We start from the raw sequence: 144,179 nt of genomic DNA on the forward strand, positions 1-144,179 counted from the left end.
GTCACCTAACTTTCAAAAGTGACATCAACGTAATAGAACGAGTGTGGCAGTTCCATGCTAGCCTCTGACTCTGTAGGCAGATAAATAGATCCAAAAAATTCTTGGATGTCATCAAAGCAAACTTCAGATTCTTGTTTAGTACATGACGGCACTTGGAATCACCTTCACAAGCCATTAACCAACTAAATAAGAAGGCACTATGTCCCTCACTCATCAACATACAGAATGTAACTACTGACTTCTCAGTGAAATTCTGTTTTAAAGTCATGAGATAATGCCTGGGTAACAGAGTGGATGAGTTGGAAATGCTCACTGCCCCTCAGTCAAATTCTCTTTCTTTCTCATCCACAGGACTCTGACTGTGTGCTGGGAGCCCGGTGCAGACCTCGTTCCAGCCTCCTTTGCAGCTCGATGTGGCTGTCTGGCTGATCCTGGCCAGTGAAATGCAAGAGCAGGTGTGCGTGGGCTCCTCCAAAGCTGCCTAATGCCAGTGCCTCCACCAGGCATCTCCCGCAGGCCCACTTCCCACTCCCTCCTGTGGCCTGAAATGTGAGTGTGCATTCCAGGGGCTGTCAGCCACCTTGGCCCAGGAGAGGACTTTGAGAAATGGAGTCCTGTGGGATGCAGAGGCCACAGAGTGAGCATCCAGTCCCTAGCAATCGCATTTAAGCGCCGGGTCTGTAGTCTCTCTGCTGGCAATGGAATGCACTTTCGAGCCGAAACAACCTCTTCCCCTACATCCCTCCAGCACGCCAGAGTCCAGTGAGTCTGCGGGGTTGCGCTGGTGCAATATTTTACAGATAGTCGCATAGAGGACTTGGTGGGGACCCCTGGTGTGTGATGGAACGTGGGGAGGGAGGAGAGCGGCTGGGCACGTTTTTTCTTTCTTCTGATAACAGGACTTCAGTTTGCCATGGTGATTGTAGACCCCTCCGCACGCTCAGTCTTGGGGCTGGTAGCACCTCTTAGAGATCATCAGAGGTCAAGAAGTCAGGCTGGGCTCCCAATCCCCATGGTGACAGTGGGTCCAGTGAAGGTCAGTCCCATGACTATGGAGACCATAGCAAAGAGGTCTCAGTCTTGCAAACTGAATTGCAGCAGGGGTGCAGAGAAGAGTGGAAACCTGCTGGGGGGCAGCTCCTGGGTCCCGCTGTGCCTGAAGCCAGCTAGCCTTGGACTTCTCGGGTCTCTGGTGCAGTCAATTGCCCTTCTTCTAAATATCTGTGCATGCCCTAGGTTATTTTTTAACAATCACTCACAAACATGCTTTCTAATAAGAAGCAGTAACACAAGAACAGCCTGTTTGGGGCCAGGCCCTGAGGATGGGAGTGGCATCTGACTTGAACAGGATTGTTCTTCTAGGCCTAGTATGGAGTCTGGATCCTAGCATATGTGGTAGAAACTAGAAAATGGTTCCCCAAAAAAACTTTCAGACTGAATCCTTGCGAACAACTCATGTTGCTTTACATTGCGAAATGGACTTTGTAGACAGGATTAAGTTTCAAATTCTGAGCTGGGGGGATCACTGTGGATTCTTTTCTAGGGGGCCTGTGTGTCCTCGCCTGCATCCTGATAGGAGGAAAGCACAGGGGGATTTGACTTCGACAGAAATGAAGAGGACAGACACACAGAGGAGAGAACCAGGTGGCCATGAGATAGAGTCTGGAGTGACACAGTCACAAGCCAAGGAATGCTGGAGGCCACCAGGGCAGAAAGAGGCTGGGAGTGGTTTTGCTTCTGAGCCCAGCACCTTTTGAGAATGAATTTCAGTTTGTGGTGATTTGTCATGGCAGAGCGTGCATACGTAGTGGCCATCGCCTTCTGCTGAAGGGCCTTCCATGGTGCTGACCATATGAAGAGGCCACTGCCCCAGCACCTTCCTTCCCTAGAGACATCTGTCCACGTGCTACTGGAAGCTCTGTTAGGCTATGCCCACAGCATCTCAAATTCACTTCCCAGAAGCATACCTTATCTTCTCTCCCCACATCGGGGCCTTTTACATCTTTCCCCACAGAGTGAATGTCAGGGACTTGGTGTCCCTTGAGCCACACACCTGGGAATTCTCCTCCACCTGCTCCTTTTTCCCACCTGCAAAGTCTAGCATCAGGGTCTTAGCTCTTTCCTCTTCAGTATCTCTTGAAGCATTTTTTTCTTGACACCTCCTTGGCCCTCACCTTAGTTCAAGCTCCTCTGTCTCTCACCTGCGCTATGGCCTGGACTTCCAAACTGACAACCCTTCCTGCATGCTTCTTCTGCAGCCAGGTGAGCAACACCTTGGGTCAAGTCACCCCTGGGCAAGGTACTTCCCATAAAGAACCAGTTCCAGGATCCATCAGCTCCCTCATGCTCTGGCCCCACCCTGCTAGCTCCCCTGGGTGAACCTGCACCCAGCCATGCAGCTTGAGGGCACTCTTCAGTGACTTGCCTGCTCCTTGTGTTCCTCGTGGGTGCCATTGTGGTAGGACAGCCTCTTCTGCCAGTTTTGAGCCTGTGCCTCAGTTTCTCCTTCTCAGCTCCTACTCACCCTTCAGACCGAGCTTCCATCACCTTCCCTCCCTCAGAAACATCTTCCCCCATTTCCCAGACCAGGGCAATCCCCTGTAGTCAATGTTTTCATCACAGCTGTTGTTTCATATTAATTTATGTGATTCTTGAAATTGCCTAAAATTACACAGATCTTCGTCACTAGCTTTGAAGCTCATGAAGGCAGAAAGCAAGCTTGACTTTGCTTATCACTACATCCTGGGTTCGTAGCACAGTACCTCATATGTGGGACATCATTAGCAATGATTTATTGAATCAAAGAACACTGGGATAGAGAACAAAACACCAGCACCTGCTAAACATACTTGTCATGGTATTAGGCATCTCCAAAGAATCAAGTGTCCCGTGAAGCTTCTTTTTTATACCTTTGAAATCTCTATGTGTTTTCCACTGATAATGACATTGAACTATACAATTTTATTGATTTATTTCATAATGCATTGGTTATTACATTTTTATCTCAAGAAAGGTCAATCACCAGCTTGTTTTGAGAAGTATTACTTGGAAAAGTAATAAAGAAGCGTTACTATCCATTATAAAATAAAAAACATACTTTCTCCTGTTGTAAAGTCCACTTTCAACGGAGTGGTATTGCATGAAAGCCAGAGAAGAATCACCTCCTACTTCTGGAGAGTTGTTCCTTGAGGCTCACCCTACGGGCATCTAGTGCTCTCTCACCCCTGTCTGCACCCCCCAGCTTCTGGGTGCCTCAGCGGCACATCCTGCCGTGCGACACACCCCTGCTTCTTCCATGCCCAGGGGATTACTACAGCACAGGAGCGTGATGTTTTCTCGGTAAGGCTGAAATGAGATGTATGGCCCATCATCCATCATTTCCCCGTCATTCTTTCATACCTTGTCTGCTCACCCTCAGGCCTCCTGCAAGAGCACGGAGTGAATTCCTGTGTAAGTTCTTGGCCAGCTGTGAGGTGTCCTGCTGAAGAGGGTATTTTGCTTCTCTAGAGGCTCTCACAGCCCCTGGGTGTCCCAGCCAAGCATAACACAAGCTGGGCGACCCTCAAAGCTCTCCCCAGGCCAGTGTCTACTAACCTTTCTAAAAGGTGTCCTCTGAGACCAGCTGTGCAGGAGAAGGGGCTGGGGAAGGGGGTAGGTAAAAGAGAGTTTGAGAAAATTCTTACAAATACCCGAGCTTGCTAAGTCTTCACTAAAGACATTTACTAAGTTTCCTGTGATAAAGTGAAAACTGCTAGATTTTTCTTTTCTATTTTAAAACAAAACTCAGGCCTGTCATGGTGGCTCACTCCTGTAATCACAGCACTTTGAGAGGCTGAGGCAGTTTGAATTACCTCAGGTCAGGAGTTTGAGACCAGCCTGGCCAACATGGTGAAACCCTGTCTCTACTAAAAATACAAAAAATTAGCTGGGCATGGTGGCAGGTGCCTGTAATCCCAGCTACTTGGGAGGCTGAGGCAGGAGAATCCTTGATACCTGGGAGGCAGAGGTTGCAGTGAGCCAAGATCACGCCATTGCATTCCAACCTGGGCAACAAGAGCAAAACTCCATCTCAAAAATGATAAATAAATAAATAAATAAATAAATAAAACAAAATAAAATAAAACTCAGTGTGGTTTACATGACAATGCCATGGCTGCCCAGAGACAGAGTTTTGCACAATAATCTCTTCTTTTCAGGGACATGCAAGATAGACATTTTCAGTGTTATTTTTAGCTTCAGAATTAATTTTTTAAAAGAGATTTTAACTTTTATTTGAAGTTCACAGGTACCTGTGTGCAGGATTGTCATGTAGATAAACTAATGTCATAGGATTTGCTGTACAGATTATTTCATTACCCGGGTACTAAGCTAGTACTCATTAGTTATTTTTCATGCTCTTCTCCCTTCTCCCCTCTCCACTCTTCAATAGGCCCCAGGGTCTGCTGTTCCCATCTCTATGTGCCCATGTGTTCTTATCATTTAGTTCCCATTTATAAGTAAGAACATGCCACATTTAGTTTTCTCTTCTTGCATTAGTTTGCCAAGGATAATGGCCCCTAGCTCCATCCATGTTCCAGCAAAGGATATAACCTCTTTCTTTTATATGGCTGCATAGTATTCCATGGTATAAAAGTACCACATTTTCTTTATCCAGGATATCACTGATGGGCACTTAGGTTGATTTCATGCCTTTGCCATTGTGAACAGTGCTGCAATGAACATAGCGTGCATGTGTCTTTATAATCAAATGATTTATATTCCTTTTGTTAGAATAAAATGATTTATATTCCTTTGGGTATATACCCAGTAATGGGATGGCTGGGTCAAATGGCATTTCTGGTTCTAGGTCTTTGAGGAGTTGCCACGGTGTCTTCCATGATGGCTGAACTAGTTTACACTCCCATCAACAGTGTATAAGTGTTCCCTTTTCTTCACAGCCTGTAGTGCAAGGAAATCAGTGGGCAAGCTTCGGTGTTCCAGCGTGTGAACAGAACCCACTGCAATCTTAGCCTGGAAGTCACTTTTTAAGTCGGTGTAATCAACAGCAGAGGTGAAAAGGCCATGACCCAACTGGCCTCATCCAGACACTCATCTCTCCCGAGTTTAAACAAGGACGCTGGTGCACCTCAAAGGTGAGTGGCTGGTGTGCAGCCTGGGGACACAGCAGAGTGCCACCAACACTGGCCAGCTAAATATTGACTTCCCAATGTTGGATTTAGGGGCAAATCTTTAGGAAAATTCCAGTTCAAAGTGTCAATTCCAGTCCAAAGTGTCAATTCCAGTCCAAAGGGGCTGAAATTGAGTCCCATGTAAAGTGTGTATGGAGCACATTCATCTAGAATAAGTCTCAGATTTCATCCATTTACAAAGAAATAAAAGCAGATTTCATCATGATTTAGATTATTGTCTCCACTTTCAAGTAAAATGTGGTGACTAGTTTGGCATAAATTGGAAAGAGGATGAGCACAGGACATCATTTTACAAAACTAAAGAAGAGAAAACTTGAGTTTTACGAAAACTTTTTCAAATATTAATGTCATTTGTAAACTATAAATAAATGAATAAATGGATTTTATTTGTTCATTTATTTATTTTTGTTTGTTTTTTGTTTTTTGAGGTGGAGTCTGTCTCTGTTACCCAGGCTGGAGTGTCGCGGTGTGGTCTCACTTCACTGCAATCTCCTCCTCCCAGGTTTAAGTGATTCTCCTGCCTTAGCCTCCCAAGTAGTTGGGATTACACATGCCAGCCACCACATCTGGCTATTTTTTTTTTAATTTTTAATTTTTAATTTTTAGTAGAGATGTGGTTTTACCATTTTGGACAGGCCCGTCTCCAACTCCTGAGCTCAAGCAGTCTGTCCGCCTTGGCCTTCCTAAGGGCTGGGATTAGAGGCGTGAGCCACTGCACCAGGCCACATTTTATTTATTTTTAAATATATTAGTCCTTTTTCATGATGCTGATAAAGACATACCCGAGACTGGACAATTTACAAAAGAAAGAGGTTTAATGGACTTACGATTCCACCTGGCTGGGGAAGCCTCATAATCATGGTGGAAGGCAAAGAGGAGCAAGTCTTACATGGATGGCAGCAGGCACAGACAGAGAGCTTGTGCAGAGAGACTCCTCCTTCTAAAACCATCACATCTTGTGAGACGGATTCACTATTACAAGACCAGAATGGGAAAGACCCGCCCCCATGATTCAGTTACCTCTCACCAGGTCTCTCCCACAACATGCGGGAATTCTGGGAGCTACAAGATGAGATTTGGGAGGGGACCATATCAAATGTGTTTATCAAATGATCAACTTGGCTTGCAGGAAGTCACAAAACTGGTCCTTGAGACACCGAGAGTATAAATTAAGATTCTGACTTTCAGGGTTTTCTCCATTTCCACATGGCAAATTTTGCTTTATGTGTACCTCTCCTGTTTATTCTTATTTTAAAGGCTAATATTATTATTCTTGTTTGCCTGCACCATGCTCCCCTGGACAAGTCCTTTATCCTACTTGTATTCTTCCTTAAGAGCCTGAAGGTCTTTGGGGCCATTCGTTCTGGTAGAGCTTTATAACCACAGTTTGAAATTCTGCACAGGCTATAAAAAAGGGTCTTCTAGGATTGTTTTTAAATGAAAGACTTGGAGACAATTTCTTATCCTGGGTCACTGAAAGAAGCATATTTGTCCCAGAGTTGGAATAAAAGCAGATCGTGTCATGCCTGTGGCTGGACAAAGGGGCTGTGCTGTCCTGCTCCTTGGCGCCTCTTCCGTGAGGACCTTCCGTGGATACTCCTTCCATGCCAGGCTCCTGAGAGTTCAGCCCCGTGAGGTTTCTATTCAGCACTTGTGGCCTTGGTGCAAGGGCAGAAAGATTTCCCTGGGGTGCTGGCTGTTATCCTGGGTGCATAGGGTGTCTGGGGAACCCCGGACTGGATGTCATGGACCACACAGAGCTCCATCTTCCTCAAGGGCTCATGGTCAGACTACCCCTTAAGCAAGGCAGTGAGAACCACTTCCCTGGCTTTCCATTCCCTGGTGTCATTGGATGGTGAGGTTTCATTAACTTTAATGTGACACCTATTCAAGTTTATCACGTGATCCAACTTCACGTTTTAAATAAACTCTATTTCACAGTGGTCCAGGTTAAGCCAGCTCTGCAGATGAATGCAGTGAGCATGGGACCAGGTGACGGAACCAGGTATGTTATTTTGTTTTTCTTTTGCACTCCTTATTTTTACTGGCATGGGTGCTATGAGGAAACTGGCTTTCTTCTTTACCTGTGATACTATTTAGGACACTCAGACGGTTTTTGTCTTTGTTTTGTTTTTCCCATCTATAAAGATTATTTCACTAAGACATGCTCATACTCAGAAGACGCACCTGTTCTCTCAGATTTGCAAACTTTTATTTTAATTCTGTCTAATGAGTATATAGTGTTGAGCATGTGAGGCTTTGAGCTGGGAGAGAAAGAAGATGCTCTCTGTGGCCTTCTGAGCCTGTGTTCTATAAGAGGGACGAGACACACCTGGGCACCAGTAAGGCAAGATGAAGAAAAGGACTGGGGCAGGAGAGTGGAGTGCCAGTGCCAGGTGTGTGGCCAGACAGCGCAGGCTGAAGCTGGTTCCCATGGAAGGGGGTCGAGGCTGGGGGGGAGGATGAGGCTGGGGCCTCGATCTGCATCTGCGGCAGGCTCCCCTGCAGGGCTTGGTAAGCACAGATGGCTGGGGGCCTCCCTGACCCAATCCCAGCTTCTGTGTCCATTGGTCTGGATGGGGCTGGACAGTTTGTATTTGTAACAAGTGCTAGTTAACTAACACTGCTGGCCCAGAACTCCACTTTGGGAGCCACTTGGTTTTCGGAGTGCCAGGGCTCTGGTGACAAGGTCGGACAGGTGCTCTTCTCAACCGCATTCACTACCAAGCTCTTGGGCTGTGTGATCCTCTCTGGGGGCAGCTGATGATGGCTTCCTCTCTGGAGAAGACTGGTTCCAGACCTCCCAGTACCTGGCTTTGGTGACCTCAGCCATCCACTGGTGCGGTCCTACTGGGTATCCTGCTGAGAGCTCAGAGGTTGGCAGCCTTTTCATCTCTCCTTGCCAGCTGTTGGGGACTGCACCCACTGAGGCACTGGCCAGGCCAAGAACACACCATGGTGCATGCTTAGGAGCAAGCCCCTCTTTTCCTAGCCTTCTGAGAAGGCTTCCCCTACAGCTATGTGCCAAGACAGGTAACAGCTTTTTCCCTACTTGCAGGGAATTTGGTGGAGATAGAGATGCCATCTCTCCAACACCCCTAACAAGCTGCCATTTGTGTCACCATCATTGGCACCCATGGCCTAAACTTTTACAAATTTCCTCTCCTGGGGCCACAGGCCCTCCAAGCCCCCTCTTCGTTTTTCTTTCTGCAACTTGAACACCACTTAGAGGAGCAAAGTGCAAATTCAGCTTTGAGTGAGGTAGAGAAGGCATAGAATAATTCCTGGTCCAGGGGTCTTCCAGCCAAATTCCTGGCTAACAGCTACCTGAGAAAAGTTCTCTGATCAAGTGGGAGTGTCAGAAATGTCAACAGAGTAATACTTATCTGGCTTTCCACCTGTGCATGTATGTGTATTATGTGTGGCTGTAGGCTTCTGCAAGTATATGTGCGTATGTGGGTATGAGAATGTGTGTGTGCATTGTGAGTGTGTGTGTGTAGATGCATGTATGTGTGTGCATGCATGTGGGGAGGATGAATGCAGGCATAGGTGTGTGCACTTGCGTGTAATTGTGTGTGCACATGTGTATGTGCGTGGAGGTGGGTGTGGAATGTGTGTGCGTGTGGGAGGGTTATGCAGGCATAGGTGTGTGCACTGCAGTTTAAGTGTGTGTGCACATGTGTATGTGTGTGTAGATGGGTGTACAGGTGTGTGTGTGCATTTGGGTGTAGGTGTGTGCACATGAGTGTAGATGTGTATGTGTACAGGATGCATGTCTGTGTAGATGTGTGCATGAGTGTGTGTGCATATGGGGGTGTGTGTATGTGTGTACGTGTGCATGTGTGTGTAGATACACGGATGGGCGTGTGTCCCTGTGGGAGTGTGTGTGTAGGCATAGGTGTGTGCACTTGGGAATAGCCGTGTATGTGCACATGTGTGCGTGTGTGTACAGAAGCATGGATGGGTGTGTGTGCATGTGGGAGGGTGCATGTAGGCATAGGTGTGTGGACTTGAGTGCAGTTTTGAATGTGCACAGGTGTCTATGTGTGTGCAGATGTGTGTACAGATGTGTGTGTATGTGAGAGAATGTTCAGGTGTAGGTGTGTGCACTTGGAAATAGGTGTGTATGTGCACAGGTGTGCATGTGTGTAGGTGTGTGCATGGGTGTGTGTATGTGAGTGGGTGCATGTAGGCATAGGTGTGTGCATGTGTGCACTTGGGTGTAGATGTGTGTGTGCGTGGGTGCATGTGTGTGTGCGTGTGCATGACTGTGCCTGGGTATACTGCCTGTGTGTGGTCAGTGTGCATGTGTGTGTGAGTGTGTGTGCGTGGAGAAGCAGAGCTCCTAAGAGGCCACGGGAAGGGAGGGCTTGAGGCATTGCAGAAGGAGGGGTGCTGAGAGGCAGTACCCAGGTGGAGGAAGGTGGTGCTGACTCTTCAGTTTTGGGGAGCGAGACATCCCTGTGAGAAGGTGTCCCCCTGGATGTATGCCAGCTGCACGCCCACTTCCCTCCCCAGATGCCAGTCTGTGCACACCTCCATGGCTGCTGAACAAAATGAGAAACCCTCACAGCCTCTATTGTACATCTCATGAGCACCCAAAAATGTCAACAACCTTGGGAAACAAATATGACAAAAGGATTAATTTACCTCCTGACATGTAACTAGGAGTCCCTCAAGCAAATTATGCATAATTTAAACAAAAGTTCTCAGAAAAGCACGTGTGAACAAATTAAACGTGGCCACTCTATTTTTTGTCCTAACTCACTCTCCAACAGCAGCTTCTCGTCATTCAAATTAACATAACGGTTGCGGCTTAGGCCCTAAGACGGCGAGATCCCGGGAAAGCTGCATTCTGCGGGTCGGTCACACCTTCCTCTTCTTTTTAGTGTTCGTTCCTGGAAGATCCATGGAAGAAATGGTCTTGGTGGCTTCCTGCGCCTTCCTTAACGCTCCTCCCATTCTGACGCTGGCTGGTGGGTCCAAGGCTCATTTCTGTCTCATCTCCCCGGAGCAAAGTGAACTTATTTGGAGCAAGTCTTTAATGAGACGTTCCCGGGTCCCTTTAGACGCAGTTGGTAGATCCAGAGGTTGATCCACGCGCCCACAGGCTCTCGGTCTGTGATTCAAACCCACTCATCCTTATAGGAAGAGAAGGTGCAGTGTCCGGAGTGAAGGGAGTTGTGATGGTTCCAAGGGCCTTTTCTAACTTTCTGGTTTTCTGGGAGCCTAGGAATCAGGTCAGGTCTGGCATTGGAGCAATCATTGCATCTTGAAGTTTTTTTCTTTTTCTTTTCCAAGTTAAAAAATGTGTTAAGGTCTGGGTGTGATGGCTCACGCCTGTCATCCCAGCACTTTGGGAGGCAGAGGCGGGCAGATCACTTGAGGTCAGGAGTTCGAGACCACCCTGGCCAACATGGTGAAACCCCGTCACTACTAAAAATACAAAAAGTAGCCAGGCATGATGGCAGGCACTTGTAATCCCAGCTACTTAGGAGGCTGAGTCAGGAGAATCTCTTGGACCCAGGAGGCGGAGGTTGTAGTGAGCAGAGATCATGCCACTGCACCCCAGCCTGGGTAACAGACAGAGATTCTGTCTTAAAAATAAAAAATGTGTGAAGTATGAAGAGGGCTCTGAGAACCAGCATTACAAATTCTCCCTGAGGAAGAGGAAGGCCCTGCAGCCACTGTCCTTGTGCAAACAGACCCCTCCAGCGAAGCCCAGCGCACTCTCCTGCCAGGGTGGCCTCCACACCGAGTCCCAGGGCTGTTGGGCAGGGTGCTGGACTTTGCCTGACAGATCGTCACAGATCTGTCAGCCCTGTGAACTAAGAAGTCACGCCAGAGTTGCACCAGAGCTTCCTCCTTTTTTTTTTTTTGTGAGATGGAGTTTTGCTTTTGTTGCCCAGGCTGAAGTACGATGGCATGGTCCTGGCTCACCACAATCTCCACCTCCCAGGTTCAAGCGATTCTCCTGCCTCAGCCTCCTGAGTAGCTGGGATTACAGGCATGCACCAACATGCCTGGCTAATTTTGTATTTTTAGTAGAGATGGGGTTTTTCCATGTTGTCAGGCTGGTCTCAAACTCTCGACCTCAGGTGATCTGCCCGCCTCGGCCTCCCAAAGTGCTGGGATTACAGGCATGAGCCACCATGCCTGGCCCAGAGCTTCGTCTTCAACTCTGAGAGGTGTGAGCTCCGCACGCTGGCATCTCCCCCGGACTCATACATTGGAAGCTTACAGCCAAGATGCTGGTGTTAGGAGGTGGAGCCTTTGCCGGGTGATGAGGTCATGGAGAAGGAGCTCTCTGGAATGGGACTCATGCCCCTATAAAACGGCTGTGGAGAGCTCCCTTGCCCCTTCCTCTATGATGCCACAGGGAGAAGGTGCCGTCTGCGAGCCAGGAAGCCGCCCTTATCAGACACAGAATCTGCAGGCGCTGTGAACTTGGACTTCTAGCCTCCAGAAGGGTGAACAATCAATTTCCGTGGTTTCCAAATTACCCAGTCTGAGACATTTTGTTATGACAGCTGAGCAGACTAAGATGGAAGCCAGCCAGGGTCCAGTTAGGAAAGGGCAGCCTGCACCAGGGGCTGCGAGTTATGGGGCAGGTGACTAGAGCACTGCAGACAGGGGAAGCTGGACAGCTCTGGGATGACCGACTGTGGGCCACCACCAGCCACGGAGACAAATAGGTATTACCAGAGCCCAGGAGCCGTGCCCTGCAGCCAACAGAAGGGCCACGGAAAGGATTCATCTTAGTGAGGAGCCTGGTGTGAGCTGCGACCACAGAGTAGATGGAGCCACTCCTGGGAACACCGCCCATGAGGGGCAGAGACATAGCCTGGACTCTCCCATGTCCCCCTCCTGTGCCGCCCATCAGCCAAGCCTCGCAGGCAGCCAGTGGACAAGGCACCTGGGAGGGGCAGTCTGCACAGGTTGCCACCCTGTTGTGCAAAACAGAGCAGAGGCAGGCTAGGGACAGCAGGACTGGAGGCCTTGGCCAAGAGATGGGAACGAGCCCCCAGGACCTGCCAAAGTATGACGCACGGGGTCCAGTGCAGGGACCCTGCGAGGCAGCATGGCATTCTCTGCTTGTTGAGCAGGCCACCCCCTCTCTGTCCTTCTTTACTTCTCCTTCGACCTCACAGAGGAGATGAAATCCCTCCTTCAACCCACGCGGGCCAAGAGTCCCTACAAATGTGACCAGCAGTTCCCCAGAGGGCCCCAGGAGGGACGGTTCTGAGATGTCCTCCTCGGGCCTGGACTAGAATGTAAACCCCATCCTGCTCACATCCACAGGCTCAGCTCAGGGACCACACTGTGCATGGGTGGGCTGCTCAGGACTCCTGAGGGACTGGCTCCACTTTGAGCTCTCACCTCATGTCACAAAATGTCCTTGCATCAGTGACCTCTGGCTTGAGCCACTGGCTGGAACAAGAGCTCACTGCTCCTCCCTTGCGTTCAGGAACTTCTGGGTAACAGTTCTGGAGAAGAGTCCTGTGGAGGCCCAAGGGTCCCTGCCCCCTGCCTTATATTTGACCAAGTTCAAATGATATTTTCACCCCACCAATTGAGAATCCAAAACAACACATTTGCTAGATCACATGCAGTGCTGGGTTAATAAGCTTACGTTATTAGTTAATATCATGCCAAAGTGTGGTGTGTGTACCTAGTGGAGTACTATTCAGCCGTAAAAAGAATGGGATCCTGTAACTGGCAACAACATAGATGGAACTGGAGGACATTATGTTAAGTGAAATGAGCCAGGCACAGAAAGGAAAACTTTGCATGTTCTCACTTATTTGTGGGAGCAAAAAATTAAAACAGTTGAACTCATGGAGACAGAGTAGAAGGACGGTTCCCAGAGACCGGGAAGGGTAGTGGGTGGGGGATAGAGGGGAAGTGGGAATGCTTAATGGTACAAAAGACAGAAAGAAGGAATAAGAGGTAGTACGTGATAGCACAACAGGGTGACTAGAGTCAATACTAATTCAATTGTACATTTAAAAATAACAAAGAGTACAGCTGGATTGTTTGTCACACAAAAGATAAATGCTTGAGGCCACAGATACCTTATCTGCCCTGATGTGATTATGCACATTGTATGCCTATATCAAAATATCCCATATACCTCATACATAAATACACCTACTATGAACCCCCAAAAATTAAAAAAAAAGAAAGAAGAAAAGAGCAAATATTAAAAGATCATGGGAAGATCTGGGATAGTTTTACTGTAATTATTGTGGGTGGAGGAGGGAGCTCTCCAGCCATTTGGAGACGGGAAGGCAGATCTACTCAGCAGGATCAGCCTGGGAAAGGCCTGGAAATTAGATAAAAAGGGCAGCCCCACAGCCGTGGATGAAAAACCTGTCCCACCCACGCCTGGCAGCGGGCGGCTGTGCCAGAGTCAGTGAGGACAGAGAAGGTGACAGGGAAATCCTTGGCCAGGTATCTGCATTTGGGCTGGGAGGGTAGGGAAGCTCTGCTCAGTGCTATCAGAAAAAAAAAAAAAAAAAAAAGACAAAACAAAATCATGAGTAACACCAGTTCCACATAATTCAAAACCAACCGGCATGCACAAGCACCTTCCCAGCCTGAGCACGCTCCCCTTGTTAATTCCACAATGAAAATCGAGTCAGGAAACCTTACTGACAACAAAAACAGGGCCAGCTCTTTGATACAAAAGAAAAGAGATTATTTCACCACTCAAAGAAATCTATGAGAAAATTTGGCAATGTTCTACAAAGACCTAGAGCAGAGACAGTCTAGAATATCTCTAAATGTGATATACACACGGGAAGATACCAGGCAGAAGAGGCCAAGGAGGGCCCACCTAGAACTCCGAGGGAGTCACTTTGAAATTCACATTACGGAGAGGCAAGGAGAAACTGCCTTTGTGCCCTGCAGCCAGCCTTTGCCATCCCTCCGCCCTTCTGAGTGAGTCTCAGTGCTCAGCCTCATCACAGATCCTGAGGAGGGGAGAGGATGGAGCAGACGCTGTCCAGACCATCTTCACGAGCGAGACCCTGGGCCTGGATGCAGATTCCCCGGGGGCTTCAATGCTTGGGAGAAAGACAGGGACAGGCTGCACAGTTGGCAGCCAAGTGTGAAGGCCAGAGGGGCTCCAGCTCATATGAAGGGACTCTCCTCCCCTATGCTCAGCAGGCAGAAAAATGGAGGTTCAGGTGCAGGTTCAGGACGTAGCAGAATCAGAGTTTCAGACAAGGCTGAACACTCCACAACAGGGCCTGGTCGATGAAATCAGGCGCCAAGACTCAGGAGGGGATATTTGGGTCAACGCAATTGAAAACCTTGAATTCCCACATCCTCTGAGCCCTTTGGGGCTCCAGAAGGAGCACCTCTGTTCTGTTCAAAGCCAGCACTCTCATCTTGATCTAGGCTGGTGCAGAGGTTTCTCTGCTTTGCAGGGAACACGCACAGTCACACACGTGTGTGCACACATGCATGTTCACACACACACACCCCTCCCCCCTCTAACTTGTCCCGGGGTGCTGGGCCTGCTCAGAGCGGAAAGTGGATCCCCAACAAGGAGCTGCAGGACCAGCCAGCATGCACTGGCCTGCACACAGGACCAGATCCCAGGGGTGCGGGGGCAGGGGGGTTAGAATCTCAACTTAGATACGGGGAAGATTTCATCTAAATAGGAGCCCTGTCCCAGGAAGTCGCACTGAATGCCCTGGCAAAGACCCCAGGGGACTGTGCTAATATGCTGCCATATGGGCTATGGAAGGCTTGGGAAAGCAATGGTCCATGCTTAGTGGAGTAGAAATGACAGTCTCCAGGGCAGATGGTGGAGGAAGGATCAAAGGCTGAGAGAAGCGGGCACATTAGAGTCGACACAGCCCCGTCTGACGACCGGTCCAGGGAGGGGGCAGCTCCCCGGGAGGGGACTGGGACGCTGCACTGGTGGGATACGGGATGTCCCAGGAGAGAAGGCTCCATGGAGAAGCTCCCCGTCACTGTCTGCTCCACACCAGGCCACTTTCAGGAGGCTGTGTTATTGCCCAGCTGGGACCCCTGATAACCCCAGGTGAGGGGCCGGGCGATGGGGCTTAACTCAGCAGCCTGCTGGATGCACTTAGCACAGGTGGGGCCAGGCTGGAGCGAGGGCCAGGAGGGCCTAAGCTGCACATAGCCACGGGGATGGTGAGTGCACTGGCTGGCATGCAGGGCAGGACAGAAGGGCAGCCAACAAGGGCATGGCTCACTCTGCACCATCAGAAGGAAAGGCAGAGTGAGCCCAGAGCTGCAGCCACTGCCCCAGGACAAAGTCACCATCCCTTGCTCGGATTCTGGGCCTGTGGCTGTTTTTAGGCCCAGAACACATTGAGGAAGAGGTGAGTGCCCCTGGGGCAAGCCCTGCAGGGCTCCACGGATGCAGGATCCAGGGGTTCCCCAGATCTTGCCAGGAGACCTGAAGAGCTGTCCTTGAGGGAAGGAAAAGACTCAGGCATTTGGAGGGTCGATCTACACAGGGCTTGAGCTGACACTGATCCCCAGGGACCTAACGCAGCACAGGGGCTTCCCTGTAAGAGCGGAGGTCCGAGGGTGCCAGATTTTTAGGACAGAGTCCAGTTCAGAGTCTGCTCAGAGTGGGTCTCCTGCACCTACGGGCCCACACAGTGGCACTTCCCACTCTGCAGACAAATGACTGCAGTGCGGTCCTCTGGGCTCCACTCTGGTTCCTTGGCCTGCATCAGATGAGCTGTCATGGTGGGGTAGGTCGAGAGGAGGCCTCTGGTCCAACCAGGATGGAAAATCCAAGACAGCACTGCAGACTGGGGGTCTGTGCAGAGATGAGCACCCTCTTCGGACTTGCAGGCCTCAAGTTAATTCCCAGCCTGACTTCTACAGAAATCAGATATTTCCAGAGCACAATAACAGCCTACTCTCAACTCAGCCCAGCAGTAGGCCTATCTCCATGACAGTAGCTGAGGTGATGTCTGCTAGAGTAGATTAAACTGAAATCAGGCCGGCGGGCATGTGGCCCCTGATTTGATAAATGCATTGTTTTCTATCCCTACCAAAAAGAAGGCCCAGAGGCATTTTGCCTGCTGGAAAGAGAGAGGGTGTGCGTTTATGGTCTTGCTCCAGAGCAGGGCAACTCCCAGCCTCTCTTGTCATACAGTGTGGAGAGGACTGGCCTGTCTGGCCACGTCGGAGAGCACGACCTTGGCCCACTGCATCCATGACATGCCCATAAAGCAGATGAACATGATGACAGAGAAGGCTGGGGAGGGCACATGTGCTCTGGAGGGTGGGAAGGCTCCCCAACAAAGATGGAGGGTCCACACATTGGGGAATGCTGGAGTGTCTGGTAGTCTGAGACATGTGGGGGCATCCCCTTCAAAGCCAAGGACAATTTGTTGTATCTGAACCTCCAGAAGGAAGAACAGTGCCTGGCAGATCTCTCCCCATTCTGGAGGCCACGTGTCCCATACCTGGGAAAGAGGCACAGAGGCTGCCCTTTTTGAGTGGGGCTCAGATGGAAAGCAGACTCCTTGGATCTGACTGCCCTGCAGTTTCCCTTCCATGTGTGCCCTCGGAGCTGGCAGAGCCTGGGGGTGAGTGGGACCTGTGGTGAGAAGCCACACTACTTGGAGCTACGTTAGGACAAGTGGGAGAATTTCATCACAGACTGGAGGACTTTGGACTCCACCTGCCTCCTACCACAGCAGCAGGAAACAGCTCCTGGTCTGCTGCTGTGCCCTGGTGGAGGTGGAGGCCTGACATCAAGGTCCCAGAGCTGCAGCGAGCTGCCCTCTGTCCGACTCACCAACCCATCTGTTTGGCAGACCCAGAGGCAACTGTGGGAAGATGAGAGTGACCCACTGGTATGAGGTGCAAGCCAGGCCATGGGGCCCTAGAGGGCTGCACAGCGGGTGGCCTCGGCTCCCAGGTCTGTGTCCCTGGCACACTCTGCTCACATCCATGGCCACATGGAGAGAGGCTGGTGGAGAGAGGCCGATGGAGAAGACGGAAGGGTGGGCTTCTTTCATGGAATGTGGATGTGGTCCCAGTGCCCAAGCCAAAAGGGACTGCAGCCACCCTACAGCCACCCTCAGAGGTGGCTCAGCAGCAGCTGGGAGGGGACATCCCCCCAATCAGCAGAGCCTCAGGCAAGGTGCCTGATTTCTGATTTGCGTGGAAAACAGAGGCCTGAGGTGAGGCTCTAGGTGGACGCCTGGGCAGTGGCAATCAGCTGGTTTAGCTGATTCATCGTGTGCTGGCAGAGGAAATATTGGAAGACCAGATGCACAGAGACTGGGGTAGAGCTATGTAGATGGAACTGCAGCATGAGGAGCAAGGTGTGAAGATTGTTGCGTTGTGTGTTCACACACACTCAAGAGCATCCGGCACTCAAGAGACAGTGAACACTCAAACGAGCGGAGCGACTCCTGTATTCGACATGGGTTGTGTGCAATGGGCTCGTGGATGGAATGGCCATGCGAGGAGGAGTGAAGGCTCAGCATGGACCCAACAGCCTGTGCTCTCGCTCACTAAGGCCCATGCGATTACCCCTGCTTCCTATGTCCAATCTGCCAATGAGAGACCAACACTGAGACACTGACACAGCATCATCCCTCCAGGAGACCAACCGCACACTTGGTGTCTAGGGGATGGCATGGGAGCCCTTCCAGGCTTGGGACAGAGATTCTACTTGCCTGGGGTTAAGGCATCTTCTCAGTGGGGACCTGCTTTTCCCACTTGCAGGACATGAGCCAGCACTGCGAGCTGGGCCTTCCCAGCTCTATCCATTGTCTGGGCATCCCAGTAACATTGCATCAGACAAAGGGCCCGACTTACAGCAGAATGCAGCATGGGAACCCCTGGTCTCCTCACAGTCTACCTGCTGCCACCCGACAGTGGGGGAAGCAACCTTCCACAGGTGCACTGAGTCCCCAGCTCTGAGATGCCCTGTGGGGGACGCCCTGCCTCCGGGACAGTGCACGCTCATTGCTGAGGAGCACGTGGAGCCTCATCCTACATGATGAGGCCTCAGGGGCCTGGAATCTGCGGGGAGGAAGGCAGGTGGCTCTTCCCACCCTCAGTCCTGGTAGCTAGCTTGGGGGTTCTGTACATGTTGCTCGACGCCTGTGGGTTGTGTGGGTCCAGAGCTCCTGGTCCACGGCGGGAGCTGCTTCCACGGCAGGAGGACCATCCAGCATTAAAGTTTAAGAGCTGCCCTGTGCATTTTGGGGTCCTCATGGCGAGGCACCACCAAACGAGGAAGGAGTCACCCCTGGGCAGGGGCCATCGTTCCTGATAAGCAGGAGGAGGTGGGACTGCGGCTACCCCATGGGAGCCGGAGACCATCCTTCTGCACTGGGCCATGCCCCAGGTTCCTCTTCACAGTCACCTGGCTAAACCACACAGTAGGTGGACCTGTGCAGTGACAGGGTGAGGACAGCTTGGTCATGAGGAGATGACACCTCTTAGCCCTGGGCCCCCACCAGACTTTCAGGGGTGTCAACAGAGGAGGAAGACACTCTTCAACGGGTGGTAGAATAAAGAGTCTGGTTGTAGCGGAAAGGCTGTGTTTCCCCTCCTAAGCTTTCTCTTCCCGGCTTTGCCAGGCAGAGCCGAATCAGCACTGGGGCAGAGCTGCCCCCGAGGGAGCTGATGTCACTGCATGGAGGGGCTGGACCTCAGCATGGCCAGGGTGGGCTGCAGCAGACGCTGTGCTGTGCTCACCCATCTTACCTTTGCATCAACTGCTCAAGAGAGGAAAATGACACTTAACAAGCAAAGAAATCGAGGCGCAGACAGAAGGTGACCTCGTGGTTAGGAAGTGGGGGCAGATGTCAGACCCTGGCCATCCGGCTGTGCTGGACAACACCGAAACCTGACGCCCCTTGACGTCTCACCCTGCTCCTCTCCCTCCTCCATCCCCCATCCATTCCCCGCCATCATCATCACCCGATTGATCCATTTCAATGGAAACTGGATTTTGTAAGTCCAGTCAAACATCTTCAGTGGCTTTTATCACCTGCAGGGCAAAATCGGAGCCCTCACTTTGGCAGAAGACCCCAGGTTCTGTCCTCCGCTTCCACCACCCTCGTGGTTCAGGAGCCCGTGCGGCTCCAGGCTAATGCTCCCTGGTGCTGCTTGCTGTTCTGGGAAAGCCCCTCCTCGCCGCACACCTGGATGACGGCTGCAGGAGGTTTCCCCAGGTGAGGGGGCTGCGGCGCCAGAGTCCTTTCCTGAAGCCCCAGGCTGAGCCAGATGTTCCCTGTGGGGCTCGCTCTGAGGCTGTGCCTCTCCGTAATAGAGTCATTTGTCTCTGAGCCCACAGCTCCACAGACCAGGGCGTGCACAGCCATGCCTCTTCCTCCCCACAGTGGATCCCCAGTGCCTGCACACAGCAGGGCCCAAGACCTGCTTGTTGACCTGAATTGAACCGCCAGCCACCAATGTCAACGTGAGCCAATGCGGCAAGGAGCCCTAGCGTGCAGGAAAGGGCTCTATGAGCTTAGAGGAGACAAAGGTCCTATCTGGCTGCCCTCAAGGTCTCGTGAGAGTTTGCTTTGGATGACAGCCTGTGGATGGGAAAGTTTTTGACCGAGGAGCTGGGGCAGGGGAGTTTCTGATGGGGAAACGCCACAAGCAAAGCAAGGGGAAGAACCAGCCCTTTGCCAGGCAGGCGTCTGGGCAGATGCAGGCCGGCGCACTGTGCTCCTCGTCCTGGCGCGAGCATCTTTCCAGCCTGCCAGGCGCTAGGGCTCCATGGAACCCCAAACACTCTGGCTTCAGAACTGCTCCAGGCAAATGCGTGGCATCATTCATAAGGAGGCAGCGTCTTGCGGTGCTGAGACCGAGCCCCTGGCTGCTTCCAGATGTCACTTCCAATGCCAGCCCTTCTGCATGATAGCTCTGTCACCAGGAGCGCTCGGGCGTCTCCACTCTGCTTGCGCCTCTAAAGTTCACCTGCCCCGCCCGCCTGGATCTGCTGTCAATAGCTGTCGGGCGTGCGGTGTGCAATTTGGGACTTAGGAAGCGTTGATACATGGTCGTTACTCTTTACGATCATTAGAAATATTGACTTCAAGGGCAACTTATGATAAACTCAGAAGCATCTCATTTGAAAGATAAATAAGCTGCCAGCACCTCCGATGTTTCAGCAGAGGCAGGAGGTAGAAAAATATGTTCAGCAGAAGGAATAGGCCACGGAGAATGTCAACAACTGAGTATCCCTCATTGTGCCTGGGGCCTGGGACCGTTTTCTTCGAGTAGGAATTGATGTTGTCTCCAGTTGTCGGCCTTATTGCTCCTTTGGTTTTCCAGAAAGCAGACACCCAGGGAAGCTTGAGGAGGAGCTCTCCTTGGGGATGAGTCCCCCAGGCTTCAGGACGTTGTGGATGCTGGCAGTGGCTTTTCAACAGCTCACTCGGGGCGGTACCCAGGAAGAGCAGGGCAGAGGGATGGGTGGGTGGGAGTGCAGGGCCCTGTGCCCAGAAGCACTGCCTGGCGGCTGGCATCTGGGCTGTGCTTGGTTTTGTAGAGTTCCAACCCTATTAAGCCCGATTGGAAGGTAGTTAGTAAAATGAAGTGTTGCGAATTATCTCACTAACTTGGGACGTATTGGTGGCCAATTGAGATAATTTAAATCCTTAAGGAAAATTTTGGTCCTTAATTACATTGAATCACTTTATATTCAAGTTCAACAAATAATTCTCAACTTTTTCCCCCTTTGCATACCTGGAAGTGCAGTAATAACAACTATAAAGTAGGCAAAATTTAAAACAGAGGTTTTTTCTGTATTTATTCATTTATTTATTTATTTTTTGAGACGGAGTCTCGCTCTGTCGCCCAGGCTGGAGTGCAGTGGCCTGATCTCAGCTCACTGCAAGCTCCGCCTCCCAGGTTCACGCCATTCTCCTGCCTCAGCCTCCCGAGCAGCTGGGACTACAGGCGCCCACCACCAGGCCTAGCTAATTTTTTGTATTTTTAGTAGGGACAGGGTTTCACCGTGTTAGCCAGGATGGTCTCGATCTCCTGACATTGTGATCCGCCCGCCTCGGCCTCCCAAAGTGCTGGGATTACAGGCTTGAGTCACCGCACCTGGCCTCTGTCTTTATTTTTAGAAATGTGTGTGGAAAAGATTAGATTCTGCAAAGTGGCAAAAGGCTGAAAGATGTTCTTTGGAGATCACTTTTCCAGTCCTGGGAAGCATGCCGAGAGGGATGGGACCCACAGCCTCACCTGCTCCAGGGCAAGGGTAATGCAGAAAGACATGGCAGGACACATTGCCATAACTCACAAAGGGTAAAGACCGTGAGGCTAGTTGAGGACTGCACCACATCTGCCTCTCACTGAAGCAAGAGGAAGATCATCTCTTTTCCTTTTCTCACTTAGAGGGGAGTGCACTCCCAAATCTCCAATTCTTTGGCTGCTGTTGGTTGTTGTTGCTGCTGCTTGCATTCTCTGGATTAAAATGAAACACACGTTCCAAACCGTGAAAGGTCAGCAAGAAAGAGAGAAGTGTCCACAGGCTGCAGTCTGAGGATTTGATGAGCTGGTTCCTGAACTTTTGTAGGAAAATCCAAGAAGGGAAAGCCGGTTAAAGGGCCAGGGTTCAGCAAGCCAGGCTTCTTGGGGCAGCATCTCTCCACTCGCAGGGTGCCCTGTTCTGGACAGCAGCAGAATAGGACTGCCCTCCCAAATGCCCAGGAGGGTGTGTCTGTGAATAAATTCTGCTTGAAGCTCCATTGGCCTGAGGGCCAGACACACCCTGGACATAGAGTGTTCACCCAGGCGAGGCCTTGGACACCTGCAGGACAGCCTAGGACTGCCTGGGGAATGGAAGTGTCCTGGTGCCTGACCTCTCTTGCACCTGTTTGTACAAACTCCAGTGACAACTGGAGTGGGAGTTATGGCCACATTCAGCTGGGAGGGCCTGGGTCTGGCCAGGGGCCATTAGACCAGGTCAGTGCTCTGTGGGCTGTGGCCAGAGGCACCTTGACTGGGGCTGCTGTCCCCATCCTCATCCTCCTCCACTTGCTAGGCCCACTTTGTGAGGTGCCAAAGGTGAAACAGCCGGAGAACTTCACTTCCCCACAACAACCTTAGAGTCAGGTGCAGGTGGGGGAAAAGCCATATCATCAGGTAACTTCATACAGTTACAAACTTAACAAATGCTTGAGGCCAAAGAGAGAGATCGTCTTTCATTCATTCCACTGATATGTACTCTATGAGGTCTGAGCCAGAAGCGGAATTCCTTGGACAGTTTTTGCTATTCTCCATGCCCGTGTTCCCTCTGCGCCTAGAGGTTTCTTTTTATTCTGCCCTCATCCCCTGTTTCTGTCTTCTCTCTCTTCATGCAAATATTTCTTAGAAATTTCAACAAGGATTACATGCCTTCTACCATCTGCCTAGACACTCCCAAAATATAGTAGAAAGCTGTTCGAATGCATAGCTAGATGTGCAAGTTCAGAAGTGCACCATCCACTAAGTCTCCTGAGGGACTGTGAAGTGTGTGAGCCAGCCTTGATTCTTCATTTACGTCTTTTCTACCTGCCAAAGGACACCCTAAACCATTACTGCAAGCTTGCAGACAGCACTGGGGAAAGTGTCTACAGCAACCTTTTCACCAGAATGCAATTTACATATTTTAAGGCATACATTTCATAATATTGGTATATATGTGTGTATAGCTATATATTATTGTTATATATATGGTATATGTACATATTACTCTCTCTCTCTCCATATATATATATATACCAACTTACCAACAATAAAAATCCCATTAGTTTCTCATCATTACCTATGAGAACTATAAACCCAAGTTTGTTGTCGAGGGACCTGTGAGGTAGGTGCGCAGCTCTGTATGCATTCCTTTGTATAGAAAAGTTTAAGAAACAGCAGACTGTATATGGCTCAATTATGGTGTTAATTATGATGAAAATGTTTGCAAATGATTAGCATGTATGGTGTTCTTTCTGTTAGCTTTGAATTTTTCTTGCTTTGAATACCATGGGTCACACTGTGGCAAGCAGTGTGACTTGGAGGGAAAAGTGGGATTTTCAGGGTCAGAAAGTCTTTGAATACGTCCTGGGGAAAGTGTGTGTCCTGGCTCCTAGGGCTCCAGGGAGGATTTACACAATAATGTGTGGAAAGTGCTCTGTGCAGTGCCTGGCATGCAGCAGACACTCAGTGCGTGGCGGCTGAGATAGCAGTGACTTAAAGTTGTTGGCTCAGTGTTATTCAGAGTGTCCTGATTGGCTGGCCCACCCTCTCCACCCATCAGTCCTGTGCAGAACACATGCCATGAGCCTGGCACCTGTTGGATGCTGTGGAAGCAAAGGTGAATCATACTCATCCCTGCAACACCCACTACTAGTGAGGTCATGGAGACACAACAACGCAAGTAGAACATGACGTTGCAGAGATAACAACGCAAGTAGAACACAACATTGCAGAGATAACAATGCACGTAGAACACAAAGTTGCAGAGATGTGAACGAGATGGCCGGTTCCCCAAGCATCCCTTCCTTCTAGAAGCAACTTCAAAAGTGCTGAACATATCTCTCTCTGGTGTGATCCCCTCCATACTTACCCATCATCTAAGCATCAGGAGTCCCAGAGTGGGGCCCTCCTATTGCCTCCAGACTGGGTTGGGAAGCCAGGATCTCCTTGGGTAAGACTCAAAAACACCCTCTCCCCCAGCACTCTGAATGTTTGGAAGAGAAGGTAGTGATAGGGAGTGAGGAAAGAAGGGTTTCCACCAACTCATACAGCCAGAACTCGAGGACCACCGGGGAGGCTGTGGAGCCTGAGGAAGAGCCTGAAGCATCCTGGGGGAGCTGCCACTTGGCATCTGTGTTTGAAGCTTTAAAAGCTCTAGTTTTTGTTTTGTTTCTCCCTGAGGTTATCTGAATTGGCAGGACTGCACGCACACTTGAAATCCGCAAGTATTGAGGTTTTCCCCCTGGTGTCCTAACCCTCCACATGGTCAACACTGCATGGGGTGGTGCTGGCAGCAGGAGGAGACAGCCAAGCTCTCCCCACATGGGGGGCGCCTTAGGTCAGGAGACACACGTCTAAGCATCCTAAACCAAGCATGCTTGGTAGATGTGAGCATGGGGTTCTTGCTCCAGGAACCAGGACGTCTGTAAATGCAGGGACCTGGGAAGGGTGGAGTGTCAACTCGAGGCACACGGGCTGGTGTGCAAGGAACAGTTGCTCCTCTTGCCTTTCATAGAGAAGGAACGCCTTGCTGGCATGGGGAGCTGTGTTCCGGAAGTTGCCAGCCTGCTTCTCCTCCCACAGCCACTTGAGGTGGAGCTTTAATTTGGCACAAAGTTGCTGGTTGTCTCCTGATTTGACCACGTCGATTCTGGCCCTGTAGATTGCAACTGGGCTGCTCTCAGGAATCCTGGAACTCACCGCGAGCTTCCAGGGAAAGGACATTTTTCAGCCCTCTGGAGAATCTCAGTGCGGACAACTCACTGGCAGAAGATCGGCATTTTGGTAACCTGCGAGGCCAACTGCCTCATACTCTGTTCCCGCATGCTGTGATGTTGAGGATGGGTCCGGGGAGGCCCCGGCTCAGGATTGTGTGAGGACGAGGAGTGGCCGGGGAGACTGAGGAAGGTAATTTGGTGTTTTAGAAAGGAATTCGATGTGGTCTTTCTCAGTCTTTGCTTTTCTCCTTAAAAATCCATCCACAGAAGCATCATCGTGCACGCAGCCAAGAGCAAAGCAAACAGCGTTTTGCCGCCGACCAGCCTTTTGATTCTGCAATAGAGCCCGATGGATTATGGCCCACTCAGCCTGCAATGCCATAATACTTTATTTCAACATGATATGACATCATTAAAGACACTTTATGTTGTTTTTGTCTGTTGTTTGGAATTATGTCTGCTTAATCAATTCCATTATGCATTCAGCTTCTATGACACATCAAAGGCTGATAAGGTTTTTATTTTTTTTAAACTTTGCTTGCTTAAAATGATTTCCCTCCAGATCAAGATGCAGAGCACAAAATATTAATCAGTTTAAATAAATATCAAGACTACCCAAATAATATGAATAATTGGCACGGGATCATGCCTACTGCCCAGTTCCCAGCAGCTGGTCACGCTGGCACGAGGCTCCTCTCAACAGTCTCTGAGATAATGACTTTGGCATCTGCTGACGAGTGCTTGTGACTGCCCACAGAATTTACAACTCACAAGTGGAAAACAGAGGCTCCGACGGAACTTTTTTATGCAAGGTCTTTGAAATTTATTAATGTAATGCAAACACGAGCCTTCCAACCCATTAAATTGTTGATGTTATGCGAGCCCACTCTGGAATTGCAGATCCTCATTAGCATTATTTGCATGTTAATCTGCATCTTTTTAATTAGTGATATTATTTATGCACATAATTTTCGCCTACTGGTGCCAAGGCTGAAGCGCATTAATTAATCTACTGAGATGCCAAACTGTTTATTTTCCCCCATACTTTTATTTGTTTACATGGTGTTTTGGATTCAGGGAAAATAAAAAAGAGCCTGAAGAATAAAAGCAGAAAGACAAGATTAACTAAAAGCTCTTTTTGTTTTCATAATTTAAATTGTAATATTAGCCAAATGTTGTGTTTCTTCCCTTGGAGATCGGTTATTCAGTTACATTACCTTGATGTATTATTAAAATTTATAATGGACTCTGGAGGCTTCTGTTAGTTCTCTCCTTCATTTACAGAATCTACTCAATGTTATTTTAATCTTCCTACAACGCTCCCATGCATAGGCAATGATGAGCCATCCCTAGTGAATCCCCCGCGCGGCTCCACTTTGCACAACTGATAAACATTTAAATAAGCCTTTTCAAAAAAGAATAGCACGTAAAATTATTAACCCATTGATGGAGTTAGCTACCGCTCAGTAATTCATCTTTCCTCAAAATAGGTCAATCGCAAAATGCATTTGACTTGGCGACATTAAGGCATTCTCATTCCTGCAACTGTAGTTACCAGGCATTATCCAGAGCTGTGTGCCCATTTGAGTACACGCACGCCACGCGAATTTTTTAAATGTATAATTAAAAGTGTCCTGCACTATCTATGCTAAGTACATACAATTTGGGAGCCAGGAAAAGGCCTAGAGATTGTATGCCATGGGGCCTTGTAATAAATGATAACATAATTCAAAATCAGTGCTCATTCCAAAGGAATGAAAATTAAAAATTCCATTCAACTAACCACAGTCACGCAATATCTATTATTTATACCACATCGGAAAGGGTATTCGCAGAGCAGTTGGAAAGATACACAAATAAGTGTTCATGTTATTAGTAGACGGGAATAACAATTTGTTTCCAGCATCAATTTATCAGGGATACGAGGTAACACCTCTGCCTCTCCACATCATAGCTGCCTTCCAGAGAGCTACCCTCTGAATTTTCTCCAGTTGAACAGGACCTCATGTACCGCAAGTGACTAAGCCATCAGGCCTGCCTGGAGTAAATCATAACCACGGCCCCTATTTTAATAAGATGGTTGCAATCTATTGGGCATGACGGCGTGGGGGAGTGAAGTTAGACCAAGTTCCCTTCTGTTTGATGTTATTGGAATAACACATAATCCTAGGCGGTGCTTCATCTGTCAAATAGCTTGGAGTCATGTGCTGATTCCTGGTTCACCGAAGGGTCGAGAAGAGAGAATTGGCTGTCGTGTGTGTGGAAATTCAAGGGCAAGGCAGTGAGTATGAAGGTCTCTGGGTACAAACCAGGAGCAGGAGTGCTGTTGTCAATGTTTTCCAAGAGGACTGGGGCAATGGGACCAAAGGCACATGCCCTTGTTTGTTGTGAGGCAGCAAATCTGAAATTGTTTTTTATTAATTGATTTTTATTTTGGGGGTAACAAATGCTGTTGGTAAAAGCCCAAAGACAAAGAATGTACTGTGAAAACAAAGAACTTCTCCCTGGCCCCTGACTAAAGGTCTTGCTTATCTTTGCAGAAAATTCTGTGAATATGCAAGCATCTCTCCAGTCATGAAAAACAGGAATACATTATACCTGTCCTTCTGCAGGTGTTCCTTCCAAGAAACAACACGAGATGAGCATCTTTCAAGCCATGTTTCGACTCATGCAATTCTGGACTCTGTGGAGGTTTTGGTCGTGGACATTCCCAGGATGCAACCATAGTACAGCCCACTGCTGTAGGTGACAGGGGAACTCTAGGGAATGCGATCCCGCCAGGGAATGACTTTGGGGCTGCTGAGCTATACTCATTAACATTCTTCATTTTTCATGCCTCCCAGGTAATTGCCTGAGAAAATCATCCAGAATAGCCTGGATGGATCAACCAGTGGAAGACACAATTTCTTGTAATTCTACAGATGGTTTTTAGACGGTTATTCCTAACATAATATTCATTTTGATGTAAGCGAGAACATGGAAAGAATAGACAAATTATATACAAATCATATATGAAAATGTGATGTTAAATACAAAACTGAAAAAAGGAGGGTGGACTTCTCAGCATGTAGCTAGGCTAACTTTACAATGACTGTTGACACTGGCGTTCTAGCTGACTGCAGAATGAGCTCACCACACCTTGATCCTATAATCTGGGTCTGGCTTGATTTGAAGTTGCTGGGTCAGTTTGGTGGTGGAGTTAGGGCCTTTCTTTAGGGTTGGACAGTTTGGAATTAATGCAGATATAAAAACAACACCTCAGACCTCAGGAAGATTAGGTCTGACTCTCTCCTGATAGACCTAGAGCCTTCTGCGTTGCTTGTGGGGAGAGAATCCTGAAGACTCTGGAATGAGAGGCCACAAAGTGTAATTTTCCCTTCATCCGTACTGTGGCCTGCCTGCTGTGGTCCTCTTTTGTCATTTGGCCAATGGTTGTTTTGCTTTCAACTACTGGTTAGGGGAACCCACTATTTTCTGCTCATGCTATTTCGTCTTCTTCTTTACTAGGATGATTACACTAGTGGACTACATTATTACACAAAATAGCCCAGTATCTTGTGGGAGGAAGTTGCTTGTACAATGTATGAGCTATGTTAGTGGCATATTATTTTACACTTTCTTCTTTTATTGACACATTTTTCGGGTTCTTCAGCAAATCACTTAACCCTGATTTCCTTATCTTAACCACCAAGGGATTGAACCTGATCGTCTCTAAAGTCCCATACAAAGTCTTCTCTCCCTGCTCCCTTTCCCTGCATTGTGTTCACAGCAACTACCTGGCCTCTCAGTCTCCAGTTCTCTAACCTCCTCCTACCCAAATCCACACTCCACCATGATACTCAGTATATTCCTGTGCGGCCTGGCATTGCTGGATAGAGGGAAGGGTTCCCTGCCCCTGGTTCTTGGCATGTTCTTGCAAACTCTCAGCTTCACCACTCACAGGGCAAGACATGCCCACCTCTGCCCCAGCCCAACAAGGGCAGCTTCCTAGGAGGCCGTGTGGTTTGTGGATGCCCTGCCTTTGTTCAGAGCAATGCCTGGAATCATATCCCTCCAGTCCACTGAGAGCATTTTCTCCACCTCACAAGTCCATCAGGATTGTCCAGAGAAATCTTGAAAATCACGGCTGCCTCTGTTTCACCTGCAGCAATGGTGATTCCATTGGTCTAGATTGGGACCTGGGCAATGATGTTTTCTAAACCCCTCAGCTCAGAGAACCACCAGCTTAAGGAAGCCCAGTCAGCTTTAGAAACAGCACAAGCCATCTGTAATCCCAGCACTTTGGGAGGCCAAGGTGGGCAGATCATTTGAGGTCAAGAGTTTGAGACCAGCCTGGCCAACATGGTGAAACCCCTCCTCTACTAAAAATACAAAAAATTAGCCAGGCGTGATGGTGTGCATCTGTAGTCCCAGCTACTCGGGAGGCTGAGGCAGGAGAATGGCTTGAATCCGGGAGGCAGAAGTTGCAGTGAGCTGAGATCGCTCCATTACACTCCAGCCTGGGTGACACAGTGACACTATGTGCCAAAAAACAAACAAGCAAAAACAAAAACAAAAAAAAGAAAAGAAACTGCACAAGTATCATAAGCCGTGTCCCATCACACTGCATTCCCTGCACCATGGGCAGCCCTGCTTCTGGAAGCCACCCTGTGGGCTGTCCCCTGCCCCTCTGTCTCCCTGGCCACTCAGGAAGGCCATGAGTCCCCACACATAGCAGTATGACTGGTCCCCAGTAGGCCAACAATGACTGCTCAGAAAACACTCTGGGCTCATTCGGTCTTTACCAGCAGGGAGGCACCTGTTGCCTTGAGTGAGCAGATAAATCTGATAATTTTTTCTCTTTGCATTTTCTAATGTTTACTTCAATGCTGTTTGCAAGGATCATAGCACGTTTCACAAGCACGTGAAAGTGCACTTGGCAGCTGTGAGTCGTGCAAGGACAGTATTCTACTCATCTGAGATTGCGCTCTCTGCCCTCGCACCCCAACCTGCGCAGCCCCAACTGCGTCCAAGTTTCCTGCCCTCCTGCTCACATTGACCCATCTGTGTTGACCCAGTCCACCAAATGAGCTTCAGGCCCAAACAGAATTCAGGATTTTCCTCAAATGTCATGTTCCAGCATTTAAAAGTATGTAAGTATAAAATGTGTACCTCAGCTATGATGTTTATGTGTGTTTTATAAACTTTTTTGAAAAAAAAATAAAGAGATTTTGAATCCCACGTGAAAAGGAAACTTGGCCATCCCATCTGCTGTCCGCAGGAGGTTTGGTCTGCGTTCATGCTTCTCAGATTCACACTGGCTTCATTGCTTTGTTAACACCCGCTCTGTGGTGCTTCTGGGCACGTGTTCTGCAGATGTTCCAAAGGCCTGGTCAGACAGAAACGTTCGCCCCTCAGAGTCCTGTCTCATCTCCTCCAGGGACCCCAGAGCCCGCGAGTGTTGAGCAACTGCTCCCTGCTCTTATCCATGGAAGTCCAAGTTCCAATGGACAGCGGTTTTTGGAGGCCCAGGGGCCATGGGCAGAGGGCCCGTGACCTTCTCGGCAGTAGGTCAGGCGTGTGTCAGCCTGTGAGGCTCGCACCAGCTCCCTGTTGTTTGTGGATGAGCACTGTGGACACGTCATAGGGGAGCATTACTACGCGGATGTTTGTCCCGACCAGCTGGTGGTCAGAACATCCTCGCTGCCACTCAGAAACAAATGACAGGCCCCCTCCGGTCCATATGTGATGTCTGAAGCAAGCCCCAAAATGGACTGGGTTGAGACCTACAAAGAATCCTTGGCGAGGCACATGTAGGAAGACAAACTGGATGTCTAGGGGGTAACTTTGTGATTACCAAAGGATTTTTCCATTTTGTGAAAATGCTTGTGCATGTAGTTTCTTCACTATTTCTTTGTTCATGTGGTTGTTCGCTAATTTTTCCATTGTTCACCATGTTCCAGGCACTTGTTTGGAGCTGGGACCTGGACAAACAAGACAGCATCTCTGCCCTCAAGCACTTCTCTGGGTAATGGCATTTTGAAGTAGGTGATATTTTAAAGGGGATGCATCTGTAGTCTTTTCGGGAACTAATATTATACGAATCAGGCCCCATTGCCAAAGCCATTGGGCAACGTGTCCACAGATCGCCTAAGTCATAGAGAATTCTTTTCTTCAGAGAGGAGGTTTACCTTGGTGTGAAAAGAGTTGGGCTCTCTGCACAATCTTTGCAAGCACAATCAAAATTCTATGAGCATCTGTTAGAACTTGTTAGAAAGCCCATCTTCTATTAAACACCCTTCATTCTGGCTTCAGATGCCCTGTTCTCTGATGAATTCTGCTCGGCTTCCCTGCATGACGGGTGTGCTCAGGTGAGGGGTGACATTGGCACTTGAGGTTTTGGTTTACAGCCTCTTTAATTATACCCGTTCTCTAAAGCACTTACATGATGCTCTTAAATAGAGCTGACCCTTTTTATTTAATTTCATTTGCCTGTTAGTGTTTGGAGACTCTCCAGCAAAGCACTTCAGTAAATTCAATAAAGTTCATACTACAATTAATATGGGACCCAATAACTATGAGGACCCAGTCCTCTATCAGCAGCATCATAATTTGACTAGAAGCACAAATATTTTAGTGAATTAAGTAGCAGAAGTTGGAGTGAATCAATGAAATAAAACATTATGTTTTGTAAAATTAGTAAGCTTCAAATGTGGAACAGTTTACTACCAAATGCAGTCAGAAGGGTCTTCTGGACCTTTTGTGCCACTGTAATTATGGTGTGAGCTATAGATTTTGCTGCGTTGTTGGGATACATTACTGATTTCTCCCTGCTTCCATCACACAAATTAAAATAATGTCGAGTTTTACTTTAGGTCTTGTATTATTCTTTTTTTTTTTTTTGTAGCTACCATTTAGAGCCAACTCTGGATGGAAAGAGTGCATTCTGTATTGACCGCTGACATTCTACTTATGATTCCAGAAATAATATTTCTTTTAAAAATTACGTTTATTAGTTATAGATTATGTAACTTGAGGGACCTCTGATCTAGGATAATCAAGATTGACTAAGTTAAAGCTGAAAAATAATGTTAATGAAATACAGTATGAGTCACAATTTTAAACACATCTGGTCACTCCCACTGTTCACGGTAGACTCATTTGAACTTTATGGAGCATATTTGCATCTCCAGAATCTTCCCAATAATGTCATCCATTCCAGTGAAGCTCTAAATGGAAGACAAGGATCTAGATTCTTTTTAAAAATTGAAACATAATATTTGTATATATTTATTGGATACATATGATATTTTGTTACATGCATAGAATGTGGAATGATTAAGTTAAGGCATTTAGGATATTCATCACCTTGAGTACTTATCATTTCTATGTACTGGAAACATTAGAAGTCCTCTCTTTAGCTAGTTTGAAATATATAATACATCCTTGTTAGCTACAGTTACCTCATCTCCCAGTGATCAATAGGGAAAAAAAGAAACATAAAACTATAGTCCACCCTCCCACCCGCACACCTTTCCCAGTCTCTGGAATATCATACTACTGTCTAACTCTGTGAGACTTTTTTTTTAAGCTCCCACATATGAATAAAAGTGTGATATTTGTCTTTCTGTGAGTGGCTTATGTCTCTTAACATAATGACTTTCAGTTCCATCTGTGTTGCTGCAAATGACATGATTCTTCTTTTTTATGGCTGCATAGTATTCCACTATATATATATATATATTCCACTATAAAATATATATGTGTGATGATCTCCCAAAAAACTAAAAATAGAACTACCACACAATCCAGCAATCCCACTACTGAATATTTATTCAAAGGAAAGGGAACATATATATATATATGTAAAACTCTCTCTCTCTCTCTCTATATATATATATAGATATATAGATATACACTATATATATATAGTATATATATATAGATATATATATATAGTATATATATATAGATATATATATATACTATATATACTATATATATAGTATATCTATATATCTATATATATATATACAATATATATATATACAGTTTCTTTATCCACTCATCTATGGATAGGCACTTTGGTTGATTTCTTATCTTTACTCTTGTGAACAGTCTGTGATAAACAGGAGGATGCCATATGGATTCCCTTTCCTTTGAATAAATATTCAGTAGTGGGATTGCTGGATTGTGTGGTAGTTCTAATTTTAGTTTTTTGGGAGATCATCACACTGTTTTCCATAGTGGCTGTACGATAGGACCACAACTCTGAACAGAAAAATACACTGTAAATAATCAGCTTGTGGTCAGGATGCTGCCAGTGGCATTATTTCATTAATAATGCATTTTTGGTTGTCAAAAACAATCAGTATTGTAGCTGTTTCCTAGATGCTGTTTATTAGAAATCACTTTGCAACAGTGCATTATTTTGCAGAGAATAAAAAGCAAAACCATTCCGTCAGCTGGAATTAACAGTCAGGAAAGACAATCTTTCAGAAAAGGAAAGAGATAAATTAGCATATGGAAATCTGTTCTAAAACATCAGCCTATATTTGTTGACATAGGAAAATGAACAATGTGTATTCAAGCACAGAGATTAAAGTTACTTGAAACATTTCCTAATTGTTGTTGTTGGTTAATAAGAAAGTACTGTTTGAGGAATGTCAAATTTTTGTTGTTGTTGTTTTTCAATCCCAGTTGGGGTTTGTACCACATGTAAAATAGATATTTCATGAGCAAGCCTTACAAGAAAACACAATTGTTTAAATCAGACTGTAATATCATAACGATATGGTAATCCTCTTCTCAGACCTTTAAAAATCCTATTGTATACCAATTGCAATAAGATTTCAATTTGTACTTGAGCCTTATTTAGGTGGAATAGAAGAAGACGTTGATAATTGTGGTTGCACTTTCAGTACACATGGGTATGGCCCCACACTGGTGGGCAGAGTGCTTCTGCCTTTGGAGTAAGAGGCCGAGTCATGCACCTTCTCTGCCGTTGTGATGAGAAGAGACCTTTCCCTGTGGATAAATGGGGCAAAAGTTGTTCAATCCTGAGCTCCATGTGTTTTCTTACGGTGTGGAAACCCAACCTGCACTATGTCTGCACACATATTTTGTCCCCATCACCTGCTGAAGCCAGCAGACCTGTGTGCAGTACAGTTGGCTCAGCTAATTGCCCACTTGCCTAAAGGAAAATGTGAAGCAGCATGTTAAAACTTGTTGGAAGGAATCCTGAGTCAAAGTCACAGCTGAGATATCTGCCGGGGGTGTCTAAGGAACAAGGACACCCGGTTGTGACTCTCGGGGGCTCTCAGACTCCAATGAGGGTGCATAAGACTTTTGTATGAGTAATGGAATAATTCACACTACGCTTCACCTGTTTGGGACAGGAACAGACTCAGTCTTACAATGGAGAAACATGAGATGTGGTATTAAAAGAATTAACTTTTTAAAAACTTAGTCCAGAGAGGATGAGCTGCACACCCAACTCAAGAATTAGAACAGGCTAGCCAGCACTCACTCACTCTTTCACTGGTGCATAATTAGAGGACAGAGAGAGACAATGTAAATATCCAAGTCACCGTACCTCCACATCATATAAACTGTAGCACAAGTCAGAGGAGAACATTACCTGCTTCTTTTTCCCTATGTGACCATTTTCAAGGGAGAGCTCTAGAAGAACAAAAAGCCAGATATCCCCTACGTCATGTCACTGCTGACACTGACAGAAATGGCAGCCTCAGACTTTTGTATCGGAAGGTGTCCATCTGAATCATAACAGGTTGTCCCAGTTATTCTTGGCAGCTATCAGTCCAAGGGTCAAAAGAGCATCTCACCCAGCACCTGCATACAGGTGCATTTGGTTGCGATGACTGTGGGAGGTGTGGCCAGGCATCTCGGGGTGACAGGGAGGAAGCCATCAGCACACCATGAACAGAAAGGGCCACCTGACCAAGGCTCTTCCACCTTCATGGGACCTATATTTTGCCTGTTTTCTAGCAAGCTGGGCTCTGCCCAGCTTCAAACTAGAAAAGACGTTCTCCCACGGAAATGGATGCCAGGCATTCACCATCAAGAGGCATCTTATGCTTGCCCTTTCTCTATTCGTTGGCCATTGAACTCAGAGCCTACCTGGCTGTTACGGCGTCTTCTCTCCTGCCATGTTGGATGCACACCTGCCTCAGTCCTGGTACCAGGGAGCTTCCTCCAGAATGTCACCGTTCCAGTTCATCCAGGCAACTAGCTCAAGGACCCTCATCAGTACACCCCACATCTTGGCCTAGTCCTGGCACCCTGCTCCCCAAGAGCCTTCCTGGGAGGGGCCATGCTCCCCACTGGCCTGATCTTCCTGGGTCTCAGGTCCCAGGGCTCACACTTAGTGGACTTTGTAGGGTCCACAGGGACCTAATGTTGATGCCTAAGAAGAAATTTGATGCATGGTTTGCTAAACTCGGACCTCATGGCCAACTGTAGAAACAAGGACTGAAGCAGTGTGGTCCCGGAATCACAAGCCCGCTCTGTCTTCCCTTCTCCCTGTCTTCCCTTCTGAAACCTTATGCCCCAGGTCCAGTTCCCAGTGAGTGGAGCCTCTGGGCAACCACAAGAATTCTTTCCCGCCATCTGATACCTCACCATATGGCCAGTACCACGCACACTCCCTTGACTGCAAGACGGAGAGGGAGCCTTCACGAGTGGGAATGTCACTCATGCATGGTGGCGGGAAAGGGTGCTCCACATCTGCTGCTCCGAAGTGTCCCTGAGAGGACTGTGCTAAGCTCCGCAGGACTGGCATGACCCTCCATTCAACACCTCCCCCACTTCGTCTCACCTGCCTATTCCCAGGAGGTGAAGGAAAACATGAAATCCTTGCCTCCTCTGTTCAAAGAGGAGAGTCAGCCATTATGTTGGCAAATTGACACTTTCTGTACAGAAACTGATGTGGATGGCTGCCCTGATGAATGCATCAGTTTCTGTGATGAAAATCCTCTTCTAGCTTGAAGCTGGACGAAACCTAGTTTGTTAGAAAACAAGCAAAATACAGGTGTTGGGGCCCCATCAAGGTGGAAGAGCCTTGGTCAAGTGGCCCTCTCTGTTCATGGTGTGCCAATGGCTTCCTCCCTGCCACCCTGTGGTGCCCGGCCACACCTCCCACAGTCATTACAACCGAAATGTGAGGAGACAACCCCACCCTCTGTCCTATAATCTGACCCTATGTGAGGTGCTGGGAAGACTGACCAGGCAGGTGATTCAGGGCCAGCCTCACCTGCCAGGATCCCAGAGTGGATGGGGCCTGAGGTGCTGGCAGAAAAGTGTCCCCCATGCTGGTGGCCTCTGTGTCCACCTCTCACAATGACCAAGCACTTACTGATCAGCTTCTTAATTCAGGTAGCCTTCATCTGTGGGTGGATTCATCGCATAGGAGAGTGCGTGCACTAGATAAAGCATGATTCACGGTCCACACTAGGTGCGGTCAACAATGGCCACCAGCAGCAGTGAGCTCTAATCGGAAACAGACACATTGGGAAGGGGAGCCACACCACTGATTCCAAGGCCAAGTGCTATGTCATGGTGTTCACTGGATAAGTCTCTCAAATTGGAAGCAGGAGCTCATTCCAAAAAAAATGATCCTGAGAGGCACAAAAACACTCCCGTTGGGTGGCCTGCCTCTCTGCTGCAACCATGGGGTTTGGTCGCCACCGTCTGGAGCAAGTGCAGCCCCATGGAAACAGGCAGCAGAAGGATGGAACTGTTTCCCACGCCTTTCTCTCTAGGCTGTCCATGTATGCAATGGCCTCACTGCCAAGCTGGCCCCTCTTCCATGTGTCTGTGCAGCACCACAGAGCACTGACCCTGGGGACCTCCTTGCCTGGAGAACTTCAGTGACTTGTTGGCTTACCTTGATTAGGTGGATCGCGTTCCAATCAGTCACAGGTACCATCCACAGATTCAAGGTGGCTGAAGAACCTCTCCAGCGAGAGGCATTCTCATGCTCCTAGCCCAAGGTATCTTCAAGCAGGCTGGGTCTGACACCAAGTCCTGCTGGTTCGCCATGGAGGTAGGTACCTGCTGGTTCTCCTTGGAGGTGGGTACCTGCTGGTTCGCCATGGAGGTGGGTACACGCTGGTTCGCCATGGCAGTACTCACACCATGCAGGGGCCTCTGCCTTATTCCGCACTAAGTCTGCTAAGCTCCTGGGGTCCTGAGCTGCATTGCTGCACAGAGCTTGGGTTTGGGGAGAGGTGTTGAGGGAGCCACAGGGTCCTAGGGCAGAGTTGGGAGTTCTGTGCCTATGCTCAGTATCGGCACTCACAGCGTGGGGCAGGGGAGGGGAGGGCCACGGTTTTTTTTCTTGAAATTGCCTCATCTGAGACCATAACTCTCTTGTCTTGTTGGTAAAATGGCTAGTTTTGCTTCTGGAATTGGACATTCCTCAGTCTACTGGCCTCATTCCCATGGGAGGTGTCTGCATGATGATCTGTTTCATGAGGTAGGTTCCCACTTTGGAGAAGACATTTAAGACCTTTGAGATGTTAATTCACTTTGTCCACACCTACCAGTTCCAGACCCTGACCAGATAAAACTTTCAAGAGGTTTCCAAAGAAGTTTTCCAGGCCTCTTCCCAGCCAGCACAGGACTGGGCACTTTCCCATAAATGCACCCTGCCCAAGGGCCACTGTCTCCGGGGAGCTGCATCGGCCTCAGCATTTCCTGTATCCTCTGCTTCACCAGGCTTGATGGATGACAACTTATCTGAACTCTGTGACACTGAGGGAGACCTTTGAGATAGGCTTTGCCTGGCGAGCAACTGAGCACAGCCTCACACCAGCCCTGTTAGGAGAGACAATCTTCCACAAAGCCAACCAGTTACACTTGGCCACACAGCTGTTGCCCACAAAACCTTGGCAGCCACCTTTTGCATGGTTAAAGTCACCAATCTCTCTGATGGACAGGCCATTTTTGCCATTTTTTAAACAGCAGAGTCCCTGTACAGACACCAGAGGTTGAGGAAGCGGTATAGGATCATTGATGCTGGACAGCAAAGATGCTAAGACCACCAGCATTGGCAACAACAACTCTAGTGCTTAGCCCAACAGGGGAGCCTAGGAATGGCACAGGGAGAAAGTGGGAAACCTCTCTCCCTACACCAGGCATGCTCTGCTGCTGTTCAGAAATTATGGAGAATTTCAAAATGGTGGCAGCAGAGCCTATGCTAAGCAGGAGACTTATAATTTCATAGGCTGCAACCCTGGGAAGATTGTCTGCTCAGCCCTAAACCAGCTACCTTCAACCCAGCATAAACATCCCAAGAAAGAATATTCTCTAGGCTTCATGGGCCATTTCTGAATCTACTGGCACAGAGTCCATGCCCTGTATTGCTCTCCTCTCAACAAGCCCTGCTCTCCAGCCGTGGTGCATTCTCATCTCTGCTTCTTCACTTACCCCTGGCTTAGAATGCAGGTGTGACCTCTTGGGGCCCTCTAGACAGACCCATATTCTCTCTCTGCATTCCAGCAGAACATCTGCTGGCTGACTCAGAGATGCCTCGTAACGATGGGCAGGGTCCCAGAGACCTTCGTGTCCGAATCCCAGCATCTGACATGTCACATCCCTTCATGGCTTCAATGCAAGATCCTTTCATCTTTACTAGAAAGAGACTCTGATTTTTTTTTTTTTTTTTGGCGATGGAGTCTTGCTGTGTTGCCCAGGCTGGAGTGCAGTGGCATGATCTCGGCTCACTGCAACCTCCGCCTCTCGGGTTTAAGTGATTCTCCTGCCTCAGCCTCCAGAGTAGCTGGGATTACAGGCATGCACTACCACGCCTGGCTAAATTTTGTATTGATTCTGAAGGATTCCTGACAGAGGTGTTGTTGCAATCACATATGGAGTTATCTGTATAGAGTTAGTCATCTGTTTAGAATTCTCTATAAAGTCTCTACAGTTATTTGTATAAAGAAACGACTGCATAGGCCAAACTGGGCATGCCCAAAGAAGAGATGATGTCAGTGTTCTCATTGATAACAGAATACACATTGGAGGGAATGTTCAAAAGCAAACAAAAAATATACAGAAAAAAATTTACTTGAGGACAAATACTTTATTATTTTGAGTGTTTCACCATTTGTAAAATTAATAGAAATATAAATCTCAGCCTTATAATAAAAGATGGAGTTGGAAATTTCTCAGAGCTTTGATAGTTCCAGGAAAACTTAAGTCTTTATTACACCATTGTGTCAAATCTAACAAATTAGAGAAGGAATGACATTTTCATGTATTGAATCTTCTGCTACATGAGCATGGTATATCTCTCTATTTATTGAGATATTTTAAAATTTTCCCCAACAATGTTTTACAGTGTTCTACTTACAGGTTTTGCACCTTATTATTATTTTTTTAAATTTATTTACTTATTTATTTATTTTGAGACAGAGTCTCGCTCTGTTGCCTAGGCTGGAGTGCAGTGGCGCGATCTCGGTTCGCTGCAAGCTCCACCTCCCGGGTTCACGCCATTCTCCTGCCTCAGCCTCCCGAATAGCTGGGACCACAGGCACCCATCACCACACCTAGCTAATTTTTTGTATTTTTAGTAGAGACAGGGTTTCACTCTGTTAGCCAGGATGGTCTCCATCTCCTGACCTCGTGATCCTCCCACCTCGGCCTCCCAAAGTGCTGGGATTACAGGCGTGAGCCACCACACCAGGCCACACATTATTTTGCAAATTTACCTTTATTCTTTAGAAACCATTTTGATAGTTTTATATAATAATTGTTTAAAATTTTTAATTTCTTATTTTTGTTGCTACTCTGTATCCTACACCCTTAGTAAACTCATAAGTTCTAATATCATTTTGTATATCCCTTTGAATTTTATAAAAAAGTATTAAATTTGTAAGTAGAAAAGGATTTGCTTCATTTCCCACCCAAAGCCATATGATTTTGTTTCTTTTTCTCGTCCTATTTCACTACTACAACCTGTAGAATATGTTGAATACAGGACATCTTTTCCTTTTCCTGATCTTATGCAATTTTATTTTAGAGCAATTTTCATTTCATATAAAATTAAGTGAAAATTACAGAGATTCCATGAAAGAAGCTATGTATGCTCTCACACATGCAGAGCTTCTCCCATTATCAGCGTCCCCTACCAGAGTGGTACATTTGTTACACTTGATGAACCTACATCAACACATCATAATCATCCAAAGTCTATAGTTTACATTAGGGTTCACTCTTGCTGTGATGACATGTATCCAACACTGTAGGATAATACAGAGTATTTTTCACTGCCCTTAAAATCCTCTGCATTTCAACTATTCCTTTTTCTTTTCGCTTCCAATTCCTGACAAACATTTATATTTTCTCTTTTGCCTTTTCAAGAATGTCATACTGATGGAATCACACAGGATGTAGCTGTTTCAGACTGGCTTTTCTTCACTTAGTAACATGCTTGATAGTTCATTTCTTTTTAATTCTGAATAATATCATATTTTTTGAAGAATCATGGTTAATTTATTTCATCACACAGTGAGTGATATCTTGGTTGACTCCAAGTTTTGACAATTATGAATGAAGCTTTTATAAACATCTATGTGCAGGTTTTTGTACAGAACTAAGTTCTCATTTCCTTTGGGTAGATACCCAGAAGTGTGATTTCTGTATCACATGGCAACAGTGTGTTTAGTTTTGTAAGAAACTGCCAAACTGTTTCCCAGAGTGGCTGTACCATCGTGCATTTCTACCAGCAATAAAGGAGAGTTCCTGTTGCTCCACATCCTCACCAACATTTGATGTTGTCAGTGGTCTGAATTTTGGCCATTCTGATAGGTAAGTGGTCTCATTTTATTGATTTTTTTTTTTTAGACCAAATCTCGCTCTTGACCCCCAGGATGGAGTGCAATGGCACAATCTCAGCTCACTGCAACATCTGCCTCTTGGGTTCAAGAAATTCTCATGCCTCAGCCTTCTGAGTAGCTGGGATTACAGACGCCTGCCACCATACCTGGCTAATTTTTGTATTTTTAGTAGAGACGGGGTTTCACCGTGTTGGCCAGGCTGGTTTCGAACTCCTGATCTCAGGTCATCCACTCACCTCAGCCTCCCAAAATGCTGGGATTACAGGCATGAGCCACTGTGCCTGGCCTTATTGATGTTTTAATTTGCACTTCCCTGATGACATATAATGTGGAGCATCTTTTCCTATGCTTACTTGCCATGTGTATATCTTTCTTGGTAAGATGTCTCTTAAGGTCCAGCTAATTTTGAAATCTGGTTGTTTTGTCATTGAGTTTTTAAATTTTGGATATTAGTCATTTATTCAATGTTTCCTTTGCAAATAGCTTCTTTTAGTCTGTGGCTTGTCTTCTCATTCCCTTGACATTGTCTTTCATAGAGCAGAACTTTTACATTTTATTGAAGCCTAGCTTATCAATTGCTTTTCTCATGGATTATGCCTTTGGCATATATCAAAAAAAGTTATCACCATCCAAGGTAATCTAGGTTTTCTCCTATATTTCTTCTAGAGTTTTATAGTTTTGCATGTTACATTTCAATTGTGATCCATTTTGAGTTAATTTTTTGTGAAGAGTTTAAGGTCTGTGTCTGAATTCATTTTTACAGGTGGCAGTCCAGTTTTTCCAGCACCATTTGTTGAAAAAAGATTCTCTTTTCTTCATTGTATTTATCTTTCTCTGTCTCAAAAATCAACTGATTATATTTACGTGGGTCTATTCATGGGCTTTCTGTTCTGTTCCATTGATCTATTTGTTAATACCCCACTGTATTTTATTATGGTAGCTTTATGGTAAGTCTGGAAGTTGGGCAGTATCAGTCCTGCAATGTTCTTCTCTGTCAATATTTCAGTGGTCATCCTGGCTCTTTTGGTTTTCCCTATAAACTTTAGAATCATTTTTTGACACCTATAAAATCACAGCTGAAATTTTGATTGGAATAAAAATTCATCTACATACGAAAGTGATTCTATTAGGGAGAATTGGCTCAAATGATTACAAAGGTGAAGTCCCATGACAGGCTGTCTGCAAGCTGGAGAAAGAGAAAAGCGAGTAGTGTGGCTTCCAGGGAAGGTGGTAGCATGGCACAGTTTAATTCCAAAACCCTCAAAACCATAGAAGCTGACAGTGCAGCCCCTGGTCTGAGGCCAATGTCCTGAGATACCTTGGGTGGCCGCTGGTACAAGATGCAGAGTTTGAAAGCCAAAGAAACAACCTGGAGTTGATGTTCAAGGGCTGGAGGAGAAAAAGTATCCTGCTCCAGAAGAGAAAGTGCAGTGTGAGAGATAGAGAGAAAGAGAACAGGCAAATGAGAATTAAGCACCTGGAATACCCCCTCTTCCACCTGCTTCATTTTAGTAACGTCTGCAGCTGATTAGATAGTACCCTCCCTCATTAGGAAGCACCTTTCTCTCTCAGTCCACCGGCTCACAGGTAAATCTCTTATGGAAGCACCTTCACAGACACACCCAGAAACACTTCATCAGTCATCTAGGCATATCTCAATCCAGTCAAGTTGACACCTAATAATAACCATCCCAAGTTCACCCTTTGTCAACTTGACATCCATATGCGTCTCCTTAAGGTATACTTAATTTCCAAACAAAGACAATAAGAAGGTCATCATTCCACCTGGTATACAACTGAAAACACACTAATCCTATCCCCAGAAGAGGAAGTAAATTATTGAGTAATGTTAATTTCTGATATCCAATAACTTAAACACTATGATGCAAAATTTAAATGCTGACATAAAGTTAATTAACATTGTGTTATGTGATAAAGGAATAACAGAAAATAAAACAAATATATTTGCTTAATATGAGTGTATATAGCACATATTCCTAACAAAATAAGGAGAAAATACTCATCATAATTTCAGTCTTTATTACTATAATCTGTCATGCGGTTGTAGCTGGTATTTGTAACTATCTTCATCTACTACTTATTGTGTATACCCTTGGCCTTCAGCAGGCCCTCTAGCTGATCATGGTTGTTCACCTGGTGAGGTGACCCAAACCTTTGTTCCTGAAGGGCCTGGGCCATTCATAATCCCTCTTGGATTGGTTGTTGTAGTTTCCAATTGACCTTAATTACAGGGCACAGTAATATTAAAAGAGGCCCTAAGGGACCTTGTGTATTCCAGACATAATCTTTCTTACTTCCATGTAGTCCAATTTCCTTTTGGTAGTTTGGATTAATCATCCCAGCCAACACTGTAACTCCCTTCTTAGACTGCTGACTAAGAGGCATGAGGATCCCAAAGTGGCTGGGTGGCAATCCTAACTCCCAATTAGTAAAATCATGGTTGTGTCTCCTGGTTGAAGCATTCCTCCCTCTGGAACTCTAGGCCAGCAGCGTAGCATCTTAAAATCTTAGCCTTAGTCTCCGTTCTCTGCTTGTCTCAACATACCCTTAATCTTCGTCTTATAAGAATCTTTGTGATTACATGGGGCTTATTTAGATAGTCCAGAATAACCTCCCCACTCTTTTTCTTTCTTCCTTTTTTTTTTTTTTTGAGATGGGTCTCTCTCTGTCTCTCAGGCTGGAGTGCAGTGGTGCAATCTCCGCTCACTGCAAGCTCCATCTCCGGGGTTCATGCCATTCTTCTGCCTCAGCCTCTCGAGTAGCTGGGACTACAGGTGCCCGCCACCACACCTGGCTAATTTTTTTTTGTATTTTTAGTACAGATGGGGTTTCACTGTGTTAGTCAGAGTGGTCTCGATCTCCTGACCTCGTGATCCACCTGCCTTGGCCTCCCAAAGGGCTAGGATTATAGGAGTGAGCCACCGCGCCTGGCCTAACCTCCCCACTCTTACTACCAAATTTCTGTCTTAGTTTTGTTCATGTTGCTATAAAGGGATAGCTGAGTAATTTATAAAGAAAAGAGGTTTATTTGGCTCTGTTCTGCAGGCTGTAGAAGCACGGTACAAGCATTTGCTTGGCTTCTGATGAGAACTCATGCTGCTTCCACTCACCGGGAAGGCAAAAGGGAGCTGATGTGCAGAGATCATATAATGAGAGCAGAAGCAAGAGAGAGGGGTAGGAGGTGCTCGGCTTCCTTCAACAACCAGCTCTGGCGGGAACCAACAGAGTGAGAACTCACCTGTGACCTCAAGGATAGCACCAAGCCATTTACCAGGGAACCACCTACCCTATGACCAAACACCTTTCACAAGGCCCCACTCCAAACACTGAGGACCAAATTCCAAAATGAGGAGTGGAGGGCCAAACATCCACACCAAAACATCGATGTATTTATTTTTGGGGGTGCTAATATAAATAGTATTGCACTTTAAATTTTAAAATTCTGCTTGTTCATTGCTGGTATGTAAGAAAGCTATTGATGATTGTATATTAACTTTATATACTGAAAACTTGCTGTAATTGCCCATTGTTCCAGGAAACTTTTGTTTGATTCACTTGGATTTTCTATATAATGACCATGTAATCTGCAAAGAGAGTTTTATTTCCTCTTTCCTAATAGTGTAACTTTTTTTTTTTATTTCTTGTCTTATTGCATTAGCTAAAACTTTCAGTACAATGTTGAAAAGGAGCAGAAATAGGAAACATCCTTGAACTGTTTTCAACCTTAGTGAGAAAGCTTTAAGTTTCTCACCATTAGATATGATGTTAGCTGTAGGCTTTTTGTAGACATCTACTGTCAAGCTGAGCTAGTTCTCCCCTATTCCTGGCTTACTGAGAGATTTTATCAGGGCTGAGTGTTAGTTTTTTCTTTTTTTTTCTGTGCTTCTTTGGTATCAATTAATATGATCATGTTTGTATTTTTTTAGCCTATTGATATGATGAATTATATTAACTGGCATTTGAATTTTAAACTAGCCTTGCATATTTAACATAAATCCCACAGGGTCATGGTATATAATTAATTTTATACATTGATAGATTTGATTTGCTAATATTTTGTTGAGAATTTTTGCATCTAAGTTCATAAGAGATAGTGGTCTGTGTTTTCTTTTCTTGTAATGTCTTTGTTTTATTTTGGCATTAGAGTGATACTGGTCTCAAAGAGTTAGAAAATATTCCCTCTGCATTCTACCTTCTTAAAGAGATTATAGAGACTTGGTATAGTATTTTTCTTACATGATTGATACAGTTTACCAGTGAATATATGAGTCTGGTGCTTTCAGATTACTTGTTCAATTTATTTAATATATACAATTCTATTTAGATTGGTTATTTCTTCTTATGTGAACTTAGGCAGATTGTGTCTTTCAATAATTTGTCTATTTCATCTAGGTTATCATAATTGTGGGCATAAAGTTATGCATATCATGGCTTGATTTTATTTTAATATCTGTGGAATCTGCAGTGATATCCTCTTTTTCATTTCTGATGTCCATAATTTGTATTATCTTTCTTTTTTTCTTAGTTACACTGGCTAGAGACTTATCAATTTTATTGATCTTTTCCAATAATCAACTTTTAGTTTTGCTAGTTTTTAAAAATTTACTTCCTGTTTTCAATTTTATCGATTTCTATTGTACTGCTTTTTTCTTTTTCCTTCTGCTTACTTTGAATTTAATTTGTTATTCTTTTTCTAGTTCCCTAAGGTGGAAACTTAGATTATTGATTTTATGTATTTCTTATTTTCAAATACATGCATTCAATGCTGTAAATTTCCCTTTATTCACTGGTTTTGCTGCATCCAACAAATTTTGACAAGTTGTTACTTCATCTTTATCTAGTTAAAAATAATTTTTATTTTTTTCTTGAGGTTTCTTCTTTGAACCATTTGTTATTTGGAAGTGTGTTGTTTAATTTCTTCAAATTTTGAGATTTTCCAGTTGTCTTTCTGTTATTGATTTCTAGTTTAATTTGTTGTTGAGTTCAACTAGGTCCTCACTGATTTTCTGCCGGCTGAATCTGTCCATTTTTTATAGAGGATGTTTGAAATAATCAACTATGATATTTTATTTATTTATTTCTTCTTTCAGTGCTATCAGTTTTTGCCAAACGTAGTTTAACACTCTGTTGTTAGGTGCATACATGTTAAGGATCATTATGTCTTCTTAGAGAACTGACTCTCTTATCGTTATGTAATGCTTTTCTTTATCCCTGATAACTGTCCCTGCTTGGAAGTCTTTTCTGCCTGAAATTAATGTACCTATTCCATCTTTTTTAGATTAGTCTTAGTATGATATATTTTTCCTCATTCATTTACTTTTAATCTACATGTGTCTTTGTCTTTGAAGTTCCTTTTTCCAGACAATATGGAGTTGGGTCTTATTTTTTTATTCACTCTGACAGTATCTGTATGTTTTTTCTTGGAGCATAGATTCAAGTTGCCCTGAATATATATGCACTCAGTCTCAGTTTTTGATTTTGGGAATTTAGACTATTGAAGTTCAAAATGAATATTTATATAGTTGAATTAGTATCTGCTGTATTTCTTACTGTTTTCCATTTGTTGCCATTGTTTTTTATTCCTATTTTTATTTTTCACTTTTCTGCTTTTTGTGGTTTTATTTGAATGTTTTATATGATTCCCTTTTGTCTCCTTTCTTAGAGTAACAGTTATACCTTTATTAATTTTCTTGCTGTTCCCCTAGATTTTGTAATATTCATTCAACCTAATCTAAATCCTCTTTCAGGTAAAATTATGCTATTCACTGATAATGTGAGTATATTATAACAACAAATTAATCTCAATTACTTTCTCTTTCCTCCTTTATCATTGCTTTTATTCTTTTCTTGTATATGAGAATATAAGCTTATGTATAGGCATTCATTTCTTGTAGTTTATACATAAACTTATATATGTATATATATTATATATACATAAGCATATGTAATCAAATGCATTGCTGCTATTATTATTTTAGGCACTGTTATCTGTTAGATCAATTGAGAATAAGAACAATAAAAGTTTTCATGTTACCTTCATTTATACCCTTTTTGATGTTCTTTCTTTATCTATAAAAAGCTGAGTTTCTGACCTATATTATTTTTCTTCTCTCTAAAGAACTTCTTTTAATGTTCGTTGGAGGCAGGTCCACTGGCAACACATTCCCTTAATTTTTGTTTGCCTGAGAAATTTATACTTTTTTCTCCTTTACTTTTAAAGAATAATTTTTCAGGATATAAAATCATAACTTGGTGTTTTGTTTTGTTTTGTGTTTTCACTCTCTCAGCACTTTAAATATAATCTGCTTGGTGTTCACTAAGAATCCCGGATCTATGATTTAGTGTCTGATTTTAATTTGGGTACTTTAAAAAAATTATTTATTTATGTATTTATTTTTGTTATACTTTAAGTTCTGGGATACATGTGCAGAATGTGAAGATTTGTTACACAGGTATACATATGCCATGGTGGTTTGCTGCACTCATCAACCCATCATCTACATTAGGTATTTCTCCTCATGCTATCCCTCTCCTAGCCTCCCATCCCCCGACAGGCCCAGTTTGTGATGTTCCCCTCCCTGTGTCCATGTGTTCTCACTGTTCAACTCCCACTTATGAGTGAGAACATGTGGTGTTTGGTTTTCTGTTCCTGTGTTAGTTTGCTGAGGATAATGGTTTCCAGCTTCATTCATATCCCTGCAAAGGGCACAAACTCATGCTTTTTTTATCCAGTCTATCATTGATGGGCATTTGGGTTGGTTGCAAGTCTTTGCTATTGTGAATAGTGTTGCAATAAACATACGTGTGCATATGTCTTTATAGTAGAATGATTTATAATCCTTTTGGTATCTACCCAGTAATGGGATTGTTGGGTCAAATAGTATTTCTGGTTCTAGATCCTTGAGGAGTCGCCACACTGTCTTCCACAATGATTGAACTAATTTACACTCCCACCAAATGTGTAAAAGTGTTCCTATTTCTCCACATCCTTTCCAGCATCTGTTGTTTCCTGACTTTTTAATGATTGCCATTCTAATTGGCTTGAGATGGTATCTCATTGTGGTTTTGATTTGCATTTCTCTAACAACCAACGATGAGCTTTTCTTCATGTTTTTTGGCCGCATAAATGTCTTCTTTTGGGAAGTGTCTGTTCATATCTTTCGCCCACCTTTTGATGGGGTTGTTTGTTTTTTTCTTGCAAATTTGTTTAAGTCCCTTGTAGATTCCGCATATGAGCCCTTTTTCTGATGGATAGATGCAAAAATTTTCTCCCATTCTGTAGGTTGCCTGCTCACACTGATGATAGTTTCTTTTGCTGTGCAGAAGCTCTTAGTTTAATTAGATCCCGTTTGTCAATTTTGGCTTTTGTTGCCATTGCTGTTGGTGTTTTAGTCATGAAGTCTTCGCCTATGCCTGTGTCCTGAACAGTATTGCCCAGGTTTTCTTCTAGGGTTTTTATGGTTCTAGGTCTTACATTTAAGTCTTGAATCCATCTTGAATTAATTTTTGAATTTGGAGACTTTTAAAGATATTATTGTTTCAAATATTTCTTCTTTTCTCTCTTCCCTCTCCTTATGGTATTCCTATTATGTGTATGTTACATCTTTTATAGTTGTCCCACAGTCCTTGGATATGTTGTTCTTTTTTTTTCCTTGTCTTTGTTTTCTTTGCTTCTCAGTTTTAGAGGATTTTATTGATAAATCCTGAAGCTTAGAGATGCCTTTCTCAGTCATGTCTTGTCTATTAATAAGCCCATCAAAGGCATTCTTTTCTGTTCCAGTGTTTTTGATCTCTAGCATTTATTTTTTGTTCTTTCTTAAGATTTTTATCTCTCTGCTTATATCGCCTATCTATTCCAGCATGTTGTCTACTTTATCTATTAGAGCCCTTAACATATTAATCCTTGTTGTTTTAAATTCTCAGTCTGATAATTCCAATATCTTTGCCATGTCTGATCCTGATGCTTTCTCTGTCTCTTCAAATTGTGCAGTGTGTGTGTGTGTTGCCTTTTAGTATGCCTTGTAATTTTTCTTGATGAATAGACATAATGTACTGGGTAAAAGAAACTGCTGCAAAAAGGCCATTAGCAATGCAGCGGTGAGGTGTGGGGGAGGAGAATTCTATAGTCCTGTGGTTAGTTGTTCATGTTTTCATAAGTCTGTGTCTCTGGACTTTAAACTTCACAATTGCTCATTAGGCCTCCTCCCCTTCTAAATGGGACAGGATGGGATCAGTGGCTGGAGCTGGATATTTGTCTTCTCTCATGCAGAAGACTAGAGCTGGAGTTGAGTACTTCCACCTCCTCAACATCAGTTAGGCTCTGATAAAACTCCAGCAGATTAAGCTCTGGTTGTATTGCTTCTTCTGAGGGGAGAGCTTCTGAGGAAGAATGGAGTGTTCTGAACTATTTTAAACTGATGTGTTTTGACCTATCCCTGCTAGGAGCAAGAGGAGATTTTTGTCCAATGTTTACTGTGAGAACCTGGTCTAGCTCCTGGAGGTGAAACTCATGAAGTGTGGGCACATGGGTGCACTGCATAATTGGGTCTTCCTGGAGTTTGGTGTTCTCAGGCTTGTCTTTTCTTAGCCTCCAGCAGTTTGCTCATTACAGCTTAGGTTCCACTACCATGGCACTGGCTCTTGTGGTGGTGGTTTCTGCTCCTGTAGGACACGACTCCCTGTATTTGCCCGTCTGTTTCTACAGTCTAGAGGTTAGCAATTTGCCCTTTGTCCTCACCTCTTTATGGATCCAAGAGGGTTTTAAGTTTTCAGTCTGTTCAGCTTTTCTCTTGTGGTGAGGATGGAGTTGTATTTCCAAGTTTCTTACTTGCAGAACTGATAAAGGAAAGTTTAGATGAGTTGACATTTTAAAAGTTAATTTATATTTTTAATTACATGTATAAAGCAGAAAGTGTCTGAGACAGATTTCAATTAATTTAGAGGTTTATTTTGCCAAGGTTGAGGATGTGCCCAGGAAAAAGAAACACAAGTTACAGTAGGATCTGTGATCCGTGCTTTTTCCAAGAGGGCTTTTGAGGACTTTACATTTAAAGGAAAAAGAGCAGGCAAGTGGGGAAGGAGGAATTAAAAAAAAAAGAAATAAACAGAGAAAGGGGGATATAGACGATGAAATGGTTACACTCTTGTGAAGCTTTGATTAGTGCTCACTGAATCCACATTTTACATGTGAAAAGAGAGGAGTAGAAAAAAATTGTTATGCATTCATCCTGTGTGTAGTAGATCTACATTTTACATAAGATAAGGTCAGTATAGTATAGAGGAAGAAGTCGAATATGCAGTAGTCTCAGGGTGGTCAGGTAGATGATTTCTAGTCTTGTCTTTGTCCCACATCTGTGAAGACAAACTCTTAATTTACACTGTCAGAGTGAGATTCAATAGACCTTTGTTTTAGGGTTAGTTTATGGGGGGGACATATATTCTGAAAGATTTGGGGGCCCACAAGAAATTTCCTTATGAGCAATTTGTGAGGACCACCTGGAGAGAGATGTGGCCTTCTATGTCACAGCTATCTGAGAACAAAGAAGAAAGCAGTTTTATCACTATTATTCTTATTATTTTGGCATGACTCAGTTCCCAAGTTAAACTTTCCCTCTGGCATAGTGAGTGTGGGGTCCCAATATTTTATTTTCCTTTCACACATTGATTAATTTTTAAAATAAAAAGCAACATTGCATTCATGAGATGAAGCCTATTTAGTTAAGATGTGTCAACATTTTTGTATATTTTTAGACTTTATATTATACAGTTGTGTTAAAAATTGTTGCCCCTGTTTTCTTGAAAGGCATTGACCCATAGCTGATTTTTTTTCTTCCTACTATTTTTATTTGGTTAGAGTATCAAGATAATGTTGTCTTCATGCTGAATTAGTTTATGTAGAATAGGTATTAATTCTTCTTTTAATATTTTCTAAAATTCACTAGTAAAGCCATTTGGACCTGGAGGTGTCTTTGTGAGAAAATCTTTAAATACAGGTTCAATTTCTTTAAAAGATATAGGGCTTTTGATATTATCAATTTTGTTTCGGGTGAGCTTACTCATATTGTATTTTTCAGTGAATATGTCCATTTCACCTAAGTCATGAAATTCATTTTCATGCAATCTTTCATAATATGCCATTACATCTTTTAACTGTTTGCTGCATGAGTAGAAATGTACCTGCTGTCATTTATGATAGTAGTAATTTGTACCTTTGCTGTTTTTCCTAATCAGCCTGGCTAGAGATTTATCAATTTTATTGATCTTCTCAAGGAAACAGCCTTTGATTTTCTATATCGATTTCCTGTTTTCTATTTTGTTGATTTTTGTTCTTATGCTAAGTATCTCTTTTTATCTGCCTTTCTTTGGTGTTAGGGCTTTCCCCTTTGTTATGTATGAGCAGACCCAGATGCCAGCACCAGATGACACGGCCCTTCCCTCCATTCCCCGTGTCCCCTCTGGGAAGGACCGCACCCCTTCCTGAAGGAGGTAAGTTTGGGCTGTTGCCTTCCTTGATGTGCTGTCTGCTTTGGCCTGGGGCTTTCCTCCCTGAGGTACCCCCAGAGCACTGTCGTGTGGCTGTTTACACAGTTGTCCTACGTGGGCTGGACTTCAGACACAAGCGATATAGTCCAGAACAGTGGCCCCTCAGGTATTCGTTTTGGAGAATTACTCCTGGATACAAGGGCATGATTCCCCTACTCTGAAGACCTAGAGAGCCTGGAGGTGTGAAGAGTGTTAACTACTTTAACTCAGAACAATTATTAAAGTAATTGTCTACCTTGAGTCACATGTGAGGTAAATCACTGGGCATGAGCAGCAACCTTAACTGGTATCCTTTTAACACAGATGGAACATGCTTGGGACTTACCAAGGAAGGAAAAGCAACTTTCCCACTGTTATCAGAGCAGGGGTCCTCACTTTTCTCTGGGAGGAGAGGTCCTCAACCCCCATCACTGCCCTTTCTGGAGATCTGTGAGTTCTTCTCCTGATGGCAGTGAGACTCTGGGCTGATGTGCTGTCTGATCCAGGGACGACCTTCTCTTGGGCCGTGAAAGGCAAGTTCAACAGAATCCGAAGGTCAGCCCAGACCAAGTTCATCAGAATCCAAAGAGAAGCCAGTGGGGAGGAGGATGACAATTTTAAAAAATGGGCAATACAAATTTCAAAACAGAAATGACAAAATACTAGTTATAGTAGCACCAAAAATGCAATATTTACAGATAAATATAACACAATATATGTGATATCTGTACACTGAAAACTACAGAATGCTGTAGTGAGGAATTTAAAAAGAACTAAATAAATGGAGAGCTACACCATATTCTATGATCAGAAGCCACCATCGTGAAGAACACAGGCAAATTCTACATGATATTCTATGATCAGAAGACACCACTGTTAAGAACAGAGGTGAAATCTTACATACTGGAAAGAAAAGAGGAGAGAAAGATTATAACTTTTAGAAGCAGATCATTGATTCTTAGCGTGCTAGTTCAGGACATGGAAGAGAGGGGCCTGTTGGTACAAACTGAGGTCACACGAGAGAAGTAATTTGGGGACATGAGGCACTATAGAATACCTTGGGTCTAGTGATGGGGCTTGATAGGGTTTCCTAAACTGAGACAGGAGGGACAAGAGGCCATAGCAGGCATCCTAAAAAAGGGTTTCTACCCTCAAACAATCATTTGGTAAAGATTCAAAGTCTTCCGTATTGCCATCTCCCCACCCTCTGTTTTGTCACAATCCCCACAGAGGCTAAGTCCTCTGTTCCTCCTCCACTTCTCTGCTCAGAAGACACACTGCTAGTATCCTTTCTATTAGGGTATTAGCAACAATAGAATTTTAGGACTTGACAACTTCTTACAGGCAATTTGGCTTGGAGTCCACAGAAAGAGAACCATCTGGGAAAAATGCATGTGTTTGTCAGTACTGTTCATGGATGTGACTGGAAGGGGCTGGGAAATTTCTCTTTTACTCACCTTGACCATTTCCCAATGCCTGTTAAATAGAGAAATTCCTGGTTGACTTGGGAGAAGTCACCTAAGTTGGAAATCATGGGTGGATTATTCCTTCCATTCCACAGTGTTGCAGTGGGAAAACCACTAGCATGGATCAGGGAGTTTGGACAGCTGTGGGTCACTGGAAAACTTATTGAAGTCTGTGTCTCACCTGCATTGGTGGAGATTCAACCAATGGACTCAAAATACCTTTCAAGGTCAAACACGATATGGTTTTAGAAGGATGTTCTTCATGTTCAGGAGACTGAGGAAAACCACAGAAAGCCCATCTGACTCTCCAGCAGTTAATCCTCTGTGCATCGCACAGAGCCCAGCAGAGAGGTTCTCTCCACAGGATCATGCACAGAAGCCAACGAAGATGATAAAAGAGGCAAGCTAGGAAAACTACGAAGCAATAAAACACTCGGAATTCCAAGCTAGGAAAGCTATGCAGGAATAAAACACTCTGGAATCCACAAAACCCAATGAGCTTGTAGGTATCAGTTAGGACGTTTTAAACTCCCGAGATTGTAAACCTTAATGGGTGATTAAAAATATCTGATTTATTTCTGGCCAATGTCAAAATTAAATGAACAGCAATACCCACTCAGATGTGAAAGTCTCTGGTTTTCAGCTTTTACTTTTGAAACCATATTCAATGTTCAATGTCAGTTAGTTGCTTTGCAAAACAAGTGTATGATTCTTGAAGAACACAAATATTCCACTTAGTTTGGAAGATGAGAGTGTCTGGCTGGAGTGAGAGAGGATAGTGGCTAATTTTTCTCCAGATTCACAAGAAGGAGCAAAGCTTGCAGGAAGACTAATGCTTCACCAGGCCTTCAACTCCCTGACTGTTGATTCAAAGGAAATGTCAGTGTAAAAGATACACTATATGTGCAATTAGCTGCAGGATTTTTAGTAAAAGGCAAAAAAGCTTGTTACAATGCAGCCAGGCATGCATTGCCTATGCATGGCCACTTGCTGCTTCAGCCTGCAGAGGCCTCCCAGTAACTAACTGGGTACATGTGTTAAGGTGGCGGCTCGGGGCTCTCTCTCCCATTGGGGGTGCTGGCTTTACAATCAGATGGGTCAGCGCTCAGGGCTGATGAATGCTTCTGCCCTTCCTTCCTGATTCACCTGCCATGGATAGCAGGACTTAAAACATCTAACAAGTACCCATGGTTGAATGGTTGAATTAAAAGTTAAGAATAAGGCAGGAAGTGTTTTGAGCAGAAACTGTGATCTTCTTCACCCCAGATCCATGCATGCTCTGCAAAGTTTCCCATGGATGCATGCATTAAAATAAAATATTCCTTTAGCCTTATTAATCTGGTTCTAGAGACAAAAATACTGTAAGAGTGAGGTGCTCACACCTGTCTACTCACCTCAGAAGCCCATTCTGGGGGATGATGCAGTGTGAATATTGGGTTTACACTTGAAATATTCCAAGGAGCAGCTGTGTGCCTGGTAGAGGATGAAAGACATTTTATTTTTAGTTTTTGCTTGCTTGTTGTTGCCCTTAAAGAGTGCATCTGGACATATTTCCAGCAGGTGGGAGCAACAGGAGGAAATCATAGCACTGTGGCATGGTGGAAGCACCATTAGCCCGGATTCCGAAAGCCAGAGGAGACTCAGGGCACTGGAAAATTCACTGAAGTCTCTGCATCTCACCTGCAAAATATGGGGATTGGGCCAGACTAACTCAAAGGCCCCTTCAAGGTTAATCATGATATGAGTTTGGAGGGAAGTAAACTTAACAGAGGTTAGCAGGATGGAAGATTTTCCTGCACATTTCACCACCATTTAAAACTGGAGGGTGGCACAATTGATTTCTATGGCTGTAGCAACCCTCTTCTATCCTCATAACAACCTTTTCTCGGGGGTGTGATGAAAGAACAACTTTGAGGAAATAAGGAGAAACTCCGGTGTGTCCAGGGGGTGGTACTGATGTTGCAAGCACAGAACGGTGAGAATCGCGTGCTTCTTCAGCTGTATGAGTTAGTTCAGCTCAGGACTGGAAACAGTTATGACACAGGAACTTGCAGAATTCTTCTGTCATCCAGGGGCTCTGTAAAGCGTTTGATTTAGTGTCCCTGTTTGCAGATGACATGATTGTATATCTAGAAAACCCCATTGTCTCAGCCCAAAATCTCCTTAAGCTGATAAGCAACTTCAGCAAAGTCTCAGGATGCAAAATCAATGTACAAAAATCACAAGCATTCTTATACATAAATAACAGACAAACAGAGAGCCAAATCAAGAGTGAACTCCCATTCATAATTGCTTCAAAGAGAATAAAATACCTAGGAATCCAACTTACAAGGGACGTGAAGGACCTCTTCAAGGGGAACTACAAAAAACTGCTCAATGAAATAAAAGAGGATACAAACAAATGGAAGAACATTCCATGCTCATGGGTAGGAAGAATCAATATCGTGAAAATGGCCATACTGCCCAAGGTAATTTATAGATTCAATGCCATCCCCATCAAGCTACCAATGACTTTCTTCACAGAATTGGAAAAAACTACTTTAAAGTTCATATGGAACCAAAAAAGAGCCTGCGTCACCAAGTCAGTCCTAAGCCAAAAGAACAAAGCCGGAGGCATCACGCTACCTGACTTCAAACTATACTACAAGGCTACAGTAACCAAAACAGCATGGTACTGGTACCAAAACAGAGATATAGATCAATGGAACAGAACAGAGCCCTCAGAAATAATGCCACATATCTACAACTATCTGATCTTTGACAAACCTGAGAAAGACAAGCAATGGGGAAAGGATTCCCTATTTAATAAATGATGCTGGGAAAACTGGCTAGCCATATGTAGAAAGCTGAAACTGGATCCCTTCCTTACACCTTATACAAAAATCAATTCAAGATGGATTAAAGACTTAAATGTTAGACCTAAAACCATAAAAACCCTAGAAGAAAACCTAGGCATTACCATTCAGGACATAGGCATGGGCAAGGACTTCATGTCTAAAACACCAAAAGCAATGGCAACAAAAGCCAAAATTGACAAATGGGATCTAATTAAACTCAAGAGCTTCTGCACAGCAAAAGCAGCTACCATCAGAGTGAACAGGCAACCTACAAAATGGGAGAAAATTTTTGCAACCTACTCATCTGACAAAGGGCTAATATCCAGAATCTACAATGAACTCAAACTAATTTACAAGAAAAGAACAAACAATCCCATCCAAAAGTGGGCAAAGGACATGAACAGACACTTCTCAAAAGAAGACATTTATGCAGCCAAAAAACACATGAAAAAAATGCTCAGCATCACTGGGCATCAGAGAAATGAAAATCCAAACCACAATGAGATACCATCTCACACCAGTTAGAATGGCAATCATTAAAAAGTCAGGAAACAACAGGTGCTGGAGAGGATGTGGAGAAATAGGAACACTTTTACACTGTTGGTGGGACTGTAAACTAGTTCAACCATTGTGGAAGTCAGTGTGGCGATTCCTCAGGGATCTAGAACTAGAAATACCATTTGACCCAGCCATCCCATTACTGGGTATATACCCAAAGGACTATAAATCATGCTGCTATAAAGACACATGCACACGTATGTTTATTGCGGCACTATTCACAACAGCAAAGACTTGGAGCCAACCCAAATGTCGAACAATGATAGACTGGATTAAGAAAATGTGGCACATATACACCATGGAATACTATGCAGCCATAAAAAATGATGAGTTCATGTCGTTTGTAGGGACATGGATGAAATTGGAAATCATCATTCTCAGTAAACTATCCAAGGACAAAAAACCAAACACCGCATGTTCTCACTCATAGGTGGGAATTGAACAATGAGAACACATGGACACAGGAAGGGGAACATCACACTCTGGGGACTGTTGTGGGGTGGGGGGAGGGGGGAGGGATAGCATTAGGAGATATACCTAATGCTAGATGATGAGTTAGTGGGTGCAGCACACCAGCATGGCACATGTATACATATGTATCTAGCCTGCACGTTGTGCACATGTACCCTAAAACTTAAAGTATAATAATAATAAAATTAAAAAAAAGAACACTCTAAGCACTCATGTTTTATTTCCTTGCTATCTATAAAATCGACTAAAGAGAAATCCAAGTTTTGCTGCTAACAGGTGCCCCAAAAACAACCTTGGAAGACAAACCAGGAAGCCCAGGTCTTCCTCCGGCTCTGCTCCCAGCTTGCTCTGAGACCTGGAAAATTCCTCTCACCTTCCCGGACTTTAGTTTGTTTGTCCGTAAAATGGAGCCAGGTGGACAAATTCATCATCACCGTTTCACTGGCCGGAGTTAAACAAACATACTCTATGCGTTGGTGGTGTATGCATTCCTAATGCATCTTGAGGTACTCATATATGAAAAAACAAAACCATATTTTGCTTGGTAAATAGGTTACCCATACTGGTCATTAAAACAAGGCACCTATTGCTGAAAAAGAGAGCCTTCTGTACTAGGATGAATTGCAATCTTTTGAGAATAAAGCAGAATGAGATGGCTTGGGCCCATCTAACTTGCATAGGTCCAGTCTTCGAGCATTCCTTTTTATTTTTGTGTTCAAAATTGTTTGTCAAAATAGCAGTGAGAAAACAAGGTAGGTTTGGCTCTGTGGTAGCAGCACCCGGTGCCCCCTGCTGCCCTTCTGTCCAGGCAGACGAAGGGAGAGCTCTCCTCTGAAGCCATGGCAGCCTTCCCCAGTAGCTGCTCTCCGGTCATCTGACACCCTTACAGAGCCACCAACAGCCGCACATCTGATCTGGAAGAATTGTGTCTCATCTGCTGAGTGGAGGCATTGTGACTGCTGAACTTGCATTGGAGGTGATTCAGCACATTGTGTCTTGAAATCAGATCCTAAGAGGGCCACCAAACACATGGGAACCTCTGTGTGGGAAGGAGTTTGACCAAATCTTAAATCTTAGCATTCCACGCAGCAGCCCACGTGACTGGTAATGCTGTTCTAACCCAGCTCAGTAATGCTCATGAAGACATTTATTAGAATAGAAAGACTGTAAAAAGGAAACTAGAAGTCTAACTAAAAGAGGAGAAGGCAAATCTAGTCTATGATAGCTCAACAGGATGGTGACGGTCAACAATAATTTACTGCATATTTTAAAAATAACTAAAAGAGTATTTAAGTGGAATGTTTGTAGCACAAAGAAATGACAAACACTTGAGGTGATGGATAACCCCTTTGCCTTTATGTGATTGTTACGCATTGTACACCTAGATCAAAATAGTTCACTGACCCCATACTACTATATACCTACCATGAACTCATAAAAATTAAAAATAAAAAAGAAATTCAAGCAAGCAAGTGTATCACTGATATGTTTTCAGGAAGGTTCAAGAAACAACTAGCCATAGACAACAGGCTAATAAACATGTCACAAAGCAGTAAAAAAGTGAGGTTCTGATGCAACTTTAGCAGTATGTTTTCGTGAAAATAAAATTTTTCATTTTTTTTCATTAAAATGTTTATTTGTATATTATTTGCCAAGTAAATGCTACAGATTCCATAATAAAAATAAGAGGGTTTCTATGAACCACAATGAGATCCATGAATGGTCTTAAAATGTTTGATTTGTGCACTACTCTATGCAGATCAAATAATTAAGCATTTTATTCTGACTGACAAAGATGAGCACAGTAGAGAAACAATTGCAAGATGTATATCTGTGTAAATCAAATTGTGCATTAAATCACAGAGGAATAAAAAGGAGTAGGTAAATCTAAGCAGACTGATTAAATAAATCTAAGCAGACTGATTAAATAGTTATTTTAAATTTTTCCATTTAGGTTTTTGAGTGATAAAAATCAAAGACTCTCTCACATCATAAAACTGGTAATGTTTACTACACGTGACTAAATAAAAATTGCATTTGGTAAGATAATATTTGCCATGTTCATAACACTTACGCCAGCAAGGTATGTGGAAGCGGACAGCAAGTTATTCTGTTTCCATGTAAGATTTTTACATATGTTGTTATACATGATATTCTCAAAAGCCTAAGAATCTAACTATAACAGGTGCTTGCTCAGAGCGCAGTGCCCCACTGCCATGAGTGAGTTCCCAGTTATAAAGAACAAATCACTGTATTCCCATGGACTTTCCTTTAAACACATATACTGTTCTCAATCAATATAATTAATAGCAAGGAGCGCATATTTATATTGAAGATGGCGAAAGTCAATTTGTTGTGGAAATTCAAGGGGTCCCTGGGATATCAGTTCTCCATTTAGTGCGTGTTATCACCCTCAATCATATTAAGAAGTGGTTTTCAATGCATTTCTCAAAATTCCTCTTCTGATTTCTCATGTCAAGGGAGAGTCTAATTGGATTTTTAATCCTTGGCTAATCATGCTACACATGGCACGCTGGGTTTAGGTGGAAACTGAAAAGTGCTTTCCACCAACCTATTATTGCAAGGCAGGCTTGAATGTAACCCGAATCAGTAGAAAAATAATGCAGTAAGCCCTTCTACTGTATAGACATTACATGAAAACAATACCCTCCTTTCTTCATGAGGAAGCCCCTCCCCTGCCTTTGAAGCAGCTTTGAAATAATGGACTGCCATGGGCTATTTTCTTCTGATTTCTGTGTTTCAATACCAGGCTTGTCTCTTCTGTTTGTTTTCAGCTAATTGCCTCAAGATCTAATAAGTTAGTGATGACGGGTGTTGAGCACCAGTGACCCTGCCAAAAGAAATATCATGTCGCACCAAAGTTGAAGGAGCAGTCCTGGTGAGACAAAAATGCTTTCTCTGAGGGGCTCTAATTCCTCGAGTGGGGTCAGGAATGGCACTGGTGATTGGATTGGGTTCCTTAAGCGTCTACGCAAGGGAGCTTCTCTAAGAGAGAGACCAATAGGCACGCTCGTCACCGGATGCTTGGGTTCTTGGCCTTATTGAAAAGACATTACCGTGGCACAGTCCTGTCTTCCTGCAAAGCCCTCACGCCGCCCTTTCTTTGAGAGCCATTACAGGAAAATTCAACTTTGATGAGAAGTTTAATCTGGTTGTTTCATTCTTCCCACGGAACATGCTTTCCTGAAGTTTTATCCAATGTACTTCCCTCCTCAGGGCAACGAAGTCTCATAAAGGAAATGGATGGTGTTGGTTGCAGGGAGCATCTCATTCCAGGAAGCTAAAACGCACACTGGCCAACATTTGATCAATGAACAACGTCTTCCATTAAAAGAAAAAATCAAGGTGTCTTAACAAAATGATGAGAGATTATACACATGAACGAATCCAGAGGCAGCAGCCTGTGGCGCTGTAAACTGAAATCCCAGCTCAAAGTGAGGCCGGGGCAGTCTGGTTAATGCCAGAGTGTTAGTACAACAGTGTCCCTTTTCCATTCTGAGAAATGCACATGGCGTCCATTTCTTAGGGCTGCCATGACAAATTGCCACACACTTGGTGGCTTAAAATTACCGAACTTTATTATCTCACAGTGCTGGAGGCCAGAAGTCTGGAATCAAGGTGCTGGAGTGTGGTGCTCGCTCTGAAGGCTCCAGGGAAGAGTCTGCTTCTTCTGTTTCTCCTCGCTTGTAGGACTGTGGGTGTTCCTCGGCTTGTGGCTGCATCTCTCCAATCCTGTCTTTTCTTCACCTGGCCACACTCCCTCTGTGTGTCTCTTCTTCACTTGGTGTTCTCCTTTGTGTGTTTTTGTGTCCACATTTCATCATTTTATAGGGACACCAGTCACTGGATTAAGGTCCACCCTAACCCTATGTGATGCCACCTTGCCTTGATTATAGACACAAAGACCCTATTTCCAGATAAGGGCACATTGGCAGGTGCCAAGGGCTGGGCCTCCAACATATCTTTCTGGGGAACACAGTTCCATCCACCACACACACTGTGAAGGAAAGTTGCTCATTTATCTCACAGGTGATCTCCCCAAACCCACTCTGGTCATCTGTGTGAAGGGGCTTTGGTGTTTCCATCATCAGCTTGTCTCCCCTCCTATTCTGTGCTTCTGATCTCCCAGTTATGACCCCAGGGCTCCCTGTGCCCTCAGTTGGCGTCTAGGATCTGGAAGAGCTCCAGCCTGGCAGGTTGACTCTTCCTGCAAGGATGTCTGATTACAGGTTCTCATGGGCATGCAGAGCTTGCAACCTGAGTCTCAGAACCAGTCTTGTATTTGGAGGTCTTCCAAAGCCCACGATTCTAATCCTTTCTTACAACACTGCAAAGCATGAGTATTTTCTCAGGAGGCAATACTGAGAGCAGGGAGGAGGTATGGTGAAAAGACAGTTCTAAATTGCACAATACCAGGTGAGACTTCTGCCACCTGGCTGTACTCACCACACCTCTCATGTAAACACCCCAACCTCCAATCACATGTCCTTTGTCCCCTCATCCACTTCCCAGAGGTTCTCATTCCTCTGGTCACCCCCACTGGGTCTCTACTGGTCTATGCTCACCATCATCTCTTTCCATGCCACAGTCAACCATGGGACCACTGAGAAGCTCACTGAAGGGCAGGTGATATGGCTTGGCTCTGTGTCCCCACCCAAATCAATCTCATCTCAAATTGAAATCCCCAGGTGTCAAGGGAGGGAGGTGGTTTGACCATGGGGGTGGTTTCTCCCATGCTAGTCTCATGGCAGTGAGTGAGTTCTCATGAGAGCTGATGGTTTTATAAGGGGCTCTTTCTCCTTCACTCCACCCTTCTCCCTCCTGTTGCCTTGTGAAGATGTGCTTACTTCCCCTTCACCTTCCACCATGATTGGAAGCTTCCCGAGGCCTCCTGGCCATGCTTCTTGTACAGCATGTGGATCTGTGAGCCAATTAAACCTCTTTTCTTTATAAATTACCTAGTCTCAGGTAGTATTCTTTATAGCAGTGTGAGAACAGACTAATAAAGCGGGAGAGGACGAAGCTATTGGTACTTGCAGTTTTATATTTTTGTTCCTGTTACTCTTTTTTAATATGCAAAAACAAATTTATTTTTTGTTTATGAGCAACTTGCCAAAACTGTTTTATGTATGCAGTTGTGTAAGTGCATGAAGAAAAGTGGTCAGGAAAGGGCCATGCTGGCCAGTGAGGCCCGAAGCTTCTGAGAGGGGAGGGCAGCTGTGGAGGAGAAGCACAGGAGGGGAGCAAGCGGGCGGTGGGAGGTAACCGGGCTGGGATGGTCTGGAGCCCGGAGGCCAGGGAAAAAGGAGAGCCACCAAAGACAAGATTCAGGGACAGTCAGAGGAGCTGTGGGCTAGAGACCTCGAGCAGGACTGAAGCATGTGACATACAGTAGTCATCAACTGTTGTGACATTTCTACCAGGCAAGCAGTACCACCCTTTCACTGACGGAAAGAATGTGACACAGAGGTAAAATTCCTCACCCCAAATCTCTGCATGGATTAATGGCAGCACCAGGATTGGCCAAGTCAACCTGGGGCCAAACCCATGTTTACTAATTAAATGCAGAGACAACTGTTTTGAGCTATAAGTTACAGAGATTGTAAGACCCAATGAGAAAATACATTGTGCTTTGTTCAAAGATTATATATAATGTAACTAAAAGCCTTCTGTGTGGACTCGGGAGGAGGGTGGGCACCGGTGAGGGACCCTGAGATTGTCTGGGGTTGGGAGAGGCCAGCAAGGGGCCAGGACCCGAACCTCTGCAGACCTGACCCGCCTCCCTGGGACATGTGCACGACTCCCAGTCTTTTATTAGAAACTCGTTTTTCACTGAAACCAATTGTTCCTGCTGGATTGAATTTTACGAGGATTAAAAAGTACATACAGGCCAAGTGCAATGGCTCACGCTTGTAATCTCAACACTTTGGGAGGCCTAGGTGGGAGGATCACTTGAGCCCAGGGGTTTGAGACCAGCCTGGGCAACACAGTGAGACCCCATGTCTGAAAAAAAAAAAATTAGCTGGGCGTGGTGGCTCCTGCCTGCAGTCTCAGTTATTTGGGGCTGAGGTGGGAGAATCACCTGGGTCTGGGGAGGTCAAGCCTTCAGTGAGCCACGATCACACCACTGCACTTCAGCCTGAGCTGCAGAGTGAGACCTTGTCTCAAAAAAACAAAGCAAAACAAATTTCCAACATATAATTGGAGAAGGAAAATTAAGACAAAACTGAGATGCAGGAAAACCAGAGTCAATGGGCAGAAATCCCTCCACCTTCCTGGGATCTGCCTGGTGGTGCCACCACACCCGCCTGTGGCATGAATCAGGCTCTGCCGTCCACAGGGACACTTCTGTGTGGCCCCTTCCATAGAAGCAGGGGAGGGAGAAGCCCACCCTTTCTTTTTTATTTGTGCAATAATTCAATCTTCTATCCACTTCATTTTTCTCTCCAACTTGACTAGGGATTAGTTTTTATTTTATTACTATTTTTTCTTAATATTTTTTGCATATACTTAGGTTTAGAAACCTACATTTAATCTGAGATATTTACCAAACTAAATATAAAATCTTCACATAAAATAATATATTTAACTGGAAAGGTTTATACTTGATTCACTCTCAGGAAAAAAGAAATCATTTTCTTAATAAGAAATATTATTTGGCTTGTTTTGAAAATAATTCTCCAAGTTAGAATTTATTTTGAATCATTTTCTGACACTGATATAGGTATCCTGCCGTGTTTCACAGATTTTGGTGATATCATACACCCTCTCAGTAGAAATCACAAATATACATTGAATGCATATGAGCTTTGAAAGTTGTGTTTTAAAGAGACTTAACCCCTTTTCTGATTGAGATCATGTTTGCTGTTCCCTTTGTTTAAAATATATCTAAGAATTCTTCTTCTCCTGCAAAAATAAATGATAAATTATTTATACATACCAATTATTTATTATTATTTATGCAAAGCTTGTCACATTATGCATGCATGGGGGGATTGAATCGCTGTTGACCCACAATGCCTTTAGGGGCATGATATGATGGGCAAAGGGTAGCAGGTGGGATTGCCATATGCATTCAGAGCCTACACATTGTTTACATACGTTGCTGTGCTGATAATAGGAAGAAAGCCACCACATCACAACCAGTATTGCTTATCCACCTAATCCTAAATTTTGTTACCTTGGCATTAAATAAATGTATCACCCAAGGAAAGAAGCATAAAAGTGTGGTGTGCATTGTAAGGTAGACATAAAAATGCCCACTGGTTTAAGCTTAAAACTAAAAGAAACAGATGAGCTCAACTTAAAAAAACGATGCTTTTCCTAAGGCAATTCTTTGTCACATAATAACAACATATTACAATCAAGAAATAGAGATAAATCAGGAAAATACCATGATATGATGACTTGTCATGGTGCTTTCTGATAGCATTTTGAATTTCAAGGCAAATTCAGTGAAGGTTTTTTTTTCCAAAATACTAATGCATATAAATGAAATTATTAGCAGCATTCATTTTTAATGGGAAAGCTAATGGAGGGCTTGCAAAATGACATAACTATCCTTTGATCCTGTGAAGGAACGTTTTCCAGCTCCTAGGGCAAAAATTATATCCAATATGACAATGCTAAAAAGCCACCTATATTTGCAATTGACAGTTTCAAGATGTGGAGTATGTTTGGCCTCTGTGGGAAGTGTGTCAATGCATTTGCTGTGTAAGTCAGTGCAAGTGGGGTTTGCACACAGGCTCTGGAAGGGCTGGCCCTAGAGCAGAAGCAGGCACGGAGAAGCTGAAAGTCCACGAGTCCATCTGATTCTTTACAAACTTAATTTGCTTGTGGCATCCCAGAGAGTTGAGTGATTCAATATCTTGTTTTCTTAACAAAAATGGCCCCATCACTAAATGCACTTCTGTAATTCTGTGATGTTTATTGCTCATTCTGGTCACATTTGGGGTCATATTTGTTCATCTTGTCCACATCGGCATTACTCAGTTCTTCTTTGATGTTATGCAATATGCATAACCTTGAAAAATGTATCATGGTGACTCTAGGAATGGGTGAAACAAATGGCCCTTCCCTTTGCAGCCCCAGCCAACCTGTTTTCCAGCCTCAGAAGCAATGCCCTTGCCAAGACCCATGTGAAGTCTACCATTCAGGTCCTGCTTACAGGTCTCCTAAGACAAATCTAGTCAGATTCCTCTCACTTTTAAGCCTTCCGGTGAAATAAAATATGCACCTTCTTTGTAGCTATGCCTGGCAATTAGTACCCTCCAGAAGCTCTCTCTCTGATTTGTAATAACACTTCCTCTTTGTTTTCAATCTGAGCTCTGCTAAGCTCTGTTTCTTTTGGTTCTGTCCTCAGACAATAGCTTTTCAGACACAGCACACTCTTTATATTCGCAACAGATAGATTCTACATCCTTTGTGAATTCCCAAATTCGCAAATATCATTGTGTAATATAATTCCCTTCGTAAGAGGCCGTTAAGTATAGTTGAAAAATGCAAATGAGATGTTAAGACCATTAAGGAAGCAACAGAATACCAAAGGTATATACCAACTAATTAGCATAAGTTTTCCCCTACAAAGTACATCACAGCAGAACATTACTGGACCAGTTTTAACCATTGTGTGTCTCTACATTGGTAAAACTAGAACAGAGGTGGGGCTGCATCCCATCCCATAGGCATCTTGCAAGGGTGAAGGAGTGAGGATACTTCCTCCTCTACAGTAAGACATTAGGCTTAGGTGCCACTGACAGAACTGGCTCAGCCGTCCTCCACCCTGGCGAGGTAGCGGAATCTCCAGGGGAGCTTTGAAACACACCAAGGCCCAGGACTCAGCCTCAGTGGCTCTGACATAATTTTCTGGATGTACTGCCCAGGGATTGGAAATGTTTTTGAATACTTAGGCTAGCCTAATGTACAGCCAGAGATAACCACTGGACCTATGGAAGACAGCCCTTCTGGAGTGCTTGGTTTTTCTTTTCAAATTTGAATAGGTTTCTTGATAGATTTGTGTCTTGACTAATTGTCAGCTTCTATTGCATCAAGGTACTACAGGTAATGAAGGTGTGGAAGGTATTGCAGGTAGCAAATCCATGAGCATGCTCAGCGCCTTCTCCAGTGGGGAGGAAGGAGCCCCGTTCAGGGACAAAGTGTACCTGGGCTGGGACCAGACCCCAGGATTAAGGTTCCCACTCTTCTGCGTGTTGGTTGGATGATCTTTGGCCTGCTACGTAGCAAATCTGGGCCTCAGTTTCTCATTGATAAAATGAAGATATCGACAGTGCTGATTTTGGAGGGCTGCAAAGACTCTCTTAATGGCATGGAATATGTTGCCCTGTCCGTGCCTCATGGCTAACTCTGCAAAAGTCCCTGCTTCCTGCGTGGCCTGTTAATCCCCATCTCTTGAAACATCAATGCTCTAGTTCTTAAGATCAAATGCACTATCAGCTTAAAGAAAATGCCCCATGGCTGTCCAGCCAACAGCAGCGCTGGGGACACACGCTCTGGGCACACACAGCAGAAGGTGCAGGAGTGAGTGGACAAGACCAGAGCTCTGCGTGTCACGCCTTCCGGTGTGGCTGTGTCAACAGCTGGGATTGTTTGCCTCAAAATGCTCAGTACAAATAATACAGCCAACCCCCTACCTGTCCCTGGTGTCTGCAGGTGAGAGGACTCCAGAGGGAATGACAACCATAATGCCACCCTGAGCTGAGCCCAAGAACAAGCAGTGAAGTGCATGTCCACTCATCTGAGTGCCATCAAACACAGTCTCCCTGCAAGGGAGGGTGGGCTGCCGGGGGATTCTCCTGGGTCTCCCTGGTCCTTCCTGGAGAGGCCCACACCTATGTAGATGGCTGTGAGTGGAGGAAAGGGGGGGCTGGTCCATCCCCCAGTGCAGCAACAATCCCAGAGGACACATGGACCTCTGCTGTGCTCCCAGAAAGCAGAGCTTCCACACCGTGGTGGCCATGGGGCCTTGACCCTGATGACCGAGGTAAGGGAAGTTCAACTGGCTTGCTTGGCTTGAGGTTCTCGTCCTGCCCTGCTCTGCTGCCTCGCTGGGCCGGTGGGAAGCCCATCTCATCCAGGGGCTCTCTGTTCAAGGAGGGGTCCCACAGCACCTGGGTGGTGGGAAAGGCACCATTTCATTCTTATCACCCAGGATCTCACCCCGGGGCTCCTCCAGTCAAAATGGTTTGGCTCTGGCTCTCCTTCTATAGTACATGGCATTTATTTATTTATTTATTTATTTATTTATTTATTTATTTATTTATTTTAAGAGATGAGGACTCACTCTGTTGCCCTGGCTGGAGTGCAGTGGCAAGATCTCAACTCCCTGCAGCCTCAAGCTCCAGGCCTCAGGTGATCATCTTGCCTCAGCCTCCTAAGTAGCTGGGACTACAGGTGTGTGCCACCACACCCTGCTAACCTCTATATGTAATATATATATGTAATATAAAAATATAGTGTATAATATATATGTGTGTGTGTGTGTATATATATATATATTTGTAGAGAAGGTGTTTCACCATTTTTCTCAGGCTGGTCTCAAACTTCTGCACTCAAGCCATCTCTGCGCCTCTAACAGGAGCAGTGCAATGGCCCCACTGCCCTCCACAGCCTCCTCCCAGGCCGCATCCCGCAGCCCTGGCCTCAGCCATCTGATGCCTCTGTGTCTGCAGCTCAGTGCCAAATAAGGCTGAGTTCTTTCCCGTGGACTCTAAGATGGTGGGCAAATGAGAAGACAGCTTCCTTGATGTTCAAGCTCACCCATCCAGAGCCCCTTTGGATGTGGCAAGACATCCAGGAGGCCATCTTCCTCTGCCTTCATCATCTGGGGGGCAGGTGCCAGGCAACCGGGGACAGCCTAGTGGCTTAGAGCTGCCCTGCTCTGCCTGTCTTTCCCCCAGGAACCCCAACAGCACCAATGTCTGAAGCCTTCCCCTCTCTCCAGCCCTGCCTCCTGACCGCTTGCTTCTCTCCCACAGGGCCAGCCTCCGGCCTCTAGGACCTGTGAGCATGGCAAACTGTGTTTTCCTGAGCCTCTTCTGTGTCTACTGTGTGGCTGCACCTGACTGACCATTTCACGTGAGAATTCATAAAACGTGCACACACACATTTGCACACACATGCACACACGGACACACACAGGGTACTTGGGCCACACTGGCCACCTCCAGTCCTCCACACAAGCTCCTCTGCTCGGCATGTTTACATTGACTTTATGGCTCCAGGCCATGAATCTTAGAAGCCCTTTTCACCTCTGGTGGCCACCCTGCCTGTTGTGGGATCCAGTGTGGAGCCTGCCGTGTGCTTTTGCTCTCAAACCATATAGGGTATGGAGGAGGCCTCTGTCTTGTGCTGCCTCAGCAGCAAACACCAACAGCTGAGTGTGCAAGGCGACATCCCCACCTTCCCCCTTAGAGGAGCTCCTTGAGGGGTGTGGAAAGACCCACATTCCAGCTCCGTACCCCAGACCTGCCAGAGAGGGCTCCAGAAGTGGACCCCAGCACCCATGCATTTCAGAAGTTAGTCAAGGAGGGGTCGTTTCCAGGAAGAAGTTGGGTCGCGGAGGGTGAAGACAGGAAGGCGCCCTTTCAGGGGCGCACCCACCATGCTCTGACAACATCTGGCCCGGGCCCTCTCCCCAGGAGACACACGTGAGGCCAACACAACCCACTTAGCTCACACATGAGGTCACACAATGCTGCCCATCTGCATCTGTACATGTGGTATGAAGGCAGCTGGAGACACCCTCTGTGCTTTAAGAAACCCATTTCCCTACAGGTGGAACGGATGCCGAGTCCCAAGCGGGGGCAGCCCCAGACCCATGGGGTCCTGAGAATGTCCCCAGCACCTTGAGCTTTCCAAGGCTGTGCAGTGGACTGCAGGGGACTCAAGGGAAGAAACCCACAGGAGGCCCTCATACTCAAGGTTAGTGAGGAGAGGCAAGAGGGGAGGCACTTCCCCTTACACCCCCTCAGCATCCCTGTTGACTTCTGTGTCCAGGATGGGAGCGTACGTGTGTGTGTGTGTGCATGTGTGTGTGTGTGTGCATGTGTGTGTGTGTGTCTGGGGTGCAGAACATAGAACTGTTGCAAAATACAAACAGGTTGTCATCTGCAAAGCACAATTCCCCATGCGTCCTGTGCACAGACGCTGACACGTGTCCGCAGTATTTCCAAGTCATTTAAAAGGGTAATTAGTATGCGGCATCTTCCTGGGGTCCTCGGAGGGTGAGTGTCCATCCTGTTTCTCACTGTTTCTCTCCTAATCCCCTCTAATGAGGGTTTATGTTAACACGGATAAGCTCTCGCGGTGTGCACTACCAGGCTGGCTGGGCCCACGGAGGACGCGCTGCTCAAATGTCACCGCCTTTGGCAATGTGGCTGTGAGACGTCAGAAGGGCGTCGCGGGAGAGCTTCTGTGTGGATCGCTCCATTTTGTAGAAGGGAAATCCCTTCCATAGCGTGCCTCTACTTCTTTTCTGTTTTTTCCAGGATTTTGTCTCCATTTAATTTCTGCAGCGAGCAGCTGGTTCGCGGTATTTTATTCTGGAGGAGGCGGCCCCGGCATTGCTGTTTCAGGACCCATTGAGCCAGCCACCTCCTCCCCATGAAGACGCAGTCACTGCCCAGCTGAGCCTGCCTGAGCTTTGTTGTTCTCTAGGATCTGAAACTTCTGCAGAAGGCCAGTGAAGACTCAGGATTATCTGGAGTTGGTGGCAGGACTCAGATATCATTGACCTTCAGAGCTGGTGCTAAGCCTTTCTTTCCCTCTGCAGAACTTAGTGAGAGTTTCAGGGAGGGCACTGTGTGGAGAAGGCAGCCTCCCACCCGTTAGCCAGGCTATCCACTTCCTGCAGGTGAGTGCTTGCCACAACATTCATTTAAATTCAAGATCATAATGAAAAACGGAAACTATTGTAAAATAACACTTAACAAAATTTAATAAAAACTGACATTCAAGGTGTGCTACTGTGCACACATTGATGCTCACGTGGGCTATCTTATTTAGTCCACTAGATAATTCTGTGCCGGAAGCATAATTACCAGTCTTATTTGACACGGAAGCTCCAGTCTTGAGCACCTGGCCCCACTTTTGCTATGCTGGGCTGGGTGGTTATATCAATTGTAAAGCTGCCCAAGTAAGGACTGGCTGTCCTCTGCCTACTTAGCTGGATTTCTGTCCTGAATCGATTGCTGATTCCTTTTTGCAGAGTAAGATGGAGTTTCCTCCGTTCTCTATTATCATTTTCTTGGCAATGAGTTGTCATCTTCAAGACACACGATTTTTAATTGTGTCATCTTTCGCACGCTGGGTTGAGCTGCCCTTCAGGGATAACAGGCTTGTGGCCACAGTGTTTCTCACTTCCTTCTGGACTTGCTTGATTCAGGCAACCAGTGTGGGAAAGGCTGAGTCAGAGAGAGAGACTGGGCTGCGGGCTGCACACCGTTTACCGTGCAGGCTTCTGACATGGGACCCAGCACAGTGGCCGCCCAGCACGGTCAGGGAAGGGCCCCTGTGCCTGCCCGGCAGCCCCCTTCCCTCCCTTCAAGCACTTCTGGAGACTCAGATGACTTTCAAGAACAAACAAGAGGACTGGACGCTGCTTAGCACCGGGTAAAATGGAAGTCTCTGCCAACGCAGGGGACACACACACTTCGCTCATCCAGAGCACTTCTATTTTTAAAGACTATTTAACAACGTTTCAGCTAAAGCGAAAGGTCCATGCTCCTGAGTCAGAGGGGAAGATGCTCAGAAAGTTCCTGTTCTACCTGTTCCAGTTCTACCTGTGAGGACATCTTGTGAGGACATCTGTGCCCCCCACCCTGGGACAGGTAGAACCCATCGCTGTGGGTTGAGCTGTGGCCACATTTATATGCTTGAGTTCTAATGCCTGGTCCCCTAATAGAGAATGTGACTGTATTTGGAGATAGAGTCATTACAGAGGTTACTCAGAGAAAGTGAGGCTATGAGGAAGGTCTCAATCCAAGATGACTGGTCTCCTTACAAAAAGGAGAAATTAGACACCCACACATGCAGAGGGGAAGGCTGTGTGAAGATGAAGGCAGAGATGGTGTGATGCAACACCAAAGGCACGAACACCAACGACTGCCAGCAGGCCATGAGGAGCCACCGCCGAGACTGCAGCAGGTCCTCCCACAGCCTTGGGAGGAACCAGCCCCGCCCACACCTTGATCTCAGGCTTCCGGCCCCCAGGACTGTGAGGAAACAAGAGTATGCGTTTAAGGCACCCATTCTGCAGGGCTTCATGAAGGCAGCCCTAGCAAACAAACATATCCACCTAGAGAAAAATGTAAACGCCTTTTCCTTTGGTGAACCTGGCACTTTCAAATGTTATAAAATGCAAACATTCTACTTGGGGTCCATCTGTGCACAAAGCCTCGGCCTATACCATAAGTAGAGGGAGAGTTAACACAGGCGTGAGATGCCCGTCCAGAGTAGGATTGCCAGATTCAGCAAGTACACGGGGAAGACCCTGGCTACATTTGAAATTCAGAGAAACAATGAGTAACTTTTAGAACAAGAGTGTCTCAGGCAGTATTTGGAGATGCTGACACTAAGCAATCGCTCCCGTTTCTCTGGAATTCACAGCTAACTGGGTGTCCCGTGTTTCATCTAAGTCCCTCTTCGTGGGGTCCCCTGCCATGACTTATTTAAAGTGGAGGCACGAAGCTCACAGTACTCTGATAGTTTTTAAGGGCGCGACGGCATCTCCAGCCTTCTCTGCTAGGGGAGCTCCGTGGGCTTCTGCCTGACTCCCACGGTGTTTGACTGAGATTCAGCGGCTTGTTCAGCCCCTGTGCCCCGTGGGGCTGCCTCAGTGTCCACTGTTGACACAGTTGGAGCCGCGTGCCCAGAAAACAGCCACCCGCAGGTGGAGCTGCCCCTCTTGCAGGGAGGATAAATCACTTCTCCAGCCCACTCCGCGCTTAGGTTTTCTGCTGAGGCTGCAACACAGGGTCAGATTTATGACCTTTTGGGGCGAATTTTCATGGTCATGTCTCCATTAGGAGCTATAACCAGACCTTCTCACACAGACCTTGAATCCAACAGGGGCCAAGGGCCTTGGTGGGAGAGCACTGGACCATGCTGAGTTGTGTGGCGCCCATGTGGCAAGACCTCACAGAATACTTTTTTGGTTCAATTTCTGAAAACAAAAAACAAAAACTAAAAAAAACCGATAAACCAGAAAAACACAGTAATAAAACTACACCAAGCATGGATATAAATGGCTCCTGAACCTCAGAGGGTAGAAGCGCACTCAGGTTTGCTGGGCAGAGCTGGGGTAGGCTGTGTGCTGAGGCTCTGTCTGCACTAGGCATGGCCACAGTTTATCCCATTTGGGTTCACATCATGAGGCAGGGCATACTGTGGCATGCATTGTTTTCTCAAGTTCAACATACACTCACAAGATTATCTAGTCAACACCTTCATCAGAATTTTTTTAAAGTTCCTTTAGTAAAAGGATGAATGTGGAATATTTCTGCAGATGGTAGTATCTGTCTTCCAAATAATGCACACATCTACAGCTAGGGTCATGCATACTCACATTGTGAAGAAGGAATTAGTCTCCCATGTTCTACCTCAAATTTGTAAGATGCATTCTCCTGGAAGAGCATGCGTGAGTAAGGAGGCAGGATGCATGTCCTCCCTGGAGTGAAAGTGTTGCAAACAGAATGTAGAAGCTTGAAATTGAGGAGGAATCTTAGTTGTCATTCAACATGCTCATCCGACAGCGTTCCTGACAAATGCTTGAAACTGCCGTCAAGGTGGACATGTGTACCTCCCAAGGTCTAGCCTGCATCCTTCCCTTCTGAGGCAGATGCATTTGTATAAACACATGTCCTCACCCACCAGGTCCTGCACATGGCCCCAGCTCTCTGTGGCATCCACATCTTCCACAGAAGCCTGGGCCTGCAGAATCACTATTCCAGGACACTCCCTCTCCCATTTTTAGCCCACCAACTATCCAACACCATCTGTCACAGTTCTTAAAAGCTTCTCTTTCCAAAAATAACAATTGAAACCCCCTTTACTGCTCTGCCCGTAGCATAATACACTGCAAATCGTTCTATGTTTGAATTCTGCGCTGCTGGCTTTGTGCTCAAAAGTATCACTCTCGCTCGGAAGAGTGCAATGTGGAGGCCAAATATGGCTTTTATATACATCCTTCTTCTGTTTCTGTTCATTCATTCCTGCAAATCTCTTCCCCAAATGGCACTTATTCCCAGGCACAGTAGGGGACCATCACTGGGCGGAATCCATGGGTCTTCATACAGGACCTATTATTTTCAACACAACTTCCCGAGAAAAGCAGATGACAAATTTCCAGCCAGGTCTGATACAGCTTCACCCACACCCCTATCTCCCCATTCAACTCCAGAGGTCACAGGAAGCCATGAGGGGTTGCGGACCTGCCCTCAAGGAGTCCATGACCTGCCCTCAAGGAGTCCATGGTGCTAAGTGCATCTCTCCAAATGTCCATCCCTGCCCTGCCTCACCCTATGTGGCTACCAGGCAGTGGTCTCCCCACCACACAGTGCCCCTGTTGAAAGTGAAGACTGTGTCCCCACAGCTCTCCTTCGCTGGCTTACTGGGAGGTAGCAGCACCTGAGAAACATTGGCAGAATTCATGAGTTAGCAAAGCCCGATGGCAGAATTCACAAGTTAGTTAGCAAAGCCCGAATCTGCAGCTCCACAGTGTGCAGAAATGAGGTCCTTCCCTGGGTTCTTTGTAATGCTCCATGCCATATGTGCTTTTAAAAAATTTATGCCCACCAATAGGAGAAGAATCTCTTCGCTTTTTTATCACCTAATAGCATGGTCCCACTGTCACCTCTACCTTGACAGGCCACATTCTTTCACACCTATCATTTGACATCAGTGCCCTTTACCCCCCTCCCTAGATCTCTTTCCGTGTTCTCGAGTTATTTTTCAAACCTCTCAACCTTCTTTGGTGCACAGACCAACCTTCCCTTGCTATAGACTGACTCCTCCCAAAAGGATGAAGGGTGGCAGCTGGCTCTGTGGAGCCTGGACCCTGCCGGGCCTATGCTGGCCCTGTATTCTGCCACGCAGGGGGACCAGCTGTCCAGGCCAGGGCCCTTGGCTCCTGCCGTGAGCTGGATTTGGAGGTCTGTCCTTGTTGCTCGGCCCCTACGTGAGCTACAGGGTGTGGTCCAGAGTCCTCTGCCTCCCCCCTCCTCTTTATCAAGGCTGGGCCTGTCCTGCCCTGGGCTGCCCACTCCACAGCTTCCTCTGCCTTTATGTGTCTCTGGAAACTTCCTGATGAGCAGCCCAGACAGTTATTTCTGGAGTGGGTGGGTGCCTGTCTCCATCCCCTCCCTCCTGACCTTGTGCAGGTAAGCCCTGCCCTCATCCCCTCATGGTCCAGCCCCATACCTTTCTGGGTCTCTGCAATGGATTCTCACCAGGCTGCTTGTGGAGCTCGTGGTCATTTCTTTTGCTTGGCCTTAGCTCTCACCCAATTCTCTGGCATGGTCGGTCTGGAAAATGAGGACACAGACACATGTGCATGACGTGCCCTGCCATGCCAACCCCCCGGGGAATTAGCAGTCCCTCCCCACAGGGCGAGGCCATGCAGGGAACGCTCTGTCTGCTTGTTTCCGCATCACCCTGTCACCCGCACTCGTGAGGCTCCTGCCCTACCAGGTGAGCTGGGTCGGGCTGTGTTAAATTTTTGGACATTCTGATAATGATGAGGCTAACACCCAGGGGCAATGAAGAAACATTCACTTAAAGTCCACTGCTTAAGTGCTAGTTTCCAGAAATTTCTATTTAACCCCAAATGGCTTATAATTCAGGGCAAATGTGCCCATAAAGTTCAAGCATACAAAGTGTTACCTATTCTGAGAACCTGTCCCATCTGCTTAGAGAAGTTAACTGTGAATCTGTGACAACCTACCTCATCTACACTGAGGCCCTTGTTAGATCATGCCTGAAATCTGTTATCTTGTTCTTGGTGTTGCAAGATTGGCCTTAGATGAGAGAGAAAGGAGCACAAAGAAACTTGCACAATTCTGAAAGGGTCCGGTGTGTCAGCCCCTGCAGGGCAATGACAATGGCCTTAGTCCAGGCCCTCGGAGAAGCAGGTGCTAAAATCAAGAAGATATTTTCTGATGTTATCAGGAGAAATGCTCACAGAGCCAGGAATGGCTTCAAGAACCCCAGACCACCATGTGAGTCTGACCCCAAATGAAGGAGGGAGGGGAGGAAGGAGGGAGAGGATGAAGGAGGGAGGGGAGGAAGGAGGGAGAGGATGAAGGAGGGAGGGGAGGAAGGAGGGAGAGGATGAAGGAGGGAGGGGAGGAAGGAGGGAGAGGATGAAGGAGGGAGGGGAGGAAGGAGGGAGAGGATGAAGGAGGGAGGGGAGGAAGGAGGGAGGGGAGGAAGGAGGGAGAGGATGAAGGAGGGAGTGGAGGAAGGAGGTAGAGGATGAAGGAGGGAGGGGAGGAAGGAGGGAGAGGATGAAGGAGGGAGGGGAGGAAGGAGGGAGAGGATGAAGGAGGGAGGGGAGGAAGGAGGGAGAGGATGAAGGAGGGAGGGGAGGAAGGAGGGAGAGGATGAAGGAGGGAGGGCAGGAAGGAAGGTTAGCATATGCGTCAAAGAGACCATCTTCAGGTGTCCCAGGCCTGCGTCTGCCTCAGTGTCCTTGCCCTGCCAAGTCTTGAGCTGAGAGTGGCCCGGGGTTAGGGTGGCCTCAGAAGCAACACAGTGGAGGGGTTCAGACTTTGGCACCAAGAGCACCGGGCAGCTTGACCCCACCCTTGGATCCTGCATGGGGCCTCCTCACCATGCCACAGTGTCATGTTTGCTGGGCTTGGTAGAGTGTTGGGCACACGTGGACTTCCTGAGATGGTGCAGTGCGGAAGTGGGGGTGAGGCCCACACCATTCTTAGTCCAAGGCCTTCCTCCTGCCATCAACCCAATGGCACTGATACAATGCCAGAGCCACTCTGAGCCTCCCCTGCTGTGCTCAGCCTCCTGGGTGCTGGGATCCAGGGCTCTGGAGCCTCTGGTGTGACCTGAGGGTGCAGAGGAGACAAGGGCTCAGGCTGAGGACAGCAGGTGGCTTCCACTGGGCCTCTCTGCTCTGAGCTCATTCCTGTGTTGAAGGGACTCTGACCACGTGGAACTCCAGGGATCCAGGAGAAACCACTAAAGCTGGGAGGCTGAGGGAGGTGGGGGTGAGCGAGGAACTAGCAGAACTCTGAGAAAGAGACGGGGGAGGCAGAAGAGCAGGGCTGGTCCACTGGCTTGTTTGAAGGGCCTGTTCCAGGCAGGACTGCCTGGCGCTGGCCGCTGCTCAGACAGACATGGAGAGCGGGGCGGGGGTGCGGGGCGGTGCAGGCTGGAGGAATAGAGAGGAAAAAAGACTGGCCCCTGTGTGTTTAATAAATTTTTTTAAAAAGAGATAATCATTCTGGGGCCAAAACATGGAGAAAAAGGTGAGGAAAAGATAGGAAAGAAAAGGAAGTGTCAGGGGAGAGAAACGGTAGGAAATGAGAGTGGAGGGAAGAGCAGGGCAGGGAAGGGGAGTGGAGGAGAGAGGAGAAGACAGGATGGAAGGGGAGTGGAGGAGAGAGGAGAAGACAGGAGGGAAGGGGAGTGGAGGAGAGAGGAGGGAAGGGGAGTGGAGGAGAGAGGAGAAGACAGGAGGGAAGGGGAGGGGAGGAGAGAGGAGAAGACAGGAGGGAAGGGGAGTGGAGGAGAGAGGAGGGAAGGGGAGGGGAGGAGAGGGGAGGGAGGGGAGAAAAGCGGAGGGGAGGGGAAGAAAGGAGGGGGAGGGGGAGGGAAAGAGAGGGAGGGGGAGGAAAGGAGAGGGAGGGGAGGGAAGGAGAGGGAAAGAGGGGAAGGGGAGGAGATGAGAAGGGAGGGGAGGATTGAGGAGGAGAAGGGAAGCAGAGCTGAGTGAGAGAAGGTGTTTTAAGGATAAGAGCAGAAAAGAGAGAGGCAGGTAAAAAGAAAAGTACAATAAGTCTGGATTTAATAGGGAATTATCCCCGTATTTAAAACCTGACAGTTCTCATTTAAGCTTGAGATAATTTTCCTGCAAAACCCTAACAGGCAGGCACATTAATGGAGGCTGTGAGAGGGCAGGTGTTTCTCAGGGCTCACTGTGGGCGCTGTGGGTGCAGCTTTCGAAGCCTTGGGGGTCCCCCTTCCAAGCCTTTTGCTTGTTCTTTTTTTTTTTTTTAATTAAGGAGGGTATGCAAAGTGATTCCACAACAGTGATCCCACAACAAAGAGACCTGTGCTCCCGGGGAGAGGAAGTGCCTCTCAGAGCCAGCAGAGGTGGGGACAGCCCCTGCATGCAGTCTGAGTCCTCTTACAGGGAGCAGGCCAGGCCATCCTTCCAGCTGCGAGATTATCCCCCCTGGGAGGATAAAATGGGACAAATTTTCACTTCAGCTTTGCCAACTGCCCAGTGGGACAGGCTGAGGTCACATACTGATAACTCTTATAATTTCCATACCTTAAATAATTTAATGTGAAATCACATAAATAAAATGCTATAACTGAGCATAATTCTTTATACATTTTTCTAATAATCCTAGCCTTTTAAATTAGCATAATAACACTTAGAATAATTGAAGAATTTAATTGCATGGAGCGCTGGAATATTATCTGCTGTGCTGTGGGCCGCGATGAAACTCTGATTAGCTTTAATTTAGTTGGTTTTCTCAATTTAGTTTTCATATTAGATATTGCTGCAGAAGGTAGAAGCACATACAAATAAACTGTGGGATGTGTAATTGTTCCTAAGTGCCTACATGCTCTGAGGAAAACCTCTAGGCTTGCCGCTCTTGAACTTGAGACGGAGGAAGAGAATTAGTAACTTAACAATGTGAATGTTGCTTTTTTCTCTGTTGTGCACTCACAATTATCCACACACCCTGACATTAAGTTCTTCAGTGCCCTAGGCTAGAGGCAAAGGCTCTTTCCTTATTTTCCTTCTAATTTCTCCTTATTTCCTTCCTTTCTTTCTTCCTTCCTTCCTTTCTTCCTTTTTTCCTCTCTCCCTTCCTCCTCCTTCTCCTTCTTCCCTTCCCTTTCCTTACCTTCCTTTCCCTTCCCTTCTCTTCCTCCCCCTTCTCTTCTGTTCCTCCTCCCTCCCTCCCTCCCTCCATTCCTCCCTTCCTCCCTTCATCCCTTCCTCCCTTTCTCCCTCCCTCCTCCTTCCTTTCCCTTCTCTTCCTCCCCCTTCTCTTCTGTTCCTCCTCCCTCCCTCCATTCCTCCGTTCCTCCCTTCATCCCTTCCTCCCTTTCTCCCTCCCTCCCTCCTCCTTCCTTTCCCTTCCCTTCCTCCCGCTTCTCTTCTGTTCCTCCTCCCTCCCTCCTCCTTCCTTTCCCTTCTCTTCCTCCCCCTTCTCTTCTGTTCCTCCTCCCTCCCTCCATTCCTCCGTTCCTCCCTTCATCCCTTCCTCCCTTTCTCCCTCCCTCCCTCCTCCTTCCTTTCCCTTCCCTTCCTCCCGCTTCTCTTCCATTCTTCCGTCCTTCCTCCCTCCCTCCCACCCTCCCTCCGTTCATTCCTTTCTTCCTTCCTTCCTTCCCTCTTCCCTCCCTTCCTCCCTCCCTCCCTCCTCCCTCTCCTCCCATTCTTCCTTCCTTCCACAATTATTCAATGATGGCTATGTACAAAATATTCCAGTCACTGCCAGCAGAACAGTGCAGTTAATTTAGGAATAACTTTTATTCTGCATGAGCTTTACAAATATAACCAGAAGACATTGTATTCTGTATACATTTTAGATGTATAAATAAAGTTTTTTGTTTGTTTGTTTGTTTGTTTTTTGAGATGATGTTTTCCTCTTGTTGCCCAGGCTGGAGCGCAATGCCACGATCTTGGCTCACCACAACCTCCACCTCCCAGATTCAAGTGATTCTCCTGCCTCAGCCTCCTGAGTAGCTGGGATTACAGGCATGTGCCACCATACCCGGCTAATTTTGTTTTTTTTTTTTTTTTTTTGTTAATACAGACGGGGTTTCACTATGTTGGTCAGGCTTGTCGCGAACTCCTGACCTCAGGTGATCCATCTTCCTCGGCCTCCCAAAGTACTGGGATTACAGGCATGAGCCATCACGCCTGGCCCCTAAATAGTTTTTAAGGCCATTCCAAAGCCCCATGAGAAATAGACATCGCCAATAAAAAATAACATTTTGCTTCAAGAAAAGTGTGTATTTGCAAATTTTGATTTATAAAGTGGATGCATTAGTAGGGTCAGCAGATTTTTCAGTTTATGAGAGCGCTTAATTCCAATTTCTTTAATGATCTTTCCTAACATATTTTTAAATCATGACAGTGCATTAGTATTCTATTGTTGCAGGAAAAATTACCAGAAATTTTGTGGCTTAAAAGGACGTGCTTTCTTGGTTTCAGATTTTGTGGGTTGAGTCTTCTGCTTGGCTGTAGCTGAGGTGTCCCAGGCTGGGTGTGCATCTGAGGTTCTCCTGGGAAGGGATCTGCTCCTAGGCTCACCTAGGTAATTGGCGGAATTTATTTCCTTATGGATCTAGAACTGAGGGCCCCAGCTTCTTGCTGGCATCGGACGGAGGCTGTCCTTAGCAACTATGAGCGACCCTTAGCTCCTTGCCCTCTGGGTCTCCCAACACGGCCACTTATTCTTCCAAGCCAGCAAGATGGAGGGTCTCTAGAGTGAGTCTGCTAGCAAGACAGTCTTAGGTGCGTAATGCAATCACAGATGGGATGCCCCGTCAATCACCTTGGCCATTGTGCAGGTCCTGCCCACACTCAGAGCAAGGGTCTTGGAGCTCCCCCCTTGAGCAGGTTTGCCAAGTAATGTATACAACTGGATGGGAGTCCTGATGCAAACCCCAGTTTGTACGTGTGAGCCAATGGAAGGCGTGTGTGTGTGTGCATGTGGTTTTAAAGAAGCCGTAAACATATTTCAAGTTCTATTTTCTCAAGTTTATCATATTGTTAATGTCTAATGATCATTTCTAGAATTTGAGAATTACATATATTCTCAACGGAACAGAAAATGTCAGGTAGAGTTTTAATCTGCCTAACACAGGATCTCTGATCAAGGCATATGCACACACACACAATGCACACACACACAGATAATACCTAGGCACACATGCATACACAGACACACAGCCACAGTGCCTGAGGCAGCGGGATGTCCAGTCCTTCCTCCCTGCCCTGACGTTCAGGATTCCTGAAGATGAGACTCCAAATGAGCAGGATTGCCCTGGGTCATAAGTCCGGGATTGACAAGGCTTGCCTGCACCCAGGAGTGGCTCCAGCCCCCTATGCTATCCCACTCTCCAGATCACTGCCCTGCTGACCTTGTACAAGATTCATGTTGGCTCCAGCATTTCACAGACCCCTGTTTTTAGAGCAATACTTATTAGACATTCTTTTTGGCAATTCAGGTCATACCTTCCACACCTGGATGTACATGGCCACCCTACACCAAGTGTGTGTAGTTCGGTGGTTGGAGGGTAGAGCCCTGAGCCCCACAGGTGCTGCCCAGCGGTAGGTCTGGGACACACACTGAGTGACTCCTCTCTGCAGTGCTGACTTTGATGCCAGTGATTGCAAATGAGTTGGGACTCATGCTCAGGCTGATGAATGCTGCCAAGATGGAGGAGGCCATGAGCTCTACTCCTACCAGGCTGATGGCTGGTGGTGCTGGATCCTAGACTCTCAGCCGTACACCAGTCACTAGCGAGAGATCTGCATATATGGGCCAGTCGGTGTCAGGGCCACGGAAAGAAAGTGTGGAGGGACGGTCTAAATCCAGCCCTCCTACTGGAAGAGATCATTTCAAATGATTACGTCGTTACAGATTGGGCAGATCTGAAGCTAAGGGCCATGCAATTGCTGAAAGACAAACTGGGTCTGGGCACTCCTGGCATCAGAAGTCTCTTCATCCAGGTGGCCACTCCTCACTACCCCCAAGAGGAGAGAGGGGTGAGAATGAGCTCTCTGACATCTGGTTCCCGCAGTCAGTGACTTGGGCCCAGCATGATTCTTCCCCCAGGCACTGAGCAGGGTCCTATGGAGGGCCCCAGAGAGAATCTCAGGAGGAGGCTGCAGCCTGCAGTAAGGATGTGGGCTGATGACCAATTTGAATCTGCGTTAAGCTGGCTGGAGCCAAGCAGAGCTGGTTACTGTGGAAGCAGCGAGTGCAGGGGACAGGTGAGGCTCAGGGAACTTAAGACCGTGGCTGGGGGGGGTCTAGCTTGCAGGATGTGATTCCTGGGATGCTGAGGATGCTGAGACCACATCCCAGATAAAGGGGCTGGTCGTCACAGGGCAGGAACACCCAGGGAAGAAGGAAAAGGAACCAGGGTTGGTGCAGGTCTTCATTGCTGGAAGGCATTCCTGGCAGACCCTCTGTCTCCATAGCTCTTTGTCCTCTGCTCAGCAACGACAGAGCCTGCAAACCCTCGGCCCTCCTGAGGATGACCTGTGCCATCCATGGGCATGCGCTGAAAAGCTTCGCCCTGCCGCATCCACAGCTGATGAGACCAGGGGTTGCCCTCCCCAGGGCAGGCAGACAGTACTGTGGTCTTCATCAGGAGGTTTCTCGTTCATTCACATATGAAGCTCCTACTGTGTGCTGGCTCTATGCTAAGTACTAGAGATGTTGATGCTTTTTTTTAATGGGGGATGGAATTTGGAGAATTCACTGAAGGAAGTGGTTAACAGTGGGCTAAGATGGAAAGAAACGATGGAGAAGTCTGGAAAATTTGGTGAAAACGAGACGGATTTTGGCCAGCCAAGGACATGAGGGGTCAGAACCTTGAGTCCTCAGTAGAGGTCTGGGAGGAAGGGGCAGCTGGTGGTAAATTAGTGTCCTGGGGCTGCTGAGACCAAAGACTGCTAAGGTGGATAAACACAACAGGTGCCGTCCCCTCGCAGTCCCTAGGTTGCACATTTGAAAAACTTGCTGTCCGATGTCACCTCTCCTGGGAGGAGCAAGCAAGAGGCTGGGGAAGCCAGTTACATAGGCAAAACCACCTCTGCTTTTGGCACAAGGGGTATGGCCCTGGGGCTGGATGGCCTCAGAGAGATGCACAAACAGGTGCTAGGTGTGCCTGGGGTACTTGGGCCCTGCTTAAGCATGGCTGAATGTCCAGAGAACATTTCCAGAAACTGCAAATGCCCAGGTTCCTCCATGCGCAGACAATGAGCCTGAGCCTTCCCCTCATGGGGAGCCTGTGTGGAGTGCAGCAGAGGTGTCAGAGGGGCCTGCAGACAGCTGGGCCTTGGGTTCCTGGTCTAAGTAGAGGAAAACAGCCTCTGTGTCCTCACCCGGAAGTCTCATTTCTCCTCCTTCTCCTGTCTTTACTCACCTACAGATATGCCCATAAGCACACACATGAACATAGGCACAGACACACACAGGTGCACACACAGGCACAGACACGCACGGGTGCACACAGGGATACACGCAGGCAAGACCACCCCAGGGTGCTGTGAGGTGAGCCTGCTGGTTGTGGCACAGTCCTGAGTGGGCGTGACCTCTTCCAAAGAAAACCCATAAAGCTGGTGATTGATTTCATCATTAAAATATCCTGTGGGTTTAACAACCAATTACAAGATCCTTAATAACCAGTTTGCTGAGAATGCGGGTGTGCTCCTGCTTCCCAAGAACCCTAATTATCTCATCTCCTTGTTTGACACGAGGCTGGCTGAAGCCTCCACTGTGGGAATTGAAGCCTCCACGGTGGGAATCCGAATACGGAACTCAGGCTTTGGGGACACAACAAACCTGTGTCTGTTTTTCCCATTAAAACTGATGAGGGCTGCAGTCCTATGTTGGCGTCCACCCTGAGGAGGGAAGAAGAGCATGCTAAGGCAGCCAGTATTGACAGAGCTATGAAGAGAAGGACTTTTAGAAGCAAAGGCCCTTGCCAGGTGCATCCTAGCATCTCATGCAGGGTGCGCTCTGGGAGACTTCTTCCTCTCTTGGTATCTCTGTTTCTTCTCCCGCAGTGGGTCTGGAGCTCACCTGTCCCAGGCTTGTGAGGCAGCTCAGGGTGAAACAGTGCAGGGTTCCCGGTTGGTTCTGCTCCAAGGAAAGTACCTGCTTGTGTAATTAACAGAAGTGGGCCCCGCTGGGCAGGAGTCCTCCCGGAGGAGGACAGACACCAGTGTGCCTGACACCATTGAGGTGGGTCCTGAGTGTGGAGCCCTGGGGAGGTGGTGTCCGGGCAGCCATTCCCTGGAGAGACTGGCTGGGGGACACGCGTGGGGAGGGCATGGTCCTGCCATCATCAGATATAGGTGGATGGGGTCAAAGCCTACAAAGACAGATTTCCTAAACACGAGAGGACAAGGGCTCCTGCAGGAGACTGCCACATGCTTGGTGCTGCATTGTCCAGCCCAGGCTTGCCTGAAGGTCACAGGAGGCTGAGTCCAAGGACACAGGGCAGCGTCCAGAGCAGGGCAGCCTGGCTTGTGTCCCCATGATGCACCCCGTACCATCTAATCATGGCAAGCAAGGAAAACGTTTAGCTTCAGTCCTGGCACACAGGACACCCTCCTGTTGGAAGCCATGGCTCACTCCCCTTGAAGCAAGATAAGGTGTCAGGATGTTTGTCCCAAGGTCATGTGTTTAGCAAGCCCTACATAGGGGAAAGGGTCTGTGTGTACCTCTGTATGCACCCGTGCATGTCTGTGCCTATGTGTGCACCTGTGTGTGTCCATGCATATGTCCGTGTGTGTGCTTGTGTGGATGTCTCTAGGTGAGTAAACCTGCATCTTGGTAAGCTCGCCAATGGGTAGGAGGCTAGAGGCCACAGTGACAACCCACAGCTACCTTTCCCAGAAGGATGGGACCCTTACACTGAGGCCCGAGCAGGGGCCCTGTCCTGGCACCCTTACAAACATGCTTGAAGTTGGATTGGGATTTGCAATCATTGTGAGCTTCATGGAGCAATGCCTCCACCGAGCTCACACTGCCTGCCCACAGCCTTTGTGCACAGTGGTCTGGCTGTTCCCATGCTTGGTATGGCATTCAGCAACAGGAAGGCTAGCTGGAGTTTACCCTGTATCTTCAAATCGGCAGTCTTATCTACACATCAGACGTCATTTATGTGCCAAACTTGAGTTTTAGAACGAGCTAATTTTGTCAGACGTCCTCGAAAGTATTTTCTGAATCAGAAAAATATATGTTTTTATTGGTTTGCATAACTGAAAACAGGTTAAGAAATTCCCTCGCGTTTGCCAAAAACAAAACAAAACTCTAACACCTCTCATTTAATATGGAGTCTGGAAAACGTGTGATTTCTGGAAAACCATCATGTGATAATTTAATAAACATGGAGACTGTTTTTAAATTTTTATTGAAGCTCACTAAGAACAGATGGTAAAAACTACAGCCCCGACAGCCTTTTACATCCACATTAGGAAAGTGAACTCGAAAATCTATCAGTTAAGCCACTGTTGCCACTTCTGTTTTAAAGGGCGATGATTTCTTTCCATGAGATCCCAAGTCTTGACCTGGGCCAGAATTAGAGTGCGGATATTTGCTTTTTGTGAGAGATGAATCCGGAGGTAATTACACTCATGTGTTTCTTTCTCCCTGAGCTTGTTCACATGTGTGTGTTGGGGTTCTCTTGTGTCCATCCGGAGTGTGGAGCTCTAAGGAGTTTTTTGGTGGGGGTCAGAAGGACCAGCACAAGAGGTATAAAGAGGTAAAGAAGCTTGGCCTGATTCTAAACGCATGCTTTATAGTTCTTATTAAGGCAAACTTTGTATTATAAATAACACAGACACAGAAAACGTTCCCACATCCTAAGGGTGCAGCACAGTGAATTTTTCAAGCAAAAACACAGTGATCAAGGACATTACAGTCTCCCGGAAGATTTCTTCCAGCCCCTTCCGGTCATTAGGCCCCCTCCCCCCACAGGTAATCAGGATGCCACCAAGGGCCAGCCCTGCCTGATGGTGAACTGACATCAACGCCTGAGTCTGGCTCTTTCCGTGGTGTTGGGTGTGACTGCAGTGACTTATTTTGATGGCTGTGTAGTATGCCATTGCAAGAGCACACTCTGATATATTTAAGCGGTGTGCTGGCAACAGTACGGTTCTTTTCAATCTGGACAACTACAGAGAGTGTTGCTATAGGTGTTCTTCTCTGCCTTCTGTGATATGTCAGCATTTCCGCTGAATTTATACTGTGACATGGAATTGCCAGGTCATAGGCAGGGCACACTTAGCTTTTGTAGATTCTACCAGTTTTCCAAAATGGCTAAGCCAATTCACAAGCCCCGAACCTGATGGATCCACACCCTCACTTGGCCATATAACTCTGCTTCAAGTACGTGTCCTCTGGGATGAAATGATGAGTGTGCCTACTTTGCAGAACCAACTCAAGAATTAAACAGAGCAGCAGGCATTTTTCCACACTCTTGGGACATGGTGGATTTTTGTTATTAGAGCTCTAAGGATGAAGAAATGCTTGGAATATCTCACCAAGTGTAGTGGTGAAAAGCCAGCTCCCTTTCCAGCCCTCACATTTGCAATCGGAGGGGTGGAAGACAGAGGAAACTTTCAAGTTAGGAACAACAAAAGAAGTGAAGTTACCAAAGTAGCATTTGCGCATGGTTATGCTCAGGCAGGTTGTCCAACTTGCCTGGTCCCGTGAAAGAGAACCCGGGCTCCCTTCCACTGCCAGCAGGCTCGGTCGCTGGAACCACAGCTGCCAGGGAGGGGCTGCTCCAGGATGCGACCTGGGTTTGCGGCCCTGTCGTTCATTCATTCATTCAGTGAATATTTGCCCAGCTGCCACCATGTGCCAAGTCCTGTGGGATCTTGGGGCTTCATGATGGGGAAGTTTCTGCCCTCGAGGAGGTCAGGGTCAGGGCAGGTGTGCGCAGGCAGGGGAATCAACCCTCACAACATGGGATGCTGCTTGCAGCTCAAGGCCCATCTCCGCCGGGCCTTGGTCTACCTCCAATTGCCTGCCTAGGATGGGGTAGAATTTGAAGGCACGAGGGTTTCAAAAAGGGGCGAAGCCTTCCAGGTAGAGGAAGCATAAAGACAGGGCTTGGGACTGTTTCCAGCAGAAATCATTTAGCACTGTTCTTAGAAAGAGAGAAATATCTCCAAACACCACTGAATTCTCCCTCACTAGGTATAATTCCCATTCTCAGTACACTTTCCAGCAAACCTTCAGCTCACTTGTGTCTTTCCTCCCAAAATGAGGTTTTTATTCATTTAACAAATTTTTTTGAGAAAATCTCTTAATTTGTTGCAGAATACAGGCGCTAAATCTGCCACCAAAAGGTGGAGGGAGCTAGCATGTAATTTTCAACCTTTACCAAAATGTCAAGTCCAATCTTCAAATGAGTAGATAAAATCAAGCTAGCCTTTTTACGGCTAAATGTGATGTGCTGGAGTTTAACTTACAGTGCTGATGACATGAAGCTGAGTTCACGTGCCCTAGTGGAACTGCAGACTTTTCAAGCGTGAATTCTCGTTGACTTAGAGAATTCGCTGTCCCTGGGGAGCAGCGGCTTTCTGTGGCCTTCCCGGCACAGTGGGATTTAGAGAATTTCTGCGCTTTCCCCCAAGCGGCGTGCATCAGCCATAAAACGGCAAATCCTACCTCCTGGGCCTTGGGGCCCTTCCCCCCACCAGCACTGCACCGATCCCCATATTCTGGTATGACCTCTTCTTCCCTGAGAGCTGGGGTCACAGCTCACCTCTGCATGTGCAGAGAGCAGAATGCATCACAGAGAAACCTGTTCCTGCTGCTGTGACCCTCCCAGCTCCATGCAGCCGTGGAGGACGAGTCTGTGGGCCTGCAGGACACTGGGCGGCTGCCAGGGCAGTCTGCACCTCCGCAGCCTTTGCGCCCCAGCACCCAGAGCTCAGACCCCCTGTCCACTGGCCAGAACTACCCCAGATAAGGACTACCCCAGGCAGCTCCTGGAGCAGGAGGCTGGGACGCCAGAGCACGATGGAGTCAACTCTGGGGCCTGACCCGAGGGTGTTTGTTCCCGACGCTCTGACCCCACTCTCGTCTCTGCCCCAATACCTGACCATGTCTCCATCCTGGCATGCTCGGGCATCCTCTCCTCCACCTCATTTATAAATGAATTCGTTTTATAAATGAATACAAACCTAATGAATACATTATTGATGGCTGGAAGTAAACTGCTAAACATCGTGAATCGAAGGATTTCATGTAACATGTGAACATGGCAAATCTACACACGTGCACACTCACATACATGCACACACACATGCATGCACACACACATGCTGATCCTAGAGGGAAAATAGTGGAGTTTTTCCAGATGGAAAAAAATTGAGATTAGTATTTTCTCTTTTTAATTGCAGCATCACAGGAACGGTTACCTCCTTCACACCTCACCCAAGTTTTAAAATAAATTCTCTACTTTTGACTTCAGTTTTGAAATTATCAATGATTTTACAAAAAGTGAATGGGTTTCTTTAGAGAAATTATTTCTGCAATCCGCTTTGATTCGCCTTCTTTTATATACTAAAAAAGAACAAAAATCTAAAACTCAAGAGCTGGCACTGTCCTTCCGATCGTCTGAGGTATTTCAGGGGGTATTTTCTGCTTCTCAGCGTGAGTGCGCACTGACACAGGCTAGGTTCAGGCCGCCAGCAGCCAGGACTCAGGGAAGCGTGAGCCCACCAGTGCGCTGAGGACAGCATTGCTCTCCGCGCGATTCCTGGGAAGGCCCTGCTTTCTAGCGGCCTGTGCCTGCCTTTCAATCACCATTCCCATACTTAATATGAGGTTTTTAAAATATTTTCCTCGTTTTCAAGTATGATTTACAAAAGGGTAAAAGGGCTGCTTTCCATTCTTCTTCTTATCTCTAGAAGTTGTATGGAAATGAAAAACAGGATTGGCTAAGGAGGGAAAGTTGTTGACTCCAGGTTCTGAGAAACCAGTTGACTCAAATTCCATCACCCTTCTTCATGACAAAGCGTCCTCATTGGTGACATTTGCTCCTGTCCAAGTCTTTGTGAGTCTCTGCACACTTTTGGGCATGGTGTCCAAACTGTTCCATGCACACCACCTTTATTTTCTGTGTCATCTGTTCTTTTTCTGATCCTCAGTACATACACACACGCACACACAGTCGCACACACAGTCACACGCACACACGAACACACATGTTCTAATCACGACTGAAATGAGCCCCAAGTTCTCAACCACTGATTACATTTTTAAAAATATTCAGAACAATAAATATTCAGCCCAAAAATTTGAGAAATTCGGGAGAACATCTCTCTTTTCAATAATTCTCCTGAATATCACACTGCAGTTGGCCATGTTAAAAAAAAAAAAATAGAAAATCCAGGTGTTTGTGAGGGCGCACACCTCCAAAGAATACGTAAAATGCCCAACACCTGTTAAACCAATTAACCAAGTTACTATATGTATTTTCTCTTAAAAAAATTAATTAAAAAATACAAAGTACATTGTAAGTCATATATTTATATTATACGTTATGGTGTTATATATTTTTTACTTTGTGTGTTATATGTAACAAGATATATGTTATGTTAAATTATAAATTGTAAATATATTTATAACTATAGAGTATACATTTATTATTACATGTTATAACTTAATGTAAGCATAAAATCATAATTTAATAGGTAGAAATGATAGTGCCCTTGATCACGGAGAGTAGAAGCAGGTTTCTTATAGCATCGTTCTTGGTTTCCCTCCAACGTGTGTATAATACTCATCAAGACTGGGATACTTAAATGCAGTCAACGCTGCAGCAAATTCTGAGTGTAAGAGGCATCTCAGGTGTGAGTCTGTGTGGTCAACTTATTCAATTTCATTTAAACTTAAGTGTAAATATTTTAACGCAATAGCCCAATACTGCTCACATCTGAATTCACATTGGCCCCCTGGCTGAAACAGAATCCAAACAAACCAACAAAAAAAAAAAACTAATCTAGACATCTGAAGTCTCCCCTCTCTTGGTGAGTGACAGATCCACAAGACAGGTCTGAAAAGGAACTTTCTCCTTATATTCCAAACCTTGATTTTTTGCATCTGCCCACAAACCCATCTGATCTATGAGATCTCAGTTGTGGGGACAAAGGCTTGTAAGTGACCTACGGAGATATTTATGGTCAGCTCCAGAGACGCAAGACACATACCCTGCCTACTGGACATTGATCTGTTTGTGGAATTACCGAAGAATGAACTGAAACAGGGCTATTGGCCTCTGTCTGAAATAACCTTTATGTCCAAATAAGGAAAAAAACATGTGACTAGCAAAATTGGCATGCACCTGGTTTTACTTACACAGTAGCCCTAGTGGACCTGAAAAAACCAAACCATAGCCCTATTGCCACTACATTCAATTTGGCAATCTCCTAGTCATCCTTTTTTTTTTTTTTTCCAAGACGGAGTGTTGCCCTGTCTCCCAGGCTGGAGTGCAGTGGCGCGATCTCCACTCACTGCAACCTCCGCCTCCCAGGTTCAAGAGATTTCCCTGACCCAGCCTCCTGAGTTGCTGGGATTACAGGCGCATGCTGCCACGCCCAGCTAATTTTTTGTATTTTTAGTAGAGACAGGGTCTCACCGTGTTGGCCAGGCTGGTTTTGAACTCCTGACCTCGTGATCTGCCCGCCTTGACCACCCAAAGTTCTGGGATTACAGGTGTAAGCCACTGCACCCAGCCATTTATCCATATTTTAGAGGTTACTTCAACTAATGAAGAAAAAACTTGCTTCTCCACTGATACTGGTCTATTCAGAACATATCTTGATCTAGAAACCTACACAGAAACATCTCTGCTTCAGGAACAATTAAAGGATATAGCCGTACTTCTTTTAGATTCCCTCTGCATAAGATACAATTGCCAACTAAGAAATCCACACTGAGAAATTAGGGAAATGTCACGAGTGTTTCAAACCATGACACATGGTATGTTTTTAGAGTTATTTCTTACTCCTCCAAGTCTAAAAAAAGCAAGGACTCCTTCAAGGATCTAGTGCCAGCCACAAGGCCACCTGCTCCGTGCAGTATTTGTCAGGGTGGGAGCTACGTGCTGTGGAGGTTTCAGGCACTAAAGCAAGACTGGGAACTGATGTGAGGCCTGATCCTGGAATGGGTTGCTTGAGTCAGTAAATGAACTGTCAATCCACATAAAGTTAAAAAGAATTCTGGAGGAATAAAAACACGGTCATTTGAGAAGCAATCAGTGGATTTCAGGCTGACCAATCAGTGGTTAAAACAAGTGACTGGTTGAACTGCTGATGGATTTATTACCATAGTCCTCACTTAGGACATGCCAAAGTCTGCGGAGACTAATTGGTTTGCTCATTTTCAATAAATGCACTTTTTCTCACACGATAAAGCTAAGTCACTCATTCATTCATGTTCATTCATTAAAAAAAAAATTTAGTCAAACTTTGAATAATCTGCAGAAAATGTAAGATCTGCCACCAGTGGTTGGGATGGGAGAAATATAAAGGAATTTGGAAGGTTTCTGATGGGAAGAAATTTGAAAGTTAATTAAAAATATAAAAAGAAAAATTGAGAATATAAGCAAATTAAAGATATCTATCCTGTTTCGCATTTCCCCCTCTCTAAGCAAGAAACTTAATCTATCTTTTTCTCTGATCTATCCCTCATGCCTAGAATAGTGCCATGTACATAGCAAGTTCTTAATAAATATTTGTTGAATACGTGAATGAACAAACACCTGTACTCAAAATATGCACAGGGCTGGAGAATGTTGAGGAGGTAAAACTCCGAGTCCACAATCTTATGGACAGGATAAAATTAATGGATTTTTTGTTTGTTTGTTTTTGAGATGGAGTTTCACTCTGTCACCCAGGTTGGAGTGCAGTAGCACTATCTCGGCTCACTGCAAGCTCCCCTTCAGCCTCCTGAGTAGCTGGGACTACTAGCACCCCGCCACCATGCCCGGCTAATTTTTTGTATTTTTAGTAGAGACGGGGTTTCACCGTGTTAACCAGGATGGTCTCGATCTCCTGACCTCATGATCCACCCGCCTTGGCCTCCCAAAGTGCTGGGATTACAGGCGTGAGCCACCTCACCCAGCCAATTAACGGATTTTTTAGCACCCTCCTTGCTCTCTCTTCTTCTGAGCCTCTGAGTGCAGAAGACTGGACTTCGTCAATGCAAGGTAACTTTTCGTGATTTCCTGGTTTCATTTTCCTTCATCTCTCATGCGAAGAGTCCTTTGAGAGTGGACGTAAGTTTCTAAACTCTAAGAAGATGGATGCACTTTTCGAGGTGGAGTGGTTCTCATCTTAATCCTCACCTGTTCAGGTTGGCCCCTGCTGTACTTCCTTTCTGTCCTCCGGCCTCCAATGAGATGTGCATGCTCCTGTTGTCTGGGCTTCGAGGGCACATGGGAAATGTGACTTGGTTCCTCCTTTGCACGCCCCCACAAACCCCGTGCACATTACTCTGCCCAGGTGTGCGAGGCAGTTGTTTCAACAGGGCATGGAAAACTCAGATGCTGGCGGCAAGTGGGAGGTGCAGAGTTTCCCCCACTCTTGGGGGCACCAAATTCTTCTTCAATTTCCATCACAACCCCTTTCCCTGAAGATCTTGGCCTAGAGAGATGGAACATAGGCCAGAAGGCCCATCAGGAACTTTCTAGATTCCCTTTGGATTCTATCTTTCAATCATTTGGGATTTGTACCCTGTTCCAGGGAAAGATCCTTTGGGTCTTCTATTCTTGACAATCTATGTGTATTACCATATTTTCTTACAACAAAAAACCCTTCCTTTCAAAACTCAAATTTTTGCCTGGAGTTTCAAAAACCTGTTTAGGCCGCAAGAGCCCAGCATTGACATCTCTGTGTGTTCCTCTTTTGTGCCTCTCACTGAGGCAGGCCGCAAAGACTTCCCACTCTGGCTTGAGGGGTCTGCCAAAGTCCTGGGCACCCAAGGGAGAAAAGATGCCCCTGGTTAATTCCTGGAAACAATACCTGGTTAGAGGTTAAGCCAGGTGGTCATCAATGTGGCCAGCAAATTATACTTGGGGATGCTTCTAGAAAAATGTTTTGAGCTGGGTCTACTAACAAGGAAAAAAGCTTGCCAGACAGACAGATGGTCCCCAAAGTTTGGTTAGAGGGAGTGGCAAGAGTGCATGCATGTGAGTGTGTATGGGCATATGTGTGTGGGCATCTGCATATGTCCATGGTTGGGGGGGCCCTGCAGGAGCAAGAGTGAGATTATACAAAGGAGAACCCAGGAGATGGTTCCTGCAGAATGAGGATGGCTAGTTACAGAAAAGATGGTTGGTTGATGATGTTGATATTTGAATTAGTTCCTCCAATAATCAGTTTTGTCTACTGAGTCATTTGTGGTATCCAGTGATTTAATCAAACACTAATTTAGGTGTTGCTGTGGAGGCGGTTTATAGATGACTTTTAGTAAATCATCCTTGATTATCTGTGTGGACCTGATCTAGTCACATGAAAGAACTTAAGGGCAGAACTGAGGTTTCTGTGAAGAAGACTTTCCACCTGTGGACAGCAGCGTCAGCTCCCGCCAGAGTGTTTCCAGCCAACTGCCAGCTCTACGGATTTCAGACTTCCCTAGCTATGCTCCGCAATGGAATGAATGAGCTGATTCTCTGCAATAAATATCTCTATCTATCCCTATCTCTATCTCTGTATCTATCTCTGTCTCTAGCTCATCTCTATCATTGCCTCTATCTCTGCAGCTACATCTATGTCTATGTATTTCCTACTGGTTCTGTTCCTTTGTTGAAATCAAAACTCATGCAGATTTTGGCCTGGGGAGTGGTTCTAGAGGGATAGAATCTTAAGGATGAGTTTTCTGACTTTTCTTATTTGGTTCTGGGGTTTCCAAAATTGGCTCTTTACTCTGGTTTGACTTAAAGGTATGAATGATTCTATTTCTGGTAGTGAAGAGATCATTGATAGTTATGCAATGTTGAAATAGAGATATGCAAACTATCACAACTAAATACTTGTAATCAAGTGCTTCTAAGAGACAATGTTCTGATTGGTTGTGTATAGGAAACCTTAGAACATTTTAGTCAAACTGAGAGGTTTGATGAGGTTGGCTGTTTGCTCTAAACTATGCTGGAAAAAGTGAGGAATGAAAATAATGAGCTCAGCTCTGCATAGGTGACCTGAAAGTTTCTACATCTTCTCTGGAAGAAATCTTTATCTCCTGTAGCCATAGCTGCTGAGGTTTCTAAGAATATAACTCAGAGGCTCAGTGTGAGTTGCTGAAATATAACCCAATTTGAATTCTCAACCAGGAAGAGTGTCTAGTGTCAGAGTGAGAGTGTTAATTAGGAAGAAATGAGGTCATAAAAATGGAATGAGGATATATGAGAAGATTCTGATGAAGCTAGAGACATTGAACCATTGAACCCCTAAATTCTGAGGAATCTTTTTTTTTTTTGAGATGGAGTCTCGCACTGTCACCCAGGCTGGAGTGCTGTGGCGCGATCTCAGCTCACTGCAAGGTCCACCTCCCAGGTTCACGCCATTCTCCTGCCTCAGCCTCCCCAGTAGCTGGGACTACAGGTGTCTGCCACTGCGCCTGGCTAATTTTTTTGTATTTTTAGTAGAGACGGGGTTTCACTGTGTTAGCCAGGATGAGGAATCTTCTTTGCCAAGTAAAAACAACTGTTCCATCCCGGTCTGAGGAGATTAACCCTGCTTTCCACGAGGAAGCTTCAATGGTCATTTCCTTGCTTAATCTTCCTTATTCTTTTTAGAGCCTATACACACCACACCTCCTTGCTTATAGACCAATAACTTGACTAAGGTCTCAGCAGGCTCCAAAGTGTAAGCTTAAGGTACAAAATGTGACCACTTCTAAAAATGGCATGATTTTTCTCATTTATACAGACACCCAGAGGAAAAGACAAGAAGTTTGGGGGACAGTGTGACCATAGAGGCAGAGATTGGAGTGATCCAGCCCCAAGTCGAGGAATGCCTGCAGCCACCAGGAACTGGGAGAGATGAGGAAAGAACCTCCTCTAGAGCCTTCTGAAGGAGTGTGACCCTGTCAACACCTTGATTTTGGACTTCTGACTTCCAGGACTGTGACATAACACATGGCTGTTATGTTAAGCCTCCCAGTTTGTTGCAGTTTGTAACAGCAGCCTCAACAACCCCATCATACAGGCACATTTAGGCACCTTGGTCCTACTGTCTGGGGACATTCAGTCAGCCCACTGTAAGTTTCTGACCAGTGATTTGGTGCTAGTCTGAACATTTGTGTTGTAGGAAATCGTTCCAGGGCTCAGGAGACCTGCATTCTCAGTTTGCCACTTAGGTAGTCTTCTAGTCATAAACAAGACATTCAGCTTCTCTCATCTACAAAATAAAAGGAAAGATACTTATGCTCCCAAGGAGCTAAACTGCCATCTTTGAAGCACCTGCCTCGATGCTGGGTCTGGAGAATGCGTTTGGCCACCGCTCTCCACTCTGCAGAGCCCGCTGAGGTCCTTGCCACCGCTCTCCACTCTGCAGAGCCCGCTGAGGTCCTTGCCACCGCTCTCCAATCTGCAGAGCCCGCTGAGGTCCTTGCCACCGCTCTCCACTCTGCAGAGCCCGCTGAGGTCCTTGCCACCGCTCTCCACTCTGCAGAGCCCGCTGAGGTCCGTGCTACAGCCAAGGTCACATGGTCTTATCATGGGTCTGACACCACTCCCCCATTGCCTTTACCTACTAAACTCACTTTTATTTTTAACTATGCCCTGGCTTAGATAATTAAATTTCTGTATTCAGTTTGGGGAAAGAAATGTTTATAAAAACTCTTTAAAAAGGGCAAAGCTTCATGAGGGCTGATGGTCCGTATTTGGGTGACTGTGCTACACCCACCTCACCTGCTGTTTTGACTTAAGGCTTAACGCCAGAACAATTTGAATTCTAATTTCAGTTTAATAGTGTATTAAGAATATAGGTGCATATTAAGAATATAGATAGCATATTAAGAATATAGATGTATTAAGAATATAGCATATTAAGAAATATAGAATATTTCACCTGTTTAAGCTTCAGTGTCTACACATATAAACTGGGAGTATTAATTGTGCATACTTTCTAAGGTTAATGTGGTTATGAAATCACACACGTCAAACACTGAACACACCACAGCACTATCGGTGTTAGCTACTATTGTCCCTATTGGAAAGTAGGGGATTTCTAAAAATTCAGGCAACTTCGTTTCACTCTTATAGTGTAAAAATTGTTCTCCTTGAATGATGCAAACTTACATTTTTATAGTGTCATATTCTTTCATTGAGGCTTTTCTCATTATTCCTTTATTCTCTTTGATAACTTTTCAGAAATTGTGTTAAAATACATAACACTCAAGTGCACAGTTCTATGGCATTACATACATTCACATTATCATGCAACCATTACCACCATTTATTTCATCCCAAACTAAAACTCTGTCTCCATTAAATACTAACTCCCCATCCTTTCCTTCTCCACAGCCCCTGGTAACCTCTAATCCTCATTCTCTATGAATGTTCCTATTCTAGATATTTCATATAAATGGAATTATATGATATTTGTGCTTTTCTGTCTGGCTTATATCATTTAGTAACATCTTCAATCTTTATACAGGTTGTAACATGTGCCCCATTTCCTTCCTTTTTGAGGCTGAGTAATATCCCATTGTATGGACAGACCATGTTTTGTTTATTTCTTCATCTGATGATGGACTCTTCGGTTGTATCCATCTTTTGGCTATTGCAAATAATGCTGCTAAAACCACTGGTGTACAAATATCTCTTTGAGACCTGCCTCTTAATGCTTTTGGGTATTTACTCAGAAGTGAAATTGCTTGATCACATCGTAATCCTATGTTTAAGTTTTTGAGGAATTACCATATCATTTTCTCTCTTTGAGAGTTTTTCTTATTTTTATAATTTTTTAGATTGTTCAAAAACTTGCAGTTCTTGGGGTCACTTTTTGGCTTGTTTTTGCTTTGCATGCTATTTTTTCCCGGTTTTGTTTCCCTTTGGCTTGTTTTGAGTAACAGTATGTGTTCAGCCCAGTGCACGTCCCCACAGAGGAGCAAGACATGAGCTTCTCTGAGGTCTTGCAGCTGGCTCAGCTCTGGATACACAAGTTCATGGGGAATAAAAGTGCTGACTCCACATAGTTTTGTGGGACAGGCTTGGGGTTTACTTGGTTTTAAGAGACTTTTTTTCTTTAAACAATTTCTAGGTAAATATCATGCCACCTTGGTTTTTTTTGTTTTTGTTTTGTTTTGTTTTGTTTTTGTTTTTGTTTTTCTGAAGCAGTGGGTCTATTTTCTCTTGCGGCAACACTTGATGAGTTATGCATTAATGTGGGAGTTTCAGTATCAGATCCTTGTCTTACTTGGGACCGAGGCCAGAGCACCTTGGTTTATGAAAGCCCAGCCTCTGATTGTGATATCTGTGCCAGATAACCTGGCCACTGCAGTGGAAGTTCATAGATTTAGCCTGAACTCAATTTTTACATTTCTTTTTTATTTTAAATTCCCATCCTAGTAAAGATGTTTCATTTGAGCTCAGAGATTTATGTGTATGTTAAGCTTTATATTTTGAAAGAATTATAAACTCAAAGGAAGTCACAAAATAATAGAGAGATGTCGTGTCTACCTGGCTTTCTCCAAATGTATTTTTAGCTATGAATTTTTAGTCTTGAAAATTCTTGTATTTCTATTTTTTAATGGCATAAACAAATTAGAAGTTTATTTTTCTTTCAGGTAAGGTCCAGAAGTGAGCAGTTGGAATGGTGTGGCACTTCTATTCCACTAGGTCTTCAGGAACCTACACTTCTGTTTGCTCACAATGATCCTCATGGTGCAAGATAATGCCTAGAGCTCCAGCCATCACAACTGTATTCCAGGAATCACCTATGAATTTTTAACAATTATATTTTGTTAACTATTTCTGTGTATTTGGAGCAGGAGAATCAGGTATATTCACTCAGTCTTCTCTGTTGCTGAAGTCTGAATCCCCCTTTCAAATTCTCCTGAGAGGCTTCCTGATCATGACTTGTTATACAGGTTTTCATCCTTTAGTGTGTCACTCTGGGGTGTGTGTGTAAGCACGCCTGCACATGTGTGTTCCTACATGCCCAAGTATTGTCCAGGTTCTTCCAGGGCAACAGTGGCTTTTCCTACATTTCTGTGACCTGGTGTGATGGGGAGGCGCTCGTGCCTGCTTGCTGATGGAGGCATGGAAGAAGAGGAGCTCTCGCAGACAGCTGAGCCCAGCACAATACAGGCAGCATCACCAGGGCTCCTAAATCCAGCCCAGCAATTCTAGCTTTCAAGTGAACAAAATAAGGTAATTTTGAGTATTTGGTTTATAAGAGGGTAGGCAGGGGAGTTAAATTTAAGGAATGGAAAAGGGTCTGACACTTCTTATTTTGAAAAAGAACAAGCCCTCATTTTTGGGTGTAGTGTACAAATAGTTAGCTATGACTCACTACACAGCTTGTGTTCTTTAAAAAACCTACAGTGTTTAGGTGAGTATCTAGAAAACTTGACATTCTCATGTCATTCTAACCTTGATCACATCTGAAAACCTAACTTGCATTGGAGATGAAATCCCCACCCAGGGTCCAAGGTAACATCCTGAGACGGCTCCTCCAGGAGCTGGCCTCCTCTCTGAGGGGCCAGAGCAGGCTCTTCCCCAACAAACAACGCTCCCATGGGCCCTGCAAGGGCTCCACTCAAAAGTGGCCCAGCTGTTCCTAGGGAGACCTCTCCAGATGGCCGTGGGGAGGCACTCCTCCTGGGGTTTCTGAGCTGGGCTGCACGGACAGTATAATGCACAGGGCTTCTTGGAGAAGGGCGCCCTGGAGATGCTGAGATACCTGTAGCACATAGTTATGTGTCAAACACTCTATTTGTTGATTGTTTTTTCCATATGATGACTCTGAACTACTTCTGACATAGTGAAATGAAACCAAACCAAATCAAATCCAAACCAATCCTATCAAAAGAACTTGCTTAACCTCAGGCTTAGCTTGTGATCTTTTACTTGAAAAGGAATCACAGTTCTCACAAGTATGGTACCAACCACTTGCCTAAAAAGTTACTGTGGTGTTTAGTTAAGATTATCTTTATCTGATGTATACCACCTTCTGGGTTATATATATATATATTTTTTTTCATTGTGCCACGACCTGGCATTTTCATGTTTCTTTGACCAAGTGTTCAGAATTTGCTTGACTGTAACCTGGAGAGTTCCTTAGGCGATGACCTTTCATGGAACTTCTATGACAGTAAATAAACTATTAACTGAAGGAAAATGTTATAATTAATATGTCTATTTGCTGCATTGCGTATGGATTGAGTGATAAAAACACTTAAGTAATCGACTTTCAGAGCCATATATTTGAGAACACTCATATCATTAACTATTATATTTTCCTACGAAATTTTTTTATAAATCTAGTTTTAAACTGTGTTGTAAAAATAGGAAACTTGGCTTAAACATATATATTATATTGTTGCAGGGATTTTGTCAGTGTTGAAAGCACCGATGTCCATCTTCATATTTATATACATGATTTAAATTTTGTCTCAAGTAATTTTGAAATTTTAAACAAAACTGCCATGATTTCTCACAAAAAAAATTAAATAAATAAAACCTGTGCTTTTTACATGGTGAACTTCCAAGCTTTGTCTATAGAGCACTGCTGAAAAAAAAAAAAAGATCCAGAGGGGGAAAATGCGTACCAGGGCTGAGTGCACGCAGGCACACACCCCAGGGTACAGCGTCGCTGCTGTGCACATTAGCGGGTGTGGTGCTAAACAAAAACAGAAACCCAGTGACAACGATCCTCCGCCCTGGTGCACTGGCAAAGGAAGCCACAGTTTCCCCATTTCACATTAACTGGGACTCGTTATCGGGGTGTGACCTTTGCCAGAAGCAGAAAGTGCTGATTCCTGCACAACCAATAAGTGATGAGAAGGTGGAATCTCCCTTCTGCCAATTACAGCGGTGATTGCCACGTAAGGAAGTTAATGTTTTGTGGAATTTACAATCTGATATTAATGGTTTCTCCTCCAGCACTCTCTTCTTACTTTGTTTTCATCCCGATTTTTTTTTAACAACAAAGGAAACCGGACAATATGTGAAGCCTCATTAATTCTCTTTAGTTTTGATTTTTCCCTTCTTTTTTTTTCTCCCCTCCTTCTGGAGGTTAAGCAAGAGGCTTGTCATGGGGCCTTTCCATAAACTCTGGTTCATGGGAGGGTGAAAGTTACAGCCTCGCCTAGAAGCCGGCATGGGGTGGAGGGCTGGCTTTCAATTCCCCCAGCCCTTTAACTGCCCACAGTTTTATGGCCCTCTTGATCACCAATTACACAACCAGGGACAATGGACTTACCACTTAAATGACCAGGCCTCAAATTTGCCTTGATTTGCCAATGTGTGTCATAGCAACACTTTCTTTGCACATCAGGAGAGCCTAATTGCAGGAATGAAGATGGATCGGGACCTGAGAAAGGCTGCTCCCAGGAACAATATGCTCGGCCCCCTGCCCCCGTAGGCCTGACTGCATTCTCCTGACCCCGGGCTGCCCTGCTAGCACTCCCCCTGACCTGAGGCTGCTGAAAGGAAACTGTCTGTGTCTTCGGGACCTTTCATGTCCTGCAGAAACTGTGTGGTGGGGTCAGGGGAGGAGGAGCGCTGAGTTCTGGGGCTCTGGAGTCTAGGAAAAATAAAGTGTAGGATGGTACTCAGACAAGACGCAAGCCTCAGGATGCCAGGATGTGTCCTGGATCTCTGTTTTTATCTCGTAACTGTGGTAGAAATCTGAGCACCGCAATAAACATACGTGTGCATGTGTCTTTATAGCAGCATGATTTATATTCCTTTGGGTATATACCTAGTAATAGGATGGCTGGGTCAAATGGTATTTCTAGTTCTAGATCCCTGAAAAAAAAAAAAAAAAGAAAGAAATCTGAGCACCTTCACACTCTTGCCCAACTCAGGGCCCAGGGGAAGCCCTCTGCCTTCTGCTCTAGGCACACATTCGTCACGCCGGGAAGTAGCTCTCCGTCTGTACCCACTTCAAAAAAAAAACTGTAAGAAAAATAATGAATGGTAAAAGTTGAGGATAACTGAAACATTTCCAAAGTGAAGAGGCTGATTCTGGCAGAAAATAAATGAGAAAAACACCATTTATTTAATAAGCATCTTTTCTATACAACTTTGTTGTTTATTATTCTTTTGTCCCGTGTTGGGGATTGCCGACTTAAGTATTACATCTGTTTTCTTTTTTCCCACGCTGCATAGATGTTGCTTCAGAGCTGATGGTAAGTGCAGTCCACCCCTCACCACCTGCTGGAGTCCACCCCCAGGACAGGAAACTTGGTGTAGAAAAGGAAAACCACCTTAAAGAAACCAACAAGAGCAGAGAAGACAGACTTGCCTAAGGTGGTGGAATTTCTAGAACTGGTCTGTGCTGGTTTCCTAGGCCTGCACAAACATATTACTGTAAACTGGGTGACCTAAAGCAACAGAAATGTACTCTTACAGTTCTGGGGGCCAGACGTCTGAAATGAAGGTGTCTTGGGGCCAAGGTCTCTCTGGAGGCCCCAGGGGAGGACCCTTTCTGGCCTCCTCCAGGTCCCCCTGGGGGTCGCCAGCTGTCCTGGGCTGCCTTTGCCTTATGGAAGCATCAGCCTTTTGCTGCCTCTGCTGTCTCCCCTTGTGTGTCCCTGTTGCGTTTCTGTCTTGTCTTCTCTTCGTAGGAACACCAGGTATGGCCTTAAGGACCACCTTAATCCAGTGTGGCCTCAGCTTAACTAACGGCATCTGCAAAGAACCAACTTCCAATGAGGCCACATTCACAAGGTACCAGGGGTTAGGGGTTCAACACATACTTCTGAGAAACACAATCTGACCCACCAGAGGCCTTGACCAAGATGCCGTTTACAGGGCGGGCCCAGAAGATAAGATTTTGACTTCCCTAGAGGGGTCTTCAATCCCAGGAACCCTAGGCATCCTGTGGCTTCAGGGTCTGCAGTACGAGCTCCTCACCCCACTGAGAGCCCCCTCTATGTCGGAAGACACCCCCAAGCCTCCAGGATACTTCACAAAGAAGAGCAGGGCCTACGATATATGTGCAGGGAGAGTCCCTCATCTCCATTCCTTAGCCCCTGGAAGCATCCGTTAGGAAAGACCCTGGCTATGTCTGTGAGCCCCATATTCTAAAACACATGATCAAGGCTAAAATGACAACAATCACATGTAAAGACTGTTAACAAGACTTTTTCCTTCTTCATCTAATTTTTCACTGATGGCTTAAATCTCTGTTCTTAACATAAAACCTTCCTTTGAGTGTTAGAGCATGTGTAAAAGGTGCAGCCTTAGTGAGAACAGACCATCCCATAGCATCTTTCTCTTTAAGAAATAAAGGAAAAAATACCTTGACCAAGGTCGGAGTCAGTTAAGCCCAGTTTCTATCCTAATGAGCACTTTCTGGGATAAACTTGGTCCTTTAGAAATAGGACCTTTCTGCCGGGCCAGGTGGCTCACGCCTGTAATCCCAGCACTCTAGGAGGCTGAGGTGAGTGGATCACCTGAGGTCAGGAGTTCGAGACCAGCCTGGCTAGCATGGTGAAACCTCATCTCTACTAAAAATACAAAAATTAGCCGGACATGGTGGCGGGCGCCTGTAATCACAGCTACTCAGGAGGCTGAGGTGGGACAATTGCTTCAACCCGGGAGGCGGAGGTTGCAGTGAGCTGAGATTGCGCTATTGCATTCCAGCCTGGGCAACAGAGAGCCTGTCTCAAAATAAGAAAAAAAAGAAATAGGACCTTTCTTCATATTTTGATGCTAATAAAATCTTGAGTGTTCTTTACTCTGAGAAATATTTTAAACACTGGAAGAAATTTTTTAAAAATAACAAAAATGTGATCTCATTTCCCTTCTAACCCTGGGAAAAAAGTGCTGATTCCTTCCGGTGCTGTTTGCCAAGGGAAATCTACGCCTTAATTCAGGGCAGCTGTCATCTTTTGCAGTTTCTCTGGGAGAAAGAGTTATTCAGCCTCTCTGGGACTGCACAGCAAGGGAAGAAGGCGTAGGAATATTCTGTTGTCTGATTCCTCAGTGACAGGCCACATGGTCTGTTGTGAGTTTCACCAAATAGCATTTGCTTATCTTTGGATCTCCTGTAATGGCCAGGGTGAAAACTCTGGATTCCACAGATTTGTCTAATTCTTGCCACAATTAAGGCAGTTGAGAAATTTTTTTTCAGTTTTTATTTCATTTTAGCTCTTTTAAAAAGTCTTTTGCCCCAGTTTGTTTCAATTTCTTGGTCTATAGGTAAAGTGTTACTATAGTACTTGATACATGAATTGTGGGAAGAACTTCAGCTATTCTATTGGGAGAAGGAGCCCAGCCGCCCAGGCCCACAGTCTCTGGCCCTGTTACCTTCATCTGGTGTGGGGCTGGCAGGGCCTGGGGTGGCTCTTGGACCAGCTTCGCTGCCTCTGGTCTTCCTTTATTGAAAGCTGCCTTCATGTGGGGCATGCACGACATCCTGGCCTTGCTGTCTGCTCTCCTCCAGGTCCGAACGGCAGATCAGAGGGTTGTTGGCACTGTGGAGACATGCCCCCCACTCCCAGCCCTACCACCTTCAGGGAGGGCTGGGGGCCTCTGACTATTGGCCCTGCCCCAACACCAAGAGGCCGACACAGGTGGCAGGAAGGGGTGTGAGACGCAGAGGCAGGCACAGCCCCCATAGATCAGCTCGGGTCCCCACACCACCACCTATTGGCTGTGTACTTTAGGAGCCACACCGGCCCTCCAGGGCCTTCTCCGTTATCTCCCAGCATGCCGAACAGCGCCAAAGGGAGCAGGAAAAAAGGACAAGAGGAAGCTTCCAGTTGCTATAAAAATTGCTTTTTGATAGCCCTGTCTTTTAGGCTCACCTCGGTATCTTGCATTTCTCTGCATATCTGTGAGAACTGGTTGAGAGGGAATGCAGTCTCTGGCCTACTCAAGCATCTCCAATGGCGAACTAATCTAGTCTAGGTTATTTGAAGCTCTGCTAAAATACTTTAAGCCTCTAAAGTTACTAGGGTTGCCTCCCGAGTAATCTAAGTCCCAGAAGGTGAATTCTGGCACTTTCTAGGGATTTAGGGTCCTGTTATAAAAGAGAGTCAACCAACAGGGTGATCAATGGACTTTTGAATCTTATCCAATGACGTCCATTTGATGCTTATCATTAACTTCACTGAGAAATACACCAAGCATTGTGGGGGAATACGAATGAATTCTAACACATGGTATATTGTACAGAATTCACAACTCAACAGTATATTTATGATTTAGATAAGGAGATAAGACTTAAGCAAATAAATCAGTGTGATAAAAAACCAAAATGAGATGAAAACAAACAAACCTGAGTGAGTGGTGCACCCAGTGGTCCAGGAGTCACAGGTGGAAGAGTCAGGACAAATATCTCGAAGGAGCCGGAAATTAAGCCGGGACATAGAGGAGGCCGGATTTCACTAGTGTTGAGGCAGCGGTCCTCGGGTGCTGGGGGGAGCAGGAGTAACCGCACGGGTGTGAGGACAGGCACAGAGCAGCCCAGGCCGCGTTTCCCTGCAGGAGAGCGTGGGTGAGGGGCTGGGGGTGGGCAGAGGACCCGTGCACGCTGCGCCAGAATCCCACGTTTCTCCTGGAGTCGCTGCAGGCCGGGACACCTGCTGTGACTGGGGTGCTTTAGAAAGCTTCGTTTGGCGGCAGTGAGCAAGTGGAAGGTCATCTCGACTCTCCTTGGAAAATCGCCGTCCCCAGAGCCGCACTCTGAGCCTGCACGTGTTCCCCAGCATCTGCCGCCCGTTCTTCTTCTGGGTCAGAAGGACGCGGGGCTCTCCCGCAGTGGCCGAGGCTCCAGCAGCGGGGGAGCGGAGATATTCATTTGTCTATTTCCAGCACTGCTATCTCAGTGGTATCTGCGTTCACAGAACAAGTGCCCATTGGCTGCCTTTTACCCACTCGTGCAGATAAATCTCCCAGCTTATCTCCCCACACACAGGTGCCACGTATTCACGAGGCACCAGACCAGAGGCCCTTCTTAATTGCCCGCCATCAGGATGCTACCAGGGAGGCTCCCACAGCGAGGATAGCACCTGCCGGCTGCACATAGAGTCTTCGAATTCTATAGGGGATGCTCCTGTCTTAGATCTTCTGGCAGCCTCGGAGTTACTGAGGGCTGGGGAGAGACCATCTGGACCCACAACAGCTCTAGGGGATCCCCAATCGGGGGTTCTGGCAGAAAACGAGCCCGGCCTGCTTCAGTAGCATGGAGCTGGGGGTCCAGAGAGCTGCCCACTCGCAGGTCCCGCTCCTCGGCCGTGAACACCACTCCAGTTCATGTGAAATAACCACACTGGCCAGACAATAGCCCTTAAAAGTTATTCTCTAAATACTGACGCTTGAAAGCACCACCCCAGGGCTGAGAAAAGCACCTCCCAAAAGGAGACTTTTGTTCTCAGTGTGGACTCTGCGGGAGGCTTTGGGATCCTGTAGATCACAGAGGGCAATGAGCGGCCGGGAGCCTTGAGTTTGTGTGTAGGGCAACTATCGTGCAAGACCAATGCTCTTCTCTGACACCGGTCACCTGGCACCTGCAACGCCATGCAGCTCACCACACCCTGCAGTTCCTGGGCATCTGCAGGCTCCTATGGTTCGAGGGGGTCTGGGGAGCTCAGTTCTGCCATGTCTTTGGGAAGAGGCCTTCTCCCCACAGGGTTGCAGTGACCCTCAGGCCCACAGAGCTTAGTCACTGGTACATGTGCAGGTTACTAAGTGGCCCCTGGGGGACACTGGCTGTTACAGGAGGTGTCCTGAGTGTCATGGTGAGATCTCCGGCATCCCATGCTTTTCGGGTTGTGTGGAGGGCCACAGGCCCTGGCGTCTGACCTGGGGAAGGTGTCCCAGCTCCTATGCCCTGCACAAGTGGTGTGTCCCCGGCACGCTTGCTGAGAGGTAACACGTGACACAGGTAGCTACTGCCCACTCCTCTGGGGCTTCCAGCAACACGCCTAGAGACTTTGTCTCCTCTTTTCCAGCATTCCCCAACTGACGACATCGTCTTGCAAAATGTTGCTTAACCATCCTATGACTTAATTTTACAGTTTGTAAAACCCCAGGCAGTACCTGCCATGGTTCCACCCCAGCACTCACTGCAGAGGCATCTGTTCCGATGTCTGGATCCGTTGTGGAAGGGCCCCGGCATCTTCACCTCCAGTGGTTATTGGTCACAGTCTATGGCACACATCTGCAGGTGGAGGAGGAGGGGGAGAAGAGGTTTGGTCCGTGGTGGTGACTGGCACCTTGAATGTCAGGCTTGGCGCAGCCCAGTGGTGCAGCCCACAGGCACTTCAGAGACATGGAGGGTGAGGCAGGGGGAGCTTCGAGATGAGCCCCAAGATTTGCAGCCTCTGACGTCCAGGCCCAAGTACACCCTTCCCCTGGGGTGTGGTCAGACCTGTGGATGGCATGGGATTTTGATCCCATGATGATTAGGTGACTTTGTAGGATGCATTCCTCAGCCAAGGCTACCGTAACAACAGAGCCGCACAGCCTGGGGCTTGGACGATGGGGATTTGTCGTCTCACAGTGCTGGAGCTGAAGCCAGAGGGTGAGCGGTCAGTGTGGCCGTTCCCTCCTGAGGCCTCTCTCCTGGGCATGTAGGCAGTGTCTTCTCTCTGTGTCCGCTATGTCGGTGTCCTGACCTCCTCTTCTGAATCTGCTCCAGGCCTCTGTTCCAGCTCCTGTAGTTGCTGGCAACTCTTGCTGTTCCTGGGCTGGTGGAAGCTTCACCCCAGTCTCCGCCTTCACTGTCATGGGGCGTTCTCCCTGTTTGTATGTCTGTCTCCAAATATGTCTTTTGTATAAGGACACCAGCCATAGTGGATTAGAACCCACCCCACATGGCCTCAGATAACTGTAATATCCTCTTTAAAGGATCCATCTCCAAATCCACTCACATTCTGAGGTATGGGGGGTTAGGACGTCAGCATATAGATTTCGTGGTGAATATACAATATAGCCCAGAACATATGACCAAGATGAAGACATTTTGCATTTATAATTAAGGTCACAAATCAGTTGAGCTTTGAATCCATTAAAAGGAAAATTACCTTTGGTGGGCCTGGCCTAATCAGGTGAGAGCCCTAGAAGAGGGTCTGGGCTCTTCTGCAAAGAGAAGCCATGTCGTGAGCTGCGTATGGAAGAGGTGGCTTCTAGAGCTGAGGGCTTCAGTCTTGCAGACACAGGAGCTTGAGTTCCACCAACACCATCCACAGCTGGGGAGCCTCTTCCTAGCTGAGTTTCCTGGTGGAAATGCAGCTTGGCAGGCCCCTTGACCGCAGCCTAGACAAACCTTGGGCAGAAGACCCAGCTAAGCCCTGCCCAGACTGACTCACAGGAGCTGTCAGATCCTAAACCAACGCTGCACAGCTGGCGGTAATTACTTCTGCAGAAACAGAAAACTAACCTGGATGGGGAATGCTGTGGCTCCTCAGTCCAGGAAGAATTTCTTCTCCTGTCCTTTATGATTGCAGAAATGATAAAAACTTTCACATAATGCAAGCTTTCTGTGTTTCCTTGCATTTACTTATCTAATTTCTAGAAAAAGGAAGGCCTTGATTCTAGGAGAGAAAAGCAGAAGAGAAAATGCAATTCCTAGATGCCCTTGGGTAAATGAAGAATTCCTGGATCCATCAGTTTTTTTGGGGAAGCATTTGTCTTGAGCTTTTGGGGTGGTGGGTGTGGGCAGCTTTGCCTCTGCGGGCCGGGCTGAGCCCACGGCCTCCCCGGAGCCTCCCCTTTCCCCTTTGTCTCTCAGGGGAACTCATTGTTTACTTTTTGCATCGAGGCTGGGGGATGCATGCGTGTTCTGGTGCTTCTCAACCCATGCTGGTTCACTACTCGATGCTCTGAGGAGTGTGGTGGTTCATAGAATTTTATGTAGAAAAAAAGAGATTTTCACCACCCGGATGTGGGCTTACCTTAAGCTCTCTTTTCTCTCAAACTTACTTTCGCAGACTGTCTCAAATTTTCCTCCCATTTGTCAGTCTCTAAACATGATGGCCTGTGTCTGCCCTGCCCACTCCACAGGCTTGAACTATTGAAGCGTAGAAAAGGCTGTAACAGAGACTCGAGTTATATGTTGCAGTGCTGAGATCTTGGCTCACTGCAGCCTCCACCTCCCGGGTTCAACCGATTCTCCTGCCTCAGCCTCCTGAGTAGCTGGGATTACAGGCGCACGCCACCACACCCAGCTAAGTTTTGTATTTTTAGTAGAGACGGGGTTTCACCATGTTGGTCAGGATGGTCTTGATCTCTTGACCTCATGATCTGCCCGCCTCAGCCTCCCAAAGTGCTGGGATGACAGGCGTGAGCTACCGTGACTGGCCTGAATCTTCTTAAATGCATCACAGGCCTTGGGTCGAGAACCGACCCTCCTTCTCACCAGATGCCGAACCTCCATCAGCCGCTTACGGCTCCGAGCCTCAGCTTCCTCTCTGGTAAAGGGGAGGTTGTACCATTCCTGTCTACAGAGGGATGCGCCTGGAATGGGCTGGACACTCTTGATACGCAAGTTGTCATCATCCTAGACCCAAGGAGGCTTTCTTGTGACTGAACAGAAGAGGGTGCCACCAACAACCTGGTGGCTAGTGGTCCTCGTGGCCACTCCAGAGCCACCCAGTGCAATGAGCTGCCACACCTGCAAGGCTCCATTCAGCTGGGCGTGACTTTTAAATCCTGGGAACTACAGAAGGTGATTCATCTTTCATTTGTCTAGAAAGCATCCCTTGAGACATCTCTTGTTTTTCTGATGTACAGTGACTTATCTTTATATAAAATGATGATTTTTACATGGGCACAATCAATCAAGAGGGTCGTCTTGATCCACAATGTTGAAATGGGGCTCATGCTGGGAGAGGCAGGGCCTCTAGATCTCTCTCTGGCCCTGTCCCTTGCCGTCCAGCTGAGCCTTAAAAAGGTATCTTACTCAGAACCAGTGGCCTCCTCATACACAGAACCAGTGGGTCGGGATGGATGATCACATTTACTCCTAAACATACAACTCAAGTACCTGTTACGGCCTTTCCTAAGGTTCAATGGCTCCAGCCTGCAGAGTGGGCAGGACAGACACAGGCCATCACGTTTAGAGTGAACAGAACAGAGTGATTTTCTAAATATCATTAAGTCATCATACCAGGCATCATTAGCTCTTATTTGGTCTCTGATTCACTTGAAGACTGACATCAGGTCGAAAGGCCTTTTTGAAAGAAAGTCATTGGGAAATTCTGCCGAAGTGAGCTCGATGTTCATTTTGGGGTTTCAACTATGGAGGCTGCAATCTCTCTGTCCTTAGGCCCTTTAATGCAATATACCTGCCCCCAAACACGCCCACCCTGCTGGGCCAGCTGACTCTAAACAGGTCCAATCTTTGTAAATGGGGTAGCAAGCTGATTACCAAAGCTAAGAAAAATGTTATCCTATTAAGATAACAGGCTGGTGCCTTATTTGTCTGGAACGTCCAGTTAAAAAAATAAGAGACACTCATTAAAAGGACAAAATGTGGAATTGTCTACTCCACAAACTCAGCAATGCAAAGTATGCCAAAGCATGACTGTCTGCCTGGCTCTTTGAAATCCGAGCTGGAGTCTTTATTAAATCGCCTGCGGATCGCTGCCTGGCATCACCGTACACGTGTGAGAACACCTCCAGCGCCTGTGCTCACCAGACAGGAATGCTAGGATCACTCGGGGCGATTGTGCACCTCCTAATCCCCACAAAATAAAACAAGGGGATAACTAATCATAACTGGTAGCAATTTGGTGGGTACAGTTCTTCATTTATCATCTTTATGTACATATCAATAACAGTCAACGCCCTTTGGCAAACTTTCTGAGGATACGTTGCCATCAACAACAATAAATCATGTGTGAGCATATGTAGCAATTATCACTGGAAATAAAGGAGTTCAGTCCTAGTGAGGGGGAGAACCTGACACAGATCTTAATTCGCAGATCTTAACACACCCGGCCAGGTCGCCGGAGGCCCCTGTGGCTGGGGTGACTCAACCGCTGCGTATGTGGTGGATGGTTAAACAACCAGGCGGTGTGAGCCCTGCGCGCCTGCGTGGAGACAATGGGCCCCGCGAGCGTGTGTGCTGCCAGCTGCTCTGGAACAATGGGGCCCTTTATGTCGCTCGTGCACCTCAGCACGGATTTAGTAATGTTTTGATTTATCAAGGACAAGCGTCAGCAGGCAGGAGAGAGGCTGTTTATACCTAAGAGCTGCTTTTCCATGAGGTTTGTTGTGAAGGTAATGTGGGCTTGCGGCAGACTGTCCCGAGGAGAAACCCTGGGCGCACCTGCATGGAGCCTTTGGCCTTCGCAGCGGGGGTCTGGTGTCTTTGTGGCAGCAATGGAGGGTCCTCTAACAGAGGATGATGACACAATCCCCCACTCAGCACTGGGCTGGGCAATGAGACCATATGTTCTCACTGCCTTTGCCCTCTCAGAGAGGGTTTCCACGCAGAGCCCTTTCTCGGAGTCTGATTTCCAGGTGACTTCCTGTGCCAGGAGTCAATTGGAAAGAGTGAGGTCACCTTGAGCAAAAGCAATGCTGGGAATATTTGCTGGACATGAAAAGAACTCAGGTATTTCCCTTACCAACCTCTACCGTCAGGAAGAATGTCAAGGGTTTCAGGTTCTCATTGCTCAGCTGCCCCCACGCCTTCACTCTTTCTCTCTTGCCCCTTCTTCCCCTGACACGTTCTGACTCCTCACACAGAGCTTAAAATCTACTTACTAAGAGTTGCTAGGAAATAGCAATTCACCATCTCTCATGGCGCACCTCTCTAGCCGTGGAGGACTCGATCTTAAGAAAGTCCTCCTTGCCTCTGACTCCCATGTCCACCCTTTCTCCATCTCACTTTCAGCTTCCAGGGATCAGAGCTAAACAGGGCTGCCTGGGTACAAATGGCCAGGGCCATCCTGTGACACAGGGACACAGTTCCACCTGGGTGAGAACAATTATTTCCCCCCTAAGCAGATCTGCAAACCCTAAGATATATTTTTATTTTCCTTAAAAAAACCTCTAAATAATTAAGTGGGTTGGAGGACACATCACACCCAGCCCAGCCCCTGACCTTCCTGTTCTTTCTGTGTGAACCCAGGTGGGTGCTGGAAGCCCATGATCTGCATGTCCCGTCTCTGTAAGAATGAGGTGGTTCATACTCCAGGTAGTTTCCTGGATGGGTAGAAAAGCCATGGGGTAAAGCACGAGGCCATGGCTTGAAGTCTCACTTACTGCCAGCACCAGCTTCCAGACTTAGAGGCGTCAGCCTCTGAGCATCTCCTCAAAAGTTCACTGCCCCCAGAGGATCTCCCCCAGCACATTCCCACAGTTCCCACATTGAGTTAATCCCTGAGAACCATGTAACCACATGCCCACCATGTGTTGACAGTCAAGCTATGCTCCATCCCTAGATTTCATTACCATTTTTATCCCCAGCCTTCTTGACCACTCATTCCCGGAATGTTGATGGGAAGAAGCGAGCTGCTTTTATTTGTGTCTCCAAATGGGCTGGATTACAACAGCCAATTGACTGTTGACCCTGTGTTTTCTAACTACAGTGACAGCCTCAGAGGGCAGAGTGCAGTGTGAACATAGAGAAGGGAACCTGGTGAAGCTCCTGCAGTTAAACTGCTTATAAAGCTGTCTTCTGGGCACCCAAGGTTTGGGCTGCCATCTTGAACAGGAGCTACCAGCACGCTGATGACTGGGTGTGGGATGACCAACAAGATGGCATGTGGGAGACGTCGCGGGCTTGGCAACTCACAAACCGAGTGGGTGGTCCTGGGGGCTAGCATCCAACCTCAGTCCCTTCACAGTGCGTTCCTGCTCAACCGGAGCCTGTGCCTGTGGCCCAGGGCCCTGATTTTCCCAGCTGGAGCAGCTCTAGGGAAAGGCAGCCAGTTAGAGAAAGAGCAGCTGCCGTGGGTGGGTCTATTCCTGCCACGCATGGCCTGTACCCATTATCAGGAGAGTATCAGTGACACCACCTTCTCCTAGACAGAAGCTGGCATGCACTTGCTGTGGCATGCTTGCCACTTATTTCTCCAAGAGATTACAAGATCCAGGAGGACAGGGATGGTTTCATCCGTCTTAGGACCCCTGCCACTGCCAGCAGCCACTCTCTGAGTAAGGGCTCTAGGAACACAAAATGAGCTTGAGTGTGTGTTTGCTTGAAGAAAAGTAGTGTCTTTTATTGTTCAAAATTAATAAAATTTGATATCTTTCATTGACTTCCCTGTGCTTGCTCACACACTTAAATATTGGGCATTGATCTTACATCAGCCCTTATACATATTTTCCCCCATTAATCAGAAAATGGAGAGGAGCTGTGTCACTTAATGTTTCTGCAGACAACTTCACAGCAAAGGCTGCATGCTTACACCTTATCGTCACCCCAGGATGACGTGTATCCATGGAGAATCTTCAGGGCACTTCCACCTGTATCATCGCATTGGCCTTTCTATGCGTGCTGTGAACTACACTAAGAGTCACCGCAATTTCCATCCTACAGATAGGAAACCGGAGGTGCCAGGCCTACCCACGGTGACCTGCCCAGCAGACAGAGCCTGGGCCAAAAATCAAGTCTTCATGTGGTACTTCCAAAGGAGAAACCACAAAAGGTGAGAATAGTTTAAAATGCTGATGGTGGTTATTTCTGAATATGAGGTTCTGGACTTTTTCCTTCTTTTGCTCATCATCTATGTTTTCCACTTTAGCCATAAGGAGCATTTGTTTGTCTTGCCTTGTTCCACAGGGCATTCTGTTTGACAGGGCTGCTTTCATAGTGGAAGCCGTCTCTGAAGCATGTGTGATCACCTAGGAGGAAGCAATGTTGCACCCTAAGTGCTCATGGGGCAGGGCATCGAGGGGATCACATGGACAGCCGCCACCCATCCATGATGAGACTATTGCAAATGCAGGCCTGGGATGAGTCTCCAGATGCCCAGTGCTGGCTAGTCATGGTGTATATAGCTTAAATATAATCTACACACAGCATACATGTGGCCCACATATAGTTTGCATGTAGCCTACACACTGGCTACATACAGCCTATATGTGGTCCACATAAAGCCTACATACAACCCACATGTAGTTCACATTATGGCTGCATACAGCCTACATACAACCCACATGCAGCACACCCAATGTCTCCATACAGCCTACATACAACCCACATGCAGCACACCCAATGTCTCCATACAGCCTACATACAACCCACATGCAGCACACACAATGTCTCCATACACCCTACATACAACCCACATGCAGCACACACAATGTCTCCATACACCCTACATACAACCCACATGCAGCACACACAATGTCTCCATACAGCCTACATACAACCCACATGCAGCACACAGAATGTCTCCATACACCCTACATACAACCCATATGCAGCACATAGAATATCTCCATACACCCTACATACAACCCACATGCAGCACACAGAATATCTCCATACAGCCTACATACAACCCACATGCAGTCCACACAATGTCTCCATACACCCTACATACAACCCACATGCAGCACACACAATGTCTCCATACACCCTACATACAACCCACATGCAGTCCACACAATGTCTCCATACACCCTACATACAACCCACATGCAGTCCACACAATGTCTCCATACAGCCTACATACAACCCACATGCAGCACACACAATGTCTCCATACAGCCTACATACAACCCACATGCAGCACACACAATGTCTCCATACACCCTACATACAACCCACATGCAGCACACAGAATATCTCCATACAGCCTACATACAACCCACATGCAGTCCACACAATGTCTCCATACAGCCTACATACAACCCACATGCAGCACACACAATGTCTCCATACACCCTACATACAACCCACATGCAGCACACAGAATATCTCCATACAGCCTACATACAACCCACATGCAGCACACACAATGTCTCCATACAGCCTACATACAACCCACACGCAGCACACACAATGTCTCCATACACCCTACATACAACCCACATGCAGCACACAGAATATCTCCATACAGCCTACATACAACCCACATGCAGTCCACACAATGTCTCCATACAGCCTACATACAACCCACATGCAGCACACACAATGTCTCCATACACCCTACATACAACCCATATGCAGCACACACAATGTCTCCATACACCCTACATACAACCCACATGCAGCAGACACAATGGCTCCATGCAGGGTCCCCTGCTGCACTCCCCTCTCCTTGCCTCCCTCATCCTCCTTGCAGTCCTCCCTGGCTCTCCTTGGGCCACAGGAATGCCACTCACTCACTTGTCATTTGCTTCACCAGGACCTCCTCCAGGTCTTCAAGTGAGATCCTGTCCTCCAGGGGTTGGACAAGGTCCCATCTTCCTGGAACCTGTGTCTTGGGCAGAAGCAGAGCCTCCCCAGGTGTGCACATGAGCAGGGGCACTGGGACTCGGCGGCTCTGTGGGGCACAGTGAGAATTTGGGGTGGAGCAGCCTCTCCGAGGAGACATCTAAGTTGAGATCTCAAGAATTGGAAGTCAGCCATTCAGGGATCTGGAAAGAGCATTTTGGAGAGGGAGGAGCCTGGTGGAAGTCTTGGGCTGGGGAAGGTCAGTCCTTGAAGCTGGAGTCAAACTTGGAGGAGACACAGCAGATGTGGCTTCAGGGGACACAGCGAGTGCGCAGACATCATCCTGCACCTGACAGCAAGCAGAAGAGGTATTTTTTTCTTTAATTAACACACTATTTTTTTTTAGAGAAGTTTAAGGTTTGCAGAATAATTGAGTGGAAAATACAGAAAGTGTCCATACATACTCTTACCCCCACATAAACAACACACATGCACACACACACACACACACACACAGTTTTCTCTACTGTATTAAAATTTATTCTAATTACTGTAGAATTAATGTATTAGAATTTTCCAGAGAAACAGAACCAGATGACTGATAGGTCAATAGACCAATCAATAGACATTGTGAGAATGGGGTCACCCCGATCACCCTGTGATGGAGGCCACGAAGCCTCAGGAATGCAGACTGAAAGCTCAAGTTCAGCCTCCGTATCGTACATTCTGTGGGTTTTGACAAATATCAAACAACACAGATCCACCATTACAGGATCACATAGAGTGTTTTCACAGCCCTAAAATCCTCTGTGCTCTGCCCATTCATCCCTCCATTCCCCCAGTCCCTGGCAACCAGTGATCATTGTCTCTTTTGCCTTTTCCAGAATGTCATGTAGTTGGTATCATACAGTGTGCAGCCTATTGAGACTGTCTTCTTTCACTTAGTAATATGCATTTAAGGTTTCTTTATCCCTTTTTGTGGTTTGATAGCTCGTTTCTTTTTATTACTGAATCATATTCCATTGTCTGGATATACTGCAGTTTGTTTATTCACTCACTTATTGAAGGGCATCTTGTCTTTCCATAGTATTGGCAGTTATGGATAAAGCTGCTATAAACATTCATGTGGAGGGTTTTGTGTTATCCTGAGTTTTCAATCCAGTTGGGTAATTCCAAGGAGTGCAATGGCTGGATTATATGGTCTGAGTACATTTAGTTTTGTAGGACCCTGCCAGACTGCTTTCCAAAGTAGCTGTGCCATTTTGAGTTTTCACTAGCAATGAATGCAAGTTCCCATTGTTCCACATTCTTGCCAGGATCTGGTGCTATCAATGTTTTGGATTTTGGCCATTCTAATAGGTGTGCAGTGGCCTATGAGGCATTTTAATCAGAAGGGTCACAGGAACTGACTGACATTTTCAAAGATGATTCTGGCCACTCTGGGGCGGAGTGATGGAGATCAGCAAGGATGCAGGAATGGCAGCCAGGTTGGGGGCGGCGGGCATGGGTGAGGGCAGAATATGGAGAAGAAGAGATACCACGTGTCACACATGTCAGGGAAGACCCAACAGGACTGGCCCAGGGGTTGGGCTGGGAGAAGATGGAAAGAGAGTCCCTAGTGTCATTGTGTGAGCCGCCAGCTGGGTGGTCATGCTCTCCCAGACACAAGACACATCCTAAGCTCTGGGTTTCCATCAGGAACCCAGTGGAGGTGTCACAGAAGGTTAGGGCTTTTAAGTGTCAAGCTCTGGGGACAGAGGAATTGGGACCTGCATCAGGGCTCACCCTAGAACACCCCATCTCCTCCTGTCCCCCAGCTCTTTCCTCTGGCTCCTGCCACTCCTCAGATCTTAGTTCAAATATCATGTCATCAAGGAGACCCTCCACTTTCCCCATGAGGGTGGAGCCTGTCGTTTCCCGTATGATGCACAGGGCCCAGAATTTCCTGGACCCTAATACGCACTACTCCTTCAGACTTCAGGGTCTTCCAGGGCACTGCTGTCTGCGTCATTCTCTCTACTTCTGCAGCCGATTGCATTATAGGCTCCAGGTAAATATTCATTAAATAAGCAGAACTTATACAAATATCATAAAAAGTGGCTCCAAGTACTTGGAGGATGCAGTGAATTATAAAAAAGCAGAGCAAGAAATCCAATAGTTCATGATGAATACTTGGTCCAAACTGTCTTCTTAAAATTGCACAGCTAAATATCAGCATTTTCGTCTTCTTTTGTAACTTACCTCAATGGTTGTCCCAACAATATCAATAACTGCCCTGAGTTCCCACCCCCCAGCAGCCCCATCCCTCTGCAGCTGCTCTCTTCTCTTCTGGACAGAGGGGTCCCGAGGTAGTCAAGGTGCCAAATCACTATCTTTTTCTTCTTTGGAATCTCAACATGTTTCCACATCAAATGTCAACAGAAGAGACTCAACTTACAAATGCCACTGAATGAGACACTGGAAATTTGATCCAAACTTATAAAGCATGGTTAATCATTTTTATCTGACAATTTCAGATTTGCAATAGTAATTGCACAGGTACCTGCCATCTGAAAACGTACTGGAGAAGCAAAATAAAACAAGCGAATTGCACTGTCATCCCAGAGAGTGTTCTGAAACCTCAGGTTCTACATAAGAGAGATAGGCTTGTATGGGATCTCAGATCAGCTTCCACATCTAGTATTACCTAACAGCAGAGGCAAAAGGTTGAACTTACAAAATCCCAGCTCTCATAATAGAGCTGGTTCTGAAACCACGAAGGCCCTCTAGATAAGCCGTGATATTAGATTCAGCAATGCCCGGAATGATGCAATTTTGTTTCCCAGGTCAGCCTAGTTTGTTTTGCTAAACTGTGTATATTATAATCCAAAATCCTATGCTACACAAACATCAATTAGTTAGCTCTGACCTAATGATAATGATCTTGCTGCATATTAAAGTCAGCTGATACCTTCCCTAATTAGAGAAGGCTCCAATTATAGTTAACCCAAAGGTCAAGCTCCCAGCTCTCAGGGCTGAGCGAGGCATTGGAGCTGATAGGGGGTATCATGGAAATTAGCCATGCAGCTCTCACGTCGCCTAATGGCAACTCGGAGGGAGACACTTCATATTTCCATGTGCTATTCCTGACCCCGAGTGTGGTTCTGTGTCCTTTTTCTCCCTTTTGTCCTCAACATTTCCCCGGCCATTCTTATTCCTATCTGGGTGGGGAAAACTACATTTAATCACCTCATAAATATGAATGAGTCACTATTCTTGACAAATTATTAATTGGGATGGTATTTTCCAATGTTTTGTAGCAATTAAAGAACTTAAATAAAATATTCATATGCATTTCTTAATGAAAACATTTTTCTTAAAGTATGTTGGTGTCATGGCGTTAAGCATTTTAGCGTCCCTCTGCTCTATGGCTCTGATTTTGAAATGTCCACACCACACCTAGCTCATTCTCCTCTGATTTGTTTTTCCATTAACCAGTTCAAACCCCTATTGTCAAAAACATCTTTTACAAACATGACCAGAGATGCCATATATTATGAAAAAATTACAGAAATTCTCAAAATGAGCAGTCACATTCGGTACAAAAGTCCTCCCTATCTGCTGTTATCGCGTATTCATAGAAATAAGTTAAATAACCATAAACGTAAAATGACAAATATTAGGTAGCTTTTAATTCTATACATTTTTAATCTAAGAAAATAGCAGTGGTATTTTATTATTGACACTGTTTTCAAAAAGACAACTCTCCTAAATATATATATAACACATATGTGTATATGATCAAAAAATCATGCTTTCAAAATAAATCAAACATGGATACAATAAAGACTATTTAGATTTAAAAGTGCACTTATCAAATAAGTTTTACTTCCAGGCACACTCCCAGTCCAGCAAATAACTTTGTCTCTCAAAGCTTAGATTTATCCAATCAATGGCATAACCTTTTTATTCCTGTAAAAGTGCAGTAAGATTCCCATCTAGAAAGCTAAACATACGAGCAAAAATTACTACCACGAGAAGCTTTGTAGAATATATCTCATTGTTTCCATACTGCGTGTACCTGAAGGATTTCTGGAAGGTCAGCAAATTTAACCACAATAAGACACTGTATTTGAGTATTCATTATGTTGTGTTGCTGACAAGAAAAAAGAACTGTCAAAAACATTTACCGAAAGAAATCATTTCAGTGTCTCACTTCTGAAGCAGCAAGCAGGCCTCCCGCCTAGGCCTGAGCTTCTCTCACTTTCCAGGGATTATTTTCACCACAGGAGGGCTCCCATATGAAAAATAAACTATTTACAGAGAAATTAATCATAAAAATAGAAAGTTGGCACAAAATGCACTAAAATAAAGCTAATGTGATATTTGCTGTTCATCACAGATTGAACACTTGAAGACTGACCTTCAGGAACCCCAAATACTCCAACCACCTGCCGAACACAGGGCAGTTACTGACGAACTCCGGCAGTTATCCAACCACAGCCTGGCAAAGCCAGGTGCACAGGCTGCCTACCATAGTGTCATCTCTACAGTTCATTGACGTAGAAAAGAGAGTCATGTGTCTCTATAACTTTAAAAATATTATCCTTGCCATAGTTTGCTGAGAATGATGGTTTCCAATTTCATCCATGTCCCTACAAAGGACATGAACTCATCCTTTTTTATGGCTGCATAGTATTCCATGGTGTATATGTGCCGCATTTTCTTAATCCAGTCTATCGTTGTTGGACATTTAGGCTGGTTCCAAGTCTTTGCTATTGTGAATAGTGCCGCTATAAACATACGTGTGCATGTGTCTTTATAGCAGCATGATTTAAAGACAAAACACCAAACACCTCATGTTCTCACTCATAGATGGGAATTGAACAATGAGAACACATGGACACAGGAAGGGGAACATCACACACTGGGGACTGTTGTGGGGTGGGAGAAGGGGGGAGGGATAGCATTAGGGATATACCTAATGCTAAATGACGAGTTAATGGGTGTAGCACACCAACATGCACATGTATACATATGTAACAAACCTGCACGTTGTGCACATGTACCCTAAAACTTAAAGTGTAATAATAATAAAATAAAATAAAAATATTATCCATCCATCAATTAATCTACTTATTTATTCCCGCTCTCCCCCTCCAATTTTACTGCACACCTATCATGGGTCTAACCTGGCTGGGCTCAGAGCTCCTGGGAATATGATATTGGACAAATGGATATCTTTTCTTTTGGGGAACATCAATGTTTTATCCTTTTTTCTTCCTGAGCAAGAAGTTCCCACTGGGGATGGACCTAATAACTTTGAGGAACACCCCGAGGCCTGCTCTCAAGGAAGCACAGGCTGGGGTGGAAGGCCGCCCCCACTGTGGGCCTCCAGGGGCTGGGAGCTCTCATTTCCAGGTGTTCTCCACAGGGAATGAGGTGCCTGGCAAGTTTTCTGTATAAGTGAAGAGCTAGCCAAGCAACGTTTTTATTTTACGACTAAAAACAGAGCATCGGAGATTTTTACGTGTTTTAATTCGGATTGCAGGCAATCTACTTGGATGATTCAACTACAGCTTCAAAACTGTGGGCTTCATTTTCTTCATCTCTACCATGAGAGGTGGGATTTCTAAGGCACCATCTCCCGGGTCTAAACTTCTGCTGTTTACGCATCTTGTTTGGGAAGGTGGACTCATTTCTGATGAATTTGGTTTTGTGTGTTTCTCTGATAAAAGGGAAGACGGACTCCTGAATTTGGTTTTGTGTCTTTCTCTGATAAAAAGGGAAGACAGGTGACAGAGCAAGACTCCGTCTCAAAAAAAAAAAAAAAAGGAAAAAAAAGGAAAATAAAAAAAAGGGAAGACAGACTCCTGTGCTCAGAACACATGAGGGCTTCCCCTCCTCACTACCTGATTGAGCCCTCAAAGCAGCGCTGAGACAGGACAGCAGCAGACATGGGTAGAGGAGACCTCGCCCCCTTTCTAAAGCCCAGGGCAGAGCCTTGCGGAGAACCCCAGCCATCAGGAGGCAGGGTGGACCTTCAGCTTCGGCGGCCTGATTCCCTGATGGCGAAGCTCTGCCCCCAACACACAAAACAGCTCCCTCCCAGGATGACACTGAAACGCAGGTGGCGTGATGTCCAACAACCGGTTTGGTGTCTTTTGGCGTCACAGGGACCCAAACAGACCCGGAAACCAGCCGGCTGACAGAGCTTCAGTCAGGGGCTCTGCCCAACCTAAGCTTGATTTTTATAATGAGGACAAAAAATTGACTCATCACTTCACAGGATGTCCAAAGAAAACAGAAGTCCCTGGAAAGGCTGAGTCTCTTGGAAACGTTGACTACTGCTAGAGTTCACAGATTTCAATGATGCCGTGTCATGGACTGACTGTCCTCATGGCTCTGCACCCGCAGAGGTGGCTTTGCAAGAGCGACAGTCAGTGAGGCGTTTGCTCGGCACCGTTTTTTCTGGTCCGATGGCTACTTGTTTTTGTTTTAGTTTTTAACACATTTTCGCCATCATTATCAGCTTTAGATGCAGAAAGCCTTTCGGAATTGCGCCCTTTAAACACTGATATGACTCAGCTGTCATCTATTCTTTTTATTTTATTTTATTTTATTTTTTTGGAGATGGAGTCTCGCTCTATCGCCCAGGCTAGAGTGCAGTGGCGCAATCTCAGCTCACTGCAACTTCTGCCTCCTGGGTTCAAGCGACTCTTCTGCGTCAGCCTCCGGAGTACCCGGGACTACAGGCACCCACCACCATGCCCAGCTAATTTTTTGTGTTTTAGTAGACACAGGGTTTCATGGTGTTGCCCAGGCTGGTCTCAAACTCCTGAGCTCAGGCAATCCGCCCGCCTCGGCCTCCCAAAGTGCTAGGATTACAGGTGTGAGCCCCTGCACCCAGCCAGCTGTCATCTATTCTAAACACACAGAACTGTTTTCATCTTCAGATCTCAAAAATAAGCCAAAAATGTAAACTCTGGGAATTTGTGTATATCTGTATCCATCTATATGATCACATGTACTTATATATGCATCTAATATGGATCCTACATTTTTCTCTCTTTATATTTTAAAAAAGCATATTGTTTGTGGGGCTTGGAGGGTTGGCCGTGGTGTTCCTCCTAATACATGTTTTCTGGACTTCTCATAATCTGCTTTCGTCTTGCTTTTAGCAGAGTATGATTTCAGAAGTCAAAAAATCCAGAATATGTCAAGAGAGCGTGATTGTTAAATATGTTATGTGCATTTTGTGGCAAATGTCCAGCTACGTGGACTGCTTAAAATCTCGGATTGGATCAATGTTCGTGGCCACTAGCTTTACTTGGAGAATGAAACTTCCCCAGTGGTCATTAACTGCTCAGTAAACTGTCTGAAGATTCCATGTTATTGTGGGATTAGTAAAGCCCACATTAAGAAAGATGAAGTTAATCATGAAGTTGGAGGGGCTCCTTCATCACGGCCTCACACCCACTGTCACTGGCTCCCACCATGAGCACCTAAAAACCATCATGAGCCCTGCAATAGGAATGAGTAGCTCGGAAACTGAAGTGCTGGGCAGGGATTTGCTAGGTGTAAATCACATCTTTTGAGATCTTTGGATTTGTTGGTTCACACTCCTGGTTCCCGTCTTACACAGAGTAGCAGGGAGAGCCAGGGCTCAGGGGTTGCGGGACTATCTCCCGGGACGGAAGGTACAAGGTCCTGGCCTTCCACGTGTCCCTCGGAGACCCCCTGGAGCCAGGAGCAGGTGATTAGGCACCCTGGAAGTCGGGGGCTCAGCGGTGGCCGGGGAGCACCTCATGAGGGGCGGGATGGGCAGACTTCACCACACTCTCGTGTTTGAACCAGGACAGTTTTGCTTCCTGCGGAGCTGTGAGCAGGCCAGGAGTGGGAGCTGTTTTTGTGGAGAGGACCCCACGTGGACTCAGGCATTCAGGGTTGAGGAGGTGGGCAGTGTGTGTGTGTGAGTGCGTGTGCGTGTGCGCGTGTGTATGCACACGTCTGTGTGTGTGCACGTGCACACCTCTGCATGTGTATGTGTGTGGGGTGTAAGCATTTATGTGTATATGTGTGTATGTGTGATATGTGTGTGATGCATGTACCCCGTCCATGTGCATATGAGTGTGCTGTGTGAGTGTATATGTGTATGGTGTTCATGTGCATGTGTGATGTGTGTGGTGTGTATCTGTGATATGCGTGTGGTATATGTGTTATGTATTGTGATGTGTAATATGTGTATATGTGTATGGTGTCTGTGTGCATCTGTGGTATACGTGGTGTGTATCTGTGATGTGTGTGGTATATGTGTTATGTATGGGTGATGTATAATGTGTGTGTATCTGTGGTATGTGTCCAATGTATGTGTGATATGTGGTATGTGGGGTGTGTATGGGTGTGTGTACAAGAGATTTGATGTGTGTGGTGTGTGATGTTAGTTTGTAGTGCATGTGTGGTATGTGTGGCATGAGCCTGTGCTATGCGATGTGTGTTATGTGCAGTTGTGGTGCGTGATGTGTGGTGTGAGTGGTGTGGTATGTGTGGTGTGTGATGTGTGCCATGTGGTATATGATGTGTGACATGTGTGAGTGTGTGTGATGTATGGGGTGTCAGTGTGTGGTGCATGTGGTGTGTGATGTGCCTGGCATGTTTTATCTTAGTGTGTGGTATGTGTGATGTGAGCCTGTGGTATGTGATATGTGTTATGTGCAGTATGCTGTGTGTGCTGTGTGGCGTGTATGGTGAATGCATTATCTGTGGTGGGTGATGTGTGATGTGTGTGGTTGTATGGGTGTGGATGTATGATGTCAGTGTGGTGTGTGATGTGTGTGGTATGAGCCTGTGGTATATGATGTGTATTATGTGCGGTATCTGGTGTATGATGTGTGGTATGATTTGTGTGGTATTTGTGGTGTGTGGTGTGTGATGTGTTGTGTGTGTGGCACGGGATGTATGTAGTTTGTGGTGTGTGGAGTGTGTTGTGTGTGCGTGGTGTGTGATGTATGTGGTGTGTGGTATGAGCTGGATGGTATCTGTAGTGTGTGTTGTGTGTGTGGCATGTGATATATGTGGTGTGCTGTGTGTGGTATGAGTTGTGTGGTATCTGTGGTGTGTGATATGCGTTGTGTCTGTGGCATGTGATGTATGTAGTGTGTGTTGTGTGTTTTGTGTGTGATGTATGTGGTATGTGGTGTATGGTGTTTGATACGGGTAGTTTGGTATCTGTGGTGTGTGATGTGTGATGTGTGTGTCTGTTTAGCATGTTATGTATGTGGTGTGTGCTTTGTGGTGTGTGGTATGAGTCGTTTGGTACCTGTGGTGTGTGGTATGTGTATTGTGTGTGGTGTGTGTGATGTATGTGGTATGTGGTGTGTGGTGTGTGGCGTGAGTTGTGTGGTATGTGATGTGTGTGGTGTGTGTATGGCATGTGCTGTATGTGGTGTGTGGAGTGTGTTGTGTGTGTGTGGTGTGTGACATGTGTGGTGTGTGTTGTATGTGGTGTGTGATGTGTGGAGTATGGTATGAGTTGTGTGGTATCTGTAATGAGTGTGTGTTTTGTGTATGTTGTGTGATGTATGTGGTGTGTTATGTGCAGTATGAGTTGTGTGGTATCTGTGGTGTGTGTGGCATTTGATGTACATGGTGGGTGTTGTGTGTTGTGTGTGTGTCATGTGCTGTATGTGGTGTGTGGAGTGTGTTGTGTGTGTGGGGTGTGATGTATGTGTTGTTTGGCATGTGGTATGAGCTGTGTGGTATCTGTGGTATGTGATGTGTGGATTATGTGTGTGGTGTGTGATGTATGTAGCATGTGGTGTGTAGTGTGTGGCATGAGTTGTGTGGTATCTGTGGTGTGTGTTGTGTGTGTGTGGCATGTGCTGTATGTGGTGTGTGGACTGTGTTGTGTGTGTAGTGTGTGATGTATGTGGTGTGTGGTGTGTGATGTATGTGGTGTGTGATGTGTGGCATGTGCTATGAGTTGTGTGGTATCTGTGGTGTGTGTTGTGTGTGTGTCTGTGGCGTGTGCTGTATGTGGTGTGTGGACTGTGTTGTGTGTATAGTGTGTGATGTATGTGGTGTGTGGTGTGTGATGTATGTGATGTGTGATGTGTGGCATGTGCTATGAGTTGTGTGGTATCTGTGGTGTGTGTTGTGTGTGTGTGGCATGTGCAGTATGTGGTGTGTGGACTGTGTTGTGTGTGTGGTGTGTGATGTATGTGGTGTGTGATGTGTGGCATGTGGTATGAGTTGTGTGGTATCTGTGGTGTGTGATGTGTGTGGTGTGTGATGTGTGGCATGTGGTATGAGTTGTGTGGTATCTGTGGTGTGTGATGTGTGTGGTGTGTGATGTGTGGCGTGTGGTATGAGTTGTGTGGTATCTGTGGTGTGTGATGTGTGGCGTGTGGTATGAGTTGTGTGGTATCTGTGGTGTGTGATGTGTGTGTTGTGTGTGTGGTGTGTGATGCACGTGGTGTGTGATGTGTGGCGTGTGGTACGAGTTGTGTGGTATCTGTGGTGTGTGATGTGTGTGTTGTGTGTGGTGTGTGATGCACGTGGTGTGTGGTGTGGCGTGTGGTATGAGTTGTGTGGTATCTGTGGTGTGTGATGTGTGTGTTGTGTGTGTGGTGTGTGATGCACGTGGTGTGTGATGTGTGGCGTGTGGTACGAGTTGTGTGGTATCTGTGGTGTGTGATGTGTGGCGTGTGGTATGAGTTGTGTGGTATCTGTGGTGTGTGATGTGTGTGTTGTGTGTGTGGTGTGTGATGCACGTGGTGTGTGATGTGTGGCGTGTGGTACGAGTTGTGTGGTATCTGTGGTGTGTGATGTGTGTGTTGTGTGTGTGGTGTGTGATGCACGTGGTGTGTGATGTGTGGCGTGTGGTACGAGTTGTGTGGTATCTGTGCTGTGTGATGTGTGTGTTGTGTGTGTGGTGTGTGATGCCCGTGGTGTGATGTGTGGCGTGTGGTATGAGTTGTGTGGTATCTGTGGTGTGTGATGTGTGTGTTGTGCGTGGTGTGTGATGCACGTGGTGTGTGGTGTGGCGTGTGGTACGAGTTGTGTGGTATCTGTGGTGTGTGATGTGTGTGTTGTGTGTGGTGTGTGATGCACGTGGTGTGTGGTGTGGCGTGTGGTACGAGTTGTGTGGTATCTGTGGTGTGTGATGTGTGTGTTGTGCGTGATGTGTGATGCACGTGGTGTGTGGTGTGGCGTGTGGTACGAGTTGTGTGGTATCTGTGGTGTGTGATGTGTGTGTTGTGTGTGGTGTGTGATGCACGTGGTGTGTGGTGTGGCGTGTGGTATGAGTTGTGTGGTATCTGTGGTGTGTGATGTGTGTGTTGTGTGTGGTATGAGTTGTGTGGTATCTGCGGTGTGTGATGTGTGTGTTGTGTGTGTGGTGTGTGATGCACGTGGTGTGTGGTGTGGCGTGTGGTATGAGTTGTGTGGTATCTGTGGTGTGTGGTGTGGCGTGTGGTATGAGTTGTGTGGTATCTGTGGTGTGTGATGTGTGTGTTGTGTGTGGTATGAGTTGTGTGGTATCTGTGGTGTGTGATGTGTGTGTTGTGTGTGGTATGAGTTGTGTGGTATCTGTGGTGTGTGATGTGTGTGTTGTGTGTGGTATGAGTTGTGTGGTATCTGTGGTGTGTGATGTGTGTGTTGTGTGTGGTATGAGTTGTGTGGTATCTGTGGTGTGTGATGTGTGTGTTGTGTGTGGTGTGTGATGCACGTGGTGTGTGGTGTGGCATGTGGTATGAGTTGTGTGGTATCTGTGGTGTGTGGTGTGGCGTGTGGTATGAGTTGTGTGGTATCTGTGGTGTGTGATGTGTGTGTTGTGTGTGTGGTGTGTGATGCACGTGGTGTGTGATGTGTGGCGTGTGGTATGAGTTGTGTGGTATCTGTGGTGTGTGATGTGTGTGTTGTGTGTGGTATGAGTTGTGTGGTATCTGTGGTGTGTGATGTGTGTGTTGTGTGTGGTATGAGTTGTGTGGTATCTGCGGTGTGTGATGTGGTGTGTGGTATGAGTTGTGTGGTATCTGTGGTGTGTGATGTGTGTGTGGCGTGTGGTATGAGTTGTGTGGTATCTGCGGTGTGTGATGTGTGTGTTGTGTGTGTGGTGTGTGATGCACGTGGTGTGTGATGTGTTGTGTGTGGTATGAGTTGTGTGGTATCTGTGGTGTGTGATGTGTGTGTTGTGTGTGGTATGAGTTGTGTGGTATCTGCGGTGTGTGATGTGTGTGTTGTGTGTGGTATGAGTTGTGTGGTATCTGCGGTGTGTGATGTGTTTGTGCCAAGCTTCAGTTTACCAGTGGGTAGGGTGGGGATGAGGTCCCCCTGTTTACAGGGCTTCTTGAATTTGGGATGGGAGGAGGCGTAAAAGCAGCTGTGGGCGCGCCGGCTGGAGCGGGGCGGCTTTTACCAGCTTTGAGGCTGATCCTTCTCCTGACGCGGCGGCGCTGGGGCTGGGTCCCAGGCTGGCTCCCCGCCCTCCCTCTTACTGTGATCCCAGGACCCTCGGCCACCGCCCTTCCTGCCCAGGCCCTCGGGTGGCCCTCGTCATAGAGGGCTGTGTTGCCCCCAGCAAGAGCAAAGCCACCGCTCCACGCCTGCCCGGGGAACTGGTGGCCGAGCTTATCTGGGTCCACTGGTCCACGCGATGCCCCATGAAGGGCCAGGAAGGGTTCCGGCTTGGAAATGTCGGACGGGGACGGCTCTGGGCCTTGCTGGTTGGTGGAGCTGGGAGCAGCTTCATTCTCCTCTGACTGTGCGCACACAGCCCTTAAGGGGAGAGGGCCGCATCCCTGTTCCCCGCCTTCCTCGCCATGACTGGACCCTGCGGGGCGCCCTGTCCCTGCCTGGAGCTCTTCCAGCTCAGGGTCCCATCAGCGCCACCACCTTGGACGGCCGCCATCCAGGGCGCAGGGCCCGCTGCCCCATACCTGAGGGACCCAGCCAGGCTTTCTGCTTGGCCTGCTGTTCTGTCCCTCTCACAGGCGTCTTGCTTTCCACCATGCATCTTCAAAATCTGCCCAAATGTCCTTTTGTTAAAACTAGTCGACAAAGTCCCAAAGCCCCAGCTGTCCGGCGTGTGTGTGTGTGGGCGCGCGTGCGTGGAGTTGTTTCCATAATTGCATCTCTCTTGAAAATCAAAACAGAACAAACCGTGCTTTACGTACCAGTAAGAGTCATGATTCAACAATGGGGCCTGCCTGAAGGAGCTGCCTGTTTAGTCACATACCACAGCAACCTAGTGGCTTGTCATTTTATGATCTGGCACGGAGCCGACGGCGCACACGGTGTCTTGGACAGCCTCGGGAGCCCGGGACAGTGCTGTGTGACCAGCGGAGGCCAGCCCCGTCCTTTGGATGCTGTGAAGGGCTTGTGCTGGGTGGTAAATAGCACAGGACTTTTCCAAGCCCACCACAAGGCAGGCGACGCGCATTAAGGCATTTCCATATTTCTGCGAACTCACAAAGTATGAGACGTTTCCCTTTCATATTTAATAAAGTTCTCCTCCGTCAGCTGCAGACAGTGATAAGTGTAATATCCTTAAATGGTTAATCCAGGGATCATGGCTCAAGTGCTTTCCGAGGGCTGGGGCAGAAAGGCTGTTGGTAGCTGCAGTGTGCATTTCATAAACCCAGGGAAGAAATATTTTTTTTATTTGGCTTTTTACTCTATCTTAAATGCTTTATTTTTCAGGGGCGAGATAAGGCCTGGTTCTTCACATAAAACCGGAGCTTAGCCGTTCCTGCGTCTCCCTCCGTTAAGGAAAAGGTCCTGTCTGTGCACAGATGTCTCAGATTAAATTGTATCTCATAGTCCTTACAGTGCTCAGCACTAGATGAACTGCCAACAGGGCCGTAGGCAAGAACTAAATTGCTTTGGTTTCAGTACACAGTGAATTTGGCTCAGACAAGCTGAATCAGTACATTAAATGCGAATCCCTCACAGATTTGAAAGCAGCCTTTAGCACAATTATTGACTGTGAGTGATGATTGTGTCTAATTGAAGGAGACTTTTGCTACCTGTGGCTCTGCTGGAGTCCACCCGCGCCGCGGCGGGGGCTGCGTCTTAATTCAATGTTCCGGCTTCAGAGCAGCCGTGGAAGCGGGGCCCTGAAGTGTGTACACATGGTCGATAAACTTTAATAAACTTTACGGGTTCGGTAACGAGGCTGAGTGTATAATTCAATTTTTTAATTCTGGAAAAGAAAATAGCTAACAAGTATGTCGGGCTGCAATAATGCATTACTTCCCCACGTGCGGCCACCTCCCCCGAAACAGGAGGACGCCCGGCTCCCCACCGAGGGTCGCCCCTGGCTGGTTTCACGCCTTCCCGGGGAGGGCCAGCCCGGCTGCTTGGAGGAGCACCAATTCTCAGCAAATTTGTGAGGCAAACAAAATAATGTGACAATTTCGTATCTTTTGTTACGGAGGTTATGCCAAGGATCTGGGAAACGGATGGATTTCTTAACAGATTCCGCCGGCCTGCCTAGACCCAGCCTGTCCTGGGTAACTCCTGCCCTGGCCACCAGGCTCCAGATATGGCTTAATCCTGCCCAAAAGTTATTGATTTTTCTCAGGGAACTAAAGGCAGTTTTCTCATGGGTCTTACATTTAGAATCTTATTTTTTCGTGTTCTTTGAAAAAGGCACACACTCACGCATGCGCACACACACACACACCAGCAGACCCTGTCAATGTGTTGTGGATGTCTCTTTCCCCAAGTGCATGCGTGTGTGTGTGCGTGTGTGTGTGCGTGTGGGCATGTGTACTTGTGTGTGCGTGTGCATGTGTGCATATGTGTGCGTGTGTGTGCATGTCCGTGCATGTGTGTGCACGTGTGCATGTGTGTGCATATGTGTGTGTGCGTGTGTATGTGTGTGCATGTGTGCGTGTATGTGTGCATGTGTGTGCGTGTGTGCATGTGTGCATAGTGTGTGTGCACGTGTGTATGTGTGTGCATGTGTGTGCGTGTGTGTGTGTGCATGTGTGCGCATGTGTGCATAAGTGTGTGTGCGTGGGTGTGTGCACATGCACACACATGTGGTTTTAACCCATGGGCAGTTTTCTAGTTTGAGCAAATTCATTTTGAATGAACACTTGGGCCACTTGACATAATTTTAAAGAGCATTTTATGGCACGATTTGTAAATAAATTCCTTTCCTTCTCTGAAAATCAGAGCTCAGCCATGCTTCTCTGTGAACTCATTCCTTAGGCCTTGCACAATCCTGGTCTCCAGGCTTGTTTGCCATTAATCTTCCTCGTGAGGAATGGGCCAGTGTCCACATGGATTTGTGCTATAATTTTTTGTAAATTGGAGCATTTGTTAGAGCAATAAACACACAACCCTACCCAGGACTGAGTTGATTCTGAAAGCAGTCGGAACGACAGAAGTTCATTCTCCGCACTGTTCACAGGGGCCCAGGGCATGCCCGGCTGCGTCGCACCCCCAGCACCCCCAGGTCCCACAGCTGTGACACGTCTGCTGCCTCTGGACCCAGGTCTCAGCTCACATCAGCGTGTCTGTGAGCCTGTCTCACAAAGACTCAAGGTGAAGCATTTCTGCTGGGTTCATTATAAGCCTATGTAGCATTTTGTTCGGTGTTTAAATTGGGAACAAAATATTAATTCAGTATTTCAAGGTGATTGCCTCACCCTTTCTTTTTAAAACTCTGGTCAGCACCATGGGAAATCATTCCAGGGGTCTGGAAGGGGCTGGGGGCAACGCACTCACCAGGGGCCTTCTTAGACCTTATCTCTGAATCTCAGGGGAGGCCACGGAGAAACGTCTGCCCTGCATCCAGCAAGATTCTCATTAAAATAAAAACGGACACTCTTTATGATTTAAAAACTTCCAAAACAATAGCTAAACGCTAGGTGACAAACACTTGTCTAGTGTCATTATTTTTGATTTCTCATTCATTTATTCAACAACACGTGTTTACTAAGTGTTATGAAATAAATGTTTCGAGGCCCTCAAAATTTATATTTTCAAACTTTAGGCACCAATGTGATGGTATTTGGAGGTGGGGCCTTTGGCAGGCAATTATATAATGAGAGCTGCACCCTCATGAATGGGATTAGTGCCCTTCGGAGAAGAGGCGGGTGGACTCTCTTCCTTTCTGCCACAGGGAGAAGGGAGCTGTCTGCAGCCCAGGGGAGGCCAGCACCAGCCCCGACCTCACTGCGCCTTGACCTTGGATCTCCCGTCTCCAGAACAGTGGGGAATGAATATGCTGCGTAAGCCTCCCAGCATCTGGTGTTTTTGTTATAGCAGCTTCAGCTGCCTGAGACACTGAGCATAGCTGCAGCCGACGTTCTGGTGAGGCTCCAAGGAAGCGATTCGCTGTGAAGAGGCACGGACTCTACTTAAAAGGCGACATGAATCTCCTTAAAGGGAGATGCACTAAGGCAGGTGCTCACATAACTGACTGCACCCCAGTATATGGGTTTTAAATGTATGAATGACACACGAGGGGCTTGGTCCAATGTCTTTATCTGCTAGGGGCTGAATGCAATGACAATTTACTGAATTAAATTGGATTCCAGAACTTAAGGAGAGGAAGTCAGTCTCTCCAGCAGGGAGCCCAGAGACACTGCTGTAGCGCAGAAGAAAACTGAGTGGCTGAAGGCACTCACACTCTCTGCCATTTCTTATTTTTCCTAACCCCTCCAAGCAGTGTGCATTTTTATTTGGAGAAATGTTATTTTGGATAAGTGCAAGATTTACTAAAATAAATAACAAGGTCTTACAGGAAACTTCTAGACTCCATTGATTCAAGGGCAAAAGGTCTTGATTTTCTTTAAAAAGTTGGCTCTTGTAGAAGTTCCAGCACCCATAGTCCTCCTTCTGTTGGGACAAATATGCTGATTGCCAAGATATTGAATTTCTCAAGCCAATGGCTGCATGCTTTTATGGTTCTTTCTCACATAGTTTAGTAGGTGATTTAAGGCTAGACCTATTATTAAAAAGGAGAGAACACTTCTCAACGGGGGCTCTGTGAGCACGGCTATTCCAAACATGATGCCTGCGAGCTGTGATTAGACTTCTAAATGCAGAGGAGCCCCTTTGCTTTGCTCTCTCCTGAGATGCTGTCTCACCAGCCCTGATCCTAACCCAGTGGACACATGGCCTGGGCCCAGGCCACTCTGCAGAGGCTGGCAGGTCTATTCTGGTCTGTGGGCCACCTCCCGCCACCTACTTCCTCTGTTGAGCAAGCCTCATTGCCTGTGGGCTCTCACCCATCTTTCTGGGCAGGGTGCCGTGGAATTAGCCTGCTGTTTCCTACAGGGGTGACCTTGGGCACACGGCTTCTTCTCTCTGTGCCTCAAGTTCCCATGGGGAAAGTGGAGAGGATGAAGCAGGCCCTACCCCCCGGGGTTGCTAGGGAGTCACTGTGCACAGGCAGCTTTCTTGGGGGAAGTGTGTCTGGTACACTCTTAGTTCTCTGGACTGCTGGCCATTGTGGCTGTCACTGTCAACACTGCATTCAGTTTCCTGTAGCTGCTGCAATGAGTGGCCACACACTCAGTGGCTTAACACGGCACAGATTCATTATCCCACAGCTCTGGAGGTTAGCGTTCCAAATTATTTCTATGGGGACAAAGTCAAGGTGTTGCCGGGGCTGGTCTTGCTGGAGGCTCAAGGGGAGAAACCATCACTTGGCTTTTCCAGTTTTCCAGAGGCCACCACTTCCTTGGTTTGTGGTCCCTTCCTCCACCCTCAGCACCAGCAGCATAGCCTCTTCTCTGCTCTCACCTCTGCGCTCATCCTTACATATTCTCGTTCTCACTCGGATGCTCCTGCCTCTCTCTTCTGAGAACCCCTGTGATTAACTGGACCCTCCCAGAGAGGCCAGGATGATCTCCCCTTTTCAAGGTTCCCCCACCACATCCGCAAAGTCCTTTTTACTGTGTAGGGTGAGAGCTACAGGTCCTTGGAATCAGGACCCTGTCATCATTGGAGGCCACTATTCAGTCGACCACCAGTGCTACCCCAGCTACTGCTATGATCCTGCAACTCCTGTTACTGCTGACCCTTCCCCAGGGTCCAGCCTGGCTTTATTGTTGGGCAGAGAGATTGGTTCAGAAACCCACACGTGACTCAATCCAGGCTGATCCGAGCTTGTCCACCGTTTTGGAAGTTACTGCCCTTTTCCTTGGACTCACCGAATGTGGTGGCAATATAAGCTGGAGACGCCAGAGGCAATGCCTTCTGACCTGTGGGAGCTTCCACCTGAAGACGGAGCATCACAGAAGACAGCAGGAGGCAATGGCAGACAGACGGGGTCTCTTGGTCCGTGGCTGGGGATCCCAAACCTTGCTGTTCCTGAAGCCTGTGAACTCCTGGACTCCCCACTTTTAAGCAACAGAAATACACTTTGTTTAAACTGGTTTAATTTTTGCTTCGACTGTTCTTATAAGAAAACAATGTCATGTCCAATATGGCAGAAATTACAGCTCAGTGAGTCCTAATTTCATGCTCCTTTCCCCTTTACAGAAGGAAGAAATTCCTTCATGGTGATGGACGTCTCTTGGTATACACAGTCCTCCCACCGCTGGCTTCAGGGTGGTTCTTGTGAAATCTGAGAAAGTAATTTTCTCTCAGTGTGTATTTACAGTGGATTCATGTGATCACACTTAGCATTATTTTTCAAAATGTGGTGAACACCAAACCATGATCATCGTTGCTTGTTCACTCAACATCTAAACAATCTAAGAACATAGTCGCCCCGCCCACCAGCTCACACATCTGCAGTTTCCAGCTTGGTGGGCTGTCAGCCACCAAGGATCCTGGTCCCAGAGTTACCTACACACACTCAGGTGAAGGCTGCACCTTGTTGCATGCAGCTCCATTGGTGCTCAGTGTTTCTTTCTGAATGTGCAGTTATCTCTGCATTTTCATATTCTCTGTACATTTCAGTAAGTGTTGCGGGAACTGTTTTTTTGTGTGTGTATTTTTGTGCTACTTTTGCAAACTGGAATGACATGTAAACATTCCACAGGGAAAGACAAACAACACAGACTGAATTTAGAAATAATTATGGCAAGAGGCGAGGGGCAAAGGAAACTCCAGTTGAGGCATTTGTCTTTCTTACCCTTGTGGGACCTGAAACCATGGCCCTCAAGCCCATCCTAAACTCTGGCTAACTGTAGGATTGTCACATTGACATGCGCCATGCAAACTCCGGACCATCTCATCTTACCAAAGAGAGGCCAGGATGGCCTTCCAAAGTCTCCCTGCATTGCTGTTTCTGGGCAACCCTGAGGGACCCTCCAAGGGCTCTTAATCTGCCTGGTGACTGTGAATGGTGTCAGCAGGGGTGACTGCCTCCTCTCCAGGTCTCTATGTCTATGTCTGCTGCTCATGGCATGGTGAGGTGGCTGCTCACTGAGTGCTTATATCCACAGCAGGTCTACAGGTCTGAGTGTCCTTGAACTTGGGGTCTCCAATGGCCAGGGTGGAAGAGGAGCAGTGTCTTTGCCAAATGTGATGGTTAACTTTAGGCATCAATGTGGCTGGATTAAGAGATATCTAGATACCTGGGCTGGCCCACCGTCCGCATGCAGTCCATGAGTGTGAGCCTGCAGGCAAGCCGTGCACACCCTGAGTGCCCAATCACGGCAGTCTTGCCCAGCTATGTCATTACATGGGCCGGCACCCAGGCCACAGTGCAATGAAAGAGGCTGCCTTCATTACAGTGGAGACAGCACCCGCAATCCATGCAACTCCATAGAACACAGAGTCATCATCCTGCTGGGCACCTGGCCACCAGGAAGAGGATCAGGGCTCTTTGAGGAAGAGAAGGGGGGCCACACAGGGTGGCAGCCAGCAGCCCTGCCATGGATCGGCTGAGAAAGCATTGTTTCCCAAAGAGATAGACATTTGGTGCAGTGTACTGAGTAAGGAAGTTACGTTCTCACTTAATGTGTGCAGGCACTATGCCATTGGCCGAGGGCTGAGGGTCTGGAGAGAACAAAATGGCAGAAGAAAGGCAAATGTACTCTTTCTCGTGGAGCTGGGAGATCCATCTTCTCCTGAACTTGGACCTCCAGGTTCTCCAGCCTGTGGACCATAGAACATGCACCCGTGGCCTCCCGGGTTCTCTGGCCTTTGGCCTCAGACTGAGAATTACCCCATCAGCGTCCCTGGTTCTGAGGCCTTCGGACTTGGACTGAGCCGCACCGTTGGCATCCCTGGATATCCATGTGCCGGGGGCCTGTCCCTATCATGGGACTTCTCAGCCTCCAGAACCGCACGAGCCAATTCCCTTCATAAATCTCCTCTCATATATCTACTTCTGTCTGCATCTGCATCCAGCCTATTGGGTCTGTGTTTCCGGAGAGCACTGACTATTCCACCAACCTTTTGCCATGTCACCCCAAGTCCCACACAGGCCCTGGAGCAGTTAGTTCTTGGCATCTGCCCTTGTCCCTGCCTGGAGTCCCGCAGCCTCCTTCTTCTGTTTCTGGCCTTGTCCGTTTAGTCCCAGAGCTCAGGTCAAGGGTCGTGCAGGGAACAGACCCCTTGCCCTCTGCCCCAGCACTCAGGGGAGCTGTGGCAAGGCTGCTGGGTGCCACCCTGAGTAACCCTTCTTCTGTACTGTGACAAGCTCTGATTCTTTGTCCTGGTGGTCAGGTGCCCAGCAGGATGATGACTGTGTTCTGTGGAATTGCATGGATCACGGGCACTGTGCCTACTCTAATGAAGGCAGCATCTTTCATTGCCCTGTGGCCCAGGTGCTGGCCTAGGTAATGAGGTAGCCGGGCAGACTGCTCTATGTGGGCACTCGGGGTGTGTACAGCTCACCTCCAGGCCCACATTCATGGACTGTGTGTGGACCGTGGGCCAGTCCAGGCCAGCTCCCAGCCCCATGAGCTGCCTCGCCCAAAGACCATGCACGTCCTGCTCCTCCATGGCTATGAACACTCTATGGCTGGCTGCTCACCGAGATCCTCCCACAAAGCCAGCCATGCATGGGGGGCTCCCACCCCATCCCACCTCATAGAGCCCATCCATCCAGGGCTGCTCCTGGGATGCAGCTCACATGCCCTGCACACAGCACGCCCCTTCCTTCCATGAGTCCCCTGGGGCTCTGTAACCCACTGTGCTTGCCTCCATGGATCAACCCCTAGATTCCTAAAGAAGCAGTCTGACCTCCTCTGGTTTCATAACTGCCTTCTGCTGCTAGTTAGACCAGGCGTAATATCATCTGCGCTGCCTCTCTCCACCTAGCTGCATTTGATGTGTGGTCTTGAACCTTTGAGTGGATACAGTGCATCATCTTCATGCAGAACCTGGGCAGTGGGATGTTGAGCTTTCTCTCTGTGTTTCAAAGCATTTTCTAAAAATTATTATTGGAATTTTCTCTTCTTGGAAAAAGAGAAGACAGGGTCATATTAAAAGATGATAAAACAGATGTTGGAGCTATTTTGGTTTAAGTATGTTCTAAATGAGGAGTGATGTGTAGTCTTCCAGCAAACCCAGCAGAGGAAGATTCAGGTATCCGTCCAGCCTATGAAGGTGCAGGGGCGCTGGCGGGGGGATAGACTTGGGTACAAGACAGTCAAGGCAGAGGCAGGGTGGGAGCCCGTCCCAAGGAGAGAGTCCCCGGGGAAGGGGAGCATCTGCTTCCAAGTCCTCTTGTTTGAAGACCACCCTCTGGGACCTGGCAATGCTGGCGGTAAGGGCAGGCCCAGCAGTCACCTCAGGGTCCCTAGAGGGTGAGTCCTGCCAACTGCCACACACAGGACTCCAGGGCAGGTTCTGATGCTTCCAGGGTTCCTGGGGCAGGTTCCCGATGCTTCCAGGGTGGTCCCCTCCCCATGGGTCGCACCCACTGAAGCCGAGGATGGAGTCTTGCTTGGGATTTTAGATCTCTTCTGTGGATGCGGCTCATGTTGGCCAGCTGTTGTAAAATTCTACAATATATCTATTCTATATTATATAGAGAGTATAAAATTATATACATATATACAGGGAGTTAACATATGTTCTATATACAAACCCCATGCACACACACACACTCATGTATTAATCATTATAGTATATTCAAACCACATTCCTGGCACACACGCTACTAACCTTTGCACTACAATCACCCCCTATTCAGATAATGTGTAGGCTTGTATTTTCCTAACATTTTAAAGCGTGAACCCCTAAACCTCCTCCAGTGTAAATAATGCATTGAAGTAAAATATGGACTGTCAAACTTAAGCAACAATTAATTATATAGCAAATAAATCTTTCCTTGGAAATGAGTAATACACAGTCCTTTGTGCATAAATGTTTCTCTGAATTTTGTTTGAACTGCTAGCCTCATAACATTAGATGGTGCAGTCAGGATAATTTTCATTAGAAAAATAATTATAGGCTAAATACAGTTAATACAACATTAACTATAAATTTGAATATTTTAAAAGCATGTCCCTCTAGGAGCAGTTTCTAATGAATTTTGATGAAAATACCATGATTACTTAAGAAAAAATAAATAGACATGATTATTATCCACAATTGTGAGATTGATGAATTACAAAAAAAAGCGATTTTAACTCAGAAAGAATTATTCTGCAAACCTATTTCATAAAATTGATAATTCTAGGAAGAAGAGAAAAAATAATTCTTTATGCTTGACAGAACATTATGCCTAATTTTAATCCCATTGTCGATTCATGAATTTGTAGTTATTAGTAAATCATAAAGCCTTCAAGTTTTAAAGTTTAAAATAATGTTAAAAGATAAACTTCTGTTGAAAGATTTCACCTCAGCTCTGAAGGGCGCTCTGTGCGGTTGGTGGGGCCCGAAGAGAGGCTGGGGCTGATCTTCTCTCAGCTGGTTCCATCCCTTCCCTATGGCCTCACGCGCTCATCCGTCCTCCCAGCAAACCTGCATCCTCCATACATCCCTCGGTGAAATCCACTCCAGTCCTACATTCAACACTAACATCAGCATCTATTCTAGACTCCCACGCTTTGGGGACCGTGGGATGTGGGGCCTCCCCAGGTGACAGTAAACTCATCAGATACACTAACCTAGGCCACTTTCCAAGATGGAGAAATGACACTGGGGTGGTTCCTGTCCTTCTGGGTAACCAGCCCCACAACAGGGGGCTGCAGGAGGAGCTCTAGTCAGGGACGGCGGTCCTGGGGCCCACAGAGCAGCACCTCGGGCCATCACTGACTGGGCCTTTTGCTGTGCAAGTGAAGCTTTGCCTGTGCTAAGAAGGCAGTGGACTACAAGTCCTGACATGGCCCAAAGAGGAGTCTCCCTTGATACCTGTCGCTGGGAAGAGCAATCTCAAAACTTGGTCACCTCTTCTCCCTTCTTACCTCCCACCCTCCCAAACACCCCATGCAGGAGGCAGAAGGGCCTCCTTTCACAGACACCATTCCTCTGTACAGAATTTGAAATAGTTTCTAAAGCACTTTTCCATGTCTTCTCCATTTTTATCCTTTCAGGAAACTTGCAAAGCAAAGCCATAATGTTATTTTACTTTTTTGGTGTAAAATGGAGCCCAAAAGACTGTAAGGTGCGGTCATCCTGCAGCAGCTGGGGCATGGAGCATAGGGGAGCTGGCCTCCACACTATGGGGTCCGCACTTGCTGCGGCAGACAAGCTCATGGATGTAACACTATGCAAGGACAGTGAGCTGGAGAGAGGAGCCTGAGATGCTCGGGGTAAAGGTGCTTTCACCTTCAGAGGCAGGTTCCTTCCATCTGAGCAGAGGGCCCTGGACAGCCCTTCGTGAAACCTAGCAGTGAGAAGGTGTGTCCAGACTTGCGTCCAACCACACAGTGCCCTGGTGTCCCTTAAACCTTCCCATCACTCAGGGCCTTGGGCAGCAGCTGCACGGAGCGGGACCCTCAGAGACACTGTTGGATGGTCCTTTAAGATGGCAGGTGTTCCATTCCATGCATATTTTGTAGAGGAGAAACTAAAAACCGATGAAGTGACTTGCCTAACTTAAGCCACCCAGCTAATACGTTGTAAAAGCAACATTTGAATCCAGATGGGAGAACCTATGTTCTGTAGAGAGCTTGAAAGGGTGGAAGGAGGAAGAACTCTTGCTTCCCTAGGGAGCCTGGGGAGGGAGACACAGACAGGAGTTAAGAAACTGTCCATGCATGAGAACTCGAGACTCTCACAAAGCTGTAAGCTGTGCACTATGACGCCCATTTGATAGCGTGGGAAACTGAGGCTCAGAGGTTCAAGGACGGAGACCACGATTGATCCCAGCTCTGACAGCAATTCTCCATGCTGCCTCCACTGCACATAAAGAGAAATCTCCTTGGCGTTGGGACCTCTGAACCCCACGATAGCAGCTGGTCCCCAGATCTGGCTGTCTGGCCCCACAGAGAACCCGTTGAAGGCAACATTGGAATCATGATGAGGCCGACACCATGGACGACCCCAGGAGGTGCATGTGGTGGGAAGTGGGTGGGCACGTCCCCCAGGCCACCCAAGCTGTCTTGACACTGGAGCTGCTACCCTGGCCTCTGACCGGATGACCAGCCTCCGTGGTGCCTCCCCACCAAACACTGGCTTCCGTGGCCTGAAGATCCCAGTGCAAATGAATCAGAAACACATGGCTCACTTTTCCCTGGAATTACATGTGATTTGATAAATGGTTAGAAGTCTCTGGCAAAATACATTTTGGATTCTTTTATTGTCTAAAAGTTTGAAAAATAAGTTTGAGATGTTGCAAAAGTCTGAACATGGCGTTCCTCACTCACCACGCTGTTGAACAAGGAGTAAATAACTGCCGGTGTGACATCCCAGAGAAGCCCTTCCCCATGCAGTCGATGGGGGTGAGAACATCGCGGGAAATATTCCCTCGCTAACCCCCACTTTGGGCTACACAGCGGCCTTGGAGAGGACCACACTCTACAGGAAAAGCATCAGGCTTGCAAAGATGTTTACAATAGCAGAGGCATGGAGTTGGTAGAAGAGAAAGATCTCCAAGCAAAGAATGGGTTTTCCCAGAGAAGGTCGCATCCCACGCAGACAACCCATTTCGCCTCACCAGGAAAGCTGAACTCAGGCCCCTGTGAGTTGTGTTCATAGCCCTTTACATCCATCTCCTTAAAACTGCGGTGGTGGCTTACGCCTGTCATCCCCGAACTTTGGGAAGCTGAGGCGGGCAGATCACGAGATCAAGAGTTTGAGACCATCCTGGCCAACACGGTGAAACCCCATCTCTACTAAAAATACAAAAATTAGCTGGGCGTGGTGGAACGTGCCTGCAGTCCCAGCTACTCGGGAGGCTGAGGCAGGAGAATCACTTGAACCCGGGAGGCAGAGCTTGCAGTGAGCCGAGATTGTGCCATTGCCCTCCAGCCTGGTGGCAGAGCGAGACTCCGTCTCAGAAAAACAAAAACAAAAACAAACTGTGGCATCTTCAAGAAGATGGCATTTTATCCAATTCCCCTTTAATGAGACTGTGAGCTTAAGTTAGGCTAATTTTTATCTCTCTGTTGTCCCGAATCGGACTAAGAAAAGCCACGTGACCTTGAGCAGAACAAGGAACATCTCAGCCCCCCGGCCTGTAACGGGGAAGGTGAGTGGCTGGGGGTGGGAAGCAGATGCACTTTCTTCATTCCCTCCCAGCTCTGGTGCTCCTGGCTGGGGGCTTCCTCCGAGGCTCTATTCCCTGGGCAGTCAGGACTGGGGCATGGGGCCTTTCCTATTCTTGTCTTACAACTGAGTCACAGAGACCCCTCTGGAGGGGGTCACACCCCAAATCAAGGAAGCGCTGATAAGGCTGGGACAGCTTGAAGGAACCATGAGAGGGCTGAATGGGGAGGCTGGATTCAGGGTTCTGCCCCATTGATCATCTTTGCTGGTGTGGGACAGGCAGAAGAGGAGGGCAGGCGGTAGGCAGGGGCCACCTCGATCCCTTCCATGTAGAGCAGTGACGGTGCCCTGTGGGTGGAGGGTGGGGCAGCCTGTGCACAGAGAAACCATCCCCAGCCTGGAACTGAGCTCCAGGTAGAGACCACAGTGGCCCTAGGCCCTCTTCCCTCTGCCTCCCGCCTCGTTTCTCACCTGGACCCTGCGGTGTCCACACCTGAGCATGTCTGGGCCCAGCACGAACCAGCCTGGTGCTCCCACCTCTGTCTGGACCCCACGATGGCTTCCTCATCCTCCTGCTTCCTCGCCGTCCTCCACCCTCCACAGGGTTGTGAATTTCTCCCTGAACGTCATCATAATCACGCCACTTCCATCCATCTCCATGTCCCCCACCTGGGCCTGGAGACCTCCAGGTGTCTGCCCAGTCACCCCGGCCCCCTTGTATACGGAATCTGGATGTCGACTTGAAATGTGGAGCTTCCTCCTGTCTGCTGGCCCCTCCCCTTGAGGACCATGAGCATCTTTCGTGACACCCCCTTAAGGCAGGGCTCTCTCCACTGGATCCCGGAACCCCAAAGCTCTGTGCCAGTCCCTCCCCAGCATCTCAAACCGACCTGCAAACAGCAGGCGTCCATTGAAAGTCTGCCTAAGTGAGTTAAGGCTAAGGTGGAAGTTCCTGCGTGGGGAACTCTTACTGTGTGATTTGGGAGAGGGCTGTTCTCATCCCTGGTGCGACCTGTCGTCATCCACTTAAATCCCAGCAAAGTCACTTCAGCTTCCAGTGACAGTGGCCGGCGGGAGGTAGCCCTGAGAAGTTCGAGCAAACAGAGTTTGGAAAACTCAGGGTGGAGGCAGGAAGGACCAGGGATGAGCGGATTCAGAACGAAAGCTGGTGGGCAGGTGGGGGTACAGGTGGGCACTCTCATGGCCTTCTTCCGGATCTCTTTTAACAGGAGTTTAAAAAATGATTTAATGAACAGAAAGTACCAGGGGATTCCCCACACACCGTGTACAAAGAGCAGAGGAGGTGAGAATTAATGCTGGTGATGCGGTAATTACCGTAATTACCAGACTTAACAATTGTTCATTATCTGAGACTTAACGTCTTCGAACAGTTGCAGACATGACCTGCGAGAGGCCAGTTTGCGTTCCTTTCATGGTGCTGTCCTGGGATGCCAGTGTCAGTTCCGGGGTCTGTGCGCTTGGCACAGGGGTTCATGCGGGTCGGGGTCCGTGCGGCGTGAGGGGCTCCACGCTGCACCCAGGGGCACACCAGGAAATGAAGTTTTGCTTTGCTCACCTTGAAACCACACCGAATGTTCTAAATTGTGCATTCCACGTTTGTGCCTGTTGAGTGTGTGTCAAGTGGCAATTGCACAGAACGTTTAAAGTGAGGCTGGGACATCCAAAAGGCAGTTGCCAAAATTTTTGGTGAGTTCATTGTCAGTGAATCAGAAACATATGACTTGAATTACCATACAAATTCATGTTTAGAATCTAATGAGCACCGTCTTTGGCAAACCAAAGCTCAGAGTCATCAGGGAGGAGCTTGGACGCCGAGTGAGGAGAGACCACGACGCAGTTTCAAAGCGGCGGCACCTGTGGCTGGGTGTGTGGAGCGGAGGGTCCTGACTGTGAAGATGATCTCCTTGCCCCCAGGCTCCCTGCCCTGTTACAGGCCTGGGTCTGAGGCTGCTGTGTCCAGGAGCATCAATGCAGAGCATCCCAGAGCCTGAAGCAGAGTCCCGCTCAATGCTTACCCACGCTTCAGACACGGAGGCCACCCGCCATGCCAGCTTGTGATGGGGATGGTGGGAAGTACAGCCGCCTCTCCTCCAGGCCAGATGTTTCCTTACTTCCTCAGGAAGCTGGGGCCAAGGGAGCCGTGCACCCTCTACTTTTGTACAGTTCTCCAGAAATGACAGGGGCATCCAACTTCTTTTACAGCCTGTATTTACTTCTCATGAGGTTAAAAAGAAAGCAAACTGCTGTGGCACCTCCTGGTCTCCTAGGTCAGGGTGGATGCTCAGTCCTGTGATCCTATGTGCTGAATGATCTCCTTCTTCAGATGAGAAAATGAAGTGACACACACAGGCATGACAGCCCTCACGGTGGCACAGGAGTCCCTGGCCGCAGCCTCTGACCCTAAACCTGTCCTCTTTCTATCTGTTACTCCAAGCCATCACATCCAGCACTAGCCCTGGGCTTGAGTCTCTATTCTGATGCCAGAGCAGGTGCCAGTGAAGCTCCTCCAGCTGACTCATTCTTCCAGTCCCTCTTGATGGGACCGGGGTCAACATGCCCTGCCACCTTTTTCTCTGTGTCTGTTCAGTGGAATCACGGCTTCAGCTGGGACACCACGTTCAAGGCTGTCCCTTTCTCTCATCGAGTGACTAGGCATTCCTTGGAGGTGCTGGGCCCCAGCCTGGACAGGAGGGCCCTGGGCAGGCTCTTGCTTCTCAACCACACGAGACACATCACCAGCCAGGCAGGCACCCCTGTGGTGGTGCTATCCAGGTCTGCACCACGCAGCTGCTCTCCTGAGTGTACCGGCCAGGTCAGAGAAAAGCCTGCTCCCTGTCTATTGCCGCATGGCCTCAGAAAAAGGTTCCATGGAGGCTGTGGTTTTCCCAGTGCCAGCGCTAAGACAGACACTGCACCACGGTGGGAAATCGGAATCGCAGAGCGCTTGGGGGAGGGAGGCAGAGCTGGTCGGTGGATCAGTTCTCTCCTGCCAACTGCAGGCCAGCAACAGATTCCTCAGCAATGAAGGTGGGTCCCAGCAGTGCCTGTTGTTCGTCTGGTTTTCCTTCTCTTCTGTGCTCTTGTTCGTGATTCTGGAAGTGAGCACAAGCTACCCTGGTGTTCTCCAGAGCCGCACACCTTGACAAAGCAGTATCTTACAACATTCAGCTCTTCAGATCCCTCTCGCACTGATGCGGAGGGAACAGCGGTTTCCTGTGGCTATTTCACAGGTAGCATCTCCATGGTCACTATATAATCAGCGATTCTGCTGGCATAAAAGCAAGAAAAATTAATTTTATAAACTAAACCTACAATGTATAAATTACAGAAGTTGTTATTTTTCCACTCCTGGGAAAACTGCCAGCCCATTCATAGGACAGCCAGACAGGCACGATGATCAGATTTAGAATCTGTCCTTGCTGTTGTCCCATCTTATAGCCTTGAAAAACTTCACTCCCGCAACTACACTGTAGCATTGCTATCTTGAAGGCAGATTATTTGAAGTACATTTGAAGGTAGAAGGTAGAAAAATAAAACACATCTCTCTGTTTGCTAACTTGATCTTTGGTTGTTAAATATTTAGCTATTTGGTGTAAGGGCCTCCAATGATGCTCTTGCACAAGCCCGTCCATGCCGCAGATGGCCTGCTCGGGGTAGAGAGTCCTCAGCCCCTGCCCTCCACAGCCTCCTGCTCCCAGTGTGCATGGAAGACGGTGAGGCCAGCCAAGGAGACAGGTAGAGCGTGCCCAGCCCTGCCTGTCTTAACAGACATTTTGCAGAGGAATTGTCTAAAATTAATGACTCAACTCTTTATGTTTGCTGGAACATTTCTATTGTCTGGGTCACCCTGCCTCTAAACCTTCCAGTAGGTTCCGACCCCCAGGAATGAGCACAGCTGCACTGGATCCCAACTCGCCTTTCAGCAATGCCTCTCCAGGCACACACGCTACCAGCAGCTCTTGTTCCTCTGTCCTTCTGCCACGGCGGAAGCGGAGCCCACCTCATCCTGAACTCTCTATGCAGTCAGGACAGTCCTCAAAGCCGTTCCCACCTGTGCCATGCACTCTTGAGTTGGAGAACATCAAGGTTGGCAGGGTCTCCCGGCAGAATCTGCTCCAGGAGGCCCTTCAGTGAGCAGGAGGCTGCCCCGAGACCCCGGGCCCCAAAGGAAGAAATCCTCAGCCCCTCTTCCTTCCCACCCTCTCATCTCAAGCTAGCGCCTCCCAATGGCCAAAACCAACGAGAAGTCTGAGGGCCAGAGGACCCTGGGTGAGCAGGACAGAGAAAGGGCAGAAAGGCCTGGGGGGCAGTAGGGCCCTGTATGAATACGGCACTGACCCTGTTGAATGGGTACAGAACAGCATGGCAGAGGACAAAGGTTTGGGCATGAGGGTCTCACAAACCTGGCTTCCTATGAAGTCTGCCACCTGGGCTAGAGGCCTGCCCAGCCCAATTATCCCTCCGTTTGCTTGAGATTTGTCACCCTAAGCGTCCTCCCAGTGCCTGCCCAGCTGGCCCTCAGCACTCAGGGATGGCAGAGTGCTTCGGTCCTCCTGCCCTGGGCCACACCAGATGTGAGAAACGCCTTCCCTGGGTTGAGCTCTGATGACAGTGGCGTCTCTGCCCTCCTGTCCTGGGCCACAATGGATGTGAGAAATGCCTTCCCTGGGTTGAGCTCTGATGACAGCAGTGCCTCTGCCCTCCTGTCCTGGGCCACAACAGATGTGAGAAACTCCTACCCCGGGTTGAGCTCTGATGACAGCGGTGCCTCGGCCCTTCGGTCCTGGGCCACACCGGATGTGAGAAACACCTTCCCCGGGTTGAGCTCTGATGCAGTGGTGCCTCTGCCCTCCTGTCCTGGGCCACATTGGTTGTGAGAAAATCCTTCCCCGGGTTGAGCTCTGATGACAGCGGTACCTCAGCCCTCCTGTCGTGGGCCACACTGGATGTGAGAAACGCCTTCCCCGGGTTGAGCTCCGGTGCTTCTCTTGGCAGTGGGCACTTATGAGTCTCCTGCACCTCTCTGGACCCAGCCTGGCCTGCCTGCCTCTTCTTCCTCCTCACAGTCTTTCAGGTGCTGAGGCCCATCCTTCCCAAGTCCACAGCCCCCATGCCCAGCTGAATCTCAGCCACCACATCCCAGAGCCCCTCAGCATCTCAGGTGAACAGAACTCACTTGCTTCCCGACACCCCCCTCCAGGTGTGGCATGAGACTGCCAGGGACCCTAAACAAGGCCCCACCTCCCCCTCCATGTGTGGCACGAGGCTGCTGGGGACCCTGAACAAGGCCCCACCTCCCCCTCCATGTGTGGCATGAGGCTGCCGGGGACCCTGAACAAGGCCCCACCTTTGTGGGATCCAGTCCTTTCCCTGGGGCATGACTGGGTTGAACAAGGTGTCTCCCAACCCTCTGGCCTTAAAGCCAGTGCTCTCTCTCACCTGAGGATGCAGCTCAAAAGTTCTCAATGTTTATTTTCTAATTGACTTTCTCAATGTGTGAAACAGACTGCAGCAGCTGCTTCTGCTTTTAGGGGCTAGAGGGAGCAGACCAGGGCTGTGGCAACGGGATCCCTGAGCCGGGGCCTCCGCTCCTGGGGATGGGGGTGCTGCTGGAGAGGAGCATGTTCCCTGGGCAGAAAAAAGGCATCTTGGTGGAGAAGCACCGTCTGTCCCTCAGGACCGTCTGTCTCTAACATGCTCCATACCCACCAGAGACACTTTGTGGGGTGTGCCTGTCCC

This window comes from Pongo pygmaeus, chromosome 4 (assembly GCF_028885625.2).
Source record: "Pongo pygmaeus isolate AG05252 chromosome 4, NHGRI_mPonPyg2-v2.0_pri, whole genome shotgun sequence".
NCBI classification, from domain to species: Eukaryota; Metazoa; Chordata; class Mammalia; order Primates; family Hominidae; genus Pongo; species Pongo pygmaeus.